Below are 144,179 nucleotides of genomic sequence, written 5' to 3' on the forward strand. Positions count from 1 at the left end.
TGCTTCGACGAGGAGGGACACCATGTGCACACACACTGTAAAACAAAAGACATCCCTAATTGCCCTGTATTCAGATAGTCCTGGGGTGCACTCATTTCCTGACATTCAATAGAACACCAATCTTCACTTAACACAGTTAATGATATAATTTTTATTTTTAAAAGGCAGGGCTGATGTTCCTACAAGCATGAGAAGATGTTTCAAATCTGGTTGTGGAGTCATTCTATTTCCAATTAAGCAGTGGGAGGATTCAATTACAAGCTGTGGGAAGTGAAGAGTTTGTGTCAATAAACCAGCAGTGGTATTAAGGGTGGTTGTCTGGTTTGCAAACATTAACAGCTTGAAATCTAAAGGCGTATGCTTGTGAAAATATCTAAGTATTGCTTCTCATGTAGACAGGATTAGGAATACCTGAAACCCAGCCTGGGGTTTTCTTCAGAAGTATTTTCTCTCCTGCAACTCACAGCATGTTTGGGCATTAAAGGAGTGTATTAAAGGGCTCATTAGGAGCTCCTTAAAGAGGTTAAAACTGTTTTTTAAAAATCGTGTCAGTAAACTATCTGGAAGAAGGCAAGAAAAATTTGTTGAAAGGTCTGGTTAAGGAAAAAGGGACGATTCACTTAAAATAGAAAGTTTTCAGATATGATAGGGCTTTTGGAAATATGATATGCAAAACAGGAAACTGAGGCCTCAAAAGGTGGAGGCAATATCCAAGGCCTGTGAACTAACTGTTAAAATAAAATAAAATGGCAACCAGACTTGAAAATCTCCCAAACAGACAAAACCTTTAAGCCACGTAAGCAAAACTAAATTAGCTGATTGCAGAAACCTAAGTGAAGTTGAACTTAGGTTATTTCTTGTAAATGCTTCTGATAATCCTTAAGTAAACTAAAGTCACTTTCCTAAAATGATATAAGATAGCCACTTTTTAACCAATGCCCTGCTTTCTGGAAACTCCCGTTGTAGAAACAAATCCTTTTAAAGGTTAAACAAGTTGTTCATTTTCATTGCATAAACCATCCTAAAACATCATGCGTCTGAACTTCATACCAGGTTTCGGTTTGAAGTCTCCCTGTTTGTGAACAGTTTATTTCTCACTGAATTAAGTATTCATATCATAAGTAAAGCTCTCTGGATTTTCTCTTGACATAATCGACAGGTCTAAAGTGCCTACTATGTGTCAGGTGCTATGCGAAGAGTCAGTACCCAAATAGAATGAGATTTAATATCTCCCCTTAAGGAATTTACAGCCAAGATAGGATCCATTAGTAAATCTGAAATGCTTTTTTTTTCTGTTTTCTTTTTTATTAGTTTTCTTGGCTCACCTATCATGCTGATCCCATTGCCAACCAGTTCATCTTCCAGTATTTCCCTACTCTACTTAGTCACTTTTTCTGTTGTCTTTTTTTTTGCTGCTTTCCAACTTGACAACACAATTGAAGATTGTTTCCTTGTATACATTTTCGCGAATGGGACTGGCTGAAAGTATTTAGCTTTCGAGTAATCCCCTTCGGAAATGAAATTTCTCTCTTAGAATGGAACACTTTCTCCCAACCTCTATTGTTTCCAAAATGAAGGCTATAGCCATTTAAATCCCCCTGAAGCTGAAGGTAATCCCAGCCTCTCACAAAAGACCGCTTGCTGTTCCTTTGGGGAAGGGGATAATTCACCTGACTGGTGACTTTGGGAGAGTAAACCAGGAATGCCCAACTCAGCTCTGTTTTTCTCCTTCTCGTCTTTGAGGTAAGCTAGGCATACAGGCTCGTGATGATCTGGTCTGCTTTTGTCTGGCTCTGAGTATTCAGGAGTGAAGGGACAGCACACCCATTTGGTCTCACATTAAAAATAAACCACATTTTCTAATCGGCTTTTTTGGAAGCAGAGTTTAGATTTTGACCTCTATTGGTTTCTTGGCCAGACTTGGGGAGGGGAGAAGACGGATTTCATTGGGCGGGAAGAGGGATCCTGAACTACAGTGCGTACGCTGGGTGTAGTAATTACATTTTACTACTGAATGAAGCTGTTTTTCAAGGCAAACAAAACCATCTTTGCTAAATGGCCCCAGGAGACAGTATCTTCCTGGTTAGCAAGGTAAGAGAGAGAAACAGCTTTTCTTGCTTCTTTCAAATGACAGGATTAGTAGGGGAAAGGAAAGAAAGAGTCGCTATATGAAATAAATTGAATCAGGGTTTCAAAACTTTAAGCCTGTAAATTAATAGAAGACTGAAGTTGTTTGGGGAGCTTCAGATAACTAGGTATGACAGGGGGGAATTTTAGTTTCATAGTTTTCCCTTTTTTTCCTGGATCTTTTACCATTTGGGGGGTATGTATGTGTGAGGAGAGGGATGGTCTTTGATGTGTTAAAATGCTATCAATGTCTCTTTTTTCCCTTCAAATATAGCTATGCTGTCTTATAGATCAGAGAAGCTCAAGTCTTTAAAATATACAGTTGCTTTCCTTGAATGGATTTGGGAATTTTGTATGAGTGTGTGTTTATGTGTATGTGAGTAGGTGTGTTATATGTATGTGTGTACAGGCAAAAACGCATATAGGCTTATATATGTGAGGATGGGGGAAATCATTCAGAAAAGGGAGAGAAAGGACTGAGAAAATTGGTTTGCCACCTCCCTTCCTGTTCCACATAAGGAAATAGTTCAAAATCAGAAGTGGATTTTATCAGAAGTGAAACTGTGTAGGATGAATATGAATAATGGCTCCCCAAAGATGTTGACATCCTAATCCCTCAATCTTGTCAATATGGATTTTACAGATGTGAATAAATAAGGATCTTGAGGTGAGAAGATTATTTTGTATTATTTGGGTGGACCCAGTGAAATCATAAAGGTCCTTATATTAGACAGGAAGTTCAGAGTCAAGAAGGAGATGGATGATGGAAGCAGAGGTTTGGAGATATGAGCCAAGGAATGTGGACAGCTTCTGGAAGCAGGAGAAGATACGGAAACGATTTCTTCCCTGAAATTTCCATAAAGAGTGAGTCCTGCCAACCTATTTTAGACATCTGAACTCTAGAACTGTTAGGGAATAAATCTGTGTTATTTTAAGCCACTATATTTGTGGTAATTTGCTAGAGGAGACATAAAAACTCATACAGGGATGATTAATGACTAAGTGGTAAGTGAATCACTATCATACAATTATTCTGACTTCCACATAGTTATGATAAAGTAAATATGCACCTCCTTTTTATATATGCAAGACCTTCCTAAAGGTGAGGCCATTTAAAAAATAAAAGGGCTTTTTAACCACTATTTTTCTTCCTACTGAAAGATTTCCAGGTGTATTCCAAGCCTTCGAAGTTTCTGGAAGACTGACTGGCAGTTTATAGCCAATGCACACTTCCTTAGGGAGAATCTATGAGAAACTAGGAAAGGGAGTTAACTCCTCTAATATTCTCCATAGCCATTTAGTGGACTGTTATTGTGAACAAGCTCTTAAACAGAAAGGATCAGAGCTATGGCCCAGGCGTAGGCTCAGGCAGAATGGAGGCAAGCAGTTCTGAGCCTGGCAGGTTGCGAATGTGGAGATTCATTAACAGACTAAAAGCCATTAAATACCATAGAGCCATTCTTCTCTAAGCTGTTCAGTTCACTTCTTACATAAGGAAATAAGTTTAATAGGTTATTCATGAAATAATTGGATTTTTAAAACCCTAACATTAATTATAATATAAAATTATTGCATTTTTCCTTACACAAAATAGAGTAGTAAAATTTTGAGTGTCTTAACTAAACCCATCTTTTTTTCCACATAAACTTCCATTTCAAAGAAGTTCAGATTTTAATAGTTCTTAAAAGTATTTTTTTTAAGAAACTCTAAACTTTACTATTATAGTTAAAATTGGATTATAAAATCAATCTAATGTAAATTGAATCATTAATTAAGTCAATTTTAAAAGAAATAATTCAGTTTCATTAAGGAATTGTTACAGTGATATTACAAATGAATGGATTCCTGTAATTAAAAGGCATTGAATTCCATATGGCCATTTATCTTTTCTCCTCTTCTAACCATTTTGGTGAATTTCTAAAACAGGATTTAATTAAATGTTGAAACAAAGACATAATTCAAAATTGAAATTCTATAGAAGAACTCAGTGGCAAATCATTAAGGCTGTCCCCCTCAATCCCCAATATTTTGAGGAGCCATAATATCATAAAGTATACATAAAGTTATAAGAATGTATATAATAGAATTGAAGCTATGAAGGTATCATTCATTATTGTTGGGATCCTCCATCAAGTAAAGGGACCCTTCTAAATGTCTTAGACCAACATTTCTTGTGATTGACATTTTCCTGAAGTTGAGACCCAATTCAGACTGTTTTCCAGTGTTAGATTTGGTGTTACTCAAATCCTACAGTAAATAAACCACATATTTGGAAGATCATAATTTTGAGGAAAGAGTCTGATGTCGGACTGAAGCTTGTCCATTAGCAGTGGTCTTGAGCTTTGTCTAACCACCAACTTCACTGAGGCTCAGTTTCTGCATCTGTACAAGAAGATGCAACATCTCTTACGTGGACTTGTTAATAAGGACTGTGTGTAGTGTCAGTCATCAACCGCCCGCTGTAGGCCCCGGAACATAGAGGATGATCAGTAAATATTAGTTCTCCCCTACTTTTTGCCTTAGAAAATTGTGAAATTGTAGCAGGAGAAGGAACATTTGGCCTCTCTTTGATGGTATACACTAGTGGGAGAGACGTTTTTAATCCTTGCTCCAAAATTGCATACTGTGATTTCTATTAGGTGGTTTATGTGGACATCTTTTAGGTAAAATAAGCCTGTGGTAAAATGGCTCTGATAGGAGATGTGTAAACTATACAAAATGTATACACATATGCATGCGAAGTAATACTGTTATTATCCTCCTGTTCTACAAAGAAGCTCTAGCTTATGCTATTTTCCTATTTTCTCTTTGGCTTCGTGGATATATTCATTTGACTGACTTTCATCAGCAATTTCAACCACAAACCTACACCTTTGAAGAGGCTTTGACGAGGCCTCCTGTTTTGCTTCTCTCCAATAAGTTGGACCACAGCAGCTAATTGTATCCTCAGTTGGCTGATTGCACCCACAATTAACTAAATATAAGTACCAAGCGTCTTGGTGCATTCAATTTTATGCCTCAAAGGGAACCTGTGTAAGAGGGTAGTTGGCAGTTGGCTATCTCCAGGAAAACAACTTCTCAGACTTGCAATTGTAGGTCTAATTTCAAAGCTTTCAAATATTTTCTAGTTGGCACAGTTCATAAAGCTGGTGACTTAGTATGCTTTAAGGACATAACATCTAGATGAGTTGCAGACAGCCGCAATTTTAGACAAGTTATCAGTAGAGGCATGAGGTTACATGTCCTTGGATCTTTCCCTATAATATGCTTGAGCAGCTCATGGAATTGCTGTCCCCATCAGTCTGTGTGCAATCATGGCAGATAGAAGAACAGAAGAACTGGAGCCTTCATGTATTTGAATTCCCCTTCAGGTCGGATTGCCCCTCTTCAGCAGTGTGAAAGGCCTCTGAGGAGTTAGTTGCCAGGATGCATTTAAATGCAGGTGCTCCTATAAAACAAATGCCTTAAAACCTGACTGGGAGCCCTAGTAAATCCCACTGAAAACACTGTCAGGATGGAAACCTGTAAAAGCTTGAGCTCAAGTTTTTGGAGGAGGTGCCAAAGATATTATTATTTGATTCACCAATTAAAATAGAAATGAAAATTTAGTGAGTTTGTCAAAGATTGTTCCACAATCCCTAGGATATTGTTTTGAAATCAAATCCAGAGACTGTGGAGGTCTTTTTCCTAGATTAACTAATAAGTAGCAAAAGAAAATTTCCTTATATGAATACCTAGAAATGAACAGATTGGATAGCCAGGGAAAAAGAAGAGAGAAAGATATACGTGGGAGAAGTTACCAGCCTTTGTTTTCATCTCGTAATTTTAGCCTGAGCAAAACTCAATCCTCTGCCCCAATTTGTAGCACAGTCCTTAATGTTTTCAGCAGTTGTTTTCTCTATCTCATAGGATGCAGAAGTCCTAACTCAGATGAATTAATCCCAGGCTATGGGCAAGTCTGTGACTTCTAATTTCCAGTGCAGATTAGCATTTCTACAGTATAAACAATGACTATACAATTTTGTAAATTTGAACCAGACAAGCAGACCCTAGGATGTATCCAGCTATACAAACCATATACTCAGCATGTTATTTCAGCTATTTATTTGTTTAATGTATTGAATTCTCACCAGCACCTTATTCTGGACTAGCCTTTATATGTCTCTCAATTCTCTTGATAGATGGGATGAGATTTAAAAAAAAAAATTTTTTTTCTTACCCAGTGAGAAGTAACAGTCTTTGTCTGGTAAAATGAAATAGCTTGACAGCTGTGTCCAGGGTCGATAGGCTGGGTAAACTTATAAAAATGTGGAGATTAAAAAATGCAAAAGAGATAAAGAGATAAATGTGTTGCTCTTGGGTGTGAGCTCTGGGGGTAACAGGGACAACAGGAAGGAGAGGAGAATAGGAGAGGAACAGAGGAGCATGGAAGGGCAACTTGTGATTGGGACTTTGGCAACAAGGTTGTTTTAAGACAGGAATGTCCAAGATGAAATTTTAATTCAGTTAGGGTGTGCAAACCACAATGTTACCTCAGTAAGATCTACTCTATTCACGGGAAAAATATGTAAGTGAATAGTGTGTGTTGAAACCAGTGTATTAGGTCAGGATCTACATAACATGTTCAGAGGTCTGAACAACTCAGAAACAAAAGGGTCCATGGAAAAATGAGTTCCTAAGAATTCCTCTAATGTAGGACAAGCTTTAAACTTCTTCACATCATGAACGTGGGTGTGCCAGGTGACCTTATATAAAAATTAAGGAGCCAGGGAGATCCAGCTAGCATATGAGTTATACTCTACTGAGGACTGGCCCAGGTTCTACTAAAAACACAGAAATGCTTATGGAAATAAGGCATTCTCAAGAGTTACATCCATCCTACACGGATGACCACGATGGTCAAACACTAACATCACAACATGTGCACCACTTGCCAGGCAATAAAGAGAAGGCTCAAACTGGGGGCTAGTTCCTGGGATGCTCAAAAGCTCCCTGGTGTAGGTGAATTCCACAGCATGAGTTCAAAGGACAGTGCATGGTCTGTGCTATGAGCCTTAACTTCTGGGAGATAATTACACCAGAATTAGATGCATTAGGGTTTCTGGAAACTCTGAAAAACCAGCAGTTTCCTAGCCTACCCAGGATCCCTTTGAACAGTCATCTCTTGATGCCTATCTCTGATCCTATTGGATCTTCACACTGGAACTTTTCTAGATAGGCACCGAGAAATCTGAAGTAAGAGCTTGTTATGTTCAAGTATGTGGAGTTCAAAGAGTTTAGAAAGTTCAAGTGAGGTTACATGGTAGTTTACAACTTTGAGTGTTTTATCACAAACAACATAAAATCATAGCCTAAATGGCCCTCCTTTACTTTTTCTTGGAAGTGATTTTCTTCTGTCTATGGGAGAAAGTGCTCTGCCTTAACCAGTAAACAGGCAGCTGTCACTTATTTTTTGGCATAGCTAAAAACCCTTATATGCTTAGTTTTAATTTTAATAATTTTGGAGGTATTCACTTGTGCATTAAAATTCAGGAAGCTGGCATAGCCACCGGCTTACCTTCAGGGCAAAACTGTGTGGAAGACATGCTTCTATGAGATAATTTGTTTCTTAATTGGCATCCGTTTGCTGAAATACAATTAAAGTTATTGCTCTAATATTAACATCAACATCTTGATTGCTCTATAAAATATGAATATTTATAAATTTTTCTTCCATGGCAGATATCTCTTAGGCACTGTATTTTTGGGTATTGGCAGTTAATTTGTGGAGAAGTTTTAATTTCTCACAGAACACTAATAACTGAAGGAGGTGTCTGGGTAGCTTGCTAATGTTTAAAACACTTGAGGTTCAGACCTCTTAGACTGTTAAGAGCTGTGTAGGGTGTCATTCTTCAGGAAGCATGTTTGGATTCTTGAGCCCAGTTGATTTGAAAACCTGAGAATTGAATCATTTTCTCTACCTACACTGTACCATTATGGTGAGGACCATGTGAGCTAGATGCCTTAGTGTCCTTATTGAATAAAAACAGTACCTGGTGTTTGCATAGTCCTTTAGGACTTAAATAGGCTTTGCATCAGTCTCAACTGTGACTGACTTAGACGATCTAAATTCTTGGAGGCGCCATTTGCAGGCTTTCTTTCCTTTTCTCTCTTCCTTTTTTTCTTTCTGTCTTCCTTCCTTTAGGACAAACTGAAATATTCATAGTTGCTTAAAAGGCAATAATGTAAGAACATAACTTTGTAACGGTAGGCAGAAAAAAAATTGCTGCTTACCAGTTTAAATGTTTAGATTATTTTCATTCACCCGTCAAATGTTTTTCACAGATATTTTCAATTGGAAACTAACACAGGGCTTCATTCATGTTAAACACATCAAATCCTGAGAAAGTGTCTACACTAAAAAAACAAAAGCACCTGCTCTTTGAACGCTCGATACTCCTCTCTAACAGCAACTGTAATTAGCAGTGCCTTAGCATCACCTCTTCCTTTTTCTTTCTCTTTCCTGAAGGGTTATCTAAAATCATTAGGTGGGGCCCAGCCAGCCAGACATCCTAGTGAGGAAAGAGGTTCTTTAATGGTGCAGTGAATTTATCAGAGCCACAGCAAAATGAAGAGGCCATCTGTGCCAGGGGGATGGAGGCTGCTAGATGTGGGTGTAAGCCTAAGAGGGAGAGTAGCAGAGTGTGTGCATGCTGAGGCCAGGGGGAGGGAGGGCAGGAGCCAGGGTCTGATGAGCAGGGCCTGTGATTGGTTACTGAATAGCACTTACCAACAAGTCACTCATTAATGATGATGGAAGCTTGAGTTCTCACTGTGAGCAAAGGGCGTTTCACATGCAGAAAGGGAGAAAGCTGTGATAAACCCCGATGTTAGATTGGAAGATGACATGTTACTATGAACTTACAGTTCTCAATAGGTGGATAGATGGAGATATAGATTGGATAGACATATAAATGCCAGTTTTGTGTGTATGTGTAAATAAATGCATTTCTGGCCCTGTCCACTGAAAGAGCCTATGACACCTAATAGCAAAGAGCATATCTAGTGCCTAGATTATAGTTTCCATATACAACATTTTTCTAAATGGAATCAAGGCTCCTTGGAGAAATGGCTGAAGCAGGGGAAAAATAAGCCAAAAAGTGTGCCAGAAGGTAAAAATGATGAGTGCATATAAAAATAACACAGATACCAGCTTAAAGGGGGTTCCACTGGTGAAATATGAATGCATTTCAGCATCACATTAAATAATAAAAGCAAGGGATTAAAACCTGTGGCATGAAAAGAATCCATAAGATCATAGTGGCCTAAATATATGAATAAATTAATTGAAAATTTGATGAGAAATGGAATTTGCATCATCTCTTCCCAAAATACTTATTATAGTAGAAAATAACTTTATAGGGGTAAAGCCTGGAAACACCCTTTAATCAAGTGATCAACATTAGCATCACCAGTATAGGAATAGATTGAGATTCAGAGCCACCCCAGAGGCTGCAATAAAAACACAACATTACGAGTACAAGACTGTTACCAAAGACACATCACCTAAATCTAATAATGAGGGAACATGAGACAAACCTAAACAGACGGAAAGTCAACAATGTTACTGGCCCATAATCTTCAAAGAATCATGCTCATGAAAGCCAAGGAAAGACCCAGGAACTGTTCTAGATCAAAGAAGGCACGCCTAGGGTTGGGAACTCTGTGCAATGGATGACTCTGGATTGGAAATTTTTGCTTCGAAAGATAGCTGCTGAGACACAGGCAGAGCTTTAAGAGGACAGTGGTGAGACTTGAAGTCTCTAAAGATTAAATGGTAATAAGATAGTAAAGTTCATGTCTTAATTTTTATTATTCCTTTATGTAGAGGAACGTCCATGTTGTTAGAAAATAATTTTAATTATTTAGGGGTTTTGGGCAATTTACTCTCAAATTATTCAGGAGAAACTAATTTATCCTGTTTTGTAACTTTCACTGAGCTTTAAAAGAAAAAGTGAAAGAAAAAACCAACTCTTAATGTGTTTCTAGAAATGCCATCTCTGTATGAAAGTAGTTGTGAGTATATAAGAGCATGTTTATATTTTCTCACACAAATGGGAGAATATACATGCTATTCTTCACTTGGCATTTTTCTCCTAGGGGTGATCTTGGCAGTCTCTACATATTAACATATGTACCAGGCATTCAAAAGTACTCTTTTTTTTTAAATGGGAAATTAACCATCTGTTTCCTTGGATCAAAATTCTGAACAAAATTCTATGGTCATATTCTTATCGCAATAGAAAAATTCTGCTTGTATTTTTCATGTCTTTCTTGGGCTTAGCTATATGTTGGTTTCTTGTGTATAACTAGACCTGATTTAATTGAACTCATTTCATGCCACTTTTTTCTTGTGTGTGTTTCTGTGTGTATGAGAGAGAAAGAAAAAAAGAAGAGAGAGGGGCACACAAAGAAGGGAAATAAACCAAATATTAATGGTTATTTTATTTGACTTTGGCGACCACAAAGGTTTAAACTATATTTTTATCTCTAATTTAATATGTTGTTTTAGAAGGAAAAGAAAGAATGTCAGAGTATTTTAAAGATACAGTATCGATGACCAGTTACCGCTTGAAGGCTGTGACTGTTTGAATCCCTATGTTGGCATCATTCCTCAGGACAAATTCCTGGTACCTGTTTTGTCACAAACTTCGAGGTGTGGCTTGATAATGCAGAGTACAGTGTGACCACAGTCAGGAAAACCATGGTTCTGGTAAAGTTAGGTTAATATTTACTCCTGTTTAGGTAAACAGGGGCACATTCTGGAAGTTAGAATCTGAAACTTACACAGAAAAGATAGAGAAGAGCGGATGGGGAAGAGGCGCTAAGCAGCCCATATCCATCACTGTATTTCTCTCTCCTGTGCCAGAATCTGCCTGTCAGTACTTGCACCTTCTTTTAGTAAGCCTGGACAGCTGCCTTGCTTTGCGTAAAGGCCGTCCAGAGGTGCCAGGGAATTAACATCGTGCTGGAGTGACCCTCAGCCAGTGATCTACAGCAGATGGTGTGCAGATACTTCCATCCTCTTACCCACGTGGCTTGTCAGGCACCTGAATTCAGTTACCCAGATGTTCCCTTCTGTGGTTGGGCCCAGTTGCCCACCCTTGGCTGATAGAGTAGTGTATTCTTTTTTGGCTACTTTTCCTCCCTGTGTCACTTCTCCACTTGCTATCAATGTTCCCTTCATTTACCAAGTAAAGTGCTTGTACTCAAATCCTAGTCTCAGCGTCTACTCCTGGAGGATTTCTAGCTGGAGCGTTGGTAGCCGTAGTATTGGTCACTAGATAAGGGCCTTAGAAGAATTAGATCTCAGTAAGGGATTGGAATGTAGCTCATCACAGTGTGAGATTACTTAGAGATTCAGGATGATAGGAACTCAGGGCCAGACATACCAAGGCCGTCTACTGGCTACCACAACCATCTGAAATTTGAATTTCTATGAAATGCCCACTTCAATATTTTCAATGACTAAAAATTCAGACCCTCTAGAGTTACAGATTTCTACTTGTTAAAAAACTCTTTTTCTTTGGAGAAAGAATTAGATTCCTCAGTCTTACACTGAGGATTCCAAGTAATTCCACTTTCTTTTCCATTCTCAAACCTCCACTATTTGAAGAGAACTTCTCTGAGTCTTCTCATCTCCAGACTAATTTTCAATTCCTTCGATTTATCCTCATGCCCCATTGTGTGAAGTCACTTCTTGATATTGTAATATTTCTCTGCTGGACATGGTGTCAAGGACCAGTGTTGCTCTGTGATTCTCAGAGTGTACAAGATTAACAGTCCAGGGAGGATACTGATTGCTTAAAAGCAGAGGGGACCCTCACCTTATTTACACTGCACAAGCAGAAGTTCAGCTTGGAAGAGTATGAGCTTTTGCTGCCACTGTTTGATGTGGAGGCGATTTTATGAAGCCATGTTCTAACTTGTCTTTAGAATACATGAAGGTAATTGCATTTTTAAAATATTCCCTAAAGTGAGTTGGGTTGTAGAGGTTCTCCTTCACCTTCAGTTATAGCCGTAGTATCTAGAAGGAGAACAACCATGCAACCTCGTCTGGATCACCTTATGCTGGACTGTTGTCCGCCTGCATCATTGTCTTGCTCTTCTACCACATCTCCTTGGCATGTGGGGCCATCAAGGTCTCCTACAGAATATCATGCTCACTTCTGAACACACAGTTGAACAGGCATTGTTGGCAAATGGAGACAGCTGAGTGGAGAGATACCAGAATCGTGTCCTGACTCCACACAATGTCCAGTGAACAACAGTAAAAAGGGTTCTCTTCTTTGAATACAGGTGCAATAGAATATGAGAAATATTTTATTAATTGATACTTCTGTCTCTACCTCATGTCTACAGCACTTTTGAGTATAGGGATGGAGACTATACCCAGCAAAAAGACTCTACTTCCCATATAGTAGGGGCTTCTTCAGTTGAACATCAAATGGAAGTCCAGTGAGGGTTGCCACTACTACTTCCACTGGCATTGTATAAAACCATCCAACATAGTATTTATTTCACTACATTGGGCTTCTTTTTTTTACTTGTCGGTCTCCCCTACCAGACCTCAAGATTCTTTGAGGGTCATACATCATCTTTCAGTCACTAACACCAGGCACATAGTAGCCCCTCAATAAAGGTTAACTGTATGAATGACTGACTGAATGAATGAAGACCTAGCCTCTGATTGGAGCCATCAGTTGAGTCTACTCAAATGGCTTATTTTCCATTTCTCCTTATTATACTTTTTAAACTTTTAGGAAGTACTTTTAGGTGAGCAGATACAGATTATTTCCTTTCCTATCTATACATTTTCTTAGTTTTTTTTCTCCTCTACAGTAAAATGATGCTTTGCCGCTCATGATTGATACTTTTCCTCCAGCAAGGAGGAAGTTTGTTTGAGAGACAAGGCAGACTCACATATGACAATTCAAGGGATTTCTGGGCCCAGTCAATCTGAGCTGGCCCCTGGATTTGGGGAATGGCAGAATATATGAATGAATGACATCTTTGTTGTAGTAATTAATTTCCCTGTTGCCCCCGTTAGCTGAAACAGTTTCTCTTCTAGCATCAAACTCTTTGAATTACCTTCCTTGAGAATTGAGACCTTACTTTCACAGTGTAATTACATTTGTCAGACTTACCTGTCAGTAAGTCCAAAGAATGCTTCAGTGATTCCATTGTTAGTAGCTGAGTAGTCCCCATAAATTTGTGGCATGGCAGCTGTGGAAACCTATTTGGAAAAGTTGCTAATTATATTACTTTTTTTAGTAGCCTCCAATTACAAATTAATTCCAGGACTCTTAACATTTGCATTTAGCTCTATTTATGACAACTTCATCAGAGATACATCATTACCAATGTGTTGAATCTAAGTCTCATAACTGCAGCAGTCCTGCGTCACTAGTAGAGTTATTTGATCTGGAATGCAGCAGTTACCCGTACCAGTGAGACGTGTTAGTTGGATTATCTGGTCCACTCCTCATGTTTTATCTCCATTTATTATGTATCTATGGTGTGTCAGAAATTTTTACACACAGTTCTAGAAAAGTTACTTTTCTCAAAATCAGAAGCTAGAATACAGCAGAGCAATATTTTGAGTTCCGATTTGTATAATGTCAAAGCTTGTGTTCTACCAAACCATGCTGACTTTGGATATGTATGTAATATTGCCATTTAAGCAGATATTTTATTGTCCTGAATTGATATTTTCATGGCTATATCTGATAAATCTTTAGCTGATAACATGAAATACAACATTGCATAAGCATGTGACAGTTTTGCAAATAACTGATTTTCAAGTTTCTTTATGAATCAAGTATGCATATATTGCAGTCCATTCTGGACAAATGCAGAGATGCTTTTTGCACTACATTCAGTTCCTAGCATTCTTTATAGTAATACTTCCATGGATTAGAAATCATGTTCAAAAGGCAAAGGCAGTATATGATCAAGTCATCTCTTAGACATTTGACCTCAGTATGCACCTCAGTCTTAAGCTAAAATGAAAAAAAATAGGAATCATTTCATCATGCATAAGTATATCAAATCATCACATTGTACATTTAAAACATATTACAATTTATTTGTCAGTCATACTTCAATAAAGCTGTAGGTGTGGGGAAGACATCCTAGAAGTTTGCATGAAGCTCTTTCAAGAATTTTTTTCTATTCTGACTAGATTTTACATTTCGGTAAAAGTGAATGAATCACTGAGAAATCCAGATTTTGGGACCATTTCTACATATCACCACTCATGATACCAGTCATGTGATGTTTACAATTGGGTTTAACTTAAGTTTTAAAAAAATGATTACCAAATGTTTGCAAAGATATAGTGAAATGATCACTCGATTATAAAGCTACATTTTTTATAATACATTTGGTAATCACAAGAGTTTAAAATATTTTAAAAATTTGACCTAGTTGATATTCTTCTGTGAATATAAACCGAGAAAAAAATTCTGAATGTATAAAGGTTGTGTGGAATGGGGAGACATTAAAGTGCAAAGAAGTTTATTATAATGTGTTTTACTACAGTACAAAAAAGGGGAGAAAATGAATGTCTTCAGTTGGGAATTAGCTAAGTGGACTATGGTGCATCTACTTTATGAAATATTATGCAGTCATTAGAATGATAATTTTAAAGATTTTATAATAACATAGAAAATGCTCATGGTATCCTATTAAGCAAATTTACTTTGCTTTAAATGCACCTGTATCTGTAATCCCTTTATACCAAATATCCCACGCTTTTGCTTCTAAGAAACAGTTCGCAGGATTTGAACTCATATTTCTAGCCCCATGGCTCCCTCTGCAACATGTCTTCATTAAAACCTAACAGCCTCTTGTGCCCTTGGGAGAGAAGAGAATCTATGTAGAGATTTAAAATTGATACAGAAGGGATGAGGAGCCTGCAGATGAACAATACAACAATTCTCGTCTCAAATGAAATCCTGTATCTTTCTTTCCTCTCATTTCCTTCCTGAAGATCCTTTAAAATCTTATTTCTCAGTGAGTAATTTTGTCTTTATGGTACAAAAGGTAATTCCCATACCTAATATTGTTTCTAAGCACATGTGAGTACCCTGCTGAGTTATATATGAGTTTTTTTATGAATATGACACAAAATGAAAATTCCATTTCTTGAATTGAAAAAAATGTAAATTGACTTTCACGCTCAAGTGAGTTGTTTCAGGGACGGGGGGAGGGCGGCAGGATAGATGCAGTGCATCTTCCACTCTATATTCATGGGTAATTGATGTAACTTTTAGCAATTGTTCTACATTTACAAACTTCATATTCAAAGAGTAAAGTAACAGACATTATTGATTTTAAGCAGATCTTAGGATCCCTCATCAAAAGTTGTCTACTCTTGGATAAAGGCATTAACATTCTCTTTTTCAAGACTGTAAACTGCTGAGCACTGTACGTTTTAGTCCCTTTGTTGTTCAAGTTAGATTCCTGGATATCTTGCTTTATGCCTATTATGTAGTGAGAAATGAGCAGCTGGCATTCTAGCTGTCATCATTCATATTTTCTTCAATTTTTAGGCAATTGTTATAAAGCTTCCTAGATGGATAAACAACGCTTTGGTATGGCAAGAGGAACTGTTTATAGTGACCCTAGCTGGTCAGTAACAAGGATGTCATTTCTGCCAGAGCAAACAATTAGAGTTGTGAATAGACAACCCATTAGTGCTGAAATGTGAGAGCTTCTTAAAGGTTATACAAAAAGTTTCACAGAGAGAAGATGATAAAAAAGAAAATACATGAACATTGGTGGTATTAAAGATGGCTTGTTCAAATCATAAATATGAACTGTGAAGTGTCACATGTTATATAGAGGAATTTTTACATGCAGAACAATACTGGTTAGTCATCCTTACATTCCACTTGTTATTTTAGCTCTGAAGTTAATTAGTTAAGCAAGGGGTATTTAGCTCTTACAGATAGAGTTAGGGGATCAAACTCAGGTCACATGACTATAAAACCTCTCACTGCATCATTACAGAGCAGTAATGCACCCTCAGGAAGCGCACAAGCGCACGTACGCATGAGTGCGCTTGCACAAATACACACATACACTGTGTGTCTTTAATGAATGATATCAATCAGGTTTGCTTTAGCTCCTGTATATTTCTTGAAGAAAAATATTGCATTACGCTTGATGTATCTGGAAAGGTTGGTGCTATGTCAGGCATATAACCAGTTCTCAGCATCTTTTAAATGCATGTGAGTGATCATGTATTTATAGTAAAATTTATAGTAAAAATTTGTTAAATATTATTTAGGCATATCCTGGAAAAATGCTTTATATATTTATCAATTCAAATAATTCTTAGAATAAATAACATTTTTGCCCAGTGAATAGTAAAGACTGAATCATGCAATTTGATACCCACATACATCAACAGAGGAGGGTTTGAGGGGAAGAGCCAGAAAGTATAATTGACATCCTTTGCAGAAATATGACATTCTCACTTCCTGATGGTTCCGCTCTTAGCAAGGGTAGAGTGGCAGAGTTTCCAGGACAACAATTTTTCTAGGTTGTTTATTACTACCTTTTTATTATGCAGGGACCATAAACACAGCTTCTGTGATGGAATTCCAAGCACAAGTGAATTTTTTTAAGTGTCTTTAATGGCAGCCTTCTGAGATCATCAGTCATTATTTGTAATATTACCTATCCTTCCGGAAAGGAAAATGGAGCATTTGTCGGAAACAACACAGACTTCCAAGTAAAAATTAAAACCATGTATTATTTAACTGATGATACATTTAAGAGGTATTCAGGTTAGCCCTATCACAACAATTAAAATTTTAGGGTGCTTTTGACTTCAATACACTGTCCACTATCTCAGTTAAGTGCTTTACATGCCATATGCCATAGTTCAGAAATATGGAAGTGTTAGTGTTAGGAAACACTAGATGGTTATCTAGCCAACCTCTTTTTTTTTAAAGGTGGTCACAAAAATGTCTTGAACTATCTATCGTAGGATAGAAGGTCTCTCAATGGCATCAGGAGACATATGACTTTATACTCTAATGAAGAATTCTGTATAGAAATCTAGCTATGTAACTTCTCTATAGATTCTCAATGTATGTGATAGAATAACTGAATAGAAAAACTTGCTTCTGGGGAAATCTTGAGCCAGTGGCCCCAGACCAGTTGAAAACTTACCTGCGCTTCAGCATTTCTCACCAACTAGCCCTGCAACTAGTTTTTTTTTTGTTTGTTTGTTGGTTGGGTGGATTATTTTGTCTTTGAATTGAATAATTCCATGAGCTTAAGTTTATATTATTAGTATTAGTATTATGACTGCTGTCAAAGTTATTTAGTGCAGTATATTTCTAACATGCATAGCTAATAGATGACATTTGTGAATTTATCCTTAAAAGAAGACAACTTTATGAAGAGGACAGAATGGCTCTGTTATATCACAGTAATAAAAATTCCATGAGAATGCAGTGTGGTACTCTATTTTTTATGACATTCTTAACATCCTTTCTTGCTGAGACCTTTGCAGGGGAAAGGGAATAGAGAGAAGGTTGGGTCTACAGAGGAATCACCCAGTGAACATGAATTAGAGAAAAGAGAGAATCACAAATAGTAGCATGCTTTCCAACTGTGAATGGTCAGGATTATTGGGCACAGAGCCACTGAATGTGCCTACTTCATTGATCAAAAAAGCAATTTGGTCTTTGCAAGTTTGTAAATATCAGAAATGGAATTTTAAAAGTGATTGGTGTATATTATGTGGTCCAACTGACAATTCACTTAACATCAACTTTCTGAGACTTCACTAACCTCTAATCCCTATGCTGAGTGCTGGGCAGACAAATATAAGTAAGATAGAAGACAGGTTTACAAGCAACTCAGTCAGGTGAGATTATCAGCATGTATAAGTATCTGAGAGATGTACATTGTAAAATGCAACTAAGCCAAAAGCATGACTTTTCCCCACCCTAAGGAAATCAAGGGGGGATTTCCTTAGGGTGCCTGAATAATCTTACTGGGCTTTCTTTGGCCAGGACAGCCAAAGAAAAGAGCTAGTGTCTGAATAATTTTTTTAAAGGGGAAGTAAAAGTTCCATGTAGATAAGCAAGGGAATGTCCTGCATTGCATAGCAAAATAGTCCTTCAGGTATCCAGGAAATTATTAAAGATAAAGAGAGGTTATCAAAATAACAATCCACATATAGCAGAAGCAGACTTCTACTCCGTGCCCTTAGTTTCTGGACTTGGGTCATCCATTCCCTGCTTCTTCCTTATCCTGAATGTCCAGACTCTCAACCATCATTTCCATCTTGTCGAGCTTACATTTTCCACGCTGATTTTAAGTATATGAGTTTAAGCATAAGGCCTTACAAAACTCCCAGCTGAGATACTGGGTGCCACACTACAGGGGGTGCCTCTCACATTGTACATTAACAGATTTTGTGTTTGATATGAGAGTTTTTCTGGAAATGGTAGTACATGGCCATGAGAAATGAGTGCCTTATTGTTAAGTCCCAGAATATTCCATAGGTGGGGATGCCTGGTGCTGCCAAGATCCCTCACAATACAAGCAAGATGCTGCCCAAAAACCCTTAGAGGTCAAAAATCTTGCCTGGAAGAGAAAGACATATCAGTATCCTTGTCCGGTATGAGAAATATCCTTGGCTTCATTTGGGTAGGAAATTCATAACTCCTGAATAAATCCTGGCCCCCTGTTGGCCACCTTGTAAACACTGTGAGCGCCGCCTTAATGACAGCCTTTGTCTTGGGTTTTCAAGTTATGTTCCGATTGTGGACACATTCTAAGTAATCAGTTTCCTCTAGGCAATGTATAAAGGGTAATAAAGTATCCTTTCCTATCCCTTATTCACGGTTTACTTTCTGTGTTTTAGTTAACCTGTGGTCAACCACAATCAGAAAGCAGGTGCTCCTCGGGAGGACGGTCTAAAGATCAGTAGTAGCCTCGCCGTACATCAGAGTGCCTCCTTCACTCACCTCACTTTATCTCATCATGTAGGCATTTTTTTCATCTCATATCAACCCAAGAAGAAAGATGAGTACAGAATAAGATACTTTGAGAGAGACTGCCTTCATGTAACTTTATTATAATATATCGTTATAATTTTCATTATTATTAATCTCTTATTGTGTCTACTTCATAAATTACACTTTATCGTAGGTATATTTGTATAGGAAAAAACATAGTGTATGTAGGGTCCAGGACTCTCTGCAGTTTCAGGCAACTACTGGGGATCTTGAAACACATCCCCCATAGGTAAGGGGGGACGACTGTATGGCATTGGTCTGAAAGCCTTGTTTGAGCCCATTTATTTTTTTTTTACATTCCATCCTGACTTTGTCCATTCCTACTTATAAAGCATTGCATGCTCTCCCTTTTTAACTCCTGCCTCAATATTCAAGAGGCAGGAGTTAGTTGATATTGTCTCCCAGCTATATACAACCTCAAGTGCCTTCTCTTACTGGGCTTTCTTTGGCCAGGACGGCCACATATTTCCTCCCTCCCTTTAAACGAGCCGTATAAGCAGGGATTGAACTGCTGCCAAAGACAGAACTATGCAGGGACCAAAATCCCTTCCCTGTGGAGCCTCTTAGTGTTAGAGAACACAGATGGATTCTTTATTGACTATCAATCTCTCTACAAAGGGAAATATTTTTACCTTGACCAAACTAGCATATGTGGCTCCTGGTTGGAGCTGGACATGGGCACTTACACCTTCAAGGGAGGATGTGAAGATTTTTAAGGGGTATTTCTAATAATAGACAATGCAATCAGCTTTCTCCTTATTGCTCTATGCACCCATCTATCCTGTTGGTTCTGCTATTAAATGCTATTATTTTTTGGAAGAACTATCATTTTGATCAGAAAATTTGACTCTCTTACAATATTCCCAATCACTCCTCTCAGAGCTAACGTGAAAGGCTGGTTCTGTCTCCCTTTTCTAGTGGGATACAAAGGCTGCTTCCCCGGAGAAATACAAAGCTCAAGATTGGGACAGGATGTATTCATGTGACAATCACATAATGAGTTGCAAAATCAGGATTTTTAATGAAACTCCATTGTCTGCCATATAGATGGGAGGATGTCATCCTCCTGCACAAGCAGAAATATTTCCAGATTGATTGAGACGTCTTTACTGAGGCAGTATCTCCATTTATTTTGCTGGGCCTTTAGCCCCTAAGAATAGTAGCTGATTGTAATTGCATAAATGGCATAATATTTTAGAGACCTATGGAGAACTTATGTGGAACTGAAGCCTTTTTTGAGCACAGCCTGCCTTTGTACATAGTTCTTATTCATTTTCCTGATTTCATTAGGAAGGATATTTGTATGGAAATGGATTAAGGTTTATAGGTTTATTTTATTGTGCTGTAGATTCTGCTGTAATTATACCACTGATGGATTATATTAAACTGCTTTGCGGAAAGCTTTCGCAACGTATCAGGCTCCGGAAGTGCTTTTGATCTACAAAATAGGCTTTTTCTGTCCCACTTGGAATTACCAAGAGAGTCTGCCCCCACTTACCTTGCCCACACCTTCCAACTCATATCATTTTTCTCTTCATTTTTAGGCTCAATTAATACTAATTTGGCGGTGATTCATGTTTTTGAAAGTCCCCTCAAACCGGACTTTCATATATAAATGTTCATAAAAAAACAAGCAAACTTGAATAAGGGGAAAGAAAATAACTAACAAGTTTAGTTTGTCTTATTGTATTATTGTTTTATATTTTTTTTACCTGTGCCATTTTGAATAAGACATTGTCTAGGAAGCAGAACCATTTTTGTGAATGTTTGGATTACAGGTATATGAAAGTTTTGGTATGAACTCTTAACTCTAAGGTAGCCTGTGATTTCTGAGGAGATGACAGTGGATGACTTGAACAAGCTCAGGAAGTCATTTGACTGGACTTTATGTGGAAAATGGACTTTATAGAGGAAAACTTTTCCTCTACCCTTCCAGGTTCTTCTAGCCCATCTCAGAACAAAATTGCCAAGAGACAGATTAGCAGGAGGAAAAAACAGAGTCCTATTACATTTGCATGGAGTCCCGATAATAAAATTGAGAACCAAAGACGTGATCAAGACAGGCAAGTTTTATACTTTCTAGACAAAAAAAAACAAAAAAAACCCCATAAATCTGTGAGGAATTGACATACCAAAGAAGGCTTATGCTTAAAACTTCAATGAATAAGGCATTCTCCATAGAATTTGGGCTGGACTGCTAAATACTAGCAAAAGTAACCAGGTTTGTTTAGGGAGACTTCTTTCACCCTGAATTTCCTATCTCTGAGGATCAGGGTGTTTCTGCGCCTCCTGGTGCAGGGAAGCCACCTGTCTCATGGGAGATTTATTTTCTGCTTTCTGGAGACAAGTTGCTGTGGCGGTGGTATTGGGGTTGGGGGGGGGTCAGAGTCTTCTTTTTGTACTGGCTGTTCCTTAAGTAATTGTAATTCAAAATAATCAATATGGCATTGTGGCGTATCTTGGGGCAGCCTGCTCAGGGCTCCCACATATCTATGCTGTCAGATTATAAACTTGGGCTCCAAAACTCCAAAAGAGTTCCCTCATTGTTCTTACTTCATCCACATAGGGGGCTGGGCAGGAATGTTCTATCATCCCATACATTTTAAAAATCCAAGAACAGACTCTCAGAATGTCTGCACATAATGGCCCAAGCCCCTGGCCAGTGTTTCATTCAAAAGGAACTTAGCCTGAGTCTGACTAGTGAGGAGATTAGGATTTGGTGGGGAAGGGTGTGTAGTCCTCTCCTTTGGGCACCAATGTTGTCATATCTATTGCCTATCTCATATTTCCGTGTAGATATCAAATGTTTAACCAGTTCAAAAAATGAAAATCTCTTGATTTCTGCATAAAGGCCTGCTCCTACCTCCAGAAGCCTAGAATCTTATTTTTTGTTGGTTCGTCCCATCTCAATAAATGGCATCACCTTTCCTCAGGCCAGAGACACACAAGTACCCTTTCTTCATGCTCTTACAGGTATTTCATCCAATTTGAAATTCAGTCCTTTAGATCTGCTCTAATTTAAAAATAGATCTCAAATGGACCAAGTTTCCCAGCTTTGAAACAAGTACTCTAGTGCAAACAGCAATAATTTCCCTCTTGGGTTACTGAAATAAGTTCCTTGTATGTCTATGGAAAGTTCTCCATCTGGAAGCCGGGGTGATCTTCCTCCAGCTGGAAATCAGAGTACATCAGTCTCCCTTTCAGAACCCTCTAGTGGTGCGCTGTGGTAGAATTAATGCCAGACTCTGACTGGAGTCTGCTCACCATTACCTTCTGGCCCTCCCTACCTTCCTGACTGCATCCTCTACCCTTTTCTCCCTTGCTTGTTCTTCCCCAGAAACACTGGCCTTCTTGTTACAGCTAGAATGTGCTCAACTCATCTGTGTCATAGAAATGTATATGTTCTGTTACCTCCCCCTGGAATGTTATTTCTCAGCATCTTTCTGTGTCTTGCTTCCCATTCATTTAGGTCTCTCTGCAAATATTACTGCCTCACAAATGCTTTTCCTACCCAGAATGACTACTCTCCACCCTCTCTTATCTATTTTTTTTAATGCACAGCAATAACCTCTCTATACAAATTTACTTTTACATGTAGTCATTTACCTTATATTCTTATTTCCCACAATAAGACACGGATTTGTGCATCACTCATTGGTATTCACTAGATGCTAGCACAGTGCCTGGCACATAATAGGTATTCAATATGTATTTGATGATTAATGACCAAATGAATGAATGAAACCAAGAGAGGTTAAAACTGAATCCTGAGGAATTTGAATTTTAAAACCTGAAGAAAGAAAGGTAAACTGCAAGGGAGGGTTAAGAGGATCTGAGAAAAGCCAGGAGAGCTATTAACTCTCGTAGACTCTTGACTTCTCTTCCATGAATGTGTATTCCAGTGAGATATTCATTGCTTTTTAGAAAAACAAACAAGTCATCAAACTGGCATCTGGGAATGGGGGGAAAAGCAAAGGAGAAGTGGAATCATTTAGAAGCCACAGACTGTTCCTTTAGCAAATGACTGAATGCAAAATTTAATTGGATGTGCTCCACTAGAGAAAATAGTCTACTCATTAAAACATCAATACTTGAAGTTCCAAGCAATCTGTCATCTTTTTTGAATTACAATATGTGCAACAGAAAGACTCTGTGTGATATTTTATCCCAATGGTAGTTTTTATCCATAATTTGTATTGGGGGTACAATCTGTGGAGATAAAAATTTTCTAGATGTTGATCATCTGGTTTTGAATCAATGTTATAAGCATATTTATATTTATAAAACTGATAGATTGTGAAATTCTAATCCCCTGAGTTTAAATCAGTTCCAAACCCATATATTCATATCCTTTTTATTTTTATTTGGAACTCAAAGATCAGGTTTATATAAAGAATATAAGCAGTCTAAAACCTTGGGTTCTTCTAGATTTAACCTTCAGTAACTCCTTACCTTCAAATGTCATTTCACCATATACAGATTAGAGATTATTCCCATGTCAGTTTTGAAGACCAACTGATACATTTATGACTGAATTTTATAAATTTTAAAATACCATTAAGACTATTATAATAATCTCAAAGATAATGCAGACATAACCTTAATAACTTTGAGTTAAAGGATTATTGATTTGTATGCCACTTTTGTAATACATGTAAACTTTGTCCTATGCTCTTCAAAATCGTACAGAATATAGTTCCTGACTGTTATGCCCAACACATTGATTTTTATTGCACTGGTTTTGTTTTCCCTCTAACATGTCACACATTGAAAGTTCTCATTTGCTGTTCCTTCTTCCTGGAGGTTTCTTCCTCCAGATGGCTTAATCCTTTGCCAAATATATGATGCACCTCAAATAGTATGTCCCCAGAAAGAGACTGCATGGCATTCCTATATAAAGAACCACCCTCTTCATACATACCTTCACACGTGCTTCCTAGCAAATTTCCAAGCTGTGTTGACTTTACAGCCCTTATACACTAATGAATTTATGTATTATGCTATTATGTACTTATTTATTCTCATAAAGTCATGGCTCACTCACTATTTAAAAAGGAATGTAAGTTTCATGACAGAGGAACTATTGCTCATTAATATAGCCTTAATCTTAGATCCATGATTGTAGAAGGAAAGAGAGAAGGAAGAAATGATGGAAAGAAAGCAAGAAAAATTTTAAATTGGAAAATATTTGTGAAGAGTTTCTGACGTTATTTGGCATGTAGTTAATACCTAATAAATGGTAGTTGTTATGGCTATTGTTGGTTTTGCTCCTGTTGTTAGCATATAGATTCATTTCTTAGGAGACAGGAAAATAAATCTTAAGATTAGGCTGGGAATCATCGTTCCTAGAAAATTCCCAGGAAGAGTCAGTGCCATGTTTAGCACTCAGCTGTTACCCAGTTACCACTGGAATAATCATCCAGGGGCAACATCATGAGAAGTGCTTGGAGGGGCTAATACCTGAAATTTGAGGAAGAAAATTAATTTGTGGCACTTAGGGTTTCTGAGCCATTAAGACCAGGTACAACCCTTTGACTTTGAAGATTTCAAAATGCATTCATTTCCTTTGAGCCTTTCATGGTTTATGTATTACAAATATATATATATATATATATATATATATATATTATTGTGGTGTTTTGATCTAGAGAAAGATCTATTAATATTCAATTATTAGTGAGATGGTTTTAGATTTTTCCATCCCTGTAGAAATTTCAAATGCATTTGTCCTTTGAGCCTGCACATTGACCAGTAATCCCCTAGTTCACTATGTGTGTTGAAAGAAGATATTTCAAAAATTGTCTTACTAAACATCAATTTCTCTTCATTTATCCGTGAATAATGCATCACAAGATTTATGGCAAAAAAAAATTAAAAGTAATTTGTAGAAGGATGATTAAATAATAGAAGAAATAATTAGAATCTAGTAAGAGTCTGATTTTAATATAATAACAATGACAATTATTAAAAGATAATTGCTATTGCATGTTGTTTTGGAAAATCAAAACTGTTGATCACAGAGCTTTTTGATAGCAATCATTTTCCTGTTTCTCCTACAACCCTATGTTACAGGCATGCATGATGGGCAGAAAATATGATTAAAAATCATGAATAAAGTAAATACTTCATTTTCAACATTGATTTATTCAATACCCCTTTATGTCTCAACAGGTTAGAAGAGGTTCAAGATGCATTTTAATGGGGCATGTCTAAGAAATAGCAATTTACAAATGAAATTCTTACTGTAAGTCTTAGGAGGTTTAATTCAAAAGGAAGCTATTCTTAGGAGAATTGTCTTGAATTATTATCTGTAGTGCTAAATGTGCTATGTTATGTACATTTTCAAGCAAAGTAATAACCCAATTAATACTTGAAATTCCTGAGAACTCTGTTCTGGTAGACTGCACTCAAAATGTGGCCCATGTAGGAAGTACTTTCAAAGAAGTCAAAAGAACACATTCCTTCATGACCTGCCCTTTTTAGGCATTAGGTGCTTTATATTGTATTGACTGGGTGGTTATCATTCATCTTCTCTTTTGCCATTACCTCTATGATTATGGTTACTTGTCATGGGTCTCCTTTTATCAGCTTTCTCCATTCCAAAGATTTCACATCTTTTCAAAAAATCATTCTTGAATAAAACCTGTCAAAATTCCTTAAATCAGTCTTTCACTTTGGTTAGTTTTTCTTGTATTTTTCTCATTAACAGTGTTTTTTTAGAATCAGATTGGAAGAATCGGGTGTATTATTCCATCTGACCTCATTGGTTTGGATTCAGGGTTTGAATAATTACATTCAATTTATAATTAGAACCTTTGTCTATGTTTTGGAGATTTTAGTGTTCTTTTATTTTCTTTAGCCCATTTCAGAAGTTGAAAAGACTAAGACATTACAGAGACAAAATGGAGATTTTGTAAGTTTCCATTAGGAAAAAACAAGGACTTTGAATTACAGAAAAGTTAGCCTAAGTACTCATTGGAAATGAAATCCAAGATAAAACCTATTGTTTTGTATTGCAAAAAGTTTAGTTAGAGGATGGCAGGTTTGAGCTTTTGTTTGCTTCCTGATGTGCATTTTTTTGAAGCCATAAAATCTTTTTGTTCTTAAAAGGCCTATATAAAAATAATCAATGCCGTATCTATGCCTGCTACATTTTTTTGCAATAAATAAGTTCATAGAAAGTTTGGGTACTTGTATTTAAGTATGGAGTGTTTACATGCGTGAGTTTACCTGATGAGATAACAATAAAGTTTTTAGCAAGCCTCAGTGATACATGTTTATGCTACTGAAACATATTTGGATCAAGGGTTTATTTCTAAAGGTATGTCCAACCATTTATACATGGATGTATTCTGTCCTATGAGAAATACTAAGCATTTTGTGAAATAGTAACATGAATCCATAAGAGTGCTTGCAAATAATGTAAGATAGGAACAGTTGCACTAGAATGGAGTTTAATTCATAGCACTATGGGAGTGGAATAGGGGCATTTTGGACAATTTGTAAGGACATGCTGGGAGACAGTACTTTAACAACTGGAGATAAGGAGGAAGGATTAAATAAATTATCTTTAATTTGGGGAGGAATTGCATCAATGAAGGCACAGGACACAAAAGGGATCCTCATCTGATCATGTCAGAAATGGAAAATGAAGGAGCACCTTCTCCCTGCTAGTATCATAAAGTTGGAACATTTACAACACCATTTCTACAATCTATTGTTTTAATGTATTCATCCTGTTCTCTGCTTAGTCAGCTGAGGTTGCTCTTCCTGTTTTATGTATTTAATGTTTGCTGATATTTGCTAACATGTTTGTAACTTACTTTCTAACTCCTTGTATCTCGGACCTCTGATCTGGAATCTCTTTCCTTCTGTTTGAAGAACTTTTGTTAGAATTTCCATTAGTGAAGTCCTGATGGTGGTTCGTGATCTGTTTTTGTTTGTCTGGTATGCTTTTCTTCTATCATTATTATTTATTCCTTTACTAGAGGAGCTTATATATTTACAACTAATAGAATTATTAATCTATTTGGATAGTTTGTGCTTGCCGTTTATTCTATTTTAGGTTGTCACTTTCTTTCTCTCTCCCCACTCTCTCCTGCATCCCAATCTGATTTTGGTTGATTGAGAATGGCTTCAGTCACTTTTCCCCTTTGCTAGTGGGGTATTGATGCCCTCTAAATCTGAGTGACTATTCTGTAAATTAAACATGCAACCATAACTTGTCAAACTCTAATGTAAATGAAAACCATCCCTTTTTCTCCTGAATAACACAGAAATTTTGTATAGTTTTTTTTTACTCTCCTCCTGAATTATGTGGTATTATTTTTGTGTATTTTCATTCTAATCAATTTATACCCCACAAAATACTATTTTTGCTGTAAGTAGTCAATGTTGATATACACATTATCTGATCTTAATTCCATTATGAACGATCTGGGATCATTTTCTATTTGACTTAAGTACATCCTTTAGAATTACCTTTAATGTAGGTGAGGGTATCCTCTTTTTTGTGTACATCTTAAATGTCTTTTATTTTTTTCTGAGAATTGAGTTCCAGGTGGGCACTTGGCTTTTGTTTTCTGTTTCTTTTCACATTGAAGTTACCATTCCACTTTCTCAGGCTTCCATTGTTCCTGTTGAAAGAATAGACGTCAAACTTCTGCTTCTTTCAAAGTAGTGTTTTATTCTCCTGTTTTGTTTTGTTTTTTTTTTTTTGGCAAGATTTGCTCCTTGCTTTTTATACTGGTTGACTATGATATGTCAAGTTTTGGATTTATTTTGAATTTTCTTGCTTGGAAATTTTTGAGGTTCTTGAAATTGAGAATTTGTGGGGTTTTTTAGCTCTGGAAAAGTATCAGCTATAATCTTGTCAATATTTCTCATTTTTTTTCTTCTTTTTATTTTGTTGAACTTTTTTTGCTCTATGGTTTTCTGTATTTCACCTTCTCTTTGAGTTTCCTATCTTGTCTCTCCATGCATAAATCCAAATATTTCTGACCTATATTATTCCGGTTCGCTATGTTTTCTGCTTTGCCTAGTTTACCTTCAGACATGCCCCATGAATCAGTCAATTTAACTATTTTTTTTCATTTCTAGAATTTCTATCTGCTATGTCACCTCTTATATGTTCCTCCTCCCTGTACATATTTTCAAGCTTGTTTGTTTAACTATAGTTATCTGTTTTCGGTTTTTTATAACGTAGATTTGATGTTTTCAGAGTTTAAAATTCAGTGTCTCTTTGAGCTATTATTTTTCTTCTGGCTTCACTCATATTATCTTGTTTCCATTTATGACTGGTTAATCTTTGGATGCTGGCCCTTGCCTTCCAAAAAGCATACCATCTCTTGAGGCATGGAGTAAATGCACATCTTTCCAGAGAATGCAGTGTTTGATTCTGCTTGGTGGCTGGAAGAACTGCCATCTGAGGACTACCTAAAATCAAGTTTATGACTTGTGGTTCCCTGTCCCATGTAGATTATGCATAAACCTAAAGAAAGTCAAACTGTGGATGAAATTTTTCAGGAACATTTTATTCTTTTATGTTTTCTCATGCTAGGCTCAGCATTCACATACTCTTTTCCTTGGTTACATTTTGTTTTAAGGGAGGAAGGAGGTGAATATTTATGATTGCCCATCCCTGAAATTTCAACTTATTGTAAGGAAGGATATTCTGTAAGACTCTTCGTTTTGATAAGGCTGGACTTCAATTTGGTATTTCTCTCTGTGTGAAGGTTGGGATATTGGAAATGCCACCAGGTGAACATGGCTTTAGTACTTCAGCTTACTCACTATATTTTCAGACCTACAAATCTTTTAAGATGATTTTTTAAAATTCTAACATTTATGTTGTTTTCATAGGAGAAATGATCAAGATAACCTTACTGATTATACTGTAATTTTCACTGCTCACTCTTGCATTTCTGACTACCATTTCTGAAATTATTTTTGCATGTTATCAAATTCTATGAAATTTCCTCTCACCTCAAGTCAGAGCTTCTTTACCGACAAAACGAAAGCAAAGAAATAAGCTCTGTTGAATAACTGATATTTTTCATTTTCTTTTCATTTTGTATTAATTTTATTGTTTTGTCCTTTGACAGTTGACTGACACTAATTCTTGATGTGTAATAACCATTTCTTTCCACTGTATTACCTTTGCTTCCATGAGATGGGGCATAGTTTTGTGGCTCATTATTTTTCAACTGGCCACCAACAATAATTTTTGACATTTATATTTGTATTGGAATACCAAAATTGACATATGCATATTGAAAGAAATCAGAACAGTAGACAGAAAATATGATATTTTAGCACACTTATTATCATTTTTGGAGTATTTGTTTTCACTTTAGTAGATTTTTTTATTACAAAACTGGCAAGCATAAGTGATATATTTTTCTCTCTCTTTAGTTAACATGGGTAAATACTCATTTAGCAATGTTAACCCAACTGGCTTATTGCTGACATTTATTAATGAGAGCATAATATTGCATTACCTGGTATGCTCAAGTTAAGAACTAATGCTTTGAATATAGTTCATCTAGGTTTGACTTCCAGATCATTATTTATACCAGGGCAGTTTCTTAAAACTGTTTAGAAGTTATGAATTAAATGAGTGTAACAATAGGACTTATTACATTTGCATAATACATATAAAACACTAGACATGTTTCTGGAACATAATCTGCACTCTGATGTTTGACATTATTAATATTCAAAGTATCAAACAAACTGGACCATAAGGGTTCTGTTCATGTTTTGGATTTGGAATGTTATGTGCATTATCATTTCTTGAAAGTTTAGGTAAACACTATAGAAAGCTATCCACACAAATTTCTGAACTTCTTCCCTTTCTGGAATCTTATGACTCATCAAATTAAGAAAGTTAGACTCTGGGCATTCAGAGCAGAATTACGTTGTGTGTGTATATATATACAAGGGGAGTGTTTTCTTACTACAGTGTGATTTTGTCTGTTTCTCACAGTTTCTCAACATTGGTTCAGCTGATAATCAAGAACTTTATTTTCTTCTTTTTAATATTTTGCATAAAATCAATAGTGATAATTAACTGTATCATCACACATTCATATTTCTACTGAAAATTAAATTGATTCTTTTACTCCCTATGTGGATGTGGTACATCTGTAACTATCTTAGTACATGCCATGTGGACAGATTGATCACTTTTGCAGACTCTTCCCACAAACAGTAAGCATCTGCTCTATAGAACAATCAGCCCTGGAGATTTTTCGGTTTGCTGAGGGAGCAGAACAAGGTGGTCAAGGGAGCATCTCCGACGTCTTTAGAACACCAGGCAATCACATCTGGAAAGCATCTTAGAGGACATTTTATTTCTCAGGTGATGAAATGGAGCCTGAGATTGTTTCTCCATCATGATACATGACAGCACATAGCTAGTCACCTGCGTCACTTGGAAGAGTCAGTTGGCCCTTATCTTGACAGATTTAGTTTGATTGTTTCCTATGTCTCATTGGGCTGTCTCATTAGTGATTCAAAGGGCTCTTATAATCTCCCTGGATCTTGAATTCTGAATCATAATGACATTCCCACTGTACTTAACCCTTTGAAGAGCTGTTCAAGTTTTTCTAAATTCTTAGATTTTCTGCTACATGTACAGACATTCTCATTTGCATTATTCACGAAGGTGTGCAAACAGAAAATCTCAAAATGGGAGAACATTGATTTTTTTTTTCAATTCTTGAGCACATTTAAATTACACCCACCTTGTAATATCCTCTAGATATGGATTTTCAGTAGTCTTGTAAAGGCTTTATTTTGCTTTTGCTCACAGACAGACCACAGATGTCAAATTTGGCTGTCCCAATTAAGAAGACTTCGAAAAAGACAATTAGAAGTTCACTATTCAAATTGACTTAAATGAAAAGGGAATATATTATCTCACAAATCATTGAATCTTGTTGAAGCATGGTATATTAGGTAGGTATAAGTTAAGCTGTTGTAAAAATGAGACCCCAAAACTCAATGGTTAAAATGAAGTCTTTTTCTTAAGATGTCCTCCAAACATATGTGGACAGACTATTCAGGGCAGGTGGTTCTGCTCGATGAAAATCATCCCTAAAAACATTTTCTGTTTGTCGTTACTCCAGTTTCCCAAATGATGGCATCATTCTTCTGATCATTTCTGGCTCCCTGGGACCATATATATGTTGTAGCCTATAGGAGAGGGGGTCAATAAGAAGTATAAAACAAGCCACTTTCTTTTAGGAAGTACCATGATGGGTGAAAACAGGTTAGTTCTGTTGGTATTCTGTTCCCAAGGTCATTCTCAAGGTCATACCCAGCTGTAAAAATGATGGGCCTAAAAAAATTGAAGTGAATTTTACTACTAAAAGGAAGAGGGGAGGGTGGATACTGGGGGGTGGAGGGATCAAATGAATTAGCATCGCCAGCTATAGGCAAGTTTCATAGTATATTCATTCATTCAGTAGCTCAGTCATGTCAACTTTGTTCCATTTTCTTTTCTACCATGAAGAACATGTGAATTTTTCTATATATCAATTCCCCTCACTGTCCTAAAAAAGCCACAGATGATCCAAGTTTCCAGTCTAGATAAAAGATATTCAAGGTCAAAAAGAACTATTCTTTTTCTAGGATTTTATATCATGAATGAATTCACCTTATGCAGGAGCCCTTCCTTCAGCGGACTCACTGGATGCCATGCCCACTGAAGGACCCACAGTGGGAAGCAGAGTGTCATCATTACTTAGAACGGCCAGTCTAACTGCTGAGCTGGGACTAGGTCGGGACCCCAAAATCACAGAGGTAAGAGGTGGATGTTTTAAGAGACTTGGGAGTTCTAGTTTCAATGAAGAAGAGAGAGAGTAGATAGAAGGTAACCACTGCTTAGTGAACAATTAGGTTGTGAGACCAATAAAAAGTTCAACTGGCCAGCTTAAGTGGTTCCAGAAATCTTACAATCACCTTTTTTTCCCCAAAACATCAAGAAATTAAAGTCCAGGTAGTTTAAAGGACTTGCACAAGATCATATGGCAAGGTAATGGTTGAACTATATAATGTCATTCTTCCAAAAAGCCCCAAACAAATGTGCATATAAATAAACAAAGCAACACATTTTTCAACATATGTTTATGTTGATAAAGCAACAGCTATATAAGTTTGTACACATGAATGAACAGTTAGAATTCATTGTAACACTTTCTCAAAGGGGCCTTAAAAATAACAACTGTCTTCAACTTGTAATTTTCTACTTCTGGTGCTCACAAAAAGCAAATGCTGTGCCTGTCTGCGGCTTCTATCAGGTCCAGACGTTGGAATGGTACGGTGATTTAAATCAAGCAGCATTGATTCTTTAATTATTGTGTAACTAGTTCTGTGCAGGGGAATGAAAGAAGGGGTGGGGGAGGGAGGTGGGGAGAAAATGTAGGAGGCAAGAATTCTTCATGAAGAAAGTGAAGGCATGAAGTTAACATAGATGAGAAAAATAAGAAAGCCACATAGATATTATGGACTAGAGCTGTAGAAATTATTTATGAAATAGCTGGGTTTCAATTTCCAGTTACCACAGTTAGAAGGATAGAGTCAGCATCCGCATAGAGGTGCCACTGTGGAGTATTCAGAATGACGAAGACAAGGACGGGGAAGCAAATGTTAAGACAAGAGGGCAATGAGGAAGAGGAACTGGCCAGGGATGGAAAATGGTCCACGGGGACCTCACTGCTCTTTTCTCCTACAAGCCTGTCTCAGATTACTCTCTGATTTAAATTGTGAGCTGCTCTCTGAAGAGTGAGGGAGATCTTTAGGTTTTTAGCAGCAGATAAAGATTATACCATTAGAAAGATGAACTAGGCATGTGTAGGGATGATAAATTGGGAAGTGTAAAACATGAAGTCGGTGAAACCAGTTTGGAAACCACTGCAGTAATCCCAGGGCAAGTTTTCTCTTGCTCGCTTCCTAGTAAAAGTTTAGACTGTTCTGATAGACACGGTGGGCAACAAAACACAATGGAGAACATATTTAAAAGGTGGAAGTAGCGGGTCACAATATATCCCCAGAGGTTGTAATTCGAAGTCATGTGTGGACCGATTTCAGCTCAGTGTAAGACAGAACTCCACCATAGCTGGAGCTTTCCAAACCTCTCGTAAACCACCTCAGCAGGTGGCGACTCCCACATAACTGAAAGTTGTCAGTCTGAGGTTGGAAGGACACCTGAAAATGAAGCATTAACTTAATGTCTGCATTCAGTGCGGCTGGACAGAAAGGTAATCAATAGTCTCTCATCTCAATCATGCCAATGTTTTGTGACTGTGTTCTATTCATGTGCCCTCAGATGGGAGAATTTTTAGCTAATAAAACAGAAAAAATTATTTACAAGATTCTACAAATAAAATGGCATGCAGGTTTGCTATACTCAGGAGAGAGAGAGAGAGAGAGAGAAAATGAGAGAGATTATATAAAATAGATGTGTTTATTTCCAATCAGTGCGGTGATACTGTTTCCAGCAGGTCATTGGTTAATATCCAGAGACATTTTTGGTGTTCAGAACGGGGAGGGTGTTACTGGCATCTAAGGGGAGGCAATAGAGCCTTCCAGTCCTTACTCCAAAACAAACCACCACCATCACCCACAGAAAAATACCCATTAAGTGGCCAAAGGTGTTGGTAGCATTCTGGTGAGAAACTCTACTTTAAATGAAGAGGTACACTGGCCACTCGATCAGTGTTCTTGTTTGCTTTGAAATTGTGTATGCTTTTGGTCATATGTTATGCTGATTTATAGATACACATGCAAGGGATGGAGGAGCTAGGTTATTTCCCCAGTGTGTGCTGTAAGGAAAGCATCAGAAATAAAAAGTGTCTAAGGCATTGGAATAAGACTGCATTCTTCTCTCTGTGAATGACTACTTACTCTTATTTTGTTATTAAAATAGGTTCCTCTTCTCAGGGATATAACGTTACTTCAGTGTGACATCTCATTTAAAATTGTCCGTGACAACAGCAGATAATAATGTTGTACCTGGCTTCATAACTTGACTCAAAAGCTGAAAAGCAACCACATGTGTTAAGCATTTTCTTAAAATCAGTTAATGTGCGAAAAAGTCATAAATTAGAATGACACCTTTCAAAGAGACCTATTTAAATCACACCACAATAAAAGTATGCCTTAAATTCCAAAGCAAATTTGTTATTCATATAAATCTTTTCAACTATTTGGTAAGGAGGACTTTCTGACAGGAAAGGTTGCCAAATGCCTAGAAATGACTATGTAGCAAAGTAGATGCTTCCTTGGTGGTATAGCCATTAGAAAAGACTTTAGAAATTGATACAGATCTCAGAGAGAGCAAGTCCAAAGACTCACATTTAATATTAGTTTAGCTGCAGTCTAGAATCCAGACATTCTGACTCCCAGCCCAGGGCTACTTCCAGGACCTCAGTATATCTCAATTTAAGAGGCAAACCCATGTTTTGAGGGATTATCTAATGCACATTCTCCCCAAGGTGGCATTTGTAGTCACTGGAACTGAAAGATACTCAAGAAGGAAAAAAAAAATGTTGTAACAAAATAAAGCTTGAAAATATTGCATACTGTACCTCAAGAGTGTATTTGTTCCACATTTGTGCATGACAGGTATCTATATTCATTTTAATTAAAAGCTTAGTTAACTTTAAAAGACATTCAACTTCTTCTAAAATAACTTGACTGCGAAATTATGAGTGCCATCAAATGGACCAGTGAATGTTCTGTCACCCACAGCTTTTTGCAAAACATGGAAAACCAGCCAAACTCTTTTACACTCGATGTTTTAAGCCTTGGCCCTCTGTCTGAAGTGATTTTTCCCTCATTTTCTTCTTGGTCTAACTCCTTTCCCTGCAAAATCTCATATAGAATATATATCCTCTGAGAAGCTTCTTTGACTGTGATTATCCTCAGGCTTAAGGTGACTCTTCTTTACTTTTAAGCATCCTTTGAAGATACCTAAGTCAGAACATTTCACACTATCATTGGTACATGTATTTCTCTCCCACTAAAGAAGGTGGTCCTTGAATTGTTTTTGTTTCCAGCTTATGTCAATGGTAGGAACACAGTAGATGCTTAGTGAATGCAATCTCAATAAATGAAATTTGTGGTTTTTCTCCATGTATCTTTAAAAATGAAAATCTTAAGTCTTCTTTGCAAATATAATCTTTCTTCTTAGAAAATATTTTGTCTTATTTTATTTGAATCTTTCTGTTATTCTGTTAGCAAAATATATATTCAGTTAACTGCACTGTAGCATTGTTCATTGATGTCCTTCACAAATACATTTGTATATATATAGTTGGGGACAGAAAAGGCTATGCTGTTTATAGATTATTACATTTGGTTGGGGTCAATGTACCAAGAGTAAATGTGTGAAGTTCCAAAGAAAGATGATGGTGATTGATATTGTTAACAGAGCAACTCTTAAGTGCCATGAAGAATACAGACATTTAGAAATGTTTACTCCCAAATTTTGCAACTACCTTAAAAGTTAGCTAGACAAATAGTGAAGAGCAGGTTCTTTCAATTTGGACCTTTGCTTTGAATTTTTGAACATTGGATTTGGATTCTGCTATTGATATTCTTAAAAACCAGTGCACTCATCAATAATTAATAGTAATAATAATAATATCAAAAGACTGTCATAAAAATTAAGAGTGCCTTACAAACCTTGCACATGGGAGAGTATCAATATTTATTGAATATTTGTCCCTCTCTCATTATTGTGATGCAGGAGATTTAAAACCAGCCAAAATTCTGTCTCTTAAATCCTTTATATCTGAGTCAACAAATCAATTTTCAGTTCATTATGTATTTTAAGAATATTCTGTTTAATTGTGAAATAAAATTGGAGTTAAAGGGGTGCTGGTTCATTTTCATTTGACCAACCTGTTTCTGATTCTTTTCACAAAGAATCACATTTGCACATGACAGGTATCTATATTCATTTTAATTAAAAGCTTAGTTAACTTAAAAGATATTCAACTTTTTTGGTAACTTTTTAAATTACTTACTATGCAATAATAAATTCTTGGGTAACAGTGAATGTTCCATGGTCCAAGAGGCCATGCCATTTTAAATTTTGTCAAATTTCTGCTTCTTTGGAAAGATAGGTGTTCCTAATCCATCTACCTCTGTGTGTGAGCTCATAGCACCTATCACTCTAATCCTGCAGTGCTTTGACAAGCTTATGATCTAAGAAGAAAATGAACTAGGAGAGATAGGATGGGTATGTTCAGTTGCATAAACAGAGGGATAAAGAAAAGCAGTGTGGCAGCGTGGCCGTGCCTGAAACGTAATCAAGGTCAGTAGCTAGTCTGGCAATTTATTATTTTTAATAATTTCCAGGGTAAGTCGAGTTAAAGTAACTTTCTCTCTGAGAGTTTCTTCTGGTACACACACCGCAAATGGGCCGACTCATGTATTGTGACACCACTTTAAATACTATGATGTGGAATGTGGGCCCAGCATTTTAAACTGTGGCTGACACCTTTGAACCTGGATTCCTCCTTTTGACCCTGCCTCTCTCTATGGACTCAGCTTGTTCTCAGTCAGAACACTTTGTGTAAAATGCTGGTGATACCCAGCCTTAGGTTGTGGTCTCACTCCAGTCCCATGTAGCATATGGAGGTTTAGAAGGATCACCCAGCCAGCTCATCACATTTTTCTGGGTGCAGTGCTTCAGGACAATACTATACAGGTGAAAATCAATTATATATTTAAAGACTCTTCTCAATTCTTTTAAGTACAATGGCTTAACAATTCTGCTGGAAGCCCAGGACAGTATTTAACTGTCTCTCTCCTGCTAGTGCAGACCTCCTAATCTCTAGTTTCAATCTTTGCCGTAACAAGAGCCTCTCTGTCACCTACCACCCCCACAAGGGAATAGAGAAATTAAGTAAAAGGGCCAGTATCCCATAGCGCAGTGGATCTCCAAGTGTGGTCCCCGCCCTGGGAGCAACACCACCATCTGGGATCTTAGAAATTCAAATTCTCTACTCCCACCCCAGACCTAGTCAATCAGAAACTCTGTGGTTGGGGTCTAGCACTTTGTGTTTTAAAAAAAACTCACAAGGTGATTCTGATGCCTGCTGGGGTTTTAGAAAAGTGATTAAGAGTGCAGACTCTTCATTCACATAGATTACTAGCCACGGGGCTGTGGAAGGATATTAAATGACTCTGGACCTCTGTTTTCTCATATAAAAATGCTGATAATAATGGAATAAACATTATAGGGTTGTGAAGTATAAATAAATAATATAGGTAATGCTCTTCAAAAGGTGCCTGCCACATAGTAGATTGTTTGATAATGATAATGATGACAGAGAGAAGGCATGGCCAATGGATTCCAAACATTGGGGAGCCGAATCAAGTAGCAACATTCTTGAAATATGTTCACATTTTCACATTGTTATTATCATTTTCAGTAATTCTGCCTAGAATGAGAGACATGATCAGTTTTTTAGTTGTCAGGTTGAACTGTTGCTTGATTTAAAGGGGAAGTTAGAAGGAGAAACGAGCATACTTTTAAAAACTTGTTAAGTAGTAGTCAGTCTTAGAAACAGAAAGTAAAAAATACTGTCATTAAGTGCTGGGTTGTATGGAATCAAAAGACCTTCCCTTTGAGAGAGCTTCAGAGATCAGCCATTGCAGTAACCTGACAAACACACACATTTCCTCAGAAATATTCATGACAAGGCTTTGTCATCCAACACATCTTTAATGAGGGGAGTTTCGCCACCTCACAAAGCTAAGTGTCACTTACTGGACCTTTTTAATTGTCAAAGTAAAGGGGAACTTTCCTTATTAGTCTCCATCCTTTCGTAGGCAATCTTCAGGAACCTCTGATTCTCTCCCTAAAATGGAGATAAGCATGTCAACCTTGCAAGCATGTCCTGAGGGTTCTGTCAGAGCTACAGAGCCCCACGAGCCCGGGGCAGGTTGCTCTGCAAATGTTGTCCCCCTGCAAAGAAACTTACACAAAACAGGACTAGGCTGAGACAAATGGGGCTAAAAATCTCTGATATTGCCATTTCTTTAAGGCAGAGCATTTTGTTAGGTGCAATTTTCCTATAGGAAAATAAATTAGGTCTTACTGGAAGGGGGTCTCAGTTGAAGAAAAAGTCTGTGATGACTCCATGTATTTTACAGCTGCAATGACTTTGAAGCATAGTGTGTTTGCTGACAATTCTTTCATTGGCAGCTCTCATTGCAAATGTATGAGATGGTCTTATTTTTGGCAATATTAGAGTGTGATTTCCAAGTTTGCCTGCTTATTAAATATTTCCTACTCCTTGATATAGTTCTTCCCACTTGTGTTTGGATGTCACCTTTTTGTTAATTAACTCCTTTATGTTTTCAGTCTTCTTTTTGTGTACTCTGAAGGTTTCCTTTTCTGGTTTCCTAGTGACAGCTTCCTTTCATTTCCTCTTCTCTGTTTGCCTTTCCCGAGAAGGAGTCAGTGTCAAAACGTTAGCTCAGCCAGGTTTCTGGTGCCTGCTCTGCAAGTCCCCAGGCCCCTCCTGTATTTAGCAGGTGAGGAGCCATTGTGGCCCAGACATCATTTTCAGATTGTCATGTAAATACATTCCCAAGGCTCAAGAAGACAGGAAAAATACAAACACCTGTGAAATAATGATTGCTGTTGCCTTACCTTATGCCCACGTTGTGTTAGAGATATCCACATCCTTTCATCAGAAGCTGGTACCGCTATGCTGTAACTGCGAAATTAATTATCAGCTAGTAGGGTTAAGGACTTAAGGTGTGAACGTCACTGGTTGACAAAAGCCGTGGCTCCATTACATCTGAAAACTGAAGGCAATAAAGTGAACTAGTCTCTTTTCTCAAGACCTTCAGCTAATTAGCCTGTTTAGTCTGTTAACAGATACCCCTGGACAATGTCTCAGAGAGAAGAGTCAGTCATACATAACGAAATGAAAATGAAATATGTGACTTCTAGGTAAAGTGTCTTCTTGGACTTTGAATGTTCTTAAACAGATACTTGGCATTAATTACCAGGTATCCATTTACCAGAAAATGCTGGGCCAGGTGAGATGGAAATACGAGATCTGCTTATGCAGTGTGACTTCACTGGGGAACTGGCCTTCCTCCACCCACATGTCCTGCTGAAGCTGGGACTCCACTCTGTTTGGGACTCCACCCCACCCTTGTCCCACAGATTGAGTCTTCCCTCTCGCTCAGTGACAGGGCCAAGCAGGGTGTGTGACCATGGAAGCGTGAATGAGAGACTGCTTACTTGCAGGTTGATAAACTTGTTCTACTCTGAGTTGAGAGTTGTTATGATTGTCAGTTGGAATTGTCAGCAGTCATCTTTCCCACCTTCTGGAGAATATTTCTCTCCAGAAATAAGCCAATGGAGAGAGTGAAACAAAGATGACAGAGAGAGAAAAATGTCTTGGTAAAATGGCCAGAGCCTCTGCCATTTTAAGCCAGCTTTGGGTCTGCACTTAGCCAAATTTGATTTTGATCAAATGGCAATAGGGAACATTTAAAAGGGAGAGTGGCACAAACTGTATTTTCAAAAAAAATCACTGTGGCTGTTCTGTAGAGGATGGCTTCTAGTAGCAGTGGACGAAGGATGGAGTGTCTTGGACAAGTGTGAAGATGGGCGGTGGTGAATACATGTTTTGGGGGGAGATTTCTACATGATGTGCGCAGTTCGCTAATCTCTCTGGTCCCTTTCAAACCTGCCTGCATCTTAGAAAATGTCCCAATGTTTAACTATAAATATGCAAAACTATATTTGTAAATATACACAGCTGTTAACTAACAATGTGTGTTCCTGTATATTTGGGCAGTGCCTGATATAGATGACAGTTCTTGTAGGGGCTTTTACACAGTTACCTAAATGTTTCTCCATCAACATTGATGATATTTGCTAATTAAAAAAAAACAAACAATTGCCTTATGGTATCAGTTCCCAGACTTATAACGTCCTTTCAAAGTAATGCATGTATATATCTGTTGACAGGGTTCAGTCCTAAGAATAGGTCCTGCTTTAACAATATGTTGCTGCCTGAGATCCTCTATGCCAGCTTCCTACCCTCACATACTAGTCTTTTCATCTCTGATCTGGGACCATCTAGGGATTAATGGATTCTGACTTCTAATGTCATTGCTTGCAATTAATAACTGCTGATTTCGAGAGTTACACCCCAATATATAGGGACCCTGACTCCACTCTGTGCTTCTCTCCTCAGTTCAAGGACTGTGACCTCAGTGCATTTCTCAGTTTATCCTTTGTAGCTCTGAGTCCCCCAGCACTACTGAGACTGAGATAGGTGAGATCTGAGCACTCTGGTTTGCTCACTTGAACACTGATCACAATTCTGGCCTCATAAACCAATTAGCTACTTGTTTGTACATCTTCTGGATGTCACCTTTAAATCTCAAGTCTTCTAAAAATAGTTGGGTAGACCCTGCTTCATTTCACTCTGTTGTTATGTCTGAGAACACTTCCTAAAGTTAATTTCCCATTCAGGTTCAGTTGGTAGTGGACTGACCTTTCTAAGGAGAGGTTATGCAATGAGAAAATAATATAAATTGTACAGTTGTTGCTAAGGCATGATTATAACAATAGACATAAGACAGAGTACATATGACCCCAGACGTTCATATTTACTTCTGATGTTTTAAGATGTAGATGCAGTATTCTTCTACTTTTTCTGAATGCTGAACAGCTGAATCATACTTCCCAGATCTCTTCTAGCTCAGCCTACTGTGCGCCCCTCTTATTGATGCAATGCTGTATGCCTTGGCCAGTGTTTGAAACAATACTCATCATAACAAAATGCCTGCAGAGACTTAAGAATCTTATCAAGTGTTTGTAATTTATCCACTGACAAGATAGAAACCTGTAAGAGGCAAAAATAAAAATGACTTTTAAGTCCCTCAAAAAGCGTTCTTACTCTATGCCTGTTCACTTCTGTTTAAAGTCCGCCTCACTGCATGTGTTGAAGCACCTAAGAATGCAGCTGACAGCAATTTTATTTTTTAAGGGAACAGCTTTCAGTATTAGCTGTGCACTTTAATGTTCATTAACATTTGGTTATTTCTTTATACATTGTGTTTATGTATTTCAGCCCTTTAAATATTACTCAAAAGCTCTATAGCTTCATTTTGAGTTACTTGATCTGTCCAAAGCTAAGAAAGTTAAACTGAATTCACATCCATTTTCAAAGAGCTTTTACTTAATTTATTTTGATTCAATATTTGTTGCATAATGGCTTATGACTCAACTCCATTATGAATTGTGCCTTTTATCAATATGAAATGATGTTTTTCCCTCCTACATACTGCTGTTTAGCTTTGATTTTCATTTAGTCTGAAAAAAAATAATATCTCAGAATCATTTGCCAATCATTTTAACTTTTTTTGTGTGTGTAACTACATTCATTTAAATGGCATATGTTTGGATTGGGAAAGTATATAATCTGAAAATGCTTATTGCAATTAAGGTGTTCAGAAATCCTTTCCCTCTGTTGTCATAATTCATATAATCTCTAGAAAGTAGGTGAGAAATTCTGATATCTATATCTATATCTATATCTATATCTATATCTATAAAAATATCTATAAATATATATATATATATATTTGATCACATTTTTCTTCATCCTTAGTAAGTGTTCTGTAACAAATGTAATCTTAGAGGGTGACAATTGAGCTAACAAAGGTACTTGTGAATTTTCATAGAACAACTACTAGTTTTTTATTTCTATATTAATCAGAATAGGGTAGGCTGTCATGCAGCAATAAATAAAAATACAGGAAAGAAGGAGGAGAAAAGAGGAGGAGGGGAGGGAGGGAAGAAAAGAAAGAGATAGAAGGAACCTCAGTGGTTTAACACAGTAAAGGACTGCTGTTGCTGTGGTAACGTGACAGTGTGACTCAGGTGGTTCTTCAGGGTGTTACTGTTCCAAGTGGTGACTCAGAGATTCAGGCCGTTTCCCTTCTGTGGCGATCCAGGAACCTGGGCCACCTGGCTCCCAAGCGCTGTAGAGCCTGGTTGTGTAGAACACAGCACTTCCACCCACCGTCCTTCCCCTATGTTCCTGTCACGTGTTTGCTTACTTCTTGGGAGAGCTTTTTTGTTTTCTCTGCTAATAATCCAATTTTTGATGCCATGTCAGTTCCTTTTATTGTCTGTTTGTGTATAAATTCTTCTGTTACATCTTCAGTTCCTTTACAGTTTTTTTTTTCTTCCCCACAGCTGCCTTTTTCCTGCTAATAGTACATTCTTACCCACAGACAAAGTGCTGAAGAAAGAAAAACCATTTCAGAGACTGAGGCGTTTTGGATTCTTGTCAAACATGGTCCAATGTCCCTGAGTTTTCCTCTAGTTTTAATTGCGGTTTGCTCAAATGAGTGAATCATCTGGGTCCTCATGGTGATGTGTTATATCGTTTGTCTCAAGCTCAGAGGGCTCATATTTTTTTTTCCATCCACTTGCTCTGCTGGGATGAGGAATGATCTGAACCGACTCCGCTGTGCCTGCAGGTGTGTGGATGCACCTTGATCCTGATTGCGTCAGATGCCTCTTCTGTGCCGCTTTCTTCCCTTACCTCTGATTCCAGATGATGACGATAAAGTTCTGTGTGTGATCCTGGCTTGCTGTCATTCTTTGGGCTTCTTAGGTGTCAGTGTCATGTCACAACTCAAAATTGTGAGACAGCTAACAGACTTTAAAACAACTTTTTGAAAAATAGAAAATAAGAGCCAAAAGACTTATGCTTCACCCTACAGTTGCCAATTCTGAGAATATTTGTTTTCTTCAAAGAGCCCTACCGAGGTCTAGTTCCAGCTGCCCACATGCTGACTCAATAAAACACGTTACATTGCCTGTTTTCTATTTCCCTTTCTTACCCTCATTCCTATTCCCTGATATTTCCTCCCAAGTAAACTTTTTATACATGATTCCCCTCTTTCAACTTCTGCTTTTGGCGTGAACCATGTTGAAACACTAGTTATTATCAATTTGATTATTTCTAGACCCCTTCCTCCCTTTTCAGATCTATATGAAGGTTGCTGGGTTATGAACAAAGCCTTTTGGGTTTGTTTGTTTTTTTTCAGTTTATCAGTTATCCAGTTAGAGTATATTTATGCATAGAAATCAATATTGTCCTGAACTTATTTCCAGTTCTCTAAAATGTTCAGCCAAGAATATACCAAAAGTAAAACCCCCAGTCGTAATTTTTACCAGAGCTATCTGTGTCTGCTACTTCTCTGCTGATTTCCTACTTCCCAATATGATGAGCTAACATCTACCTCCCACTATATCATGCCCTATTATTTTGGGTAATTAGCAGTTCTTATTTTGATATAAAGAAGTAGTGATAGAGACAGCCCAAGGAGAACTAACATACTATAGTCACATCAAAACTAGTAGCTACATCAGTGTCTAGCCAGTGGGTTTCAGCCCCAGGCAAGTTCACTGTGGATTCAATGTGACCAAAGAAAATGATAGCAAAACATTCTTGGGGTGAAAGGGTTATACCCAACTTTATTTCCAGGTGGCAGGTCAGTCACTAAAATCTCATTTACTCAGAGCGAGTCTGTATGCAGCAAGCCTGTCTCTGCCTCAGCCTCTCTGTCCACACAGCCGTGCTCCAGGCCTCTCTGCACAGCCGTCTCACACAGCCATCCTCCAGGCCTCTGTCCTCAGTGCTGCCACCACTCCAACCTCTGCTCTGCTCTCCTTCAGCCTTGCAGCCCTGCCATGTGTCATGCCCAGAATACTGGGCAGAGTTCTTTATATAGAGTCAACAGCCATGTATTGTCCACAGGTGTGCAGTGAGCTCGTCAGTCAGGGCCAGGTGAGAATCCTGGCCACAGGAACTCTCATTGTATTCACAATCAGAAAGGGACAATTGGAAAAGTTCTGATGGGTACAAACCTGGGTCTCTGATAAAGGACAGTGAGAGAAAGAAAACTAATATTTTTGCTTCCTTTTCAAACTGAAGAGTTTACCTGCAGTGCTAAACCAGGGAAAAGGTGCTGGCCATCAGCTCAGATTCTAAAGTGAGCTGTAGAGATGTTAGACAAAGTTTACAAGGAACTGGTTTGAAAGAGTTTTACACTGTCTGCCTTAACTTTTGATTGCATTATCAGTTTAATATATTTTGTGTTTTCACAGGAAATGGGAAGGTTGAGATATGCACAACAGGGATTGCTATTTAGATGCCACACTCAACTTCTAGAACCTGTGGTTATATTCTTCAGTAGTTTCTAACTCATAAGGAAATAATATTATCTTGCATTTCCCAGTTTGTGAAAGCAAATTAACTACATTGTTGACTTTCTGTGGTCTCCCTTTGAATGGGAAAAGCAATAAAAATGAAATAATAGTAATAATCACAGTTGCTGGAAGGTTTTCTCCACAGTGCGTATAGAGAATAGAAGCACCCATAAATGAAAACCCATATGATCAGATCTTGTTCAAACAGGTCACTAATTAGATTCTATAATTAACACCTTTCTACGGTAGGGGGAGCCAGGTAATTATCTGGTATATGCAGAAGGTGAGTCACCTCATTTTAAGTAGCCATCATCCTAGAAATACAATTGCAGAATAACAACTTTTGCATGTTTAAAAGGAGTCATAAACCTCTCCAGCAGTTCTAAGTACAGCTGTGGAGCACCTTTTCCTGTCTGCATCAGCAAAGAGATTCTGTTATAAAAGCTTTATCATTTTGACCGCGGTGTCAATAAACAGCTTTTATTTTTTAAAGGACACTCATATTTTTTGATGCAAGAGATTGAAACTGTTTGAATATTTCTTGTGCAATCAGAATTGACTCCTTTCATTTTTGAAGTTGTCTTTTATATGTTCCTACTGCCTAACTTACTCGATGAGTTGAGTATTTATCCCTTGTAACCTGCTACTTCCTACTCAAAGGTTTGTATGGCCCGAGGACAGCAATCAAAGAGAAACTGTAAGGAAAATGAATGAGCAGAGTTCATGTCCTGCCATCTGTAGATCACTAAAACACATGTAAATTTTTCTTGATATGTTACTTCCTGTTAAGATACAATGTCCTTATTCTGCATCTAGCTTTTTGAACTGTATCTATCCATCTGCAACATATCTATCAATCTGCCTACTTAGAGAGGGAAAAATACATACATATGAATGCATACTTATATCATCTTATCTGTCAAGGTAATTGAGTTTCCTTAAGTTACTATTATAAGAATAAAAACAGTATCAATTAAAAAAATCTTAACCTAGTATGGCATTGTGTTAAGTATTTTACCTATATTAACTCTCATTTGTACTAAAAATGTGTGATAATTCCAGTCTTATTTTTACACATTGATATTTTGAGGATCGGAAATATTCATATATTCAAAGTAGTCAAAATTCTAATGCATTTTGATAAACCTCAAAATACCACTTGCCTTATTCCACCTTGCTTTATATATTGCTGCTGTTTATTTACCAGTAATGTGATGGACATTTTTTCTTAAGTAGGTGCAGTGAACATATCAGAGAACTACTATAAAAAAAACACAAACTGCAGATAGTCAGATTTGGTTGCTGACTACACTAGGAGTGGGAAAACTGTGGCCCATGGGATAAATTCAGTGAGCCACCTGTTTTTGTAAATAAAATTTGATTGGAACACAATCATGTCCAATTGTTTACATATTGTCTTTGGCTGCTTCATATTACAATGACGGTTGAGTAGTGATAGATTAAAATTTAGCAAGTAAGATTTAGCACCGTTCCCCCTTTTTTTAAAAGACTTAAGGACCATAAGCCTAAAAAATATTTTTTCTCTGTTGCCTTTACAGAAGAAGTGGCAACCTTTGGACTATACCAATGCTGTTGTAACTGCATTAATATAAGGTTTTATCAAAGCAGTGGGTATATATATTTCATTAACATTGAGTACAGGAACCCAAAAAGAGAACAATCAGGTTAATTTTCTTTCCATTAGATGAATTTCTTCCATGATACCTAAGCCACAATTACACAGCTTTACTCTTAAAACAAAAAGTGACAACAAATATATTTTCTTAATGAGTTTCCCCTTCTGCAATATATTCCTTAATTTGAAATCTGATAGTAACACTGTGTGGATATCTTTATCTTATCACTAATCTTTGAACAGTGCCTCATTTATACAAAATAACCTATTACAAAATCTCATCAATTCTGCCTCTGACATGGATTTAATAAATTCAAGATCTCCATTTTTCCCCCACATTTTCATTCTTGTATTATTTTATACCTTAAATATTATGGTCATCTCTTACTAGTCTCTCCTTTCCCCCTTCCTTAAAATACACATAGTTTTTAATTTCTCCATTCCGTCTGTCATGGAAATACATAATGGCAACAACTACAAAAATACTTACTTAGCACTAATCATCTGCCAGTCACATTATATATGTCAGCATATTTGACATTCACAACAACCCCATGAATCTGTATTATCATCATGCAGATGAGGAAACAGGCACAAGGGGTTAAGCCACTTGCACTGGGGTGTCTGAGCTAACATTAGAATCTGTACCTTTTCTCAAAAGAAATTCCTTTGTCTATATTTAAACATGCCATCTCCTTAATGAGACTTCTTAGATTGATTGCCTGACCTTAGAATGGTTATTTTGTCTTAGGCATTAGGAGTGTCCAGAGCCCCCAAGCCCATCCTCCATGGCATGATTTCCGGTCTCAGTACCTTGATCTGGTTGTGATCGCTGGTGGCAGCAGGGGTGCCTGATGGGAGGGCTGCATAGAGCCTCTAGGAGCCTGCAGGCTCAGGGGGCACCTTTCTACATTACAGCCTCTGAATTAAGTGTTGGGTTTTATTGTCACCTCATTTGAAAAAGGAAATGTATGTGGTCTTTAACAGCATTTGCCAACTGAATCCCATCTGCGGCTTTAACCTTGGCCTTCATTTCTTCGGAACCAATCCTTGCTCATATCAGTGCTTCTTCAACTGTGGTTTCCCGATACCGATTTTGTGGCTTCGCTCTTTTGATTTCCCCTGGCTAGCCTGCTTTGTTTTTGTTTCCCCCCTTTTTTGATTCGAGAACTGAATTATAATTCAGCAGAGGGAAGGACAGCAGAAAGGTTAAAAGTACATGCTCAGTTGTCATAAGGCCAGGTTTCCATCCCTGTCACAGCGCTTGGTGACCTGGTGGTTCAAAGGAAGAAAGTTGTAATCTCTGTGCCTCAGTTTCTTTTCCCAGAAAACAGAGGTCGTAATAGTAGCTACCTACCATAAAGTGCAATCATGGACACTTAATGGGATAATCCATGGAAAATATTCAGCATATGGCCTGGCACATAGGAAGAATTCAATTTTGGTATGAATGGGCACAATCTTCCTAATGAAAAAATAAAAATAAAAAATAGACTTTTAGGATAAAGGCTGGCAAACTTTTTCTGTAAATAGCCAGATAGTAAATATATAGGTTTTTGGGCCCAAGAAGGAAAATAGGGAATATTATGTAAACATTTATGTAACGTGTAAAAATTTAAATCATTCTTAGCTCATGGGCCATACAAAACTAAATGGGCTACATTTGTCCCACAGGCCATAATTCACCAACCTCTGTTCCTGGAGATAAATAGTAAATATAGCTAACAATTATTATATCCTTATTTCATGTGTTTTTCTTTACTTGTTTTTGTCTTTCCACTAAATTGTAAACTTCTTGAGTCATAACTCTTGCTTTGATGATGTTGTTTTTCTACTGTTATATTGTTCTTTATCTCTCTAAAAAATATACTGTAGTATACAGTGATTTTATATATATATATATATATATATATATATATATATATATATATATATATAGAAGAGAGAGAGAGAGAGAGAGAGAGAGAGGAGAATTTGTATATTCTAGGCACCAAAAGTTTCACTGTAATAAGTAATGATTCCTCAAATTACCAAATCCACTCCTCAGTTCTGTTGCTTACATTTTCCCACTTATGTTTCTATTACTGGAGGCCCATGTTATTCTTCTTCTCATTATTTTTTATTTCGGCATCATTAATGTACAATTACATGAGAAACATTTGTGGTTACTAGGTTCCCCCCATTATCAAGTCCCCACCGCATACCCCATTGCAGTCACTGTCCATCAGTGTAGTAAGATGCTATAGAATCACTACTTGTCTTCTCTGTGCTATACTGCCTACCCCTTGCCCCTCCCCTACATTATGTGTGCTAATGATAATGCCCCTTATTCCCTTTCTCCCTCCCTTCCAACCTACCTCCTTCCCCAGTCCCTTTCCCTTTCGTAACTGTTGGTACATTCTTGGGTTTTGTGAGTCTGGTTGTTTTGTTCCTTCAATTTTTGCTTTGTTCTTATACTCCACAGATGAGTGAAGTCATTTGGTACTTGTCTTTCTCCGCTTGGCTTATTTCACTGAGCATAATACCCTCTAGCTCCATGCATGTTGCTGCAAATGGTAGGATTTGTTTTCTTCTTATGGCTGAATAATATTCCATTGTGTATATGTAACACATCTTCTTTATCCATTCATCTACTGATGGACACTTAGGTTGGTTCCATTTCTTAGCTATTGTAAATAGTGTTGCAATAAACATAGGGGTGCATATGTCTTTTTGAAAATGGGCTGCTGCATTCTTCGGGTAAATTCCTAGAAGTGGAATTCCCAGGTCAAATGGTATTTCTAATTTTAGTTTTTTGAGGAACCTCCATACTGCTTTCCACAATGGTTGAACTAGTTTACATTCCCACCAGCAGTGTAGGAGGGTTCCCCTTTCTCTGCATCCTCACCAGCATTTGTTGCTCCTATTTTTTTCTATGTTGGCCATCCTAACTGGTGTGAGGTGATATCTCATTGTGGTTTTAATTTGCATTTCCCTGATGTTTAGAGATGGGGAGCATCTTTTCATGTGCCTGTTGGCCATCTGAATTTCTTCTTTGGAAAATTGTCTGTTCATATCATCCACCCCTTTTTTAATCGGGTTATTTGCTTTTTGCGTGTTGAGGCGTGTGAGCTCTTTATATATTTTGGATGTTACCCCTTGTTGGATATGTCATTTACAAATATATTCTCCCATAGTGTAGGATGCCTTTTTGTTCTGTATTATTATTTTTAAATGTATTTTTTTGTGACCAGAGCACAAACCTGCATTTGTAATCAACTGTTATTCATAGAAATTGATTGTTTAAAAATTAAATCTCAGTGACCTGGAAGGAAAAAGGTTGATGAAAATATTGAGAACTAGGGTCTGGTAAATCCTTTTATTCCTTCATATTCCCTGCAGCATCCAGGAATCTCTTTTGTGTTATACTCTAAGCAGTTTTATAAGGTTGTGATATAAAAACCATCAGGCACATTTTAAGGAATATTTGTTCTTCATTTAGATATGAAGGCACTCTTCTTTCCTGCCTTTTTTTTTTACATTTTATACTTCTCACTAGTGAGTCAACAATCTTCAAAATGGAGCAGTAAAAAATTTTAATTGCATTTGAGTGTAAGTGTGATTTCCATAGCCACCTATTTTTTGGAAGAGGTCCTGCAGAGATTTCGATTTAAACATTAAAGGCCTCTGTTGAGGGACATTCCGTTGGAAGGCATCTGTGTGCTGGTTTAGTGATGGAGCAGCATTCCTCTAAGCCAGTGGAGAATGCCTTAAGGTAAATGTTGGTTGGAAAATGGCCCTGATCTTAGACGGTGGCACTGAAATGAAGCTTTCCTGGAAGACAGTGGAGCATGAAAGATATTATTCTGCTTTTGTTCCCTTTCTCTTTGATGGGGAATTAGAAAGACCATATGATGCTTAGGGTATTGAGCCCTGAAATGGGCTCTTTAAATACATTGCTTTGTAATCATCATGATCAGATTTCTCAGTATATAGAAGAAACATTACATAGAAGAAACAGTATCACAAAGTTATTAAATTACTCCCTGAAACTAACATAGCTGTGAAGTGACAAATCTATGAATTCCAACCCATGTGTATTTGATTTTAATACCCATGTATATTTTTTCCAAAGTTTTTTTAATTAGCAAAAAAATAATTTTAAAGTCAGCAATCCAATTATATTCTCTGAGTATAATGCCATAAAACATACTGTTTTTTAAAATTAGTAATTACTTCTATGATTATCCTTGTTGTCTCCACTAAGTAAGTACTTTAGTTAATGGGTTTATCTGTTGTTGGGTAGGTTGTAAAATTTTAGTAACAGCCATGTGAGAGAAAGATCCATTTTGTGAAAGCAGATGCTTTATTTCACTGCTTTTCAGTTGGTTCCTATTTTTTAAAGTCAATCTTGATACATACTGACAATACGCCTGATATCATGGATCAGTCTATCTGAGATAGTAGCTCAATCCCCAAATATTCTTCTTGATTTTGCCCTGGAGTCTGTTTTTCACCCTACATGTTCTTCCCTTCTGGCTCTTCCCAGTTCCATGGCCTCAAGTAGATATGCTAGATATTTCCAATCGAATAGCATACAGCCCCCAAAATCAACGTCCCCACATACGACATCCTAATTCTGCTCCAAAGCATGCCCGTCATCCACAGGAATCATCTCAGTGGTTCCTACAGTGGGAAAGGAAGAAGATAGTGTACTGATCCTGTCTTCATTTAAAATTTCGACATTTCATTCATCATGGATTTTTTTTGCATTAGTTTTGAATTTGTAAAATATTGCAATACATATTATGTATCCTGATTATTAAGTTTTTTTTTTCATTCCCTTAATTCTTTTGTGTTGAGTGTCTCACCTGCTTTACCCTAGTTTCTTCCCTATTGGGATCAAATAGCAGGTCCTAAAGCTTGTCTGATTGGGCTTAATTCTTTGTTGGTCCACCACATCTGGCCAAATCTCATTTGAACAGGTTACTTAACCTCTCAGCATCACTTTTCTCACTTATTAATTGAAGATAATAACAACCTAGCTGGAATGAATGTTGTGAATTTTAAAGAAATAATATATGGAAAATATTTAGAATCATTCCTAGCTAATTATAAGTGCTATTATGGCATTCACTATTATTAAGAAATTTGAAACCTTGTGATAAAAAGACATTTAAAAATAGAAATCTGTCTTCACATGTACTTCATTTACTGATTCAGTATCTCTCCAGGTAAAGCCAAAAATCAGTATTTGAAGAAGTAAAATAAAATAACTCCTCAGGTCATTTTAATGATCAGCTTTGCTTGGTCACTCCTTGGGAAGAGGAGCCTCCTCAGTGCCTCTTGTACCCACACCTCTCGCTCCTCAGTATTCTCACCTACATTCAGATCTTACTTGCTTCATGCCTAAACTAGTTCAAGAATATTCTATGTGGCTTCACTTTCTTAAAAATTATAGTACTGTAGAAAATGGGACAAAGAGGTAATTATTCAAAAACACATCTGATAATATCATCACCTTTCTTGAAAACCTTAAGAAAGCTGAAGCAAGCCAGAAACTTTGAACTCTTTAGTGAGTACATGTAGCTCTTAATGATGAGGACCACATCAGTATCTCCAGATTCATCTGTATGTGCTGTTTTAGATAAAGATTTGGAACCCCATTTCCTACCATGGTGTTCTTGTTTCCATGGATTTATAAGGATTGTTCTCTCCACTTAAATCCTCACCCCCACTGGCCTCTGCTGTTTCTTCATCTACTATGTTCTCATCCTTTAAAACTTACCTCCAGTGTAATCATATTTGAGATACATTTATTAACCTCTGAAATAGTCTTTGAAATAGGTGCATCTCACCTATAACTGTCATGGTTTTTGCACATGCTTTGGTAGAATCTTCACTGGATGTTCCAACAAGCACAGAATATGCCCTAGCAGATGGACTGTCAATTCTTTAAGGTCATCTGAAATTATAATCTCTAGTTCCTGTTACATACCTCACTCATGTCTGACACTCAAAATTTTTTTGAATAAAAAAGTGGAAAATTAAGTGAATGGAAACAACAGTAAGACTTTCACACTATAATGATTGAGAACCAAAGGTGTCTTTATAAAATGCAGGCTAATCATACTTAGATTTTGTGACTAGGAGATAGACAAGTAATTTACTTTTATTCCTTTCTCTCCGCCGTCCTCATAATGAATCTGTCACCAAGTCTGGATGATTTTTATCTCTCGAATAAATATCTACTGAAATTACTACTCTCTGTTTTCACCCAGCACCCAAAGTAGTCCTTTCAAAGCACTTATCTGATGCCATACTCCTTTATGAATAAAGACAAGACTTTTAAAAATTGACTTCCAGGGTCTGACTAGTCTAGATCTACTTCCGTATGCAACCCTATTGCAACAGATTATATTTTTACAAAAATGACTGTCACAACATGCCCCATCCCACATGAAATTCTCATAATGTGATGCTTACACTCTGATTCAATCATGCAATGTATGCATCCTTTCCTTGAAACTGAGCCACCTCTATGACCAGACTGATCAATGGAGTAATGTTAAGGAAATTCTAGGTCATGAAAATCACCAAGCATTTTTGCTCTGTGCTCTTGAGTACTCACTCTTGAAACCTAGTCATCGTGCCAAGGAGGAGCTAAGTAGCCATGGGGAGGAGCCACATGCATGTGTTCCAGCTGACAGTCCCAGCTGAGTTCTCAGCTGCCACCCAGTAATGGCTGTTGGATATGCCAGGCTCCAGCTATTGAATCACACCCCAGATCCACCCCTTCTCCAGCCACATGCCGCAGAGAAGCTATCCTTACTGAGGACAGATTGCAGGTTCATCTCAAAATAAGTGTTATTGTTATTTTAAGCCATTAGCTTCATGGTGGTTTGTCACACTGCAGTAGAAAACTAGAACACGCATCAGGTGCTATATTTTCCCCCTTGCTGTTCGTTCTACCTAGATTGGCCTTCTTTCAAATCCTCATGACTTCCCCGTTCTCTCTCTCTCTTTCTCATGTCGTTTTCTTTGCCTGGGATGCCGCGTCTCATTTCATTCCAACTTAACTTACTCTGATTAAAGAGTGGGCAGACAACCTGAATAGACATTTTCCAAAGACTTACAGATGGCCAACAAGCACATGAAAAGATGCTCAACATCACTAATCATTAGGGAAATGCAAATCAAAATCACAATGAGATATCACCTCACGTCTGTTAAAATAGCTATTATCTGAAAGATAAGAAATAACAAGTATTGATGAGTATATGGAAAAAAAGGGGAAAGGGACCTTCTGTTGGTGGGAATGTAAATTGTTGTGTCCACTAAGGAAAACATTATGGAGGTTCCTCAAAAAAGTACAAATAGAGCTACCATATGGTCCAGTCATTCTAGTACCAGGTATTTATCTGAGGTAAATTAAAACACTAATTTGAAAAGATATATGTACTCCCTACGTTCCTCACGGCATTATTTACAATAGTCAAGATCTGGAAATAACCTAAGTGTCCATCTTTGGATAAAGAAGATGTAATGTGTGTGTGGGTGTATGCGTATATGTGATGGAATATTACTTAGCATAAAAAAGAATGAAATGTTGCATCAAGTGAAATACATCAGAGAAAGACAATTATCATATGATTTCACTTATATGTGGAATCTAAGAAACAAAACAAATAAAACAAAACCATATTTAAAGATACAGAGAACAGAATGGTGGTTGCTAAAGGGAAGGGGGTTTGAGGGTGGGAAAAATGGGTGAAGGAAGTCGAGAGTACAGACTTCCAATTACAAAATAAATAAGTCAGGGGAATGTAGTGCACAGCATGGGGATTATAGTCAATAATATTGTGGTGCATACTTGAAAGTTGCCAAGAAAGTAAATCCAAAAATTTCTCCCAAGAAGAAAAAACATTTTTGGTAACTTTTCATGGTGACAGATAATTATACTCTCTGTGGTGATCATTTCATGGTATATGCCAGTATTGAATCATTACGTTGTATACCTGAAACTAAAGGTATATCTCATTTATACCTCAAAAAAAGAGAGAAGAAGATAGCACTAATGGAACTTGCTGAATTAATGAATGAGTAATTGATCCTCTAGTGGTTTGACATCTCAGCACCTCTCCACTTTTCTCCTTTTCATGCTATCTCACTTTTCATTCATTATTCTGCAGTTCCCTAGAACTCTAGCCAAATATGCTGGTCCCCTGTGGCTTTTTATATGCATTTGATGCTTAATGACAAAACTAAAGTCATCAGAGTTGAGAATGAATTACCATTTGCAGGGGTCTAAGTTCCTTAAATCTCCAATTCTTTTCCTTGTTGTAATAAAGAAGAAATCCTCCCTGGGTACTTCTGTTAATATGTATGATTGTGTTCTTCCTTCCCACCCATATGAGATTAAATGCAGTATCTTCCCCTAATACACAAGTGCCTACGCAGCTTTACAGGTGAATTAATTGTTCATTTCATTTGATTTTCTTCAAATGAGCTCCAGTTTATTTCTCCTCAATTTGTCTTTGGCAGATTTATTTTAAGTCTTTTATTTCAGTTTTAAAGTATTTATCCTCTGGGTCTATTCTCTTTCCTGTACGATGGGAGACTAATTATTCTTCTCATAATGAATGTTCTAAATGTATCCCATATGGTGGCATATGTGTGTTCAGACCAAAGATGCTTTGGGATAAAATAAGTAAATTCCTCTCGTGGGGTTTCCTTACAAACTTCACTTTGTAACAGTGATAAGTTCAAAGATTCATAGACTCCAAGTTGCTATAGAGATTATACTCTTCCCCAACCTTCCTTATTTTGCATATAGGAACAGAAGCCTATGAACTACTTAGCTGCATTATGAAAAAGCTGAAGACTGGGAATCAAGAAGCTTGAGCTCTATTCCCAGCTCTGCCAGTGACATTTGAAAATGTCTTATATGATGTGATTGCCATGGGAGAAAATTGGTTCAAAAAGAGAAGGGGGATATACATCTTAAAGGGAGTCTAACTTTGTCCTCCCATTTTAACTTAGGCTTCTTTCCTTCAAAGTGATTATCTCTGTTTGCAAATAATATAAATCAAGTAATTATACTAATGAAAGTCTGAATTCCTTCTGCAGTATGTGAGCTCGATTATACAGAGTATATGTTTTTGTTCATCTTACCTTATAGATAATATGCACTAAGCAAATATTTGTTGAGTGATTGAATGAGTCAATTATATAATATTATGAAGTGCCTGCTAGGTATATAGGAGGAAAGGAGTCATTTTATCTATGCAAATTAGCTTAATCTTCATAAGAAGCCAGTACTATTTGGAGATAATAATGCCCTTGAGAAGTGAGAAATTGAGGCTCAGAAAGTTTAAATAAACTGGTAACAATTGCCAACTTGTGGATTTATAATGACTATAAATCCTCTGATTTCAGAATCCGGGGTCTTTCCACAACACCAAAGCAAGAATTAACATTCTTTGCTATGTACTCACCACCATTGCTACTTTTTTACATGGTTTGCATCATTGTTTTCAAAATGATCCTCTAAGTGAAGTACAGTATGTGCCATCAAGAAACCAAAACTTGAGATTCTTATTTGTCAAGGTCAAACAACTGGTAAGTGGGTAAAGATTCGAATCTAGGTCTGTGGTGGTAAGGTTCCATACTCTGAAGCAGCATCCCATGTGTCCTGATAGATTACAAATCCACCTTGCCAAGTCAAGTTTATGTTTTGTGATTTTGAGATATAAAAACTTTGTACAGTTCCCTCAAATTATTAATCTCTTTAACTAAATGAGAGAAGCATTTTGCTTATTTTTACACCAATGTTGCAGGGTAGAAAATGAGTACAATATTTGATCCAAAAAAAATTTGAAATAAGGAAAGTCAACAAATACATGATAAATGCTGAACAAATGGTAAACTATCAAGTTCAGTTTTGTTTTGACAATTATTCCATAATCCTTGGACACCACCAAACCACTAGCTATGGGAGATGGTGAAGTCAGTGATTTTTCTAAAGAACAGTACTAACCATGTCCTGGTTTGCTTAAAACCTAAGGAGGATCAGTTCTCTATTTCTTCTCAAGTAAATTCCATACCCCCTGCAATGGCTTTAAATCCTAGGTCCAAATACTTTGTCCACTTGGTCCTATGCAACTTTTTCACGTACACCCTGGATGGAGGTTCCGAATCATGGTGTACCTGATGTATCTGCCTTTAATTATTCCATCTCTGTCTGTCTAGCCTCTCCATCCTCTCCTTACCAGCTAGCCAGCAACTCCTGTTCATCCTTGAAATATGTGTTCAAATATTAATCATATCCTATATGAATAGGGTAGCCAGAAAAAATATATGTCACATTTGGGACATGCAGATATGAAATCGATTATCTTAAATTCAAATTTAATTGAGTGTCCTATGACTTCATTTGCTAAATCTGGCAATTCTATCCATAAGGGATCTTTCTTTCACAGATGTCTTTGTGATCTTTATGTGCACTATGGCCTGTGCACATAAAAATTAGATGGCTGGCACTTCACTATTTAATTAGTATAGATAGTCTTCTGCCATGTTCCTTGAGTTATCAAGGGAAAGATTTACCAGGTTATTTTTACATGACTAGTTATAGATCGATGTTTTTTCATTCTCCCCTGAACTATTCAGTAATAGTACATATGGATAGACTTTGGGTGATGGAAGGATGGAGAAGATGACATAGGAGATATTAATTCTTATTTCTAGAAGTGCCGTAGATTTCCTCCTGTTCAGTGATGACTTTTATGCTCCATATTTTATATAATCATACAACTTGTCCTGTTGCAAGTTGTGTGATTTGGAGAAGAAAATGCAATTAATTTTATTTTTAGGCCATGAATTCGATAAGAGTCATTTTAACTAATCATCTAAGTTTTGTATAGTTTCTGTACAGTGATTTTTGTATTGCAATGTTTAAATGTGCATAATTATGCAGTTTGAGTACCATGAATTTTCTATAAAAGTAAAATGGAGCATAAGAGAAAGGAGCATCACTTATGGTGGGCTTACTATGTGCCAGGCACCTAGTGATAAAAAAAAATTCATCATTTTTATGTTATTTATCTTCATAGCTCACCTATCAGGGCCATATGATAACCGCTACATTTTGGATGAAGAAAATGAACTTGTGAGAGTTTAAGTAGCTTGTCCAAGGTTCTGCACACAGTAAACCCTAAAGTAAAGTTTTAATCTGAGTCTCTCTCTACCTGAACCTAAAGCCTCTTACTAAATTATTTGGATAAAGGGCTCATTGTAAACTTAAAATGTTTGAACTGCTTTATACCAAATATTTATTTAAGTGGGAAAACATTTCAGAAAAAAAATAGTAGCAACTATATTCCCACCACCCAGAATTAACACCTGTTTATGTACATGCATATATGTGTTCTGTGCTTTTCTTGTTGCAAATGTTGCTTTTAAGGAGGAAAAAATTGCTGTATTTTTTATTTCATCATGAATATATATCAGGAAAAAAAATCAATAAATGCAGCAAACTGCCAAAATAAATTAAATAATCACACAGAATCCTACCATTGAACATTAGGTGCCCATAATTTCAAACATCTTTCTTACATATATTAAAGTAGAAGAAAGAGAGGAAAGAGGGAAAGAAAAAGGGATAAACAAAAGTCAGGATAAGAGAAATAGGAAGGGAGATAAAAATAAATTTTTTTGTAAAATTGAAATATTAAAATGCTATTAAAAATTATTAAATTGAATATTACTTGACTATTGCATAATTAAAATAAACTGAAGTAAATCTGAACAGATTAACAAAATTCAATTGTTTCTTCACTATACATATTTACTGAAATATCTTTTATGCTAAAATAGAGATATTGTGAAAGAAACATTGAACACTCTTCTTATTTCTAATGATCTATTTTCATTTTGCCAGTACAGCAACTATTTTGAAAGATGAAGATATAAAAGCTCTTTCTTCCACCTGCTCTGTCAAATGTATGGGTGTGTTAATAAATCTGGAAAATAAAAAGTAGTAGTATGCCTTTCACATTTTATATATCCACAATTCATAGAGTTTTATTTGTTTTGGTATTATCTTTATACTTAAATGGACTCATGTTCACTACTGGTCTTTTTATCATGGATTGTCCATTCTTGGATTGTTTACTCTAATTTTCCTTTTAATTGGTGGGACCTATAATATTTCAGAGATCTCACAGATTCTTTGCTCATTCTGTTCTTTGATGATTGAGATGTCCGCTTGTTGCCTTTATAGTTTAAAGGCATTTTGGCTGTTTAATATTCTAGAATGTCACTCTCTTTCTCTCAAAAATGTAGATATGTTCTGTTGATTATTAGCTTCATTATTTTTCTAGCAGTGAATATAGCAGTGGAGAAGGCTGAGACTAACATATTTTTTCCTCCATGTAGTGGATGTATTTTGTGTGGCTAGAGGCTTGATGAATTCTTTTATTCTCAAAGTTAGACATTTTATCTAGAATATATACTAGTCCTAAGATTTGATTTTCTAAAAAAAATCTATGTATTCTTTTGGTCTGTGTACACAATACATCTTTCTTTTCAGTTATATATCTTGCATTGTATGGTTAGATAAATTCTCTGCTCTGTTTGGAGGTATTTTAATTCAGAGATACCAGTTACCCTATGTTAAATCAGAGAACATCTTCTGAATCTATAAATGTATCTCTAATTATTTTACTCTGTTGTTTTCATCTGTATTCACTGTGATTATCTCAGTGTCAGTAATTTAGGTTTAGAATCTATATTCTGTTCTTTGCATATTTTAAAATGTATTAGTTGCATAATGAAAACATTTGTTCTCTAGTGTGTTTCCTTCAACCTGCAAGTTCCCTTTACGCTTAATTTGGTTGTTGTAACACTTTATTGAATTCAAGTCCTTAATAAGTTGTTCTATGATATGAGGCAGTTTTAAGGAATTGTAAGGTTTTATTCTCAACAGTACTCTTTCACTGTTATTTGCATGGCACATTCCCTTTTATCTAAGTTTTGTTTTAAGTTTTGGTGTGTGTCACCTTAATTACTTTGGAGTGACTCTGTAGAAATTCCATTTGTTGCCTGTGCCACCGTCTTGGACCCACCTGCCCATTCCATTTGTTTTGGTAGAATAGAGAGTCAAGTGATCTGCACTCTATCTGAGAACAGTTTTTGTTTTGTTTGGAGCAGCTCATGAGGACTTCCTTGTGTTTTATTAACTTTTCTCTTCCCAAGCTAAATAGATGGGGTGGCGGTGGGCAGGAGGTGTTGAGAGCAGACAAAGGGCAAAATATTGACTTTGTTGAAATGCAGGAGTTCTGTTCTTTTGTAAGAGTACTTATGGTGCAAGAGTATTTATTATACCCTAAGTCAACTTTAATACATGAGGTTTAAGATGTATAATTCCGACCCATTTTGGTCATTTTCCTCTTCAGTGTGTTTACTTTCCCCACTTCACTCCTTTGATATAGTGGTGGTTCCTCTGACTTCTAGGTTAGGAAGAGAAACAAGAAGAGAAGAGTACCTAGTAAAGAGTGAGGGCTCCCAGGATGGCATCCCCTCACCACGTTGCCTTTGGGTGATACCTGAGTTCTCCACTGCTTTCCATGTCTCCACTGCTTTTCTTTCTTTCCTGGACACCAGTTGTGAAAGGTTATTGTATGAGGTTACCTTTCTCTCTCTTTCTGTCTCTCTCGTGCTGTTGGTAAACTTTCCCCCCACGTGGCGATGATGATGATAGTGATGAGGAGGAAAGGGTTCAGAATGAACCTCCTCAAAATGTGCCACTTTGACATGTATCAATCAAGACCCAGAAGATTCTAAAAGAGCTTTTACCTCCCCCTTAACTGCCTAAAATAATTTAGGTAGAGGGCATGGTTCAAGAAGAGGACTATCACCAGAGATTTCTCAGACAAAGAATATGGGCTTTGTGTGGTAAGCTGGGGAGAGCTTGGCAGGGCCTGGGCATCAAATTACTCTCTGTTTCCCATGGTCTGTCTATAGCATGGCAAACATCTGATGGTCAAACATCTGTTCTTCTAATCTTCCTATAAATTGTGTTTCTTCCCTTTGGAGCCTCAGATTTCTACCCCTTCTCCTTAGCTCTGGATGGCATATACGTGTCCATTGCCTGACTGCTGTGAGTCTCATATTCTTATGGGGTTCCCATACATATGTAATTAATTTTTTTTCTCTTGTTAATTGCCTTATGCCAACTTAATTAATAAACCAGCTAAAAGAACCTAGAAGGGTAGAAGAAAAAATTTTCCTCCCTTACAATGGGGATGATATAAAATATTAGGGGAAAAAATTCTTTGAGTTTTAATGTTTATTTAAATCTGATTTTTAAAACCTGTTATTATGCCTCTATATTCAAGATGACAATCCATGTCCTAATGGATTGTCGCCCCTAATTCAGTGAAAAAACCCATTTCATTAGCTTCTTAATCACATTCTATTATTAATACATCTATGATCATCTGTTGTTCCCAGTAAATTGTGAGCTCTTTGAAGGTAGAATATGTGCCTTCTCTCCCTTTTTTTATTTTTATACTCCTAGGATCTATTCCATTGCACAATGTATGTAAAATAAATGAACAGATTAATGAATTTGCATGGTGCCTGGTCTACATTCAACATAGGACTTATTTTCTAATAGGTAGGGCTATTTAATAATATACAAATTATTCAAGGTATCACCCACTGACAAAAAAATATGCTCAAGCTGATGACTAAATGATTATCTGGAATGCCTGGGTGAGAAGACGATTTCCTACATATTTGAAATTGGACATCAAGTTCTCCATTAGGACTTTACTAAGAAACACTTTTGAAAACTTTCAAAAAAAAGTTTTTACAGAATTTCCTGCTGGATTACCTTGAGCAAAGAATTATTTTAAATAATCTAGAAACTTCTAGTTCAAGGTGGGGGATCCATTTGCCAGAATTGTTCACTGTTAAATTTCTCCTACACCATCTCTTTTATTCTGGACTTCTTTTCCCAGTGATTTTTAATATAATAATAATAATAATAAATAACAACAACAACAATATTGCTAACACAGCAATAGCAACAGCAGTAAGAAAATAAATATTTCTGGCTTTGAAAAGAAAACAACTAAAACCCTTATGCCATTTCTCTTTTGAATCTGAAATGCTGGCATTGTCTGGGACTGTTTTGAAGGCAGTGTGAGAGTTCATTCAGATGCATTTTCAAGCTTATGGTTATTAACTTTCCAAACTTGGAAGCATCCCTGGTGGTCTCTTCAATAGCTGTGTCCTCTACCTGACTTTCGGTCTTTGCCTGCAAACAGTCACGGGAGTGCAGACCATTTTAAAGTAAAATCACTTGGGCAGAAAGGTTTGTTTCCCCTTCTGTTGTTGCCTTGATATATTACTAGTTTCAAATGCCTAATTTAAACTTTAAAGAAAATTCCTGATGTCCTTGCTTTACATTTCTAGACACCCAATAGTGTACCAGGTACTGAGATAATAATCTATTCATAGATTTAGAGAAACAGTGAATAACTTAGTAGGATAAACTTGGACTAGGTCAGCAGCCTTAAAAAAAATTCAGAGAATTCTGTCATGAATGAACTCTGTTGATTTTTTTATGTGGCTAACAAAGATGCATAGTAATAAGAGTAATAATTACTATTTTTGAGTGTACTATGTCTGAGCTTGATTAGTACTGAAAATACTATATGATACCATGAGACTATTGCTTTCCCTTTTTCTGAGATAAGATGGAAAACTGAGGCTCAGAGTTGGCACTTAACCAAATTTATAAAATGTAGAGCTAGATTTTGAATTAAATTCTTCTGGTTGTAACACCACTATGAAACAGTGTCCCTGTGATTAGGACAACCTGACTGTAAAACATGGAATGTCAGAAGAAAACGTCTAGCATTTAAGGAAAAAAAAAGTTAAAAGTTCAGGAGGAATTCCCTCTCAGTCATGGAATGTTTCAATAAAGCAGTTCATAGAAAAAAATAAAAAATAAAAAGAGAGGAGAGTAATGGAGATTTGGAGTGGAGAGTTACAATTTCTTTCCAGCTTTTATTTAATATATTTGACATACAACACTAAGTATAAGCTGTACAAGAAGTTTTGATATATATATATATGAATATTTGATATATATATCAAAATATGTATTTTGATATAGTTTTGATATATATCAAATATATCAAATATATATCAAAGATATATAAAAATAGTTTTGATATATATATATTACATATATATCAATAATATATATATATTACAAAATGATCTCCACAATGAGGTGAAGTAGAGCAAAATGTACTGTCCCCAAATATGCTTCTTTAGCATACTGTTTATCTTGAGTTGATTCTTTTTTTCTCTATTTTTTTAAATTTTAGTATCATTAATCTACAATTACATGAGAAACATTATGTTTACTAGACTCCCCCCTTTCACCAGTTCCCCCCTACATACCCCATTAGTCACTGTCCATCAGCGTAGTAAGATGCTGTAAAATCACTACTTGTCTTCTCTGTGTTGCACAGCCCTCCCCATGCCCCCCACCACCACATTATACATGCTAATTGCAATACCCCCTTTCTTGTACTGGTGTGAGGTGATATCTCATTGTGGTTTTAATTTGCATTTCTCTGATGACAAGCGATGTGAAGCATCTTTTCATGTGTCTGTTGGCCATTTGAATTTTTTCTTTGGAGAACTGTCTGTTCAGCTCCTCTGCCCATTTTTTAATTGGATTATTTGCTTTTTGTTTGTTGAGGTGCATGAGCTCCTTATATATTTTGGATGTCAACCTTTATCAGATCTGTCATTTATGAAAATATTCTCCCATACTGTAGGATGCCTTTTTGTTCTATTGATGGTGTCCTTTGCTGTACAGAAGCTCTTCAGCTTGATATAGTCCCACTTGTTCATTTTTGCTTTTGTTTTCCTTGCCCAGGGAGATATGTTCATGAAGAAATCACTCATGTTTATGTACAAGAGATTTTTGCCTATGTTTTTTTCTAAGAGTTTTATGGTTCCATGACTTACATTCAGGTCTTTGATCCATTTTGAATTTACTTTTGTGTATGGGGTTAGACAGTCATCCACTTTCATTCTTTTACATGTAGCTGTCCAGTTTTGCCAGCACCAGCTGTTGAAGAGGCAGTCATTCCCCCATTGTATGTCCATGGCTCCATTATCATATATTAATTGACCGTATATGTTTGGGTTAATGTCTGGAGACTCTATTCTGTTCTACTGGTGTGTGGCTCTTTTCTTGTGCCAGTACCAAATTGTCATGATTACTGTGGCTTTGTAGTAGAGCTTGAAGTTGGGGAGCGAGATCCCTCCCACTTTATTCTTCCTTCTCAGGATTGCTTTGACTTTTCAGGGTCTTTGGTGATTCCATATGAATTTTTGAACTATTTGTTCCAGTTTGTTGAAGTCTGCTGTTGGTAATTTGTTAGGGATTGTATTGAATCTGTAGATTGCTTTGGGCAGGGTGGCCATTTGGACAATATTAATTCTTCCTAGCCAAGAGCATGGGATGAGTTTCCATTTGTTGGTGTCCTCTTTAATTTCTCTTAAGAGTGTCTTCTAGTTTTCAGGGTATAGGTCTTTCACTTCCTTGGTTAGGTTTATTCCTAGGTATTTTATTCTTTTTGATGCAATTGTGAATGGAATTGTTTTCCTGATTTCTCTTTGTCCTAGTTCATCATTAGTGTATAGGAAAGCCACAGATTTCTGTGTATTAATTTTGTATCCTGCAACTTTGCTGAATTCAGATACTAGTTCTAGTAGTTTTGGAGTGGAGTCTTTAAAGTTTTTTATGCACAATATCATGTCATCTGCAAGTAGTGATGGTTTGACTTCTTCTTTACCAATCTGGATGCCTTGTATTTCTTTGTTTTGTCTGATTACCATGGCTAGGACCACCAGTACTATTTTGAATAACAGTGGGGAAAGTGGGCATCCCTATCTTCTTCCCGATCTTAGAGGAAAAGCTTTCAGCTTCTCACTCTTAAGTATGATGTTGGCTGTGGGTTTATCATATATGGCCTTTATTATGTTGAGGTTCTTGCCCTCTATGCCCATTTTGTTGAGAGTTTTTATCATGAATGGATGGTGAATTTTGTTGAATGCTCTTTCAGCATCTGAGGAAATGATCATGCAATTTTTGTCATTCTTTTTGTTTATGTGGTGGATGATGTTGATGGATTTTTGAATGTTGTACCATCCTTGCATCCCTGAGATGAGTCACACTTGGTCATGGTGTATGATCCTCTTGATGTATTTTTGAATTCAGTTTGCTAATATTTTGTTGAGTATTTTTGCATCTATGTTCATCAGGGATATTGGTCTGTAGTTTTTTTTTTTGGTGGGGTCTTTGCCTGGTTTTGGTATGAGGGTGATGTTGGCTTCATAGAATGAGTTTGGGAGTATTCCCTCCTCTTCTATTTTTTGGAAAACTTTAAGGAGAATGGGTATTATGTCTTCTCTGTATGTCTGATAAAATTCTGAGGTAAATGCATCTGGCCCGGGGGTTTTGTTCTTGTGTAGTTTTTTGATTACTGCTTCAGTTTCATTGCTGGTAATTGGTCTGTTTATATTCTCTGTTTCTTTCTGGGTCAGTCTTGGAAGGTTGTATTTTTCTAGGAAGTTCTCCATTTCTCCTAGGTTTTCTGGCTTGTTAGCATATAGGTTTTCATAGTACTCTCTAATAATTCCTTGTATTTCTGTGGGGTCCGTCGTGATTTTTCCTTTCTCGTTTCTGATTCTGTGGATGTGTGTTGATTCTCTTTTTCTCTTAGTAAGTCTGGATAGAGGCTTATCTATTTTGTTTATTCTCTCAAAGAACCAGCTCTTGGTTTCATTGATTTTTTTCTATTGTTTTCTTCTCAATTTTATTTATTTCTTCTCTGATCTTTATTATGTCCCTCCTTCTGCTGACTTTAGGCCTCATTTGTTCTTCTTGTTCCAATTTCGATAATTGTGACATTAGACTATTCATTTGGGATTGTTCTTCCTTCTTTAAATATGCCTGGATTGCTATATACTTTCCTCTTAACACTGCTTTCGCTGCGTCCCACAGTAGTTGGGGCTTAGTGTTGTTGTTGTCATTTGTTTCCATGTATTGCTGGATCTCCATTTTAATTTTGTTGTTGATCCATTGATTATTTAGGAGCATGTTGTTAAGCCTCCATGTGTTTGTGAGCCTTTTTGCTTTATTTGTACAATTTATTTCTAGTTTTATACCTTTGTGGTCTGAAAAGTTGGTTGGTAGGATTTCAATCTTTTGGAATTTACTGAGGCTCTTTCTGTGGCCTAGTATGTGGATGTGGTCTATTCTGGAGAATGTTCCATGTGCACTTGAGAAGAATGTGTATCCTGCTGCTTTTGGATGTAGAGTTCTATAGATGTCTATTAGATCCATCTGTTCTAGTGTGTTGTTCAGTGCCTCTGTGTCCTTACTTATTTTCTGTCTGGTGGATCTGTCCTTTGGAGTGAGTGGTGTGTTGATGTCTCCCAAAACAAATGCATTGCATTCTATTTCCTCCTTGAATTCTGTTAGTATCTGTTCCACATATGTTGGTGCTCCTGTATTGGGTACATATGTATTTATAATGGTTATATCCTATTGTTGGATTGACCCCTTTATCATTATGTAATGTCCTTCTTTATCTCTTGTGACTTTCTTTGTTTTGAAGTCTTTTTTGTCTGATAGTAGTATACTACAACACCTCCTTTTTTATCCCTGTTGTTTGCATGAAATATCTTTTCCATCCCTTGACTTTTAGTCTGCATGTCTTTGTGTTTAAGGTGAGTCTCTTATAAGCAGCATATAGATGGGTCTTGCTTTTTTATCTATTCTATTACTCTGTGTCTTTTGATTGGAGCATTCAGTCCATTTACATTTAGGGTGATTTATTGAAAGATATGTACTTATTGCCACTGCAGGCTTTAGGTTCGTGGTTATCAAAGGTTCAAGGTTAGCTTCTTTACTATCTTACTCTCTAACTTATCTCGCTTATTGAGAATAAACACATTCTGATGATTCTTTATTTCTCTCCCTTATTATTCCTCCTCCTCCATTCTTTATATGTTAGGTGTTTTATTTTGTGCTCTTTTGTGTTTCCTTTGACTGCTTTTGTGGGTAGTTGATTTTATTTTTTGCCTTTAGTTAGTATTTGGTTGGTCTGCTTTCTTTGCTGTGATTTTATTTTTTCTGGTGACATCTTTAAGCCTTCAGAGTGCTTCCATCTAGAGCAGTCCCTCTAAAATACCCTGTAGAGGTGGTTTGTGAGAGGCACATTCCCTCAACTTTTGCTTGTCTGGGAATTGTTTAATCCCTCCTTCATATTTAAATGATAATCGTGCTGGATACAGTATCCTTGGTTCAAGGCCCTTCTGTTTCATTGCATTAAATATATCATGCCATCCTCTTCTGGCCCGTAAGGTTTCTGTTGAGAAGTCTGATGATAGTCTGATGGGTTTTCCTTTGTAGGTGCCCATTTTTCTCTCTCTGGCTGCCTTTAATACTCTGTCCTTGTCTTTGATCTTTGTCATTTTAATAATTATGTGTCTTGGTGTTGTCCTCCTTGGGTCCTTCTGTTGGGAGTTCTGTGGGCTTCCGTGGTCTGAGAGACTATTTCCTCCCCCAGTTTGGGGAAGTTTTCAGCAATTATTTCTTCAAAGACACTTTCTATCCCTTTTTCTCTCTCTTCATCTTCTGGTACCCCTATAATGCAAATATTGTTTCATTTGGATTGGTCACACAGTCCTCTTAATATTCTTTCATTCCTGGAGATCCTTTTATCTCTCTCTGCATCAGCTTCTCTGCGTTACTGTTCTCTGATTTCTATTCCATCAATGGCCTTTTGCACCTTATCCATTCTGCTTTTATGTCCTTCCAGAGATTGTTTTATTTCTGTTTTCTCCCTCTCTTGCCTATTTCTCTGCAAGTCCATCAGCATGGTCATGACCTTTATTTTGAATTTTTTTTCAGGAACATTGGTTAACTTTATCTCCCAGGTTCCTTCTCAGGGAGGATGTCTGTGTGATTCTGGTCTGGATCAAATTATTCTGCCTTTTCATTGCATTGGAGGTAGTTATAGGCAGTTGGCACGTGTGTCAGCTGGGAGAACAAAGTTCCTTCCCATTTGTTCCTTGCCTTCCTCTCCTGTGAGAACAGCAACCCCAGCAGCTTGTGCTGGGCAGGTGCATGCTCACGGGATCTCTGATTCTTGCTCGGGTCACTGTGGAGGAAGCTCTGCCTGGCTGCTCTGGGCGTGGCCGGTCTCAAGCTGCTGCTCTGTTATGGTGGAGCCACGCTGGGGGGGAACAGGTGGGAGGCTGTTTTTCACCATGAGGGGTCTCAGAGCTGCACTGCTGCCCAGGGGGTTAGGGCGCCTAGAGTTCCCCGGGATTCCCCGCTGCTGGGCTGAGTGTGCCTGGACGCTTCCATCCAGCAGTGAGGCTCCTCTCCCTTTAAGACTTTCAAAAAGCACTCACTTTTCTTTCATCCCAGGGGCGCTGGCTGCCGGGACCTGCTCCCAGATTTTACTGTTCCATTCCCCAGTATCCAGCACACCACGCACTGTGTGTCTGCGCTCCAGGTGCAGATGACTAGAGCTGGATATTTAGCAGTCCTGGGCTCCCTCTCCCTCCCCACTCCAACTCCTCTCCTCCTGCCAGGAGCTGGTGTGAGGGGTGCTCGGGTCCCGCCGGGCCGTGGCTTGTATCTTATCCCCTTTGTGAGGTGCTGACTTCTTGCAGGTGTGGTTGTAGCCTGAATGTTGTCCTGTATCTTCTGGTCTCTCTTTTAAGAATAGTTGTATTTGTTGTATTTTCAAAAATATATATGGTTTTAGGAGGATATTTCCAGTTCCCTACTCATGCTGCCATCTTGGCTCTGCCCCATAAGAGTTTATTATTTTTAATAAATGGCAGGCACAGTATAAACTCTGAAAACCCACTGGAAGAGGTGTTTACATTATAAATTGTCCACCTTAAGCTTAGACAATGGAAGTCTCTGTTTGTAAGGGTGTCTTCTTCTCTGTACTGTCAAGAGAAAGGTCACTAAATCTCTAGGAACACTTATCAGTGGAGAAGGCAATGACTTAGATATGCATAACAACCATCTCTTGTTTACTGTGCTTTTCCTGGTAACCCTCCCCTCCCCATAACTTCATGCCCCAAAGTCTTTCTTTTTTCTTCAGTTTAATATGGTATTTAAGGTGGTGGCTTGGTCATTTTGTGGAGTTACTCAGTTTTCCTGGGTATCTGCCTTGTGCCTAGGAGGTATACATTGTATTAAAATTCTGTTTGCTATTCTTTTAATTTGTCTTTTATTATAGGGAGGTTTCAGCCAAGAACCTAGAAATATAAAGGGAAAATTATTTTTCCTCCACCACAAAAGTTAGTTAACACCTCCATCATCTCATGTTATTACTATATTCTTTTTGTGGTGATAACCTTTAAAATATATTCTCTTAGAAGCTATTAAGTATGCAATACAGTATTGTTAACTACAGTCACCATGCTATATATTAGATCCCCAGAACCTAATCATCTTATACCTGGAAGTTGGTACCCTTTAATCATCATCTCTCCATTTCCCCCACCCCTCAGCTCCTGGCAACAACTGCTCTACTCTCTGTTTCTGTGAGTTTGGCTAATGAGCAGATGGTCCCTTTAGAGAAGATGAAGAGAACAGAAGGAATTGAGTCAGTCAGTGCAGGTATATGAAACAAGAGCATTAGAAGAATTAGTGTATGTTGCCAAGACTTTAAGGCAGGAGCAAATCTGATGAAGTCATCAAATAATAAAGAACCAAATGGAGTTGGAGCGGGGTTGGAGGCAGCAAGGGGCTTTGGTCAGAGATGAAGCTAGGTAATGGAAACCTGATGACCTATCAGAAAATGCAGAACAGAATGTATGTGAGGCTCTAAGTAGGCAGGTAGCTTGTGCTAAACTAGAGAGTATACATCCAAACTAAGGACCCTTGCGTTAGGTTTTTAATAGTAAGACACATTTCTAAACAATAAAACCCTGAAGGATGGTATTCAATCAGTGGAATACTAGTTTGCAATTCCTTATTTAATCCAACCCCTTCCATTTACAGAAAAAAGTTCTGGACTCACAGAATTTCAGTGTCACAGAGAGCAGATGTCAGGATTTCATTTTCTAGAATGTTCATTCCTTTTCCCTTTCCTCTACCAAACATGTGACTAAGCAAAGGTTTAGAAAGGAGATTTGAACATAAGCTAGGAGAAACTCAATTTTCAAGGAAAGCTTGGAGTGACTTAGAAACCATAAACTATCATTGCATAATCTAAAAGAACAAGTTTTCTTTTAAAAGCTGTTTGTTAATCCAGGGCAACGTCCCTAAATCCCCATAGTAGGGGACAGATTGAACTACCAGTTGAACTTCCATTGGTGTAATTTGGTGAAATGGCTTTTGGATCAAGTTAATCCTTTCCTTTTTCTATCCAATTCTGCAGGAGCTATCATCTTAGTACACATTTTTCTCTCTCACCTTTTAGAATGTTAAGCCTTAGGGATGCAGCCAGTCTGTCTGTTAGTGCTTGGGTCATATGGGGTTTAAATTATCCTTTGTGAAACATCATGGCGGAATGGAAAGAGCATACCATATAGCTGAATGTCCCATGTGTTTCGGCTTGTGTGTTTATGTCTTTTTTTCCTTTTGGTCCCAAAGAATAAGATAAATTAATAGAATCTATATGAAAGCTCCTGACACATAGTAACTTATTTTTAATAATTCCCTAATTACTCCTGTATCCTCTTTAACAATTATAGTAAAGGGTTTAGTACATTGATTGTAGGCTTGCTGAATTCTCATTTCCCTTATGTGTTTCTAAATGCAATATAATGTAACATGTAACAGTGGAGGCAACGCTAATTGGATGGATGGATGGATGGGTGGATGGGTGGGTGGACAGATACAGGAATGAATTACTGAAATAGCTTAAATTGCTTTACAGAGTTGAGCAATTGGGTTAATCTGATAGACATTTGATCTGGTCAGTGACAACATACCTAAAGTCACATCCAACTCTGACAATGTCTAATTCCATAAATAGTGTTTATCTTACACATCATCAGAGCAACATCATGTGTTGAAGAAATGTTTTTTCTGTGTAAGTTATATATATATTAGCAGTCACATACATGAGATTATATGACTATAGGGCTTTTCTGATTTACAGAATTGGGTTAAATGCCTTTCAGGGACACAGTGGTATGTAACATATTGCTATATTTTTACTGGAATCCGAAGTCTTCATCAGAGTTTTAGGACTGATAGGAACACATTTGAGAGCAATAATGGCATGCCCTTATTTTATAACTGAGTGGGCTGAAGCTCTGAATGATCAAAAATAATATTAGTCTGGCTGTATTTGTTATCCCCTAAAGTTCTTTTAGGCTCACTGACTTTTGACAAGCAAAATCTGCAGAGAGATTTAAGGTTCATGGGGCAGAGGTCAAAATGTTACATTTGGATGTATGAAAATAAGACATACTGAAGTTCCCTAAAGCTGTATACTCTTTGTATTCACTACACACTCTTCTTAAGAACTTCAACTAAAAATCCTAAAATCTTCACAGATTTTTCTTTACCTGGTGTGTTAAATTTAAAAATTAATCCAATGCCCTCAAATCTATGTTTCTTGTTTTACAAAATAGTGTATTGATTAGCCAAGGTCTAAACAAAGCTTCCTACATGAGTCATTGATCAAAATAAGATCTGAGAGCTCATTAACTCGGTTGTCAGAAACATTCATTTATTCATAAGCTCTTTTTTTTCCTACTAACCTTTCACAATATTAAAAACAAAAGAGCTCATCTAGTTTTATCTAGAGCTTATTTAGTGTTTCACCAAGAATAGTCATCATTGTGCTCTTTTCCAAATAAAATTTTGGAGAAATGTACATTCCTAAGTCTCTTATTTGGAGGATGAAATCTCCTAAACATCAAACTGTTTACTAGGTTATCATAGCTTTAAACAAGAAAAGTATAGCCACTTAATCTTCGTATTTTGGTAGCATCAATCACTAAGCATAATGCAACTGTAACATAAAATACTAACTCAATCAGCAAGTGAAGGAACTTTTGGAAAATCTTTGGATATTTCTTATGGTGGGGGACTCCTTGGTAGATGCTCTCAAGCTTTGTCACTAAAATTTGAATCAACTGGTGATTAAGTTTGCCTTATATTCATTCACAGCTTCCATGTACAGAACCTGAACTCAACTTGGGTAAATGGCCCTATATGTGCATTCATCAATTCCAATATATATTTATAAGATGTCATCTGTTGCTAGGATGACTACATGATTTCTCATCCAGCCCAGAGCACTTTTTAGAGTGAAATATAGTACAACTAATAATTATACTGAAACAATAAGTCCTATACAACAGGGACTTAGGAGCACCCTGCATTTAGTTGAATAAATGACAGGTATAACCATAACTGCTCTCTCCTGTTCATGAGCCATGTTTCTCACTGAAGAGTACTTCGCGCATTATTATTCCTGGATGTGTTTTCGTACAAACTCTTTCCCTCCAGACCTTCTAATTCTATGCATCTCAGGTTCCAGTTTTGCAATGAAGTTCCCTGGTCCCCCAGCTCTCATTGATTAATCTTTCTAAACAGTACTTAGAGTTTGCACGGCACATCATCTTCAGCTCTGAAATTGTTTGCTCTGGTCTCATAGAGGTGTAAGTTTTATCTTCCCAAATATATCACAGGTTTCTTAAAAGCAGGGAAGAATGCCTCAAACATTTCCTCTCCACACACTTAACATAGGAATCATCAGCTAACACCACCTATACTGAATGACCAAACTGGACATGCTGTGTTTTTTTTCTCTCACACCCACCTCCACCTTTCCCCCTGTGCTCCAGCCACACTAGCCTCCTTACTGTTTCTTCAACATGCCAACCAAGCTGAATTTCTAGTACTCATTCAGTTAGTTAGCCCATCACGTATTTTCTTCCACTTATTTGTAGGGTGAGTTCCCTCCACTACTTCAGGTTCCTGCTCCTAAGTTACTTCTTTAGAAAAGAAGTATCCATCTTGGAACTATCTATGTGTTATCCTCTTCTCATTAGACTTATTCCCCAGCTGCTCTCCTTGCTGTATTTCTCTACTTTATTAATACTCTTTATTACTCTCATTTCTTCTCTAATCTCAAATGTACACAAAAATGTCACTCTCCCCCCCCCCCCACCCAGATTTAAGTAACTTTCATGTGTTTTTTCAGGTCGAAGTGTGCCGGGATTGTAGAAAGTCCTTAACAAATTTATGTATCTGTTGAAAGAGTGTGGCAGTGGAAAAAAAAAGGTACCTACATATACAGTGGCAGGGGGGACGAAGGAAAGTATGGAACAGTTTATTTGAGAGAAAATATGAATCAAGTGTTTTAGAGTATAGACCTCTAATTTTGTACTTGAACTCAGTTCTGTCTTTTGACCTCAGTCCCCAGGATCTGTGTACTAGCTACCCCACACTGAATGATCATCAAGATCAACATCAATTCTGAGAAATGTTCCATTTCTAGAAATTCTTCAAAATATCTTCCTCATGAGTTGTAGAATGGAAATTAAGATCTGTTATGATACTCTTTCTTAGTAAAAGGACCAAAAGTGAGCATTTATGAATATCATGTAAAGAGCTTTTTTTACATGAGATATTGGGTCTGGGGAGGAAAGAGTATGGAAAGAACATATTACAGCTGTCTTAGATCCACTGCATTTCACAGTCCTTACAAGATACATCCAGCCTCTGTTGCTTTAAGTAAGCATACACGGGCCAATGAAAATGTAGGCTATAAACAAAATATTTTAATGGCTTTTCACTTTTGTGCTGTAAGTATAGATAAAATTTAACTACATCCTGTAAGATCCATTTCTTACAGGATGTAAGATGTAACAGTGCATGTAAAATTTGTTTGGCCATCAACCCACCCTATTTTTACTGGAAACAACATCCTTGCATTTTGAGAGTCACTCTTTTCCTTCTTTGATTATATGGTCAGAATAGAAGCTACTGACCTTTAATCTCATCCAAGAGTAAAGACATGGGCCAAGCTCAGATCATCACCACAGATCAAGGTGTATACCCAGAGTTGAATGAATGAGAATCCTTCCCATGGATTCTTAAACTTGAGCCAGAAGGAAAAGCCCTTTCCTCCTTGGCCACAGAAGTCTGGAAATTGGTAGGACCTATACATCCCTTTACGTGTAGAAAGGCAGTATTCTGTAGTAAAAATCAAAGGCAGCAAACAAAACTGAAAAATAAAATATACACAAACACAAAAGTGTAAAATAGAGTTTGACTCTACTTGCATTGCCTGGTTCCAGTTGCCCAAGAAACACTCGAAGGTCACCCTTTCCTTTTCCTTAATTCAGTGAATCGAGACATTCTGCAGAACTTTGTAGATACTTGATTTTCTGCTGCATGATTTGGGGTTCCCGAAAAAATTCTTATTAATGTCACAAACCTTTTCAAGGATGTCTTTCCTGTGATGCCCCTCTTGAAATCCCAGACCAAATTACTTACTCCCTCTTCTCTACCATTTATTCTGTTTCATGTCCATGCGTCCATAATCATATGTATCACCGCACAGCATTATTTTGCACATGAGTTTCCACTGCTGTATTCCATGCTCTGTGAAGAGTGAGGTCCTGTTTTTAACCTCCACTGCTAGAACCCAGCACTTTAATGTCCTAATGAGAACCTAAAATATTAGGTTCTCAGTAAATGTTTAAAGTAATAAACAGCCTTGGAACTTGGACTCTTTTTGTTTAGCTACGAAAGTGAGGATACTCCACTGGGTGTCACTCCTGATACTTGACATATGAAAAAGCAAGTAAATATGTATTTCATATTTGAGATTTGCTAAGAGAGTAGATCTTAAAAGTTGTCATCACAACACAAAGGTTTTTGCAGCCATGTAGTGGTAATAGATGTTTTATAGACTTATTATGGTGATCATTTTGCAATATATGCAACTATCAAATCATTATGTTGTACATTTGAAACTAATATAATGTTGTATGTCGATTATATATTTTGTAGATACAGGGGAAGGGATAAGGGGAGATATATAGTGCCTAGACATAGGTATAGATATACAGATATATTTGTATAGAGAGAGATAAAGGGAGAAAACAGGCAAAAAAAATGGAATATGCCATATGATCCCAGTTTTGAAAAAGAAGTAAGATATAATTATAAATGGACAACATATAGAATAAGGGATTTCCCCCATTATATTTATCCTCAAATTAATATTTATTACTTGAATAATTTTAAAAGTTTGAAAGTAAAATATCTCTCTGTCAAGGGATTATTTAAAAATGACCTCTTCGAACATATTATTCATTATGTAACCATGCATAAGTGTTCATTAACTTCTGGATGGTGACCCAATATTCTAGACAGAGAGGAAAACCTCTTCTATGGGCCCCGTGCAATGTGATGACTCTCTGTAGCTTTTGCATAGTCTGAAATTTGACTAAATTTCACCATCTAGGAGGAAAAAAAAAGCAAATAGATAAACTTCAATAAAATAATGAAACTGACACTGGAGGCAAATGCCCTTTTTTCTCCATTATATACAACTTTTTGGTCAATTCCAACTTCTACTTGCAATTCTGAGTTGTATGATTTTTCCATAGACATGCTTCATCAGAAATACACTTATCTTTCTCTGCTTTTCTTTTGGGTATTTTATTATAATCTCTTAATTAAAGGATATGATTAGTTTGCATTTGAAAAAGAAATGTATGCAATAGTAATTATTATACAAGATATCAAAATGTTCTACATTTGAATATTCTACTTAATTGACTTTGCCTCATGCTATATAATTTAATTTTTAACGTACATAACATACTATAGTTTATTTTGTATTTTTATTTCTGTTAAACACGTGGATTGCCAGTGGTCATTCTAATGGGTCATTTGATTTCAGGTTTAGTAACGTAAATGCTCATGCAAAATCATACATCTACTACACAGTTGTGTAACCTTCCATAATTTTAACATCCAGGCACGTTTCAGGGAGGGACATTTAAAGTGTATTTATGTGAAAATTGGTTTTAAATTGAAAAGCATCCAGGGGAAAATATAGAGGAATACTTCTGTTGTTAACGTTATGCCATTAGAAGTTTCAAGTACATATTGAAGCAGGCTTAGTACAATATGCTTATCTTAGCATGAGCAGGAGTAGATATGGTTCTACCTAAAGTTTATTAGATAAAAATCACCCTTAGTAAATCCAAGCTAAATTTTAAGCAAAGAGAGATGTACATTCCCACAGTTTCTTCCCAAGTGAAATTGCATTTGTCTGATTTTATATTTTTTTCTATGTCAAAAGTTCAACTTTGCAGCTCTATTAGTCATTCAGGAAAATATAATCAAAGACCAAATATTGAATCAACATAGTAGGAAAATTTTATTATACATTGAGAACTCAAAATCTTGTCCTTGTCTTAAATTACCACGTAACTTCTTTTATGCTGTTATGAAAGTTAAGTATATAGATACGTAGTTCACAAAAGTGCTATATAATGTTGATCCTGAACTGGATGATAAAAACACCTAGTTAATTGTCACAAAGACAAATCTCATAATCTGTACCTTAGCATTCCAAGGCTCTGTCTATTTTCTGATTCTTCATTCTCAGTTCTCACCATTCATTTATGAGTTCACACTGCATAGTGTGTGAAGTCATAAACATATTGAACATGTTTATATTCTAAACATATTGAACTCATTACAGTTCCCCAAATATGTCTTAATTTGTGTGTACATGTATTTTTGTGTTTATGTATGTGTTTCATCTGCCTGGTATATTTCTCTTACCCCTCAAGAACTGGGACACATTATTTTAAAAAATTAGATGGACAAAAGCTTGACTTATGCATGAAGCACCTTACATTTAATCTTAGCTTTGCCAATGACCAGCTCTGGCCCTGGGCAAGTTGCATAATCTCTTTCTGTATCTGAGTTTCTTTGTGTGTAAAATATTGATACTATAGCATCTAACTGAGAGAGTATCTGTCTATAAAGATATGTTCTTTTCACACAATTTCAGGCATTTAGGGTATGTTTGTATGTGTAAAGATTGTCAAAAAATAAGTAAAACTGATTTAATATGGTTTTCTCTATACTGTTACTTTTCTGCTCTGATGATTCATGGATAGGGAAAAAGAGGATATTTTTGTGAGAAATGATGTGTGTGGGGGGTATAGATTTCAACTGAGGGAGGAGTGAGCTTTTTGCCCTACTTTCTGTAGTTATAAGAAGTACTTCTTTATGATCATATAAAGATGGTATCTCACCAGCTCACCTGGTGAAATAAAAAAAAAAGAAGTGTCCATGCTCCCCATTCCCCCTAACCCTGTAAGATGGCGATTCTGAAGGTCTGGAGTAGAGTGTAACACCAGGAAATTCTAATTCATGGCAAATGGGGATGGCCACCATGCCTGTCTTCTCTTCCTCATTTTCCTCCCCCTCTTTTTTCTTTTTATCTCTCTGATGTCTTTTATTATATTCAGTGTTTGTTTTCTAACCTGTCTGAAAAGCTAAATGAAGGCACCCTAGCTTTGCCCCTTGTTTTAATATACATTTCATTTGTTTATTCTTGCCACAAATGCTTATTGAGTGACTTTTGTGTGACAAACACTGTGCTACCTGCTAGGTGTACATTGTTTACTGTTTGTTTCTAAGAGAGTGTTGCTGAGGAGCAGAAATTCAGGCTGCGTGAGCTATAATCCTGCATGAAATCACTGCTAGCTGCTGTTTAACACCACATGGTCTATAACCTCGCTAATCCTTGCTTCAACATCTCCGGCATGCAAATACTGTTCTCCCCAACTGTCTGGATTCTTTGTGAGGCTTACCATGGGATTTTTATTGTCTCCTGATAGGTTCACAAACATGTTAGCTATTATTTTATTAGTGGCAACATCAGTCGTTGGGGAAACAACATAAAAAATGAACAAGTGAAAACTCATAAGGTGTGATATGTTCTAAGGGCAAAAATTGGATACTTGAGAAAAAGCAGGGAAAAAAAATTCAATGAAGTGATCAAAGAAAGTTTCTTGAGAAGGTGAACGTTAAGGTGGTATGCGGAAGTCAAGAGTGAAAGTTGCCCAGGAAAACCAAGGGCGAAGCATCTCAGACAGAAGGAGAAACATTCTGAAGGCTTGCATCAGGAACCATCTGGAATATTCCAGATGCTGAAAGGCCAGTGTGCAACTTCTGCACACCATGAGAAAGCTATTGGCTGTTTCAAGGCTTGCAGATTGCTGAAACCCCTTTTCTCCCTAAAGCCATTGTCTGCCCCTGAGTATGACCGCTGTCCCCCAAGATGGTGGCCACTGTTCCTGCCCAAGGTATATCAAGGATTCTGCTTAAACTGTGACAAGCAGGGCCAACGCCCTCAACCATGAGATGACCTCTGGGGCACTCGCTTGCCTGGAACTTCTCTTTCACTCTCGCTGTCTTCTTTTACCTGAAAATTTCACTTGGTGCTGAGAACCCAATGCTGGGCCTCTTTACATTTGAAAGGTCTTATAGTTTTACTGATTCAGTTCTTTCAGACTCATTTTCAAGCAAATGCTGCGAGATGGTTAAGAGCTGTGCTCCAGAGTCATATATTATGATTTATACTGCCACTTTGCATCTTAATTGCTCTATGATGTTTTATATGTGTAAAAAATCCAACACACACTTAGTAGCTTAAAACAACAGCCATTTATTAGCTCACTATGGCTATAATTTCAGCCCAGGGTTTCAACAAAGTCGAAATCAGGTCTCAGCCTGATTGGGGGTCTCACCTTGGGGTCAAGGTACTCTTCCCAGCTCACATGATGATGGCAGAAATGCTGTTAGAACACTGCTGTGGTGCCCATTTCTCTGCTGGCTGTCAGCCAGGGGCCACTCTTGGCTCTGAGACACACTCTGCATTCCTTCCTGTGTGGCTCCCTCCACCTTCAAAGCCAGAAGCAGAGAATCTCCCTCATGTTGAGTGCTTCTCACTCCGCAGTTGCTTTCTTCAGAAAAAGCCTGGTTCGTTTTAAGGGCTCACATCATTAGGTTATGCCCACCCAGAAATGCCCCTTTCTGAAGTTCAGCTATGCTGTAAAACACAATCTAATCAGTCCATCGTGTCCAGAACGCACACCCACAAAGGGAGTGGCAGACACGCTGGGGGCTAACTTGGAACTCTACCTACCGTACCTTGTCAAGAGTTCAAGCCATAAATTCCTTCTCCATAAATCAAGGATGAGAAAGATGCCCTGTCTTTGGACTGCTGAGACGAATATATGAGATCATCAGTGTAAAGTATTTGCTGTGATCATTAGCATGTGAAAGCTCTTGAAAAATATCAATACTGTTAACACTATTATTACTACTACAACCGCTACCAGCACCTCCACCACTACATTCCTTGGGTGTAAGTCTGTGGTCTGTGGCAGATGGCATATCGCTTATATTTACATTTCTCTACGATGATTATTTGCCCAAGAAACCAAGGCACCCTCCTGGTTCCAAACAAATCCCCGGATATTTTCTTGCTCATTTTTCATTCTTCTTCCTTTAAGAATGTGATTTCTTAAGTGAGTATGATGGGACTTCTATATGTACTCATTTTTCTCCAACACACACACACACACACACACACACACACACACACACTCACACACACCCCAAATAAACTCTTCAAAGAGAGAGAGAGGTGATCACTTAATATATGGTTTATAATGAAACAAGATTGCATTTATATCCTGGTCCTAGGATATTTACTTTCAGGGACCCTCCAGTGCCTTACGTGTAATAAAGTACATTAATGATGACTGTCATGCAGAGTGGTTGTTAGATTATTCTACAGTGACTTCCAGATAAATTATAGCTAACGTTATTAATACAAATCTAGCATAATTTATCATACCACTTATGAAAACTACTGCAATTTTCCAACCTGGAACACTTAAAAAAATATTAAATGTGCTATTTTTTTTTCATTTCTTTCTAAACTGAAGAAAAAGACAAACATGCTTAATTGTTCATCTTAAATTAAGCTTTTTCTAGATGTCCCCAAGGCAATGACTTTAGAAAGGAAGGAAGAGGGGGGAAGGAAGGAGGAAAGAAAGGAAGGAAATATTTACTACTTTGTAGTGTTTCAGTTTTGCTTCTATTCTGTCCAGTTTATTCTGGGTGAAATCTCAATCCTTTTCCATCACAGGACTTGTAGAACGTGACCTTTGTAGGAGTCGCAGGTAGGTTTTACTACCCTGAGATTCATACTGATTGAATCATGAACAGTAGAGAGCTGATCACTTTGATGCGTGACTTCTACGTTTCTCCACCAGGACCACCTCACCCCAGATGTGCTATCTCTGTACAGAGAACTAGCAGGGAGACAGAGTTGCAATCACCAGTATCAGTAAATGATTTTCATACAAAGAAAACTAAAATAGGGGAGAAATCTATCTGCTATCTTAACACCCTAAAGTGCTTGAAATGGATTTCTTGGCATTTGATGTTTCACTCAATGGTATATATCTCCAAGGTTGAACTGTTTTTATTATGTTTAAAGACAATATTGCCACTTTTCCTTTTCTCTTCTTCTTTTTTTTAATGACATAGAGTTATTTTCCAGAACTTGAGGCTCATCCCCAGTAAAGCCATGCTCAATTGAAGGGGGATTTTTGTTAATACTAACATTTTGATTGTACATTTAAGCATTTAATATTGCATTTTTGTCTAAACAGAAATAGAGTATATTCACAAAAGAAATAATCACTGAATGACTACTTTTTGCCAAATACAAAGTTAGACACTGAGGACACAGAGTTGTGTTGAATGGACAGAGTCTGAAGTCAGACCTTCCAGGAAAACTACTTACTAGCTGAGGAACTTCAGGCAAACCACCCAATTTCTTTTGTCTCAGGTTGCTTATCTGTATAATGTGTATAATAATAGCACCTTCCTCTTAAGGTTGTAATGAGGAGTAACCAAGTATTTGTAGATGTTTAAGAATATTGCCTAGCACATCAGAAGTTCTGTGGAAGTTTAAAAAGCAATAACCAAGTTGGCACACTTACTTCATGTAGGTCACAGTCTTTGGGCCAAAAAAGTCACTAAATGACTATATTCCATCCATTGCATCTTATTATTAATTAAATCCTCACAGAAGTAACATAATGTAACACCTAATACAGTTGAGAGTGGAACATGTGAGGAGAATAAAGATGCTTTCAAGGAAAGATGACACTTGACTTGCGTTTGGAAGACTGAATAGGAGTTGAGGAAGATAAGGGGTGAAAGCTTTCTGGGCATTGAGCTCTATACTGAGCAACTCAGCAGAATGGCCAGAGCAATGAGACTATGCAATGAGGGCTCATGGGTGACGAGGCCATGAAAGGGGCAGGAATCAGATGATGGAGGGGATGTGCACTGATTTGTTTTTTTCTTCTTCTGAGGGTAGCAAAAAGTCACTGAAGTATTTGGACCAGGAGTAACTGAAATTAACAAGGTCAGGCGTATCGTATTAAAAGCCTCCTACCAATAGGCATGAGGTGGGGGAACCGGCTGGGAGCCTGCAGCAATAGGCTTAGGCCTCATAAATCAACAGCAGTGGAGCAAGGGTGGGAAAACAGACACAGTACCACACTGATAGGAAGTAAACAGCACGGGAGAAGAAATAAATTTGGGTTCCTGGGTGAGAAAACACAAAGAAATTGATTTCCTAACCACAGGTCATTCCTGGTGTAGTTTATGCATTCACATTGCATGGCAAAGAAAAAAATGTCATCAATTTTGGGCAATATTGATGACAAATATTATATCAGGAGAGCATCACAAATCAGTGGAACACGGCATTACATCAAGGGTACTTGCCTTTATAATTACAGAATTAGACAAAAGTGGAGTCATAAAGCATCTAATCCACACTGCCATGGATCAGAGAAATTAAGGATTTAGATGTGATTTGGGTACTTTGTTCTGTTAGCTTCAGCACCACTAAAAGTACATAAAGTCTGTAGTGAGTTAGACCTTGTTTAAATGAGTTAATAGACCATCATCCTGGGAAAATCACAGTCTTCTCATCTGTAAAATGACTGGGAGATGTCTACTCTATATAATTGTGGTGAAAATTAAAATTTGTTGGTATAATTTATGTAAACTGTCTAGTTCCTGCTACATATTAGATCCTCAAACAAATTGTAAGGATGGCAGCCACTCCTATGTATGAATTATGTTCAATCTTTGACCCATAAAGGACTTGAGTTGTTTTAAAATAAAACATTGTTATATAATAGAATATTGAGCTAGAAATTAAAAATAAAGATGATAGAAAATGAAAATAAAATACTTTTAGGAAGGTATCCTAGGAAGGGGAGTCAAAGTTGAGGGTCAGATTAGTTGCTGGAGTTGAGGTATTTGAATTGATTCTCACCAACCAGATAGTTGAAGATGGCAGAACCAGGGATGATGCTAGCTCTTCTGTTTCCTGGGGCAGCATGCTTCCTGATACACCAGGTAGAACCTGAATGAAGATAAATTATAGGAGGACATGTCCTGCCATTAGTTACCAGCTATAGCTTCCTTTAGGAGGGAAGCTGATGCAAGCATTTTTCACTCATGTGTTTCACTATGAGTTCTGCTTGGTGAATCTGAAAAGTCCCACTTGCTTTTATTTCCTTTTAAGTAGCCCTGCAGGTTGTAGTTTTCCACTGTGCTGCCATCTTATTAATGAAGAATTACTATGGCAAAGAAATCTGTTGAGGCAGTTTAAACTCATAAACTGCTTAAGGGGGAGGGAAGGGGTGTTTACAAGTTGTAGTCAGGGATTCCTACACCCTAGGACACATATCATCTTGCTCCCAGTCTCCCACCTGAGCCACAATCATAATGCATTTCTTTTTGAAGTATCTGGTAGGAGGGGGTGGGAGGAGAAATAAACAGTACTCAGAAAATAACTCTAGTGGATTTTCAGTGAAGCAGATATTCACACAGATGTTTAACTTGGAAATGAGAGAAAAGTGAATCTCTAGAGACAAGTTGCTATGTATGAATCAAAGGTAAATGGTGGAATATGGAATATTCTTATTTAAAAAAATGCCAAGTAATCAACAAAGAGAAAAAAATGGTCACAGAATCTGATGAAGCAGAGAAATCGAATTGACCCTTATATTCCTAGTGGGAACAGGAAAGGAAGATATCTTTCTTTTTTTAAGAAATAGAAACATTATCATTTATGAAATGACAGCTTTTACTTTCCATCAGTATGTATCCCCTTGCTCTCTATTCTCTTGAGATCACAATCAGAATTAGGAAAATAAAATGTGGCTGCATGAAAAGAAAAAGGACTCTGATTTGTTCCAAGATAGATCAGTTTTAGTGAACCCTGAAAGCTGATTTTTCTAAAAGAAGTCAGAATTTAGTGAACTAATCACCATTTAAGACCTAGTGATGTTGAAGTTAAAACAAAAAAGCAAGCAAACAAAAAAATGATATATTAAGAAACATCTAGAAACAAGTGATCTATGTCAGTTACCTTCTCTTCAATGATAATTATAAAAACCATGATCGACAAGATATTTGCCCTATCAGTTATCTATTGCTATGGAACAAATGACCTCAAAACTTAGCAGTGTAAAGCAACACATTCATTATGTTACACTCTCTGTGGTTTAATATTTCAGGAGTGGCTTGGCTGAAGTGAGGCTAAAGTGGTCATTTTTTCTTTTTAGTAAGTTAGTAGTTTAAGATAAAATTTTGTATATGATAATTCAACCTTTTTGGCATGCAGTTGTATAAATTCTGACAAAAATATGCAATTATGTAAGCATCACCACAATCAAGTTATAGAACACATGCATCATGCCCCAAAATCTTGTCAATGCTCCTTTTAGTCAAGGTAATATAGCTAATACCAAAATTACTAAATCCTTGGCTTTAATGTAAAATCTGTCACAGTAATCTGTAACTGTATTATGGAAAGCCAATCAGAAATTAACACTGTTAATCATTGAATTGTTTTGTGAACATTTCATTATTTAATGTCTTATATACAAGTAAATAGCCTATGAGTAAAACAAGATAGGAAGTTAAGAATAGGTGACCGGACATAGTTATTTGAATTAGTCACTCAAAAAATCCCCAACTAAGCAGTTAAAAAGTGCAAGGAAATAGTTTGTGGGAAGAATTATTTTTAAAAATCTTCAGAGGCATCTCAAACACAGTTTAATAAACCTCAGCCATCTTTCTCTGGTCATTTATTACTACTGCATAGAAGTGAACTTGGGAAGTGTTATTATAGTGACACAGAAGGAAAAATGTGCTGAATTCATACTTTAACCATTTATTGTACTCTAAAGTGCACACAAAAAATTTAAAACATTCTTTTCTGTAAGAAGTACTGAAATTAGGAAATTGTTTCAAATATCTGAACATAATAACAGTCAAGTTCTCAGCACTCAGAATCCCAGAAGAACCTCTACCCTTCTATTCCTCTTCAAACACCTCTCCAAAGATGGGAAGGAATGAAAGGTTGATAATGTTCGGGTGTTAAATTTTAAAATGACAAACTGGGTCAATCTTTGAGCATATCCATTGTTCTCATTCATTGAAAAAATTAGTAGAAGAAATAAAAAAACATGCCCTGTTACATTGTTTGCTCTGGAAAAACACAGTGACAAATTCTTTTGGTATTGATTTCAGATAGGCACCAAGTGAGTAATTCCTGCTCGGTGAATGGTTTAATGTATTCATTGTATATCTATGTTCAAAAATATCTGACAGTGGAATGAGCACTATTGTAATAATGTTCCAAAATGAAAATGAAAATGAATGTCAGAAATAATGATAGGAGAGGGTTTCACAGCCTGCAAGTCCAGTTTTAATGAGAGGAAAACTGCATTTCTAATAATTCCTCATTATTTATTTCAAAGTACCACAGGCAGACCATTGTGTATAATGAAAGATAAAAATATGAGGGTCTGTTTAAATATGTCTTAGAAGATAACAAATGAATGAATAAACAGATGAATAAATAAATAAAATATATTTCCTATTTTAATGTGAAAAGCATCAAGAAAATTAAAGCTTTCCAAAATTCTACTTCTGGCTTTATGTCAAATCTGGCACCCCCTCTTTCTGGCCCCCAACATACTTAAAAGACCCTTTTAAGAATAATACATTAACATTTTTCAAAAAGAATCCTGTTTTTTTAGATCTTACCTTTTACATCACAACCTTTAGATACTAAGAAAGAATAGAAGTAACAGAGGATAAAAGGTGTAAGTATGAAAACGATAAGAAATTACAGAGATGAGGGCAATCAACCCCATGGTGATAACAAACATACAGATCAAGTGGTTGAGAAACAGTGAATAAATTGGAACCATATATTTCGGTATCATAAACTCATATCATAGTTTTTTCTCCAAGATAATATCAGCAATAATAATGATGATGATGTTATAATAACAATAAAGACCTAGAAGACTGGTGTTCTTATACAAAAGGGTTGGAATAGAGAGAACCAAGCGTTGGGTCAAACACACTTCTGTCATTCTTCCGTTCTACCCTTAACAATTTTACCATTGATGAGATCTCCTATAATTTTATGCATTACACTTCAAAAAAATTATTTATTTTAAGCTTACAATTTTATGATATTACTTTATAATTCAAGGATAAATATAGAAAATATGCTGACACTTGTCCAAACCCCACCTAAAATGGTCTTGGATTTTAATGGTAAATACACCACTTTTGGAAAACTCTAAACTGAATTAGCTTGTCATTTTTTCTCCCCTTAGTCATGACATAATTAAAACTTCTGAATAAGGCTGTTTCATCAGGCACTGGGAAAATAAGGGTTAATCGAACATTATTTTTGTTCTTGTGGCACTCCCCATGGAGTAGAGAAGAAAGACACATGATCAGATTAGACTGACTCTTTACTGTGACCCCTTCCAACATCGAGATTCTATGATATTAGGCATCTATGAAGCAAGTTGAAGCTAAACGTACGAAACACAGAGAGCCTCCTTGACTTATCAGATATCTCTGGAAGGACTTAACATTCATCTGATATTCAAGAAGTTGAAAGAGGAATTTAAGAAGAAGAAGGAAAAAAAAGCTTCTTCCCAGCACATATTATAAATCTATTAGACATATCAGAATAAAAGGTCAGTGAGTCAAGTGAGCCAGGCAGTTTATATCCAAGAACAATATTTGTAGTTATGAGTGCAATGACATCTTTTGCTTCAAGAATTAATTTCCCCAATGTATAGCTGGCTGGATAATTGGTTCAGCAAAGGCAGACAAGTTTTCATATTTCTCAAAAGCAATATTGGCAACTGCCAATTGGAAGGTACCTGCCTTTTTTGCAGATGGCACATGCCATGTTCCTATTAAGGAAATGGAGCCTGTGATAGTTGTCTGCAAGTGGCAGAGAAATGGGAGACATTCTGTCACTCAGCATCAATTTAGAATATAACATCAAACGTCCTTGTCATCAGAAACTCTGTACATGAGTCCTCACCTGGACAATGCTTCAGTTCTCGTGTCACTGTCAAGTTATTCTAGCTTAAGACAAAGCAGATTTGGATATTTAGTCCCTGATGCCCACCACAGCTCGAATTTAGAAATTCCCTTTCCCTATTCAGAAAAATTATCTTTGAAAAGTAAAATCTCTAAATTTATACTTAAAGTACGGGAAGCAGTTTTTTGATTCAGTGGATCTCTTTAGAAATCACAGATTTATGTTGATTTCAAATATCCTTACAATGACCAAGTCAAAGGAAGTGCTTCCCAAAGGGAAATGGACCTAAGAAGGCTACATTATTGTCATGAGTACAGGGAGAATTTTCTGTCTCACTTGCCAGTCCCACCTTGCCAGCCCCCAAAAGAGGTGTCCCCAAAGCAAAAGAATTGCCCTTGTTGCCTCGTATAACTGGGCATTTCCCATGTACTTCATGGAACAAAGAATCAGCTGGGGTCATCTGACTCCCAGTGGATCACTGAAGAGAATTCCTTCCGAAGGGAATGGAAGTCCTGGTAACTCAGGAACACTGGTCCCAACTATTTTTATCAAGCAATGACTTTGAAGAGTTGGAGAGAAATGCTTGAAATTACTCTAGCTGTATATTTAAAAGTCGTGTTTGATGGAGTGAGAAAATCAGTTAAGAAGAAGAAAAGGAGCAATACTAAAAAGTGGAACCTCTCACTCTGTTTTTCTGCTATATGCAGGAATCATTCTGGGCATTGAAGAAGAAAGAAGCGTTGAGTAGAAAAACCTGTGTTGTAAGGAAGACAATAATCAACTTCAGGATCAAACGAACTCAGGTTTGAATTTCATTAGCCATTGAATTTAGTCAAGGTACTTAACCTATCTCCCCCATGCTTTCTAACTAATAAAAAAGAAGGAAAGAATATTTTTTTGGCTCATTTTGGTTGATAAATGCTTAATAGAGTGCTAGTGTCATTTTCTAGTAGGTGCTTAAAAAGAATCTCTATTATTGACATTGTCATCTTCGTGGCATATTGCAATGAAATATTCAGCCCTTAGGTACCAGCAGGATGTACACTGATGGCGAAATACAGGAAGATGATACTTTCAAATGTGAAGATGATAATTAATGGGGGACATAGTCTTGATGGGCTTATACCTTAACCGTGTAGCCATCCAACAGTAACTCATGACAAGGTAACACCTCTCAAGAACATGAGGTTTCTTGAAAATATAAAACCTGTTTACTGCCTGATTCAGGATTCCCCCAAAGCAACATGAAGCAACCAAGGACCACAGTACATAGGTATTTTTTGCTCTAGGGCAATTAATCATAATTTGAAAAGGTTAGTTGGTGTTGATGCTAGCTATTTAATCTCTGCTCTTTTTTGCCATCTTGCCACTTTTATCCACTTATTAATAATAATTAGCTCCCACAATGAGTATAATTTCATTTTAGGAGGCATCATCTGTTAACCTTTCCAAGAGCTTTCTTCTTTGAATATTGTTGACCCTGTTCTCACCTCTCAGAAGCAAATGAAATCCTCACACTCAAAGTGAACCTTAAGCTAATCAATGTCAGAAGTTTCCAAGCTTTTTTAAAGAAATAAATCAATTTCTCCTTGTATACATGCCCAATATATAAAGCAGATGAAAATAAACTTGGATGAGTTTATTTTCCTACTCACGTACCCTTCAGTGGATTAAATAATCAGTTATTTTAACTGATCTAATACAAATTTCTCCTCATTTTTATAAAATCACTGATACTTCCTCTTAAGAATTATCTATACCTCAGTTCCTGATCAATGTTTAGGTTATTAGTCATGTTAGCCACCCAGACTGGCCCATCACATTGCACCATCTCTCTTACCTGTTGGAATGACAGAGAAACATAAAGCATCTTCATTGAGATCTGGCATTCAGATTCTGGGGAAATATCATACTTTTTTGGAGATCCAAAGTTGTAATTTAGGCTTAGAATAGTTTACATGATAGAGAGGGTTCCTGATAATAAACCTAGTATAAGAGGGTGGTGTTTAGTCAAGAGACTCAATGACATAATTTTACCTCTTGATTCAGATATGCCCCAAGCTAGACTTATCTTTAGATTTACCACTATTTTGAGATAAGAACCATCCCCTCATCATTGTTGCAGTATTGGACTGTCATTTACTTATTTATTTATTCTTCAGTGATCCCAGAAAGAGATCCAACACCCTTTTTCTTCACCTCCTTTTTTTCTTCATCTGTCAGCTCAGACGTGGTTACCATTTTGTCCTAAACCAATAATTTTCTGCAATGACAGGCATTCAGTAAAATTAAGCAAGATTTTTCTAAGCAAAATACCCATATATAATATTTTCTAGGAAGAGAATCTCTTTGTCTTCTTAAAATGTTTGTTGTTCATGAGCCAAAAATGTATACAATTAACAAGTAATGATGGGGATTAATGCATATACAATATAAGGGAACATTATAACCATTCATTTCTTGAGATTACAAAATGAATCATTTAAAAATTCCCTTTGAGTATAATTTCTTAGCAAATGCCAAGCAACCCACTGTTGTATTTTTTTCAAATTAGTCTGGATATCAGAGTGGAACAGTACCACACACACACACACACACACACACACACACACACACACACGTATATACACACATACACACAATCTCATACAATGTGCCCCTCTTTGTTACCTTGTTGTTAGTGAAGACCATTTGTTTTACTTTTTCTTTAAAAATCAGAAACACACTAATTAAGGGGGGAAGTCTAAACGTTCCTATACTTCTAATAGTTTAAAATAATAATGAGATGAAAATTCAGATAATTTAATGTGCAGGAAGTTATGAGAAGATTATCATGTAGATTGTCATTATCCTGTCATTCATTCTTGCCTTAAGTACCTAGGAGCTACTTAATATGTGTTAGTAGAGGGCAACTTGGTATTTTCATTCTTCTCTAGATCCTAAGAGTCTAAATCATTCTTAATTAATTCGGTGCTCAACATATGTTTATCTACTAGTATGTGCCAGGTTCTGTGTTGGATATTGAATGATACCAAGCAGACAAAGTCAGACGAGTTTCCTGATCGCCAGAACTTGCCACCGAATTCCATACTCAGTATGAATATTTGGCATCAATTGTTTAAACTATTCTTATTATTTGAAAGCTCAAAATATAGAGAAAAATACAGATACTGCCTGTAAAATTGCAATGCTGTATGCTCACTCATTAAACATTTTTAAGAATTTAGTATATGCCAGGCTCTGTAGTACATGCTGGGGATGCAATGATTAGCAAAACATTTCCTGCCCTTATAGTCAAGTGGAGAAAATTATATGTATGAATAATTTCAATGCCAGATAGAAGATCCAGATCTACCTCTGAGATCATGTCTGAGACATGTATAGGATGTTCTATCAGCATTCCTGACCAAGGTGTATAATTCAGAGAAGGGGAAGCAGCGCATAAGATAAATAAACCCAAGCTAGCAGGCAAAGAGTCGTCCAAAGGGCAAGAGTGGCCAAGGTAGAGGAAATGGGGTCCTTGGGAATACTGTTCATGTTATAGAATATAGCACAGAGTACCAGACATAGAAAAGTATGAAAGGAATATGTAGGAACAAGCTAGGAACCGACTGTGAAGGACTTTGTAAAACCTGTTAAGAGGTCAGGACTTCATTGAAAAGGAGAAAGGAAAAACTGAAGGATTTTAAGCCAACAGAGCTGTGATCCCAATTTTCACTTCAGGTTTGTTCTTTTGGCTGCTGTATGGAAAATGGTACAATATAGAAACTGTTCGTATTGCTTAGGACATACAGATAGAGAGGTATGCTCTAAAATTGTGGGCAGAGTCTTAGAGCAGTGGTTTGAATGTGTGTGCCCAGACATACCCCAATCCTGCACCCTTTATAACATTCCTGGGGTGCACATGGTAGATAAAAAAAAGTGGCATATCAGCATTGTGAACCAATGGAATGTATTCCTTTCAAATTGAAATGTTTTTAACAACTCTGCCTTACTATTAGCAATAGCTAATATATATATAAATACAAAACGATTAATACTATATAATGTTGAATATTACTGAAGTGCTTTAAGAATTATTTCATTTAATCCTTTTACCAATCCTATGACATAGAGACATTTTTTATTCATCTATTGAGTAAACTGATATGCAGAAAGATTAAGTAATTTGACCAGTCACACAATCAGTGAATGGCAAGTTTGGGATTCAAAATTTGGTTGCTTTAGCTTCAAAGCAGCAAGTTTCCTTTTGTGGAAACTAGGAAAAGAAACTCCTTGTATACCTTGGTTCCTAAATTTTTTGCCATAATTTTTATCCTTGATCTCTGAAATGTGAAAAGATACTGGAGTAGCTTCTTTCCCATCTTTTTAAAGAAAGAATGAAAGGAAGGGAGCCCCCATATATGAACTGTGGTAAAGGAACACCAGCCCCAAGTCCAACCCAGCCTGGGGATAAAATGAGTTGGAAAAGCTGGGAAGCATGTTGTTTTCATTATCTCCTGACAGTGTTGTCACCTGCCTGTAGCTTTCACACTAGCTTTTGCATATATCTCCCTTTATCTAACAATGAGCAATTACACTGAAAACTTAGATGTGGGAGAAAATATAATATTATTATTAAAACCTTATAATGATCTTATCAACAAAATGGGAGTTAAACTCTTTGCTTATTGTATGTTTTATTATGCCTTTGCCCTAGGGAAGGCAATTTGACTTTCTTGATGTTGCTTTCTTTTTCTCTCCTTTCAAAGCTATGATTAAGAACTAATTTATTTAGATCTGGCTGTGATTAGTTGAATGATTCTGCTCCTTGTTGTAATTAATTTTCAAACACTTTAATTGATAGTACCTGTGCTATATTTAATGCATTTCAAGGTACTAGAATAAAAATGTTGCTTGTTGAAATATTCACATATCCACTCCACTAAATACAATACTAATTTATTCTATGTCAAAATTCTGTATTTGCTGTTTTATGATTATTATTGAGTAGAATACTTAAAGTCAATTGTATGGGTTATTTCAATGTATGTTAGGGAAAAGGAGGCAAAATTATTTCACAAAATTATACAATGGTCCTTGACATGAGGGCCAGGGATTGCTAAAAGATCCATGGATGAGTTTTGGTGAAGCCTCTGAAATTTTATATGTATTATATAATTTACATTTATATACACACACACACACACATCACACACTTGCATACATACACTCATACCATGACAAGTGCAGATTTGGAGGCATTTATTATATAAGTACAGAACTTCAAAATTTGTTAGTGCCTAAAACACTTCAGAAACCCTATATTGAATCACCTTTTAAGCTTTTAAAAATACATACTTAGACAACCAATTTCTTAATCAGAATTCCTAGTTTTCTATTTTGAGTCTTATCCAGGATTCAAACCCAAGATGCATACTGATATGCTATATACAGTAGGGACTGCACTAAACATATGAAAGAAAGGTGTTTTTAACCTTCATAATACCTTTGTGGTGTTGTAGTGTCATGATTATTTTTAAGATGAACTGAGAAGTTTAAATAGATGTGATGATTATTAGTTACTTATGCTCAAACATTTAAGAAGTTCTTTTAAGACAGAAGGGAAATACTGTTTTCCATTTTATGTTCCTGTATTTTTAATATTTTCTCAATTAGTATCTTCTTGAATTTTCAGTTCATTTATTTTCCAAGAGAGGCTTGTGTTAGAGGCAAAATATCTATCTACATTTAGATTTACATCTATTGCTCTGTTTTGTTCTTGGATATAATATTATTGGAAATGATGAGCCTTTCTTTGAATTTTCTGGTCTCCCATTTCCTATCTCTGAGGGAATTTGATGTTACCAACTCATTACTCACTGAACTGTCTTAAATACCGCACTGCATACTTTTGACATTTGTGATAATATGCAAGCAACCTTCTTCACCTAATATTTCATTGAAAGATCTTCCATATTATAATGTTACTCCAAATATTGTGTATTTTTAAGTATTTTCAAATCATTCCATTTTCTTGCTGAAATAATCCTGACATAAATACATGGGGGAAAGAGCATTGTAATTTAAATGTCACATTTATATATTCTATATACAGGCAGGCATAGTCTCAGTGAGATTCCCTGTCAGCTGTCAGCAATCAATTCACCTTACAACTTTCAGGAAGACTTTCATAGGCATAGGAAACTCCTGGCTTAAGAATTTAGGCAATTCCAGACAGACTGTTTTTCACTTACTTATTGAACCAGAGGGCAACTTCTCTGCACTTTTCTTTGAAATTTTAGTTCTAGATAACTTGTTCCACACATTAGGGAAAGGATGCAGGCTCCTATAGAAAGTTAGCATGCCTCTGACGATTTTTTCTTAGGAGAATTAGAAATGCATAAGAAGAGATAGAAATGTCTAGCCTACAACTGTTCACCAGTATCTGGTTTCCTGCTCCTCACAGGCCTGTCCTAAATAGAAAGCTTATACTTCCCTGCCACTTTCAAATTAGGCATGGTCATCTGAACTTCTTAGCCCAGTGAAATTTGTAATGATATTTATGACTTCTGGGTAGAAGCATTTAATTGCTGGTGCTTCATGCCACACCTCTTTCTTCCCACTCTTCCTCTTATCATGGAAGCATGAGTTGATTCGTAGGTACAATGCTGTGCAATCTTTAAAGAGTAGCCCTGGACAGTCCTTCAACCCATACCTGACTCTTGTGAGAAAGAAATAAAGCTTTCTTCTGTTGTATCTCTGAAATTTGGGTTGGTTTTTATCTCATCACAGTCTAGGCTTCCCTGAGTGCTGCTTGCCCTTCACAGCAGAGTAATTCCAATGTGTTATTTTACCATTGTACTTATAAAAAGGGCTTCAAAAGACTCCAAATTTTAGTTGAAAAAGCACTTTGTTGTTACAGATTTTAAATGAATACATATATATATATCCCCTTTCTTTCCCCTATATTTCACCTACAGCTTTTCCAACACTGTATTAGCATCTCTTTGTTAAATGTGAAGACATTAGAATAATGTGGAATAACAGAATACGTATTTTGAAAAAGCAACACTACAAACAATATACCTAGGTTTAAAGCAAGAATGCATTTGTCCAATTTGCATGGCCTTTCTACCTAAGAAAGTCACTTAATAAAAAGTTAAAAAGGTGGTTATGAAAATCTTGAATCCATGTCTCTCTGATGCCAAATTTTATGTTCTTTTCACTGAAATCAAAACCTTTTCCCAGCTAATGAAACCTAGCTCCCAAAGTTGTCATGAGGATTAAGTGGGATATCATGTGCAAAGCAACCAGCCCAGAGCTGGACTCCAACAACTACTCAATAAATGTTAATTTAGCTTCAGAAATACTCAAGATGTCCCTTACATTTTAATCAGATGCCCTTACATATTAAAATTATCAAACAGCAATCATTATGGTCCTCAGTGATTAGTGTCTTTCTACAATAGAGCATAGTGCTCTTTCCAGACCTTTAAAATGAAATTGCAACTTAATCCTGCATCCCTTTGGTTTCAGCTGGCTACAATCTGAACCTATGCCCGGGTTTGCATTACGAAATAACTATAAATTGTAGTGGACTTTGCTTACTTGAGATTGCCTGTTTTCTAGTTGAAATTACAACTTTTGACACACTGATAAACCATGAAATAGAGTAGTCCCGGATTCCATTTTCGTTAGCAAATGTCACCCTGAGTAACATTTAGAAAACACACACACACACACACACACACACACACACACACAAACACAGTCTGAATTTTCCAACTAATTGAATTTAGATGTACACAACTTTATTTTTATTGATCTGTATTTTTGTTATTGATTTTCTCTTTAAGATATATTCCTATGTCTCTTAAAAATGGCATTTTATTTTTGTTTGTTCCATTTCTAGTCAAAAAGCCAATATCATAGTTTTATATTAGATATTGGTTTAGAAAGTGTGTATTCAAGGAGTATGAACAAGCCAAAGGGTGTGGAGGGTGATGTCTCTTGGGAAAAATGGCCAGAATTGACGTCGCATTGTATCATCTGAAACATTGGCACCGGTTTCTCGTTGAGTCATTTGGCACATCAAAAGCATGTGATTACATCATAAGAAAAGACCATCTTCACTTGATTTGCCTTTTCAATACTTGCTGAATATTTAGTACTAGGTTTCTAGTTGCAGATTAGGAAATGTATTTACAAACACCTAGAATATCAGAATCTAAAATGTCTTAAAGATCATTCTGATACTCCCTTTGAGTTTACAAAAATGGAACCTAATGTTCATAAAGGTACTAAGTGAAAACAACGTGCTGGTTTATAGCTTACAACCAGTCATACAGAACTACCTGGGCAGAGGGAGATTCCAGTCTCTGAGCAAAAATAATTTTTAACCCTTTTCTGGGTATTTCACATGAGTTCTGGACCACAGATTATTCTTAGGGTACTAACACCTGCCTATATGAAAAACTTTAAATAGGTCTGGAACAAGGTGATATATAAATAAGTAAAACGTCAAGAACAAAACCAAACAGAAACGAACAAGCTAGTTACACTGCCTTGGAAAACTCAGGTTTCTTAGTGGTCTCCCTTTACCACTGGGTTGTTGTGAAATCAAATATAAAAGTATCATACAGGGTAAAGGACTTTCTAAATGTTATACAACCTTGGCTTTTCATTTGACATAAGGGAGTTTAAATATTGCAAAGTTCAACTTATTGAATTGTGGGACATGAGGATACATTTCTACTTTTTAAAGTAGGGATTCGGATGCTCAGTTGCCTGGATTTCAATCCCAGCTGCTTGAGGTACTAGCTGTAAATTGGCATTGGACATCTCTGAATTTTTCTCCTAATAAAATAGGACAGCAATACTTTTCAATTCTTAAACTAGTTGTAAAAATTGAATGAGACTGAAAAATAATCTGAGGAACTTGACATGATATACAACGCCCAGCCCAACAAACAAGCTAACACACGTATTAGCGAGGTTTCATTTTTTTTAAAGACTGCTAAGAACCTCAAGTTATTGTAAGTCCAAAGTGCCTTCTGTCTAAAAGGCCCATAAGGAAACCTTTCTGCATTTATCTGGTGCCGTGGGCTTGATCATTGCTCCTTCTGCCGCTGACCATACTGTGTAATGGCGTCTCCCCATGTTCCTTAGCTTTATTGTCATGCATGATTCAGACCCTGAGTATTGGACCCTAACTGAGCTCTGCTAACAACTTCCATCAGTTTAGCTTTGGATGTTTTAGACTTTTGGTAACCAGGCCACATAACCACTTTTTAATTTAATCTCCAGGGATTGCTTGGCTCCCACATTCCAAAAGGCTTGGAGCAGGGTATCTGTGATGAGAAGATGACAATATTTCAAATGCGGAGATTCCTCATTCTCTTTCCTTTTTGCCCTCACAATGTGGGCAGTTTCCTTTCCCCCTCCCCCCATATATTGTTATTAGGGAATCTGAATGCAGCTTTCTAATCAATTCCAGATTTAATTATCTCAATTCTATGTGGTTAATATTAGATAGGGATTTATCATTGAGCAGAAATCCATTTAACTATGTCAGTCTGATATATTTTGATAGATCTCTTTGTTTGACTATTGACAGTGCAGGCAAATTAATAATTAGGCACAGAATTGATTAATATGGTTTGACTGTTAAGAATGAGATTTTACTATTTTAGCCTGATGCTTATTGAAAGTTTGTCTTCTGTAAGACTGACAATGTAAATGATACATTCTAATTGATTTGTATCCATCATTCCCCTTCATTTATTCATATGAACTGAATGGTGTTTGTAACCATTGAGTAGTCTATGGAATGCATTCAAGAGGTACTTGTGAAACCAGTCTGTCCCCAAATCTTTGTTTTATTGCTGCAGATTTTTAAGCACTTCCACATTACAGATACAAAGAATGACTTGGGAGTCAAATTAAAACAAGTTTAAATATGCTGCAAAAGCTTTCCTCAGCAGACTGACTTTGACATTAAATACCCAAATTAATGCACCTCTCATTTCAGGCAGAGAAGCCACCAGTTTCTAGACTCTAAGCTATAATGTCTACTCTTTTAAAAGCACAAAGTTTACATAAAATATATTAACTGCATGCCATATCATCTCATATCATGTCTGTTTAATACACCAAAGTATAAACTTGTTTAGCCTACTATCCTTTAGTGATTATGACCAATATCCAGCAGATCATACTAAGATTGTTCATAAAAAACAAAACTAACATTAGCTAAGCTTTAAGATATTTATTCATTCAATCATTTGTCTGTTATTTATTTATTCAACTCTTTACTAGACTCTGCTACCCATTTATTAATTATTACTTTTGCATTCATTCCACTTTTCTTCTGAGCAATAATCTGTTTTCTGGTCAAGCAATTTTGCACATCCTCATTTCTAATTGTGGGACCTGATTAGCTTAAGCCAATCAAATTAACCATCATCCTGGCCTCAGTCATACACTCAGGCTGAATTTGTTAAAGGTCACAATTCACGCTGGTGATCTAACGACAATTAATATCTCTGTATCAAATGCCACAGGACCCATTTTCAGAAAGCAAAAATTTCTGAAGGACAGGCAACAGAAGTACAATAAACTAATGTTAATTAATTTTGACACCTGTCATTTTACTTCATATCTGAAATCTATTGTCACAATAATGTTGTGTAACAAATGACCCCAAATCTCAGTGGCAAAATAAGCATTTGTTGCCTAGGTGTTGGGGGTGGTCAGCTAAGCAGCTCTCCTGTTCTTCGTTTGGTTTGCTCAGATACCGAGGGGCTGGCTGACTGTTATCTGATTAGGATGCTTGATTGGAATAATGAAAGTGACTCACCTCTCATCCTCGTATCTTTCAGACTCCTCCTGGGATCCCTGGGCTAGCCTGGGTATTTCCTTCTCATGATGATAGCATAAGAGTAAGCAAACCCCAAAATCCTTCCAAACCTCCCTTTGTGTGATGTGTGCTAAGATTCAGAGGGCCCAGAGGAAACCATATGGCTGGACTTGGGGTCTGAGAGGCAGGGTGTTGCAAAGTTACAAGCAAAGGGTATACACTCATGAAACATTTTATAAGTGTCACCATTACTACAGTGAACAATAGACTTTACTTTAAAAATACTGCATTATAAAAAATTCTATTACTACAGTGACCTCAGTTTTGTCTTGTTTTTATTTCACAACCGCAATTCTCTAATGTTTTCTGCTCTAATTCACGGTTACTATTCTATGCCCATTAGTCAAGTGAGCCCATGAGTACATTTTGCTTACACTTGGGGCCACATGAGTACATGGTTTGTGGAGACAGTGATATTTTCTTTACTTGGAATGATTCTTCTGGAGGAAAACCAAGAGGAAATAGAGAAGAGAACCATTTCTACTTTTGAACACTTGTGGCTCCCACTTACCATTTTAAGGCTGTGCTTATATATTTTGATCCTGAGTTTCTTCCAATGAGCAGTGAAAGCCCAACATTCTTAGCTTGGAGTACCTTTCTGGAGGTCGTATTTCCTAACACATTTGAGTTTTCCAGGAGAGCATTCAGCTTGATGTGTGATAAATAAATGGTAAAAAAAAAAAAATTGTTCTCACCTTCCTCTCTCTCTGTGTATAGATATAAACATGTAGGTGACTTTTTCTAGCAGGTGTGCAAGCCTCAAGCCTAAAAAGATATGAGATGAGAAAAAGCTGTTCTACCTTTCTTCCACTTCAGAAACTATCACCAGGACACAATTATGAGCAATACTTTCCATTTAAATATCCAACTCTGCTAATCTATTTGGATTTTTAATTTTATCTTTTACTACAAATTGCCGAGGTACTTTCTTTTAAGCATCTTCCAAGAATGGTGTGTAGGGGCAGGTACATAAAAGGGCAGTCTGATGGTCTCTTGTGTTTGGGAACTGGGTCTCACCATCTGCTTTTATGTGCATGTACTCAGTTGCCTGTTAGGAATCCCAGTGCCCTCCAGCCACAGGATTCACAGAGCTTCTAATAAGATGAACTTTGTTCTAGGATTTCTCTGTTGTGAATGAGGTATTTCCTTCCAGCCAAGGTCATCCTTCCTGCTCCAGGTGTTAATTGTGCTGCTCTTATTTGTGCTAATCCACTCATATTATTGATAGTTGAGTCCTTGGTACATGTTATATTGAAATATTACTCATGTATGAACTGTAACATTAGATTTCTAATCTAATCAATCAAATAGCCTACATATGCAGTAGATGCTTGGCTAGTAAAAAGATTAATTGCCATGTGCAATGAAAACTAACTCTCTATAAGGTGAAATATTGCATGTCTCCCAAAGGAAGATGGAAGCCGGAACACTGTGTTAAGCTAATGACCACTTCTGCCATTCAGCCATATGGATTGCCTTTAAGACAAACCGAAATGAAGATGGAAGGCATGTAAAATCAACTCTCTATTAAAGCAGTTAGGGCTTTTCTCCAGGTTCTACAGGAAAATTATGCAATCTGTTACAAAACCAGACACTTGTCTCCCAGATGGTGCCCAGAATCTATCTGAGCAAACACTTCTTCCCTGCTCTGTGTAACCAACCAGACATTATTTTTGATTCTCTGTGCTTGATTATGCATCTGAAGACATTTACACGGAAGGACCTTGTAGAGTTCCTGTGGATTTGCATTGTAAAACTCCACAATGTTGTAATATATGCTCTGAGAACAACCTGAAGTTATAAAGTAAAAGATGGTGCTTTTTTTTTTTTGAGATATACAATTTCCCTGATTTGTTAGCTGACTTTTTTTGTAAGTATTCTGAATTTGATCAGAAAGGAAGGCCATGAGTCTCTGATTGTTGTTAATCTCTTGTTAATTAATGTAGACCTGATTGCTTTTTTTGGAGGCCTATTGTGAATTAAATTATTGGTGGTACGATGCATGCTTTTAATTATTACGGAGGGAATTTTGAACAGAAAGATCGTTCTTATTTGAATGGATGCCTGGAAGGGTTTTAATTTCTTTCTGCATGTATATAGGTTTGTTTACATATTTAGGGAATTGTGATTGCTGGGGAATGCTCCTGGGGCTAAAGGTCAGGCTACATTATGCCCATATCTTCCCACCAGTTTTGCCTGTGTCTCCATGCCTTCTTCATGCCTGTCACTCAGTCTGTCCTTTGGCTCGACCAACTCCACGCATCCTCGAACTCATGTCAGATGTTCTTATTCCAGGAAGATATTTCTCGTCACTTTAAATTGAGTTAGGTACATATTCTTTGCTCTAAGTTACCAGGAATATTCCTTTCCCATGGACTTACCATAGTGCCTACCCTTTAGAAGCTGATCTACAGAGGAGATAAACGCACTACATTTAAACTTTGTTTTTTCTTTTTCATTTCTGTAGCCTTTCCTGAGAAAAAAAAAATTTGGCCCATGATAAGATCTTACAAATTTTTTGCTTGTTTGCTTACTTTATTGATTTGTTGACTATAAGCTGTAAAATAATGAACGAATAAATGAATGAACTGGTCTGGGTAAGTCGTGAGTGGAACATAAATATCTGCATCTAAATCTCTCTTGATATGTATCTATCTGACTGTCTGTGATTCTAACTCCTGCTCTTACATGTAGAAAGCTTGGAAGTCATCATTCCCATCTTCACACAGGATAAAAAAGCAAAAACCAATAACTTCTCTCAGCTCCATCAGGGAATTGAGGTCACATAATAAATCATTACCCGCAAACCTGGAGAGAGACGCTAATACAGAGAACACATAACAGCTTACCTGAAGCGGAAACCACTGGAGCCAGTAGTTTTCTGTATTACCATAATTCATTGGGAAACTTTTTTTTTCAGTGACATGGATAATACAATGACATATGAGCTATGATTCCTGACCAAGGGGTTCATAGGCAAGGCGAAGTAACATACACGTAAATGACTAGGTGTAATTTATTGTATGGTCTCATATGTATAATTTAATTATATCAGTATGTTAATATCATAAGTAATTTAAAATATTCTTTTTTCTGAACTGAAACAACATTAGGCATATTATGCAGTAGAAATTAGACGTTTAGTGTTTTTTAAAAGTGAAGTGAAAGACACCCATGTAAGCTGTGACTTGGACAAGGTAATTGGCCAATAAAGCTTGTATCCTAGAGTTCTGTAGGTAATTCTATCATTATCTTAATTCATTTAGGGATATATTTATGGGACAAAAATGAGAATAACTGACATTAACCAAGTCATAAAGCATAAAAATGTTCTATATGTGTTACCATATCAAGTATATGTAGATCTTATGCTCGGGAAGTAGTGACTGTTCACAAGAAACTGAAAAGAGAGTTGCAGGCAAAGGGTGTTGTGAATTCCCTGTGAAGTTGAATGGATTTTAGTGTATGAGCAAAACATAAGCCGTCAGAATTATTTCCATATAAAATTTACCTGACGTTTGATTCACTTTGGATCCCTGGCCATAAGAATACTGTACGTTGTGACTTCCTTCTCTGGTGAAGAAGGGAGAAAGACCTGGCCCGGCGACAGAACATCCCACCGGAAATCTGTGGCAGTGAATCGGTTAGATTACAGTGGAGGTGAAGAAAATAGGGATGTATCTCTAAGACACCTGAAGTCAAATCAAATGGTGTAGTGTTGGGTCCCTACCGTCTATGTCCGAAGGTGATTGCATATCTTTCACTTGGTAAGTTTGGTGATTGTGCATCCAGTTTACTAGCTGAATTCCCTTAAGGGCTAAAGTACTTCCTCGTGCCTGGGATGTCTGGATCGGGACTGGTCAGAGATGCCCGTATTTCAAACAGGTACTCTTGAGACGCATTATACGTCCTCTACTTGTGGACTATAGTTTAAATTATCAGGAGTCACTGGAATTAAACTTGTTCAGTTTCTGAAAATCCATCTGATAGAGTAATTGACCATTGAAGAATTTTTAAGAATGAATAGGGCAAATAGGTTAGGAAGCCAAGTTCTGTGAGATGAACATTGTATTAAAGATATTTTAAGTATGATTTTATGGTTATTTCATACTGTACTGCTTTTTTATTTTGTTCTAACAAAAGGGGCATCAGACATTCTATGCACATTAGTGTGTAGAACCTATTATCTTTCATCTAAATTCTGTTTATTACACCTATGTAATACAAGCTCTTGAGATTTGACAATAGATGAAATTTTTTGTTATCATCATACCTTACATATCATTTAGTCTTATATCAGTACTGACTTTAAGCATAATCTATTTCCTTAATACTTTATATTAGTTTTATGGAAAGATCATAAGTAGACATATTCCTTTGTTTTATTTTCTCTTTTTTTAAAATAGTATAGTGGTCTCTTCAAACTCCACAGTGCATCAGCTTTATATAAACACAATTCCAAATCTCTTGTGACAGAGGCAACCACTTCATAGTATCTAAGAATTTATCAAATTTGGGACTTCATGACTTGAATCTCTAGGTTCACTTTGAGTCTGTGCTGTGATACACTCAAGCATCCTCAGTTGCTTAGAAGAACTTGACAATTTAAATAAAGATTTTAAGTATAGAGGCGTATGTGAAACACATTTGTTCAAGTTCTCTTCCATTCCTAAAGAATGGCTCATATTTGAAGGCGAGCGATTTTTAAATTATATTCCCATTGTGTTTTAAAATTAAAAATGTATTCAGTAATTTTTGTATAAATGTTCCGCAAGCCTTATTTATAAATGTCCAAATAGTAAATACTGGAGCCCTCGTGGGTCATTGGTCTCTGCCACAACTACTCAACTCTGTCTTTATGGGAGGAAAGCAGCAATCGATAATACAATCAAACTTCATTTACAAAAACAGGTTGGGCTTGGCCCACAGGCCTTCCTTGGCTGACCCCTGATTGAAGTGTACAGACAATACTGTTGACCTTTAAACAATGCAGGTGTTAGGGGTGCTGCCCCTGCAGAATCAAAAATCTGCATATAACTTTTGACTCCCCAAACTTAACTCCTAGTAGCCTACTGTTGACTAGAAGCCTTATTTTGTATGTTTTATATATTATATACTGTAAAATAAGCTAGAGAAAATAATGTTTTTTCAGATTGTCACTAATCTCCAAAACATTTCATATATACTTATTGAAAAAAGTATAAGTGGACTCACGCAGCTCAAACCTATGTTGTTCAATGGTCAGCTATATGTAATACAGTATATGAAACAAAACGGTATACAACACTAACATGTAGTTTTATACACAGACTTTAGGTTAAATAACCTCTCATTCAACTTTTTGTTCGTGTGGTGTTTCTGCCTATTTCTTTCTGTTGCTAATTATAAATCTCTTGTTAAAACCACCGACCATGTGGCTTAAGGAGCACGCCTTTTCTTCTTAGCACTTTCATCTATAGAAAGAAAAAAGAAACAGACACAGCCATGTAAATCAGTGAAATAATTTGGCCAAAGGAAAACAATGTTAAAGAAAAAAATATTAACCTTAGGGTACATTTAATTCAAAAAATGTGTATAATAATAAAATCCAAATTTGGCTCTGTTTTGTGTCCAATGCAAAGAAGGAAACCTAATCAATTATAAAGATTTTTTGGTAAAAATAATTTTAAGTGACTTCATGTCTTTGAATTAGGTATTTCTGGGTTTCTCCTGGGGGGTTAAAAAAAAAGAAACCAATGAGAAAGTAGGATGTGGTGTAATATTGAAGTTCCCAGAGAAGATAGAATGACATATCACATAGGGATTTTTCTTGTAATGTTGTCCCAATGTTGTAGCCTGTAGGACCAAATCAGAATTTTTTTGATGTTTCAATAATTAAATAATAAATGATAAATTATCCATGAAATTATGTTATATTGATGCTCTTCTATTTTTTCTGGGTGGTGGCTCTAGAATAGTTGGTAGGATGTAGAAATGCTGTTGACTAATGACCTGGCTTGAGCTAAGGGGAGAATAGAATTCTGAGAGTATAAGGTAATAGACGATAGTGAGAAATCTGAGTCTTGTTTTTGATGTTTGATGGCTGACTGCTGTTAAGCCTCATCCTTGCTTCTTTCCTGGCCCCTCACATTGGACAAACTGACAAGGGTGCCTAGGGGCTCCCTTCTTTGCTGCTGGCAGGAGGTTCAAGCCAGAGAAATCTCTGCCTCCATGCGGAGCTCTCACTCTGGTCTCACACCCTCTAACCATAATAAAAACCTGGAGTCAGTCTTCTTCCCTCTCTCTCTCTCTCTCGAGCCATTTTGGACTGCTTGAGAGGCCTGCCCTGTATTTCCCAGATGCCTCAATTTCATAAGTAGTGAATCTTCCATACACACTTGGTGCATGTATGTGTGCCTGTGGGATGGTGTCATCAGTATCAACCTCCAAACCAAAATTCAGGTGGCAGCCCCTCCTGTTTTCACAGGGAGACTGTAACAGATGTGCTTAGAACAATTGATTTGGGTCAAATTGCAAAAGACTGCATTTCCGCCTCGTTCCAGTAGGAGCCACCGCCGTCACCCTCACCACTCTCAGCTCTCTACACAGCTGACGGCACAAGGAGAGCTTTGCATCTAAAAGATGCTTTCAGTGCCTCTCTGCACGGAGAGCAGAGGTGGGGTTTTGAGTGGAGGTTATGGCATTTGGCCGGGCAGGAGAAAAAGGGCAAATGCACTAGTTTGATGAATGACAAGTTCAGATAATTTGGCAAGGGACTAAATATCCATATGTTTGTGGTACCACAGATGGGATAGTAGAGGAAGAGAATGTCAGAGAAGAGAGTCAGTGATGATGTAAACCAAGATTTCAAACGTGGTTGATTATCTTAGGAAGCCAGGAGGCAACACAGAATTTGTGGGAAAATCAGGTCTTTTTTGGAAATGTTGAATGGGTTAGCCAGTTAAGAATAACTGGAAGAATACTGGAGCTGGACATATCTCACAGAGGACTGGAGACTGGAATAAAGAATCATCAGCATAATGGCAGAAGAAATTACACTATTCGATTAAGTCCTTATGGATAAAAGTTTAGAAAGAAGAGAAGAAAGTGATGGGAAATTTTACCTATTGTAATTATATGTCAGGAAAGATACTGAAGTAATTAAAAGGAGCTTTAAAATACTTCAACAGCAAAATAAATAGTTCCTTCAGAAGTGCGGATCATCAACACTGATACAGACTATGAATACCAGATTGCATTCTGTCAAAAAATCAATTGTTTAAACATAATGAAGAGTTTGAAGTGCTGATGCAAAATGTCATTGACGAGAATTATATTTTACTTATTGAATTGGTTCGATTAAGATATAATAAAATCTGAATATTGCTGATAGGATTTGTAAAATTATCAGGCCATTCAACTATTCTGGTCAAAAAGGCTAAGGGAAGGAAAGAGATTTATAATTTCGGTTCAGTGACATAATTAACTTAATTCAGTGCTATTAACTTAATTAGTCACTATTAAAGTAACACTCGATGCTGGAAACAATAGTGATTTGTGGGGGAAAGGCACAGGGTTTTCAATTCCACCTAAAATTTTTCAGAATTATATATGTCAAAAATCTTTAAGAATTTATGCATGCTTTTCTCTTAGGTGTATTTGGACTTTAAAAAATATTACTCTTGGAATGATTGTTCTGAAAAGGCATATAACTAAATCACATAGAGATGACTGCATAAAAATGAAGGCATTAAAAAGGAGTTTGAGATAATTTCATTTAGCCTTGAATACTAAGTAAAGAGAAGTGAGTTACTTTGATGTTTCTATTTGACTTATATAAATAACTTTTAAAAGAAGAAAATGTGCCTCCCTAGGAGACACAGTTAGGTGGTAGGTAAGGCAGATTGTCATAGAAAATGACAACTTGGTGATTCTTGCATAACTTAAAGTCTTCAAGTATTGAAGTGAATGATAAATAAATGAGGAAAAAAGCAGATTTAATTATATGCATATGCATTACATAAATCATATATATGATAGGCAGAGCACTTTTTTTAACTTGAGAATATTTTCCATGTCCTCTTTAACATATATAAATTGAACACATTCCATGTATCTTCTAATTCCCAGAAATATAGTGATGCAAGTTTGATATGATCTCCTCAAAGCTGGCAAACATACCTGATTTCCTCCATATCAAGAAAGGTATTGTGATAAAGATTAAGCTCCCTCAGTTGCCTTGGCTAGAAATAGAGCCAACCTACTTGTCTCTCTGTACTTTGGGGAGTGGTGAGGAATGAAGGGCATGTGGTAGACCATGATTTGCCTTTTCATTTAAATCCTACAATGGCAGAATGCTCATTTCACAGACAAACAGTTATAAATGTTCTCTTCTTATAATGAGGCCAGTTCAGTTCCATTTTGGACCTTAAAGCTCTCAGAAACTCGGGTTTATATTGTCTCAATTAACATGGCCCAATCTATTCTCAAAACCAGAGCTACAGAACTGAAATTATCTCCAATGTAGATACATAAAGATTTTTAAATGTGTTCACTCGGTATGGAAGCAACATATAATTCTGCCATTCACAAAGATACAAGATAATGAAATGATTGTTTAAAACCTACTTTCCTCTTTTTTCCATCTTTCATTTAAACCTTTTTTTCTCCCCTTTAACTCTGCCAGCCAAATCAGAGGTATTGCAGACCCATCACCCTTTATTGTGTATATTTCATAAAGGAAATATTGCAACAGTTTTCTGACTCGATAGATAAAATGCAAAGCCCCTTAAAGCAGAAGTGTAAGATAAATGCAGTGAGCTCTATGAGGTGTTTGTTTTTCTAACAATGTATTAATTTTTTGCATATTGTAGGATGAATTTCCCTAGGGTAATAGGTTGACTATTATATTTCTATAGCAAGACACATTAATTGACTGGGAGTCGAAGTACAGTTGCACAAGAGATATAGCTTTTATTGCCCAGCCAAATAATTACATAGAGACTATTTGCTGAAGGCCATGTTCATGAATAATATGGTAGGAATTTGTCTAAAAGCACTTTAGACTGTTTAACAATACTTTTTATCGTTTGTTTTTAAATGTTTAAATTTATTTTCTTTAGTGTGCTCATTCATGAATTTTATTAAGTATCCTTAAGACTGTAATTGTTTTCTTCATTCAAAAATTTAGAAGTTGTCATTTCCCCTTTATTTCTTAATAGAAACAAAAAGCCTTATTCCATATTGATTGCACTACAGCTTTCCAAGAGAAAAGAAAAATAACTAAAACCATTTCTCTACAATTTTAGCTTTCTGAAATTTTCTTATTTTTAGCTATGCAGCTGAAATCATAAGTCCATGTGAATGTTTGGCATTGATCAGTTAGTCTGCTTAATGGTTCCCCAATGTGGATAACTTTGAGTCCCAAGAGTAACTGCCTATAAAGCTGTCTATTTTTCTTCATTATGGGGGCCACTAGCCCATACTTGCACTTATACACCCTCCATATATGAACTAATATAAAAATTTGTGATTTCTCATTTTTTTAATTAATTTGCCTTAGTTTTCTAATATACTGCTGAAAAGTGGGGAGTTGACAAATACTTGCAAAAAAAAAAAAGCAAAGTAGTAAATGCAGATTTAAGAATCAATACAAAGTGTCATTGGATTAATGTGGTTGGTATGCCTAATGCTTCCCCCATAGTTTACACTCTGAATTAGGTCCTTAAAGAATATCAAAAAACTTAACAGATATTTTTGAACACTATGGATCTAAACAAAGATATTTCAATATTTATAGATACTCATATATATTAAGTAGAGAAGCTGAGAATTTCCCAATTAAATAGTAGCTTTTGAACTGCATGCATGAAATCTTAATTTCCAAGTGCCATTCTAAACTCTTGCAAATGCTATGATTTTTCTTGCTCACCTACCACATGAAACTACAATTTGGTCTTAAACTCTGGCTGATAATTCTTCCTTAGGAGCCATGAAGAATTATGTGGATAGAAAATTGTCAATATATGTCAATATGTTTGATATGCAAAGATGCTTATGATAGATATATTGTCATTGAAAGAATACCTAACAGTGGTGTCAGACTTGCTTTAAGCCACCCATACATTCAGTGCATCCCTTACACCACAAACTTGCACATTTCCCTTAGTGATGAAAAGAATATTGTGAGACTTTATAACTAACATTAAAAAAGACACTAACTTGCCATGCCTAATTCATGTTTCTATCCCTGATCCAAGCACCCTTGACAGGACAAAGGGTCCTGCAATTGACTCAGGGTAGACAAATGTGCCAGACCCATGGTCAGGGGATCAGGATCTATTGCCAAAAGGAACATGAATTTGCTGGGCAGTCAAGGACAGAGTGGTGTTATTTAATTAGTCTATTATTTTCTTACCAATTTCTAATATTGCTCATTTTATTAAAACTGTTTCACTTAACTCAAAATAAAATAAAATATAAAGTAAATTCCAGGTGATTACATATAGCTGGTACATTGGCATTGTGGTAACAAAGACCATTTTTTAGGCTTAAGTGTTCCCCAAAAAAGAGGTCAGAAGGAGCAGAGAGTTTAAGAAGGTACAATACTTAAACATAGCTCATGACCTCATGATGTGACCCATGTATAATCCGCGTGCTGTGTTTTAAGCCTTGGAACTTCAGGACAGAACATGTTTTTTATGGATTTCCTAAGGCAATTAACTGAATCATTGTAATTTTTGGAAATAAAGGCAAACAAAGACAGAAAAATATCAGGCCTATAAAATGGGTCTGATCATCAATATAAATTCAATCCTGCCTGAAGTAGTGAGAAACCCACTTAAAGTCATTGAGTCAGGGGGACAGGAAGACCAACAGAGAAGCTACTTTTTCCGGATGTTGAAGATTTGTTATGAGGTTGTACAGGAGCAGCATATCATGGTCTGAATTAGCATCACCAGCCAGATTGCTAAAGCTAAAAGAAAAGAAAAATAAAATGAATAAACAACCCAGGGGATTTTCCAGCCCTAGGATTGTGAAGGATATTTGCTTTTACAGATCGCTATGCGGGATAAACCTGGTTTTATATTTCTATTTACATATTAATTGTAATTCAACTATGGCATAATTAGGGAGGCTCATACAAGGTTGTATAAAAACACCAATTGCATAAACAATAAGTATTGGGCTTTTGAGGATTGATACAAAGTTTACTTAAAATGCTGTCACAGTTTTTGTCTTTTGATTTTATTCATGCCTAGTTTCCATTTTAATGATTGATACCTTATTTCTCATAAATTGAAATGAAGCTAGTTTTGGCAGTAATACTATTCCATTCCATTATCATTTCACATAGAAACATTTTTCTTGAGGACTTTAGACATCACAGTGATTTTTTTTTCAAACAAGGGAGCAGAATAAACGGTATCTCTATCACAGGGGGTTGGAAGTTTGGAAGTTATTTGTTTCATGCATGAACATTAGAATAGTATTATGCTAAATGGATACGTTACCTTGTTTAGAGGTTCAAAAGATAAAATTGAATATTTAGGATCTCAAACACTAAAACAACTGTAAAAAGATATTGAAACTAAACCATAGCATAAAAGGAATACATAAATACTGAATAAATACCAAGTTATTTATTGGCTATTCCAATTTGACTTTATGTGTTACTAGAAAGAGTCACTATACCTGGGGAAAAAAAGAATTGGTTTTAAATCCCTGATTTTGTGCAAATACTTCAATATTGAACAGTATAACTTACTAAACATACAGAAGATGATAGGAATCTCAATATAATACAGTATGAGCTCAGGGATAAAGGAGGTGCCAGATGATGATTTTCTGCGTGGTTGTGAGAAGTGAGTGCATGGGAGGCTGAAGCCTCTGGGCCGAGGAAGAGGGCGAAAGGCATCTACCCCTTTCTTTGCTTCAGTCATTTTCTTTTCTCTCCCTTCTCTTTTATATTGTCTTGTCTCATTTTTGATTGCTTGCCTTTTTTTCTCAATTATGTATCTTTTCCCCACATCTATTAATCAGTATAAAATACCTACAGTGGAATATCCTTTTCATACATGTGTGATGAGTAGCTACCTAGAGTATCTGGGTGTGATGAAAGTGCATAGGGATGGCATGTAAATGTGAAGTATTTGCTATGAAGAAATATTAGAAGTGACATTAAGGTTGTGTTGTTATCCCTCCTCACTCTTTAAAATGACCACTTTATTCAGTCAGAATAACTTGTACCACAGGAGATCTTAAACAGTGTGTGTCCTGGACCTCATGAGCAGTGAGGTGAAGTCTAAGGACCCCTTTTCAGAATACTTTATGAATACATATATTAAAATATATAGGATAACAAAGGAAACCAAGTATGTCAAATACATTGAACCAAGTATTTAAAAATGCATTTGTAGCCATATGTAGGTTTTTAACTGAAATATTAAATAATCTGGCTTCACTGTGGTATAAGCCATCATAACTTCAAAATAGTGATGGCAATGACCTTTACAGATATTTCTACAACTGTAATTTAGTAGGGAAAAATACAGATATGGAAATATCTGTGATTTTTATTAGTGACAAAATCACAAGTACTGTTTGATTATACCATGGTTTGATAATATTTACTGTGCAAATTCCTATTTGAAGGAAATTCAATTAAAGGCTAATAAAACTAAAGATATAATCATGTTTTATTTTCCATGTAAAGCCAGAGATAACCTCAACTCAACCCACAAATCCCATATTAATAACACTTGCTGTAGATATGGAAACAATACTGCTTCATGTTCCAACTGATAATCAATCTTTCTAAGCCAGAAGTTCATAAATTGATAGATCAACAAATCACCTAGGAGCTTCATTTTTAATTTTCTTTAAAAAATACACAGCTTCTAGGGCCCACTTCCAAACAAAGCTCTGGGGAGCAGTGTTCTGGGCAGCTATTATGCTTAAACTACTCTGGGAGACCGTCTAAAGAGAGGTTGTTTCTCAGAATCCTCCATGGAACTACACCAAGAAAATATCAATATAGTTTATAATACTTCCAGCAATAACAACAGAAATATTTAAACAAACAGACACATGGATAGAGTGTCTCTCACCCAAGTAACTTTAGGCAAATTGCTGGATAATTGTGTGTGTGTGTGTGTGTGTGTGTGTGTGTGTGTGTGTGTGTGTGATATTCCTAAAATACAGCAATCTAGAAAAATGGAAGGCATGCAAACATAGAATATAATCCACAGGAAATATATTTCACTTATTTGTTTAGTACTAACTCTGTGATGACACATGACTTAATTATTGAAAGCTCCAGTTTGGAGAGGACATAAGAGATGGCATACAGGCAGAACCTATTTTAGTATCTAGCAGAATAAGCTCTCAAATAATGGTTGTGGTTATTAGTAGTAGTAGTAGTATTTTATTTTTAAATTTCATCTGCAGAATTGAACTTTTCTTTTTTCATCCCAATCCCAACAGGAGAAAATGTCTGTTAAGAGAAGATGTGTCAGTTTCCTTTTATTTTCTCTATTTTATAGTTCCTTTAAAGGAGGTTATCAGTATTCTCAATAATAAGGAGTGTTTATATTACAAACGTCAACTCCGATGAAGATGAAAATCCTAAACTCCCTCCTCCAACCAACAGTAAGGACTTGCTTCAGTCAGATGTGGGGGGGATTAGAAGAGACCCTTATAATATGAAGTTCTATCTAGGAAGTTGGGGGAGATTATTGAAGATGTTAAAGAAATAAAAGAACTCCAGCTATCTGTCAGAGGTCAATTCAGTATGACATAAAATATGGGGAAGAAAAAGTATCTTATTTATCCCCAGATATTGTGTGTATGCGTGGGGGAGGAACATCTCTTGGCCTTTTTCCCCCCAGTGTTAGTTCCAGCTGGCAAAATAAGAATAAAATAAAATCTGAAATTTATTGCTAAAGCAATTTGAGATTCTCTAAGTCCCAATCAGGTGAAACAATGGAATGCTTCCGAGTAAAAAACTAAACACCATTTCAAAAGAGGCTAAATATTGTTAAGAGGGAAGGACACTCACTGTACCTCTTCCCCTGATTGAAATGAACAGAAAATATAAAAACACTTATTGGAGGATTCTGGACAGGTAGATAAGATAGAAGAATCAAAACTCAAATAAACAATGACAAATAAGGCAATATGTTAGCTATTCTCTTGTTTCCATTATTTCTTGACTTGGACTCCCAGGCGGTCCCAGTCAGGATGGGTGCAGACAGATAACAGTTCTCAGAGACAGAAAATAGACAGAGGACTTGGAAGGTGGTTCGCTGTGCAGTGGGGGTCTTTTGATTGTCCTGACCCAACCCAAGTCAAGCGTGGGGTTCAAAACTGGGCCTGTGTGTTGACAGTGGTGTAACAGTGGTTGGGGGTGGGGGTGAACAGTAATCCCACAGGCAGCTTTCGCTTGCCACTTTGCGCAGTCCAGACCCAATCACAGGAAGTGTACAACAGAGCTTTGGCAAGAGCACCAGGGAGAATAAGAGTCCTGGAGATCCCTCATGAATTGAGTCAGTACCAGCGTGAACATGAGAAGCTCCTGGTGGCTGCTGTCTTAGGATAACCCCTGCACTTTAGTAGGTTTTGCCTCTAGGAAGTCTATGAAGTTTCATGGTCTAATGCCTAGGAAATCTCCTGTGGCTCTGGCAAGAGGTGAAGAGTGACACTGGTAAAACAGGTTCAAAGCGTTCTCCATAACTACAGCCTACTCTCTGGGGTCAAAGAATTTTCCAGAGCCTTTCCCCACACTGGGATAAAAGCACTTACCCAATTCCATCCCCTTAACCTTCCTGTCTCATCTTAGCGGGGGGAATGCGAAGAAATACCTGTGAAGGGCATAATCCAGAAATATGGGACCACCTAAAACTGAGATCTAATCATAGGACCATTGTTCCGCCACCCCTGACCAGATCACCATACCAGCAGTCTCCAGGTTAAAAATAACAAATTACAGCCAAACAATCTGCAGAATACAGACTATATCTGAGGAGGAATTCTTAGGAAAGCCCAATGACAACAAGCACGCCAGAGGACTTTGAATCCTTGGGCACATTCAGCTACAGCAAACATTAAACACAGACCAGCTCCTAGTTACGTTAACATGTAAATCACCCCACCAAAGCCTTGTTTACCTTAGTTCCTGTTATCCAATATATTTTATTAAGCTTTCAACAGAAAAGTACAAGTTATGTTAACAGGTGAGAAAAAGCACATTCTCAAGAAACAAAATAAGTATCAGAACTAAACTCAGATACGGTACAGATTTTGTAATTATCAGGCAGGGAATATACAATAACTATGATAAGTATGTTAAAAGCACCAATGGAATAAAGGACAACATATAAGAACAGATGGATAATGTAAGCAGAAAGATGAAAACTCTAAGAAGGAATCAAAAGGAAACTCTGGGTGTTAAATGAGATAGCTCAGTGGTTTGTGTGAACACAAAGTTTGAGAAGCAAGCCTAGAACATGGTTAGCAAGTAAGCTTCACACAAAATCCAATGGACTATTTCATTAAATTTCCCTCTTAAAGCAGATATTCACTTTACTTGCCTTACTAGTCCTATTCAGAACACGTTTTTATCTTCTGAGTCAGGAAACTGGAACTCATTAGGTATTTTCCATCTTGAGTAAGGAAAAAGAATAAAATATTCCGTTTGGAAGATGCCCAAGGAAAATTTAGTTCAATACTCTCATTGCAAATGTACATACTATGTTTTAGAGATTCATCTTGTACTTCCCTTGACATTAGCAAAATTGTAATTGTGATTTTCATATGTCAGGGATATTCCTGTTCTACACAATATGAAGGGAAGATAAAGTTGGGTTGCAGCATTAATGAAAAAATCTCTCATTTACAACAATCCTTGGGTTCTTTAAGCATAACTAATTTCTAATATTGTAACTATAACCTAAGAGTCTAAAGTGATACTCATATTTAGAAAATAGAAGAGAAGTAAAATCTGGTTAATTTTCATCAACCTGACAGTTTTATTCTCCTCTTTCTCATCAACACCATTCTTTGACAGTGCCTTCAAATTAAAAAGGAAGTTGAAACTCAGAGTTAAAATTGATCCTCACAAAACTCTACAGGTTTGGAAGTTGAGGATTCAACATTCCCAGTTTTCAGTTGAGAAAACTGAACTTTTGAGAGCTAAAGTAACTTACTTATGACCTTACTTCAGTTAGGTCATATGACTCTAACTGAAATTGTCTGCAAAGGCATTTAAATGAAGCTTCATGAATTAGTGAGTGAATAAATAGATCAATGCATACATGTGTTGATTTAAAATGTGTATAAATGTGAGCTAGAATAATACACACCTTAAGTAACCGTATCAACCGAATAGCTGAAAAACACATCCAGTGGAATTCAAATCTTTGTATATTTGAATATAGTACTTTGCTCTTTTTATACTAGATTGTTTTCCTTTAACTATAAAAATTTCTGATAAGTGAGGCAATAAAGTCCTTTGAAAGTCAAACAAGTTACAAGCTAAAAAAATAAAAACACAGAAAGTGCTTTTCAGCTTGAACCATCTAAAAGACATTGTGCAAGAAGTGTATTTTACATTGAGGCAACCTCCTTAGGAAATGCTACAATAAACCCAAATTCTTGTAGGAGAATTCTCACTGTTTAATATCTCATTTTCTTTTATTTTTCTAGATTTTTTTGTAATACAGCTCAGGAGATTGGTGACAAAAACAACATAATGAATTTTCAGTCTGCATAATTTATGACTTCATACTCATAGCAACAGTTTTAACCTCCACTCGTATTTACATTTGCCCTCTATTTCCTAGATTCAAATGGTCTTTCTAAGGAGATTGGTTTCATGCGGAGACAGGATAGTAATCAGAAATTTCTATCTTACTCACAATAAATCAGAGTGATTTCTGTCTGCATTTGTGGCCACCACTGAAACAAAATGCACCTCTGAATGGGGAATACATGGTGGCTATTAACTGCTTGAGTTTTGATTTTCAATAGAGATAACTTTTCAATTTGTTTAATTCTTTCAAAATAGGGGTGTGGTTTCCTGCATATTAGGACAATTTGGCTAACAGCTGAAATGCTTGCTAGTTCAATAAAAACTTGTGTAAGTACCATAATTATAAAAAATATTTGTGGTGCAGAAAAGGGAAATAAGAAAAATGAAAATAGAGAAGCGTGCATTTTATTGATATTTTAAAAAGTGAATTGCAAACACAAACACCTTTTAAATTCAGACTTTCTGCAGAAAGTAATCAGAATATAAAGCTCTCCCCCCATCACCTTAAATAGATTAGAGTCATGTGAGGGAATTGCAGCAGAAATACTATCAACAATGGCAGAAGATGAATAAGTTACTTAAAAATTTGAGCCAGAAGAAATTGACATTCAAAAGACCCAGGCAGCCCAGACAATCCATTATCCATTTAACCACATAACTGACTCAGGCACAACAGCCTGATCATTGCTGGCCCAGATGCTTGAGCTAGAAAGCTGTCTGCAACCGCTAGGCATCTGGATGTAACAATTGCTAAAATGAGGATGGGATAATTTACAAGGAACCCTAAAAGATAGGAATTTTTACTTTTTCAAAGAGAACATTTGGGCAAGTTGCCAAGCAGAATGCAATCCATATCCTTGGTACAGTAAGAGCAAGTCAGGCATTGTTATGCTTTAACTTGCTCACAGAAGCGCACACTCTTGAAATTTCTTAATATCATTTAGTAAAGCACCAAATATGCTAACGAGGCTGCCGCTATACTGCCTTTGTTGGAAATGATTCCCACTCTTTTTAATTTCCATCTAAGTGTTTGGTTCTTCTTTTGAATCTAAACTGTCTTACTTTTTAAATAGGTAGGTTTGTAGAGAAAGATGTGAAAGGGAAAATCAGGTCACATGATGAAGAGAAAAAAGAAAAAATTGAGGATATGTTACCATTGGTACACATCTTGGCAGAATAGCTGATAAATCTGACTTAAAATTATTCAAAGCAGCCAGCTGGAGTTTTATTAGTGATGATCTAAACGAAGGGCACATTTTCTGGCAGGATATTCTAGTAGGATTGGAGGCATAGCCATTCCAGCAGATAGAACTGAATGGCAGCCATAGCACCTCTTGAATTGTGACTTTTCAGCATGAAATACTTAGCTTTACTTCTTTACTTTCTTTAATATCTTGTTGACTCCAGGCAAATTCAATAGGCAATTTCCTAGAAGAGACAGAGTGGAGAGTGCTATAAGTTTATGCAAGACAGTTGAAATAAGCTTAGTTAGAGAGGAAGTGTCAACATCATGGCCAAATTAGAAATTAAAAATAAAAGTCATAAGGTACTGAATAGTCATTTTTTTGTTTATCCTGCAGATATTTTTTGAGTATCCATGATCTGTCAGATATAACAAGAACAAGAAAGACCAAACTCTCTTTTCTCAAGATGGTAATTTAAGTAGTGATTGACGTGGGATGACTGTTAAAATCACACTTTCTTGTTCTCAAACTCTGCTCAGTTGAATCAACATCTATGGAGCTTGGTTTTGTCAAATCACATACAATCAAATTCCCCAGGCTGTATTAGTTAAATTAGAACTTGAGAACTACTGGCCTATTGGGATTAAAATTGCTAAACTGGTAGTTTCAGTGTAACATCATGATGCAGACAGAGTCTTGCCTTGTTTCTTTATCAACTCTTTATTTAAAATTTTAAAAAATTGTGTTAATGAATTGCATTTTATTTTTCTTAATCCAAGTTTTATTTTTCTAGTAGATTGTTTATCTAAATCTTATTAAAGTTTACTTACTAAACCCATTTAAAATAAACATTCTAGGAAGCAGACAGAATAACATATAGATATACCATACAGATATACCATATATAATATAAAAATTATATGACATCAATTAAGTTTTAGAACAGTTATACTCCTGAAAGTATAGTCTTTTACCTTCCAGTAAATCCCCACCCCTTTCCCGGGTTCAGAGCTTTAACAATAGGGCACAGATGAGGAGTACAAAGGATTTATATAGAATTATCATGAGGAGGGTAAAGTACAGTTTCTTAGAATTAATCATTGACACTCTAGAATCATAATTCCTGGACCCACCATGCCACTTCGTATTAATTGTATGTGTGTTTGATTTTATGAAATAGCACTATTCTGATTTTAATCATAATACATTTTTTTTATCTGCTCTTGTACTACATGTATATACTCCTTTGTGTCTGGCTTCTTTCACTTACAACGTTTTTGAGATTATGTTGTGTATCAATAGTTCATCCCTCTTTATTGCTGATTATTATTACATTTTATGGCCCTTCCATCTTCTCTTAATGCCTTTTCCTGTTGATGGACACTTAGTTCTTTTCCAATTTTATGCTACTAAGGATAAAGCAGTTATGAATATTTTTTGAAGACATGTTCTCATTTTTTTTCACGTTCATATCTAGAAATGGAATTGTGGGGTCATCGGCTAGATGTATGTTTATAAGAAACTGTCTTCAGTTATCTAAGGTGGTGATATTATTTACACTCATACCAAAAACATTGAGAGTTCCATTGCTCCATAAACTAGTCAGTACAGGTGTTATCAGTCTTTTGTTGTTTTTGTAACTCTTACGTGGATATATGTGTAATTGGGACTTTAATATATACTTTTTCCTATGAATATTATTTTGAAACACTTTTTATGTGCTTATTAGGTATGTGTATTTCTTCTTTTGCGACATGTCTATTCAACTGTTTTCCCACTTCTTCTTACTGAGTTTTTTTTTTTATTGATTTGTAGTTTTCTCCATGGTCTAAATACTAGCACTTTGACAAATACATGTATTCAAATGTTTTATCCCAATCTCTGCTCTGTCTTTGTATTTAATCACCAGTGTTTTGGGTTTAACAAAAGATGTGTGTGTGTGTGTATATGTGTGTGTTTTCAGATTCATCTCTTTCTCTTTTTTTAATGATAGTGCTTTTTAGGTCTAGTTTGAGCAAATTTTGTCTACCCAAGGTTGTATTTTCTCCTATGTTTTCTTACAGACTTTATTGTTTTAACTAATGTATTTATATCAGTGATCCTCCTTGAATTAATTTTTATACAGTATGATACAGAGGTTGAAGTTAATTTTTTTCTTTATGTACCAAATACTTAGGGAATACTTTTTAATATGTGCCAAGCACTCTTCTAAATGCTTTTCAGATATTACATTAATTCCTATAGAAAACTTGTCAGATATATTAATAAATTTTATTTTTAAAGTTTTTTTTTGGTTCACAGCACAACTGAGTGGTAGATACAGATATACCATATACCTTTTTCTCACTTCCAACCATCTCCCCCTACCAACATCCACACCAGAGTGGCATATTTCTTATCCATGAATCTACTTTGCATATGATTGTCACCCAATGCCCATAGTGTATATTCAGATTTACTCTTGGTTTTCTATATGCTATGAGTTTAGACAAATGTGTAACTAAAGTTCCCAGAATAATCACTGGAGTCCCAGAAGGAAAGGAAAATGATAGCAAGGTTCCACAGTTATGTGAATAAATAAATGGCTGCAAACTTCTCAAATCTGGCTAAAGACATAAACCTACAAGTACAAGAATCTTAGCCAACTCTGAATTGCATAAACATAAGTAAATCCATGCCAAGATTTATTACAATAAAACATCCAAAACAAAAACAAGCAAAATTCTTAAAAACAGGGTGAAATGACATATTACCTATAGGGGAGCACCAATTTGAATGATTTCTCACCTGAAATTACGGAGATTAGGAAGAAGTGGTACTGCCTTTTTCAAATGCTGGAAGGAAAGAAAAATTGCCAACAACTCATTCTATGGCCAGCAGAGCTGAATTAAAAAGCTTCTGAAAAAGCTATTTCTAGGCACAAGTAATTTCAGAGGAGAATTCTACCATTTCAGAAATGAAGGGGAAAGAAGAGAGTCTCAGATGACTGACAGCTGAAAATATTTGTTGTTAGCGGACCCTCCCTTAAAGAATAGCTAAAGGAGGTTCTTCAAGCTGAAAAAAAAAAATGATAAAGAGAGAATCTTGGACCATCAGGAAAGAAGAAACAATAATGGAAAAAGGAGACAACAAGTAAATGCAACAGACTATTCTTTGCCTTGTAAGTTCTCTAAATAATATGGACAATTAAAGAGAAAATGATAAACCTTCCTGATACTCAAGACAATGATCTACAAGTGAGGTCGGTAAAAGGACCAAATGCAAGGATGTAAGGTTTCCCCATTTTACTTGAAGTGAAGTATAGATAAAGTCTGATAAGTCTTAGGCATGCATGTGTATGTTTATTCTAATACCCAGAGCAACTACTAAGAAAACAATTCAAAGTGACACTCTTGAAAACTCTAAAATAAATGAAGATGGACCTTAGAAAGTATTCAAATAATCCATAGGTAGGCAAGAAAAAAGAAAAAAAGGAAAAAAGAAACAGCAGAAATAAACAGAAGAATAAACAAATTGGCAGATTTAAGCAGTAATATATTGGTAAATAACTGAACTATACATGATCTAAGTATATCAATTAAAAGGCAGAAATTGACAGAGTGGTTTAAAAAAAATGACCCAATTGTAAGCTATTTATAAGAAACATCCATCAAATTCAATGACATAGTTAGGCTGGAAATAAAGTAATGGAAAAATATATAGCACACACATTAATAAAAAAGTAGCAAGTGGCTATATTACTATAAGAAGACTTCAAAACAAACTACTCAAGATAAGGAGGAACATTACATAATGATAAGCCTGTCAATCCACCAGAAAGACATAATTATTCTGTTTACCTACCAACCAGTTAAGCCTCAAAATACATGCTAGATATTATATAAAGATGAAAGAAGAAATGAAAAAATCCACAATTGTAGCTGGGGACTTTGACACCTTTTTTCATCAGCTGACAGAAATGCAAATACATAGAAGATTTAAAAAGCACAATCAACCACGGGACTTAATTGACATACATAAAACACTCCTTCCAAAAGCAGCAACATAAATACGTTTTTCTAAGTGTACATGTAATATTCACCAAAAAAGACCTTGTCATAGGGCATTAAACAAACCTCAATGAATTTGAAAGAATTGAAATCATACACAGAATGCTCTCTGACTATAATGGATTCAATTTGGAAATTAATAAGAGAAAGACAACAGGAAAAACTCTAAACACATGCAAATTAAACAACACACTTCCAATAATCTAGAAGAAGTTTCAAAGGAAAAAAGTACATAGAACTGAATGAAAATGGAAATTTTCATGCCAAAATGTGTGGGATGCAGACAAAGCAGTGCTGAGAGGGTAATTTATAGAACTAAATGGTTGCATTAGAAAAGAGAAAAGTCCTCAAATCAATAATCTAAGATGACACATCAAGAAATTAGAAATAAGAGCTGAATAAATTGAAAGCAAGCAGAAGGAAGGAAATAAAAGTAAGAGCAGAAATAAATGAAATTAAAAATAAGTGGTTAAAAAATCAAGGAAATGAAACATTGCTTCATTGAAAAAATCAATAATTAAAACAAATCTCTATCAAAGCTGACAAAAGTAAAAATACAGGAAACAAAAATCAATAATATCAAGAATGAAATGAGATATATCACTATAGATCATGCAGCCATTAAATGGATATTAAGGGAATACTGCAAGCGACTTTATACTCAGCTTAGTAAAATAGAGTTATTCCTTTAAAAACATTAGTTATTAAAACTCTAGCTTAAATGGATGATCTGAATCATACCAAAACAATTAAAGAAAATTAATTCTAAATTAAAAAGCTTCTGAAAAAGCTATTTCTAGGCACAAGTAATTTCAGAGGAGAATTCTACCAAGCATTTAAAAAATCAGCATGAATTTTCACAGTATCATCTAGAAAATAGAAAAGATAAGAATACTTCTGAGGTCATTTTGTGAGATCAGTATTACCTTCATACTAAAACTAAACCAAGAGTGTATTTAAAAGAAGGAGGAAAAGAAAGAAAACTATAAATCAGTACAGATCAATATCTCTCATGAACATAGATACACAAGTTGTCAGCAAATTAGTAGCAAATAGTGTATAAAACAGTGTATAAAAATAATAATGCACCACGACTAACTGGAATTTATTCCAGATATGCACAGCTGGTTCAACATTTTAAAAATCAATCAATGTAATCCACCATGACAACTGCCTAAGGAAAAAAATAATCTTATCAATAAGCAACAACAATAAAAAAATTTGACAAAATTTTATAACCGTCTATGATTTTTTTAAAACACTTTCTGCATTAGAAGTTAGCGATGAGGGGAGTTAGGAATAGAGAAGACCTACTCAGCTTGATAAAGAGCACATACAAAAAAATTTATAGCTGCCATCATTCTTAATAGTGAAAGACTGAATGTGTTTCTTCTAAAATCAGGAACAAAACAGGGATGACCAGCCTGGTTTCTTTTTTAACACAGTATCCTAGTCTCTGTAGGATTCAATCAATTTCTATCAAAATGCCAGAAAATTTTTTGGTAGACTGAGACAAGATTATTTCAAAATTTTATGGAAATGCATAGATCCTAGAATAGCTAGGATTCAATTTGGAAATTAATGATTAGTAATAATCAAGGCAGTGTGGTGTTGGCAGAGTAATATAGATAAATGGAATAGAATAGAGAGGGAACCCAGAAATGAACCATACAGATATGTCCAACTAATGATTTGCAAAGTAACAAAAGCAATTCAGAGGACAAAGAATAGCCTTTTAAAACTATTTTTTTTTTAGGAAAAATAAAAAGAGAAAGTCTGCATGCTCTAGTGCTGGTCAAAAAGTTCTTAGGCTTGACATCAATGTCACAGCCCACAAATGAAAAGCATGATAATTTGGACCTCATGAAAATTAAAAACCTTAGCTCTGCCTAAGCCCATAAAACATACTGTCATTCCTCCTTATTCCAGAATACTACTTAGAAGAAGAAGAAATGAACTATTGACACACAGAGCAACTTAGATTAATCAGTCATTTATATTACTAGGTGATTTTCTTCATTTTTGAGGAGGTTTTGTTTTGTGCATTATTGAGCATTTGTGTCAGCTTTTCCTTTAGCCTTAGGTATGTTATTTAGTCCAAGAACACAGTTTATTTTCTCAGCCAGGATCATTGTAGAGTTTCACTAGAAAGTTTTTACTACATCCTTTCAACTAAATGTGATTCAAATGTCATGGTTTGTTTCTCTTGCTGGTGACACCAGTTGAGACCTCTGCTCAGATTTTCAATCTTCTAACATATTTTCTGAAAGCCATCTTAGAGACTATATGTGCACACACAGTTCAAGGTCAATCAAAGTTTTGGGGGAGGGTTTATATGCATACTTATGGACTTCGCTTTTTATGGTTCCCTTCTCAATTTCCGGACACTCTGGTATCCAAACTTCATTTTCTGATACCTCAATCCCATAAGATTTGGCTTCTGTATCTGCTTGAGTTACAGTTGTTCAACACCATGCAAACCAGGAGAATCTCTATGGGAAAAACTCTAAATATAGATTTTAGCCAGTGATGTACTGACCATCAAGAATGAGTTGATAGATGCTCATTTTCTGATTCTTGAGAAATGTCATAATTAGGATGCTTCTAGATCTTCTTGAGTGCTTGTTCTTTTCTCTTTTTAATGTATCATATTGTCTCCCCTTTAAATTACCAACTGATACTGTTTCCTTGCTATCTTAAACTTGAAGAAAAGTGGAAAAGTTTCACATGACTATGGTCACAGCTTAATCAGTTGTTTTCAAATGACATGGCACAAAATATTGTATCAGAATTTTTTATATGGCCAGGCATGAAGGAAATTAAAAATGAACTAACTAAAATTGATTGAAATCTAGTGTAACCTACATCATCTACTATGTAGAAATATGTGCTTTGAAATAACAAGTAGGGGACAATCTATAATCAGTCAAGTAGAATCTGGAAACCAATATGTAAAAGCAAAGCCAGAGTGATCATGGTAAAAACATATGTCTGATGGTCAGTTTGGAAAAGATAAATAACTATGGCATTAACTTTAAAGCAGAGAAAATGGAACAACATGTAGAAGATGAAAAATAAAAATGGGCATTTTGTATTTTTAGTACAAATCACATCACCCAAGTCGGAAACCGTTTTATCTTTCAAGGGGAGGAGGTGCATGCCGTGGAGATATATATGCAAAGATTAAATCACAACAGATTGAGCCAATGCCAAGTAACATAAACCATAGGAGAGACTATTGAACTAAATTGGCTCATACAACTAAATTATTTGATATCATGGAAATAAAATCTAAGTGTATATAGACTCAGAAGAAATCAAGAAGTTCTCAAGCTCATCAATCCAATGTTATTTTAATGATAATAAAATATTATTAATTAAATATTATTATTAAAATAAATTTAAAAATATTTTGTTATTCACCCTCAGTATCCTTGACTCCATTTATAATATGAGCCAGTTTCTTGGACTCTTGCTTTTAACTCTATTTAGTTTCTTAGAATTTGTTATGGGTAATATTAATCTATTAATGAAATCAAGGTTTTCTACAGGTCAGTGAAATTTTCTGTCTTAGTTATCAGTACATGCTCAGTGCTTAGCATAGGTTACAGTTTCAATACACACCTGATGTTTCTACGGATGAATGGATGAGCAAATGAAGGAATTTTTACTGAACATGCAAGTAAAGAAACAGTGAACTATTATTTAGCATTGACTGTGTTTGGGGCTTCTTGATTACTGATTATTATTATATGCATTATAATATTAAATTCACAAACGTATTAAGTCCAGTGTGTTACCATCATCCTTAAGTGAAAAAATCGAGGTTCTGAGAAGCTATGTTACTTGTCATCTGACAGGAAACAACAGATTCAGGATTTGAGATCATCCTGCTATTTTTCCCTAGTCAAAATCTGAGTAGAAGGAGTCAGTGTGGTGAAAGAGACAGCAATCTAGGGTGTGAATAGAAGGGGGTGTAAATTAACTGTATAACCTTGGAAAATTATTTTATCTCTTAAATTCAACATCCCCTAGTGTCAAATGGAAATAGTTATGATAGTTCTTTTGGGTATTAACAAAACTAAATAATATGTATAGAATTCTTAATACCGTGGGGTACTAGTGATGAAACAATGCTAAAAACAGTACTAATAATCAAAATTGTGCAGTGACTTAGGAATTCGTGACTTTCTGTCTTCCTACTGATTTTCCATCACAAAGGGAGGGATTAATATTAGCATTTTTTTCTTCACATAGCCATAGTCCTCTTTTCTCACCTAACAAAGAGAGAAAAACTCAAAGCTGTAGGTGATTCATTTTATTGGATATGCAGGGAAGAATAGTTGATAGAGAAATACCTCACAGAAAACTCCAATTGCAATTTTCAGTGAATTTTGAGGAATTTCTCTTTTATTCCCGTAACTATTAAGAATTTGCTGTTGAGCTCTCTGTCCTTATGTTTCTACATATTCATTTCTCCAGGCTACCATTTGAGGAGATTTAGCTACTTTGAGTTCAGAATATTTTGATGTCCTTTTTCTTTGAGAGACCAATACTTACATCAGTGGTCTTTAGATAATTCTCAAATTGTTGATAATTTAGATAATTTCAATTTTTGGTAAGATTCCCCTGTCATCTTAAAGTAAATGTTACAATCAGGTTTTCTCAGACTTACAGGATGGCAATAAAACAGCAGCTCATCAGAAGAGCCAAGAGTTTTAGAAACTGACTACTACAAAGCAGATTAAGGGCTAGAAGTCATTCCTGTGACTAAGATATTTGAAATGAGCACAGGTATTAAATGCTTAAATGTTAACCAATAGATTTTTGAAATCAATATTTAGCTTAGAAAAAAATAGCATATTTTTGTGATTGCTCTCTTATGTATTTTAAATGTGATTGCTCTCTTACCTATTTTAAATTGTGTTAAGAAAACTGTAACAATATGCCATGGACTGTGATGATTTTTATTTTGCTTGGTGGTGGTAATGGTGATCATTGGTGATAATGATGACAACATGGAAAGATAAGTCTCTGGATGGAATTTTGGAGTTTTCTTTTCCATCTAGAATGATTTATTAGTTTTAAAAAAGTTTATTGATCACCTTCTGCAGGAAAGATTCTGTCTAGGCCAGTGAAAAATGAAATGGGGAAAAAAAGTAAAGGAAGGGTGTCATTTTCTCAAAGGGCTCACAATGGTGAAGAAAGAAACAAAAAATAAATTAGTGCATTTCTGTTCAGTGGGATAAAAGATTTCTCTTAAACTGAAGCTATATACAGCATGAACTCTTAAATGAGGAAACATGGCTACACCACATCTTGTTAGCTATGCAACTGGTGAGCAAGCTTTTTAACTATTCTAAGCCTCTGCCCTGTCACTTGCAAAATTTGGAAAATAATGGTACCCACTTTATGAGATTGTTAAGAAAAATGAGAAAGGAGACTTAGTGAAAAGATGATGGAATAGGGCAGCAAGAGAAAACCTCCTTCCATGTACACAAGGAGGAAGCAACTAATCCTGAAAATGACCTAAAAACTGCACAACAGACCATCTGGTGAGGAAGAGAAGAGCACACATGAAGGGTAATGGAAAAGAAGCAGGAGGGAGAGGAATGGAGTGGGTAGGGGATAAATGCTCAGGAGTCCAGCACACCTGGCTGGCCCTGGAGATCTATTTTGGGAACACAAGTCCACATTGCATCAGGCTTTGGTGATTAATGGGGATGGATACCAGGGAGAGTTTGGAGTTCTGTGGAGGACTAAGACTCCTATCATTTGTGGAGGACAGGCACACTCTGTCAGTCTGCTGTGACCCAACACAGAGGTGGCAGTTTGAAAGATTTACCAGAAGCAGGAAGTGTGCAAGAGGGGTGGAAGTTAGAGGAAACTCTCTCTGGGGGAGAAAGGGCAGGTGGATGATACTTTCCCAGTCCTCTCTCAGACCAACTGGTCAGGCCCTTGTGGGAGCCAGCTCCAAGCACTACATCTCCCTCACTAGTGGCTCACCCCAATGGGGGTGCTTCCCACTTGGCCCATCAGAGCTCAGACTTCACTGCCTTGCAGATGGAGGGCAGACCACAATTTCTGGGCTTTCACTGCTCTCCTTCAGCATGACTGATTGGGCACTTAGAGGAGCCAGCTCTGAAACTCTACAGCAGCCTCACCGGCAGCTCAGCCCTATGGCGGTACACCCTTGTGTACCTGCCACAACTGGCACACTTAGCCCAGTAGCATCCTGCCATTGCTGACCTGCAGGCAGAGGGCAGCCACAACCACAACAAATCCAAGCAGGAGCACCTCATGTCACACAAAGGGCACACAGGGGTGAGACGTGGGAATCAGCCACTCCTGGCAGACAGGCAGAATAGTGGACGCTGCCCACAGTACACCAACAGTAACCGCAGCTCAGCTGAAAAATAGAACCAGGCACTTGTGAGCACAGAGTCTTGAGCTTCTGGGTACCACAGGACACCCACTTCATAAAACCATTACTTTCAAGACCAGGAGTCCTAGGTGATCTATCTAATACAAAGCAAGAAACACAGAAACCCAGACAAATTAGGAGGGAGTGGAACATATTCCAGACAAAAGAACAAGATAAAACACCGGGAAAAGGGCTGAATGAAATGGAGATTAACCATCTTCTTGATAAATAATTCAAAGTAAGAGTCATGAAGATATTCACTGAACTGAGGAGAAAACCGATGGGCTTAGTGAGAACAACAATAAAAAGATAGAAAATCTGAAAAAGAGAGCCACTCTGAGCTGAAGAATACAGTAACTGAAGTGAAAAAAATACAGTAGAGAGGATGAATAGCAGACTGCTGTAAGTAGAGGAAAGAATCAGTGTGATGGAAGATAGAGAATAGCATAGTAACCAAGCTGAGGAACAGAGAAAAAAAACAATATCTAAAAATGAGAAGATTCTAAGAGAGCTGTGTGACAACTTCAAATGAGACAATACTCACATAATAGGGGTCCTATAAGGAGAAGAGAGAGACAAAGGAGTAGAAAATCTCTGAAGAAATAATACCTGAAAACTTTCCCAATATGGGGTGGAAAATAGACACCTAGGTTCTGGAGGCATAGACAGCCCCTAACAAAAGGAAGTCTAGGAAGACAACACCAAGGCATATCATAATTAAAATGACAAAGAATCTTTTATCTCTTAAAAATCTCTTATAAGCAAAGAGAGAGGAAGACAGTTACCTATAAGTGAAACTCCATAAGGCTATCAGCATATTTCTCAGCAGAAACTTTACAAGCCAGAAGGGAGTGGCATAAAATATCTAATATATTGACAGGGAAGAACCTACAACCAAGAATCCTTACCTAGCCAGGTTATCAGAATTGAAGGAAAGATTAAAATTTTCCCAGATAAACAAAGGTTAAAAGAATTCACCACCACTAAACTGGCCTTACAGATATGTTAATGGGACTGCTATAGAGAGAAATGTTCTTAAGCCTAAATATTTTTCATCAGTGAACATAAACTTACAGTAAAGATAGTAGACTAATTACTTACTAAGCAAGTATAAAGTTAAAACAAAAGTTGTAAAATCTACTATACACAAAAATCTGTCAAGGGATACACAAAAGATGTAGATTATGAAATACATAAGTGTAGAGGAGGAAGTATAAAAAGTATTACTTTTAGACTGTGTTTGAAATAGAGCAGCCATCAACTTAATATAGACTTTTATGTATTTAGGAAACTATCTATAAACCTTATGATAACCACAAATCTAAAGCCTTTAATAGATGCACAAAAAAGTTTGAAGAAAGAAGTCCAAGCATAACACTAAAGAAAACCATCAAATATAAGAGAAGAGTATAAGAGGAAGAATGGAACTGAGAGGAACTTTAAAAATAACCAGAAAAACATTAATAAATGTCAGTAAGTACACACTTATCAATAATTACCTTAAAAGTAAATGGACTTAATGACTAATCAAAAGACATAGGGTGGCAGAATAGATAAAGAAACAAGACCCATCCATATGCTGACTCCAAGAGATTCATTTCAGACATAAAGGCATACATAGAATGAAAGTGTAGGATGGCAAAGGATATTTCATGCAAATAAAAGGTAGAAAAAAGCAGGATTAGCAGTACTTATATCAGAAAAAATAGACTTCAGAACAAGTAAGTAACAAGAGACAAAGAAGAACACTACATAATGATAAAGGAGTCAGTCCCACAAGAATATATAACATTTACAAATATCTAGGCACCCAACAGAGTAGCACCTAAATATGTAAAAGAAATATAAAGGAAGAAATAGGCAGCAGCACAATCATATAAGGGGTTTTTGACACCCCACTTGCATCAATGGAAAGATCATCCAGACAGAAAATAGTGATACAGAGACATTGAATTACATATTACACCATATGGACTTAACAGGTATTTATAGAACATTCCACCCAAAAGCAGCAGGATTCACATTTTTCTCAAGTGCACATGGAACCTTCTTCAAAATAGATTACATATTAGGACACAAGACTCAATGAATTATAAAAGATTGAAATTGTACCAGCCATCTTTTCAGATCACAATGGTATGAAACTAGAAATCAGTTACATGAAGAAAGCCAAAAAAAAAAAAACCACAAGAAACCCAAAAAAAGAAAACCTACAACCTTGGAGGCTAAACAACATGATTCTAAATAATCAGTGGATCAATGAGCAAACCAAAGAGGAAATCAAACAAAACATGGAGCCATATGAAACCAGAAACACAACAGTTGAAAATATGTGGGATGCAGCAAAACCAGTTCTGAGAAGAAAGTTCTTAGCAGCAAAAGCCTACCTCAAGAAACAAGAACAATTCCAAATAAACAATACTAACTGACATCTAAAGGAACTAGAAAAAGAACAAACAAAACCCAAAGTTAGTAGAAAGAGGGCATAATAAAGATCAGAGGAGAAATACAGAATAAGAAAACAATAGAAAAAAATCAGTGAAACCAAGAGCTGGCTTTTCGAGAAGACAAACAAAACAGACAAACCACTAGCTAGACGTATCAAGAAAAAAAGAGAGAGGACACAAATACACAAAATCAGAAATTAAAAAGGTCAAGTTACAACTGACACCACAAAAATTCAAAGAATTGTAAGACAATTCTACAAATAATTATATGCCAATAGATTGGACAACCTAGAAGAAATGGACAAATTCCTAGAAACAAGCAACCTTCAAATACTGACTCAGGCATAAACAGAAAATATGAACAAACCAATCACCAATAATGAAATTGAACTGGTAATTTAAAAACACCCAACAAAATATGTCGAGGACCAGACGGCTTCACAGGGAATTCTACCAAACACTGAAAAATGAGCTAATTCCCATGCTTCTTAAAGTACTCTAAAAAAGGAGAGGAGAAGGGAATATCCCTGATGAGCACAGATGCAAAAATACTCAACAAAATGATAGCAAACAAAGTTCAAAAATAAATCAGAAGGATCATCTATCAGCAGGATGGTACAATATTCATTAATCAATCAATGTGTGGCACCACATTCACAAAAAGAAGTAAAAACCATATGATCATTTCAATATTGGTGAAAAAGCATTTGTCAAAATTCAATATCCATTCATGACAAAACTCTCAACAAAATGGGCATAGAGGGAACATACCTCAATATAATTAAGGCCTTATGTGATAAACCCACAGCTAACATCACACTCAATATGGAAAAGCTGAAAGCTTTTCTTCTAAGATCAGAAACAAGACAAGGATGCCCACTCTCACCACTTTTTTTCAACATAGTGTTAGAAGTCCTAGCCACAGAAATCAGACAAGAAAAGGAGATAAAAGCCATCCAAATTGGTAAGGTAGAAGTACAACTGTCACTATTTGAAGATGACATGATACTATGTATAGGAAACCCTAAAACCCTACCAAAGGACTATTAGAACTAATAACTGGATTCAGCAAAATTACAGGGTACAAAATCAATATACATAAATTTGTTGTTTTCCTATATACTAACAATGAACTAGCAGAAAGAGAAATCAGGTTAACAATTCCATTTACAATTGCATCAAAAATAATAAAATACCTAGAAATAAACCTCACCAAGGAGGTGAAAGACCTATAGTCTGAAAACTTTAAGACACTCATGAGAGAAATTAAAGGAGACACAAATAAGTTGAAATCTATCCTGTGCTCATGGATTAGGAAGAATTAATATGGTCAAAATGGCCATCCTGCCCAAAGCAATCCTTATCAAAATACCAATGACATTTTTCAATGAACTAGAACAAATAGTCCTACTGTTTATATGGAACCATAAAAGGCCCTGAATAGCTAAAGTAATCTTGAGAAAAACAAACAAAGCTAGGGATATTATGCCCCCTGACTTTATGCTATATTACAAAGCTAAAGTAATCAAAACAGTATGGTACTGGCACAGGAACAGACCCATAGAACAGTGGAAGAGAATAGAGAGCCTAGAAATAAACCCATGCATATATGGGTACTTAATATATGAATTAGAATCTCTGAATATACAGTGGGGAAAAGATAGCCTCTTTCAATAATTGGTGTAGGGAAAATTGGACAGCTAAAGAATGAAATTGTATTACTTACTCCTACACAAAAATAAACTTAAAGTGAATTAAAAACCTAAATATAAAACCTGAAACCATAAAACTCTTAGAAGAAAACATAGGCAAAAATCTCATGAACGTAAACATAAGCAATTTTTTTCTGGACCTATCTCCCCAGACAAGGGAAGCAAAAGCAAGAGTAAACAAATGGGACTACATCAAACTAAAAAGCTTCTATACAGAAAAAGACACCATCAACAAAACAAAGTAATGTATCCAATAAGGGTTTAACATATATCCAGTAAGGGATTAACACCCAAAATACATAAATAACTCATATGACTAAACACCAAAAAAAAAACCAAAAAACAAAAAACAAAACAAATAATCTGATTATAAAATGGTCAGAGGATCTGGACAGACACTTCTCCAGAGAAGAAATTCAGATGCCAACAGGCACATGAAAGGTTGCTCCACATTGCTCATCATCAGGGAAATGCAAATCAAAACCACAATTATCTGTCACCTTTCTCCAGTCAGAATGGCCACTATCCAAAAGACAAGAAATAACAAGTGTTGACAAGGACATGGAGAAAAGTGAACCCTCTTATACTGTTGGTGGGAATGTAAATTGGTGCAGTCACTATGGAAAACAGTATGGAGGTTCCTCAGGAAATTAAAAATAAGAACTTCCATAGGATCCAGTAATCTACTTCTAGGAATTTACCTGACTTGAAGAAAATAAAAACTCTAATTTGAAAAGATAACATACAACCTTACCATTATTGCAGTATTATTTACAATAGCCAAGATATGGAAGCAACCAAAGTGTCCATCAATAAGTGAGTGGTTAAATAAGAAATGGTACATATGCATAATGGAATATTATTTGGCCATTAAAAAGAAATGAAACCCTGCCATTTGCAATAATGAATGGACCTAGAGGTATTATGCTTAGTGAAATAAGCCATTCAGAGAGAGACAAATACCATATGATTTCAGTTATATGCAGAATATAAAAACAAAACTAAAGGAACAAAACAGTAGTAGGCTCTAGACATTGAGAAGTGCCTGAGCTTACATGGGGGAGCAGTTGGGGAGGCTGGGTGAAATAGGTGAAGGGCCTAAAGATGCACAAAATCTCAATCATGATATAAATTAGTCATCAGGATGAAAGTACAGCAAAGAGAATATTGTTAATAGTTCTATAACACTTTTCTATGTTGATAGATAGTAGTTACAGGATTTAATAAGGTATATAACTGGAATCACTATGTTGCATTTGAAAGGAATATAATACTGTATATCAACTAAATTTCAGTAAAAAATAGTAGAAAAGAAAAACAAGAAAACTTATGTAAACCCCCTTAACTTAGTGTTTAGTACCTGGAATGCTTTGTAATTATTATCTCTATCATTTAAATAATAAATGAATGAATATTAATAATAGTAGGTATGGTGGAATGAGACAGCATGAACAGAAGTCCTTAATTATTAACCAGTGACTTGTGATACAGATGTTCAGATATGGTTTTCTTCATTTTTTTTAAATTCTTGTAACTACATTTTCTGAACACATTAGTATGTAACTTGAATATGTTTGATCCAAGTACTCCTATTAACTTTGTAGAGTGGTAAAAATAATTTGACTGTATTCCATGTTGAAGAATAACAGTTATACACCCAATGAGCTGAAAGCTTTAACTGACGTTGATTCTCAGGTTGGCTCGGTTCCTATGTTTGGGCAGGCATTAATTTAATCAGAGCTGGATTCTGCCTGTAGCAAGGACTCAGCAGCTTGGGAAATTGAGCCTTCTGCTCTCCTCACTTTTGAATACATCACTTGGAATTTGTGATATTAGAAGGACTTTATTGCAGAGTCATGAATTATTTATCATGTGCAAGTTTATGTTTATAAACATTCACACCTTATTTCCATTTGAATGGCAGAATGGTACTGTAATTATTAAATGGTATAATTTTATGCTTTTTATATGCCATGAGTTTATTTTATTTTGTATGAGCTGGATTATTTTAGGAAATGCAGTTTACCTTCTCTGAGCCTTCATTTCCTTATTCTAAAATAGAGATAAGAATCATAGAATTGTTGAGGATTGAAATATGTACATGTGCCATGTCCTGCACACTGTCACTGTGGTTCTTATTTGATGAATGATTGATCTAGTCTCATTCATTGATTTTTTTTTTACAAATGGAGAGACTGAATCTCAGAGATAGAGAGTGAAGTGGCCAGAAAACTGCCGTCTCCAGTGTCAGAGCTGAGCCTGGGACTCTATATAGTCTCCCAAAGCCCTCATCGATATTCTCTCCGGTGTGAGCAAAATGATAGCTTAGCTGAAACTGGGGGTAGTGAGCAGCTATGTCTCGGGATAGGAACAAACCAAGTATTGAAACAGGGATGCACAGGAAATAAAAAAATTAAAATTTAAATATAATTGTATGTCCGGGTCTCATAGATAATTATGTGGAAGGGGTCTATTGCCACTGTCTCCCTTTATTTGTATGTTTCATACTGATATTTGAATAATTCTTATTCCATTGGAAAGTGAAAATGTAACTAGGAACCACATTCTCTGCTCAGTTGTAACCAAGGTATTTGAATATCAAAATTATTAAATTCTCAATGAAACAATTGAAAGACTGTCAGGAAAATATGTAATTCATTTATTTATTGCGATTGTTATTGTTACTTTGGCATACGATGTTGTAGTCAGGAGAGCGACAGTCCTAAAAGGTGTCTGTGCCTTAATCTCCAAACCTGTTAATGTGTTAGGTTACATGGCATGGGAATAATAAGGTTACAGATGGAATTTAAGGTTGATCATCAGCTGACTTTAAAGAGATTACCCTAGATGATTCAGGTGAGCCCAGTATAAGTGCAGGAGTCCTTAAAAATGGAAGAGTGAGGCTTAAACTTTGTGAAGACAGTCCCTCTTTCTGCCTTTACAGAAATCTAAACTAATGGAGATTGTGGCAGATTTTTTTTTTTTTTGGTGGGGGAGAGGAACAAAACACAGGCAAGCCTTTAAAATAGTATAAAAGAATGGGGCAAGGAAAGGGCTGGTACTGCCAGTTCTCTGGCAGCTGCTGGGTAGAAGTGGAGATGCATCCCTTTATTTATGGAACTGCTCCCTGGAGAGTCACAAGGCTTTCATGCAGATGGCTTGAAGGGAACCAGGCCCTACGTACCAAGCCTCAGCAGATTCCTGTGTTTTAAATGTGTCCCGCTGTTATCCCAGCTTCTAACTTCCAACTCTAATGGCAACTACTTTAATGGTAATTACTTTGAGTAATTGAGTCTTGCCCTATACTTGCATACTGAATAAGAGCAAGGCATTTTTGCATATTTGTTGAGAGTATGTGTATATGTTTGTGTGTGTGCATGTATGAAAATCACTGAGATTAAAAGTTTTGCCAGCCTGGAAAGAGAGGAATTCAGAGTTTGATTTAAGACTACTTTTAATGAAATAGAGAAATGTGACTTTTTTTTTTACATACTTGACTTTGCATGCACCTAATGTTATGTAATAAGAGAATAGTTTTCAATAGAGTTAAGGAAGGGATCTGAATAACTGTGTATCTGAACTCCAAAGATGAATGCAGTTGGTACACAAAAATAAATGAAGGTGAAAATAAAATATTTTACCTTTTTTAGCAGAGTAATTTGGGAAGAATTAAGACAGGCGTGCATTTCCCTCCTAAATGCCACCTAGAAATTTCTGAACATTATTCTTTTCCAGATTAATTTAGTTGGTATTCTGCTTCCTCCCAGTTTCTGAACGTGTAATCCCATGCAACTCCCAGTACTTAATCAGTTATACCCTGTTCTGTTCTGGTTGCAGAAATTATTCTGTCCCTTCCTTTTGAATAAGTTATGCAAAAATAAGAGAATGTTGATGACTTAGGGAAGGGATTTTTTTTTTAAATATTCAAAAGCTGTCAGTCTGGAATGAATATAATCCTATGGTGATAGGATTATATTTATTTAAATATGAATCTTAATTTTATCAGTTACTAGCTGGTTGATCTTCTCTTATTCCTCCAGGACTTACTTTCTCCATACACAGCCTGAAATAACTTAGGACCATCTGACCTACAGCATTTCATTTCCGTATATGCTTGTTTATTGCCTGTGCCCACAAAAATGAAAACTATGATGGCAACAATATTTTGTGTGTGTGTGTGTGTGTTTATATACACTGCTTCATCCTCCCTGAGCCCAGTTCTACAAAAGTATCTACGAACACTACAACATCTTACTACGCTGATGGACAGTGACTGTAATGGGGTTTGTGGGGGAGACTTGGTGAAGGGGGGACCCTAGTACACATAATGTTCTTCATGTAAATGTAGATTAATGATAATTTTTTTAAAAAGGCAAAAAATTGTATCTACGAACAGTAGGCCCTCAATATTTGTTGAATGAATACATAAGTGAATTAATATCTCTTGACATTTTAATCATCAGTAAAATGCAGATGTTAAAACGAGTTTCAGCAGTTAATTGTGAAAATTAGAATGTATCCTAAAGTGATCAGTCCAGTGTCTTACGGTGTTCAGGATTGCTCTATGGCACTTTTGTGGTTGTTTTAAAGTAAACGAGATAGATGCAGGCATCTGGTCTAGGTAAGTGATAGGGTAGAATGGTTTGATGGGGAAAAGGAATGGAGCATAGAGAAAGGGATTCGAGTTAGGAGGAAGGGATACTAACAGACTGGGAATATAGCTCACATACACAGCACATGCTGTCGCGTCCAGTCGAATTTCCTGCGAGGGTAGAAATGTTATGTATGTGCTGTCTAATATGGTAGCTGCTATCCACATGTGGCTTTGGAGCATTTCAAAGGACAGTAATGCAAAGTAAGGAACTGAATTTTTAAATTTTTTATTGAAGTCAGTCACATGTGGCTAGTGACTATACTATGACAGAGCAGGTCCTGAGCAATGGCTCCCCAAATTAAATGGGCTTAATGAAGACTCACTTTAGAGTCTGCCTTGAAATGCAGATTTTCATGCATTACCTATGAAGATCATTTGTATTAGATATGAGGGTAGGACCCAGGACTGAGAATTTTAAGGAATCCGTTTGCCATTACTAACATGGCTATCCATGGACCACCCTTTGATCCTACTTCTGTGCCAGTTTCTGAGGCTCCCGTCATTCTCTCCGTTTTTGTGATGTATCTCCTCTCCCCTTAAATTCTCCTCTCCCCCATTCAATATTACCAGGTGTTTTGTCTTAAGAGCCCAGAAACACAGTCATATCTATGAAGCAGAGTTTCTTTCATTCCCTTCAATGTTGTTTTTAGATGTGTGCTGATTTATAATTCCATTGTCATCTTTCATCTCAACTTAATCCTTGTACTTTCAGATGGTCCTATCGTTAAGGAGGATGTAGATCCTGGTAGTTGCATCATTATATCTAGACTAAATTCAGTACTACCCATTGTTTCAACTTCTGCAAATATATCCCGAAAATCTCAGAAGAAGATAGAATTTTAGAAACTGTGGGGATCTTTGAGTGTTCTACCCGTTTGTTTTTTCAGATAATGAAATTGATAGCCCAAAAAATCAAAGCCAAGGAATTAATTGTTACAGTTCCCTTTTTCCCACATAGTTAATCTTTGGAGGCCAAAGGCAAAACGGTAGCCATCAGAGATTAATGACAATCACTTCTCTTATGGATAAGGACTGTATGTCTGAAACTTCCTGAGTATAGAGGTTGTATCTGTCATCTTTTTGATATAGTTGTAACAGCTAGGACATACGGGTAGGTCCGTCACTATGGCTTTGACTGGGAGGAAAAAAAAGGCCCCCAAATGCAAAAATGGTTTACAAAATAAAGATAGTTAACCAGTCACAAATTAAGAAGTCTGGAGAGTTGGTTCAATTATGCCCTAAAGGTTCCTAGTCCTTCTGTCCTTGTCTCTATTATGCACTGTGTCAGTTGTCCATCCTGTCTTGTAAGTTTCTGGTGAGGAAATGGTTGACACAGACCTGCACACATCTCTTCCAACGATAGAAGGAAAGAAGGCAGGATACTTGCTGGAGTTACATCTTTAACAGGAAAGGCAGTGTTTCACACAAGCTCTCCGCAGATATGTATGTTTCACTGGCCCAGAGTTTGATGCCTGGTGTCTCTGAACTGCAGAAAAAAATTTGTAAAGGACCAACCTTTCAGTGTATCCTGGGAATCGATTTCATCCAGAAAGGAAGGAGGATGAAGGGAAATAGCTGTGGTTAGGCAAACAATTTCTGCCAGAAGAGAATATGCACTTGATATGGATAGATTAAAATTTTATAAGTACCTAGGGGATGATTTTTAAGACATTTCCACGTTAGAAATTAGTATAGAAGATTTTCTACCCAGGGGTTATCATCTTGGAAATTCTTCCTTTCCTCAGAGTGCAGAGGAAATAAAACAACCATCAGACAAGAGGAATGAGCAGTAAGACAGAGAAGAGTCCTGAAGTTAAATAAAACAAGGCTCTAACACTTTTCCCAGAGACGAATTTGGGGGAGGGCGTATAGAATGAATTCTTTATAGCTTTCAGTCTTATATTGAGCTGCCATTGAATAAGATAAACAGTCTACTAGTGTGTGAGGCAGAGAAACGCAGTGTGAATCAAAGCAGGCAATGTTATTGCTTTCCAAGGCAGTGGTTTGACTAGACTGAGAGTACTATATCTGCTATTTGCCACTATTTCTTAGATGGGGTATAATTTCTCTTGAAGGACTATTGCTCCGAGTCACTTAATGATACCAAGCTTCTAAGATTTAAGATGTAAGGGAAGAATGTGAAAAGTTGTGCATTTGTTCATTGGGAGGTAAAAGGGCATTTAAATTTCCTTTTTAGCCTTTGTAATTTCCTTCATTGACAAAGACTATTCCTCTCTCATTTTTTTCTCTTTATCCAGTACAGTCCATATTCTGCTGCTTCCCTCACTCACCACTTTCACTGTAACACTTTTATGAGGTGCATAAGTAAAGCAAAAAGAATCAGTGCAGTTTTATGAATCACCTGTCAGAGGGAGATTTAAATGCATGTTTTTTTTACCTGCCTGGAGGAAAATGCAATGAATGCATTTTGAGTCAGGGAGGGAAAGTTCTGTGTTCTTTATAACGGCCGTATTTATTGTGACTTAAACAGGAAATTGCATATTTGCAGGTGTTGAAAACCACAGTTGGGTAGAATGATTAGCATTGTTCACAGGCAAAATGATAACCAGAGCTATCAGGGTGCAGTTCCTCAGGAGAATTAGTAGAGTAAGGCACACTCAGGTTAATTCTTTGGTGACTGGCATAAACTGAGAATGGTAGGTACCTAAGCACTCTGAGCTTCAATTTCCTCATTTGTAAAAAAAGAGATAATAATTGTACCCATCAATTTAACTAAGAATATTAAGTGAGATACTAAGTGTAAGTTTTTGAGTTAGGATCTGATATATTGAACACACTTAACACATATTAGCTATGAGGCTGACAGTGATAATGCCAACAAAATCCAAGGGAGTAGTCAGTAGATATTAAAAAAGCCCTTTTCAGCTGAGAAAAATGAGAAATTCATGAATATACAAATATAATAAGTAATAGAATGAAATATATTAAAAATGAATTCTGAAAGGCAAAAGAATTAAAAATTGTTTTTTTCTGACTTTCAAAACAGTCAGGATTAGTCTTTATAGAGCAGGACTAAATGCCCCTGTTCATTTTAGTTGGATCCACTGCCCCACATAAATAATACTATGCTTATAAGTCATATCATAATCATGTGACATTAGTGGTTAAGAGGATGGGCTGTTGCTCATGAATCCACATGGCAAGTACTAGTGTCAACATTTAGGAGCCCTTTGACCTTGGGAAAATTGCTTAAATTCTGCATGATTAAGACTTTCCACTGTAAACTGAAGGTAATTATAATAGCTAGTCCATAGGGTTGCTTTTGAGGATTTCATGAATTTATTGTACAAAGCACTTATATAGTAAGTGTTCAGAAAATTTTAATTATTACTGGTGGTGAAAAGAAAGAAAATTCTATCAGTTATAGAAGGAAAAATGGCCTGGATTCCCATACCACATAAACAGTTTGAAAGCAACATTCAACTCAAATCACTTAGGAGTAGAACGTGATCTTATTCTTTATACATTAGGATTTAGTGCCGAGAATAATAGTGGCTTAAATAAAATGGGGGCTTTTTATTTTTCCTCTGAAGATGTTTAGTCTGGGAAGTTTCATGATGAAGATAGATTAGGGGAAGAAAAAAGAATTTGCTGCTTCTCAAGCTTGGGGGAGAGAGTCAACTGACATAGGACACCTTTATTGAGATTTGCCAGCATGTTTTAAGTGGAAGAATTGTTTGGAAAAGGTTTACTACCTGACTGATTATTTTAAAATATCACAGAAATGTATGTCTACTTCCTAAGGTGTTGGATACCTGATTACAGCTCTCCTTGCAGAAATCCAAATTGTGCATTCACCTTTAAAAACAGGATGGCCTGTTTTATCATCTGCTTTGAGATTCTTCAGGAGCAGGACTGATGACATGGTAATAACTGAAGTATGTTGTATCTGAAAAATAAGTAACAATGGTCATTATTTTACCGTATTTGCGGTGTTCTTTCTCACTTATGACATCTAAAGGAAGATGCTCTGTTTGTAAATTTAATGGGCACACTGATTCTGGATGATTTGAGGCAAGAACTTAGACATTTTTCAAAAAAACTTGCCAATCCCTGCTTTTTATTGGGCCTGGTGTGTAAGTAATGGAGGCCCCAGGAGGAAAAAGCAACAGTCACTGCTTATAAATCTAAGAAGAGGGCTTACAACACTTTCTTGTCTGGAATTTTATCGTACATGCTGGTAAAGAGGATTCCTGGAAGAGTTAGGAGCCCCAGATTGCTTCTGTTCTTATAGGAAATATGAATTCTAAGTCTCCTGGCATAACTTGTAAGAATGTTGATGAAAGGCTAAGTCATAAAATTGGAGAGCATTGAAATATCCTAGTTTCCTTCAGTGTGGAGATACCATAGTCCTTTACCAATCCACATTCTATAGACCTGAGCTGCCTAATATGGTAGCCACTATCCATATATGGCTATTAAAAAATTAATTATAAATTTAATCCCTCAGATTTTCAAGTCACATTTCAATGTTCAGTAATCATATGTGGCTAGTGGCTACCATATTGGGGAGCAGAGATGTAGAACACTTACGTCACTGCAGAACATTTTATTGTTCATCACTGCTGTAGGATTTTCCTACCTTCATACACACACAGTTCTTATACCCATGCCTACTGTATCCTTGCACTGTCTTCTTCAATCTGCAGCAAATTTGTTTGTATTTACACATACAAATCAATTCAATGCCTATTCACCTCCTAATTTTGGATTTGGAACTCTGTTAGAAAATTATGGAATGTGGTATTCTTTTTTCTCGTAGGATTTCTTGGTCTCCCCACACTTTATACTCTGTACGATCTCCATTCTGGGTCTCTTCTCCATGAAGTGACATGAGCCATGTAGTTAGTTGAAGTCAATTTCCTTCTGTTACTTGCCGCCTACCATAGTCATGCTCTTGTGCTGTCCACACATTGCACTGTTAAACTGTTTGGTGGATTCTTATTTCTCTTAGAATAAGACCAATAGCACTTAACGTATCTCTGGCTTTCTTTTGTGCCAGATGCTGTTCCATTAGATTATACAGATTATCTCTTTTAATCCTCAAAATAATCTTATGAGGCAGTCATTATTATCACCTCCCCAACCCTGACACATGATAACAGATGAGGAAACTGAGGCAGGAAACGATAATACAACTTTCTCAAGATTATACAGCCAATAAAGTGACAGAGGTAGTATTGGAAACTAAGTAGACTTGTCCTAAAGGCAAGCAATCAGATCATTATATTTGGTTCACCTCATTTAGGTACTAGAATATGTCAGTCCCATGAGCTATCAGTCTCAAAAGAGAGAGAAATTTAGGTTTTTGCAGTTAACATATTAGAAAAAGAGACAAAGCTACAATACAAATTTCACATCTTATTGTTCTCTTCCTTGTATCATCCTTTGTTATTTAGCCTGTTCAGGCATTAACTTATAAAGGAATATAACAAAGAGCAGAATCATTCAGAAAGTATTTATTTACATGCTCATGTGTCATGCTCTCTTCTAGACACTAAGAAGTTTCAAAATTTACAAATTACAGATGCAAATATAATGAAATGCTGAGGAATAGAATCCCAATTGACTGTGCCCTCAAATGACTGGCATTTTCTTAAACACCGTTGAATTTTGCGTAAATAGAAATCTCATTATATGACAAAGTCTATTGCCTGAAGGCCATTTCATCTCCTTTTAAGTGTCATTCCCTAAGACCACAGCAGGCTGGCATCATGCAGGCAAGAATAAAGCCTCCATTAACTACTGGGCCCAAAGTTTCGTAGCTGTGGCATAACAAGCTTTGGAATTTACAGAACAATTATAGAATTATAGAACAGTCAAAGCTTTATATAACTGCCACAATGCTAGCTTCAGCACCACAGGTGGGATTTTAGGAAATGCAAGTGATCCCGTTGGAAAGGCTTTTTGAAATTTTGCTGTTTCTTGATTTTTGTTGTTAATGTTTGGTTTAATTGGTGGGTTGGTTGGTTTTTGTCTGTTTCTGAGCAGAGTTGTCTCTCTTTGCATTCTAAAAGTATTTAAGACACGCCATTGCTCTAACAAAATTACACCATTTGGTTCTTATAATAATCCTCATTTGAGAAATGGGAAAATAGAGGCACAGGTGGTGATATAAGTTGCTCAAGATGAAATGGCAGGTATATGATGGAGGTGGCATAATAAAAGGAATGCCCTGCATTTTGGTACCCATGTTTAGAATTAAGATTCTTGAAAATAATTTCAGCCTTACAGTTTTCCCCACCCATTATAATTTAAATTAAGCACCCTCATTTCTAGAAAATTATTGGAGAATGAAATAAGATACCCAAGGGGTCGTCAAGAAGTTCAGGTCTTCAGTTCCTACCTCCTTCCCAGGGGAAGGTCCCCTCATGCATTTCCCATTCTCTTTTGATTAACAGCATTCTGTTTTTACTTCATTATTCACTATCCTCTTCTTTCCAGTCACTACCATCCCTTTTCCTGTCTCTTCCTTTCCACCTCTTATTAATGGAATTTAGGGAAAAAAATTCAAATAATGTCTACTTCAGATCAAGTTCTAGTCCTGCCACTTAATTGAATGGAGTTATGCAGCATTTTAACCTTGAGGCTGTTTCTTCATAGATAAAATTCAATAGTTATTCTCAAAGATCCTTCCCAGAACTTCCACTTTATAATGTTGATGATATTTCTTTCAGACACTCTGGGCATTTATAAAATTTTATTCTGCAGATCCCATCCTAATGTTAGCACATTTCCTGACTTCTGTACTTTACGTTAATTTTGTAATCTTTTAACTACAAATGGCAAGGCATTAAACATTTGAAATGGAATTAAACATCTTGCTTCATCACATTTCAGTTCTCCATCTGGCTTTTGCAATTGTAATTTAGTAGCAAATGTGATTTTGAGCTTTGGGGGGCTGTATGTGAGCAAGAAATTCTGATGCCATCAGACCACATGTCTGTACAACTCTAAACTTTGTGGTCTCCATCATTTTCTGAAGAACAGATGGTAAAGAAAATAATACTGAAATGCCCCCATTATGGGGTGGTGGGGGCAGGGAGAGGGAGAGAGAGAAATTTAGAGCCACGCAATGCATTTGTGCTGTTTTGGCTTGAAAAAAAAAGGGATTTCATTGGGGGAAAGACAGCCTTTGTGTTTTGAGAGAAGCACAGTGAGTGCTTATAAACAAGTGCTCCAGGGACTGAGAAATCATTAAGAAATACCTTGTTAAAAGTAAAGATTCCAGGGAAAAAGGAATTAGCCCCCGCGTCTTGATGGGAGGAGGGCCAAATATCTGTGGCTCTTTCAGCATAGCTGAGTCCAAACTCAAGTTTCAAGTAAGTATATTCTTCCTCTAGTGAAAGGGTTTGGACAGTCATGTGGCATAAACTGTGGACACAGGGAAGCGAGAGGAACTAGGGCTAATACATCTACAGACACAAAGTGTAGGTGAAAATGGGCTGGTGGCCATGGGGACAGTATCCAAGTGACTAGTCATTTCACATATGGTGAATATGGAAAAGACACTATGGTCCTCAAGGAAGGGGGTGCCTCAAAGTCAGTTTATGGTTTCAAGATAGAAGCCATACAAACAGGTGTCCAAGTTTAAGCATAGATGGTGCTGGGCAGGTCACCTGAGGTAGACGAAGCCTCCTCATGAGCACTGAGCCCAGATGGTGTAAATGGTTCCATCAGGTACCAGATCTGAGAGACGAAGACTGAAATGAGATAGTATTTCCCCAGTGGAGCTAGACTTACTGTATCTCTGAGCTCAAACAATGAACTCTAAAGCTGGAGTTTCTAGATTAATAGGTAGAAGTTATTAGTGCTCTAGCAAGGAAGGTATGGAGAGAGAAGCCAGTACTATTTAATAAACTGAACACTTCTAGAAATGTTTGAGATAGCAAATGAAGATGTGTTCATTGGATGTCAGTGTTATTGATCAGAACATCTAGCACTAAAATAGTTTATAAAATATCATCCACAATATTCCGACACTGGAGTCTGCAAAGTGTGTTTTACTGTCAAAAGTTATCCCCTATATAAAAGAGTAAAAGATGAAAATATTCAGTGATTTTTTATCCCCTTTGAAGGTAATATATTTATTGATTTAACCATGAGTATTCCCTTCAAGTGAATAAACTATCTTCAAAAACTAATGGAGTACTCCAAATGAGATTTACTAGGAGTAATAAGGAAACCAGACTATCAAGGGGTGTGATGATTCTGAACCTACAGATACAGAAGCCAAAAATGCTAAGAATTTACAATCCCAGACTAAAATAAGAGTATTTTCAAGGCTCCCTTGCCAGGGCTCAAGGATATATAAGTGGGATATGACTACTTCAACTCAGGAGTCATTTTTATTTTTTTTCTGACACAAGCAGGTTAGACATCGACAGAGATTAGCTGTGCAAACAATGTTTTTGGTTGGAATTCCCAAAACAAACACCATGAATAGCTAATGCATGTAAAGGTACTTCTGTTTAATAATAATAACCTTAGTTCTAAATTAATTATTTAAACATCTCTGGTGTCTTTATAAGATTTATGGATATATGTATTTGTACTTTTTGGAAGATGGTCATACCGGGTTCCATCTGTCCTCGAGGAAATAAATCATCGTGGACCTTGAGGAAGAGCTTGCCTGACCATCAAGGTCTTGGTTCTCTGAAGCACGGGGAACTGAATCAAATCACTGTTTTCTGTGCCTGGAATTTTAGTCTCTTCCTGGTGTTCTGATGATTTAAATGTTGCTAATTACTAAAGCTGCAGTCAAATACCAATTGCTCCCAGAAGTGACTGTTGATCTCTGAAGATGGAAATGATCTACTGCCTCCACTCGGAACAGCCATGAAACTTTCACTATGCCACGATATTTAGCACTTCCCAGCTGCAACTGAGTTTAGTGACAAGCCTCCCTATCACATATAAATGCTCTGTTTCCCATAGAATTCATTCCATAAACTTATACCTGGGAGGTGATAAATAGATCATTGAAAGATAATTTAATTCGTATAATCACCACTTCTGATGAACGAAGTATTACATACTTTCTCCTGGTGGTATTTTGAATGCATACCTAGAACCATAAACTACACACTTAAGATTTGAAAATTTTACTGTATGTAAAGTGTGCCTCAATTGAGATAAATACTAGGGAAGGAAATGAGTCAGTGTCTGTCTCTTCAAGGCTTATTAAACATGTAGAGTAGTTTAAAACTGTGCCTTGGACACCTCTGAATCTAATGTCCTCATTCTGTGCTGCTTCCTGATATAAAAAAGAAATGTAACAGGAAAGTAGGCATGACACAAAGAGATATGGCAGTAACTCTGCCTTAGAGTGGCATTGTTTGGCTTCTCTATAGCAATTGTTCAACTGGCAGATTTATCCTATCTTCCAAAGAGATCTTTCCAAAATACAAACATCACCAAGTCAGTGCCTCTTTTAGAAGTTCCCTGCCTCCTCATTACCTTTAGTGTAACATCTAAGCTCCTCAGCATGACACGTAACACCTCCAAGCTACCGTCACAATTTCTGTTCATCAGTGGGCCCATATTCTTCCCCACCTCCAAGCTTCTTTGCATATGTTGTTTTCTTCTCCTGGAAGGCCTCTTCTGCTTTCTATCTTTAATTCTGCTCACCTTTTACAATTCAACTGTAATACCATCTGTTTTGAAGACTCTTTTGAACACCTCCACACCTTAATGTTTTACAAAGACCTTTCTTTCCTGAGGGTCCCTGAGAACCAAATGACATCATAGTATTACTAAGATTATTAAATAATGTAATAGTTTCAAAGCAATTGATATAGCAGCGATAGCTGATAGACACTAAATATTGATAGATACTAATTCTGAATCATTACCTAGTACATACTCTTGCTTACTTGTAAAAGTATTTTCTAATTGTTCATGCATTACTCTTAATAAACTTTAAGCTTATGGAAGAGAATCCTGTGTTTAATATGTTTGCAAAATATGAATAGAAATAATGATCAGGCAAAAGATAATATGATAGTTTTATTTGTTTGGAAAATTCTCACATATTTTCGGGTGAGATTTTATATTTGAAGAAGCCTCTATACACAAGCTTTATCTTGGTTCAGGTATAACACTATATAATTTAGGGAACTTGTGATTATCAATCTTTTACCTTGGTAAATAATGTCTACTGGTTACAATTGCAAGCACAGCTTTTCTCTCCAGGGGTACCAACAACTAAGATACTTAAGGCAAAATCCAAGGGGTAGAATATTAGTAATGCTTCTAGCATCCGTTTAAGAAATTTTTTTGTT

Source organism: Manis javanica, chromosome 17, assembly GCF_040802235.1.
Source record: "Manis javanica isolate MJ-LG chromosome 17, MJ_LKY, whole genome shotgun sequence".
Lineage (NCBI taxonomy): Eukaryota > Metazoa > Chordata > Mammalia > Pholidota > Manidae > Manis > Manis javanica.